The sequence below is a fragment of the Ahaetulla prasina genome, chromosome 2, assembly GCF_028640845.1.
Source record: "Ahaetulla prasina isolate Xishuangbanna chromosome 2, ASM2864084v1, whole genome shotgun sequence".
NCBI lineage: Eukaryota > Metazoa > Chordata > Lepidosauria > Squamata > Colubridae > Ahaetulla > Ahaetulla prasina.
In genome coordinates, this window is record NC_080540.1 from 245,187,855 (window position 1) to 245,332,033 (window position 144,179).

At 37.7% G+C, this 144,179-nt stretch overlaps 4 protein-coding genes across 6 annotated transcripts; 1 reads left to right on the forward strand and 3 right to left on the reverse strand.

The window, feature by feature from the left end:
• Positions 1 to 1,510: 1,510 nt before the first annotated feature.
• Positions 1,511 to 10,282, reverse strand: SPMIP10 (sperm microtubule inner protein 10). The gene is made up of 2 exons (XM_058173523.1): positions 10,094 to 10,282; positions 1,511 to 7,679 (listed from the first exon to the last, which is right to left on the reverse strand). Exons 1-2 carry the CDS (start codon positions 10,274 to 10,276, stop codon positions 7,473 to 7,475), a joined length of 390 nt encoding a protein of 129 aa, XP_058029506.1. The 5' UTR covers positions 10,277 to 10,282; the 3' UTR covers positions 1,511 to 7,472.
• A 5,594-nt stretch (positions 10,283 to 15,876) lies between these two features.
• On the reverse strand, positions 15,877 to 28,959 carry PHAX (phosphorylated adaptor for RNA export). The gene is made up of 5 exons (XM_058172592.1): positions 28,805 to 28,959; positions 21,174 to 21,787; positions 20,666 to 20,786; positions 19,264 to 19,347; positions 15,877 to 17,567 (listed from the first exon to the last, which is right to left on the reverse strand). The coding sequence occupies exons 1-5, from the start codon at positions 28,907 to 28,909 to the stop codon at positions 17,301 to 17,303; spliced, it is 1,191 nt and encodes a 396-aa protein (XP_058028575.1). The 5' UTR covers positions 28,910 to 28,959; the 3' UTR covers positions 15,877 to 17,300.
• Positions 28,960 to 36,859: 7,900 nt separating this feature from the next.
• Positions 36,860 to 63,394, forward strand: ALDH7A1 (aldehyde dehydrogenase 7 family member A1). Its single transcript, XM_058168855.1, has 18 exons — positions 36,860 to 37,183; positions 38,902 to 38,955; positions 39,327 to 39,392; positions 41,215 to 41,295; positions 42,307 to 42,430; positions 43,974 to 44,106; positions 46,059 to 46,103; positions 46,768 to 46,845; positions 49,864 to 49,961; positions 51,229 to 51,270; positions 53,769 to 53,863; positions 54,409 to 54,493; positions 54,774 to 54,880; positions 56,221 to 56,337; positions 56,790 to 56,887; positions 58,552 to 58,625; positions 61,230 to 61,305; positions 62,943 to 63,394. Exons 1-18 carry the CDS (start codon positions 36,980 to 36,982, stop codon positions 62,995 to 62,997), a joined length of 1,632 nt encoding a protein of 543 aa, XP_058024838.1. The 5' UTR covers positions 36,860 to 36,979; the 3' UTR covers positions 62,998 to 63,394.
• A 16,140-nt stretch (positions 63,395 to 79,534) lies between these two features.
• On the reverse strand, positions 79,535 to 122,055 carry GRAMD2B (GRAM domain containing 2B). 3 transcript variants are annotated; one of them, XM_058170580.1, is made up of 15 exons: positions 121,960 to 122,055; positions 121,667 to 121,817; positions 106,004 to 106,123; positions 103,057 to 103,144; positions 100,090 to 100,156; positions 98,653 to 98,756; positions 96,802 to 96,897; positions 96,216 to 96,287; positions 95,767 to 95,847; positions 94,592 to 94,703; positions 94,141 to 94,263; positions 92,825 to 92,912; positions 91,975 to 92,079; positions 88,199 to 88,292; positions 79,535 to 86,968 (listed from the first exon to the last, which is right to left on the reverse strand). In XM_058170580.1, exons 2-15 carry the CDS (start codon positions 121,753 to 121,755, stop codon positions 86,927 to 86,929), a joined length of 1,281 nt encoding a protein of 426 aa, XP_058026563.1. In that variant the 5' UTR covers positions 121,756 to 121,817; positions 121,960 to 122,055; the 3' UTR covers positions 79,535 to 86,926. The 3 variants fall into 3 exon arrangements, with proteins under 3 accessions (XP_058026563.1, XP_058026564.1, XP_058026565.1); XM_058170581.1 differs by lacking the exon at positions 121,960 to 122,055 and having other exon boundaries at positions 94,147 to 94,263; positions 121,667 to 121,953; XM_058170582.1 differs by lacking the exons at positions 121,667 to 121,817; positions 121,960 to 122,055 and adding an exon at positions 109,028 to 109,180.
• Between the last annotated feature and the right edge of the window lie 22,124 nt (positions 122,056 to 144,179).

Sequence of the window (144,179 nt, forward strand, 5' to 3'; positions counted from 1 at the left end):
ATGGCTTTGAAAGATTATGACATATAAATGTTATAAATTGTGGTTTCAGTATCATTTACAAGATTACCAATTTGTAATCAATTTATATAAAACAACAATCCTCATCCTTCAAAGGAATACGGTATCACCAGGGAAAAGGATTATCTAAATCTAAATTCTTTACAACAATACTTTCCCAAGTATTAGAGTGACACTTAGTGGAAGGAGAAGGAACATGCCAACTCATGTCTATCCTTTTTTCTGCAATAAATTAAAGTCACAGAACTAATGCCAATTGCTCACATATACAATTTTGCTTTTATTCCTTTTTCCTTCCATGCTTTTTTAATGTAACAATCATTCCACTTTTTAAAAATACTTTTAAAATGGTAGTCAATGGGTAGATTATTACTTTTTGAATAGACAACATCTTCATGAGTATCTTCATCTGCAAGTGTTAGGAACTGTATATTTTAAAAATTAGAATAGAATAGAATTTTTATTGGCCAAGTGTGATAGGACACACAAGGAATTTGTCTTGGTGCATATGCTCTCAGTGTACATAAAAGAAAAGATACGTTCATCAAGGTACAACATTTACAACACAATTGATGGTCAATATATCAATATAAATCATAAGGATTGCCAGCAACAAAGTTACAGTCATATAGTCATAAGTGGAAAGAGATTGGTGATATTGGTGAAATTATATTCCTACCATCTTTTTAGGTGGGTCAAAGAACATTTAAAAATCTAATTGGCATCTTAAGTCTCATGAGCTAGCCATTTCTTAATTGTATTCTTTTTAATTTTATTATTGTAATTACAAACAGACAAAACAAAATTAAAAGTATAAAGTATAAAACTAGCAACAAAATAAAAAAATTAAGCCTTGCCTAGAATAGAATAGAATAGAATTTTTTTTTTTTTATTGGCCAAGTGTGATTGGACACACAAGGAATTTGTCTTGGTGCATATGCTCTCAGTGTACATAAAAGAAAAGATACGTTCATCAAGGTACTATACAAAATCATAACAACCAATTTTTCCCCTGAACTTAATAAAGATCCTGTTCAAAGGCTAGAGCTAAGCACATATCTTCAGATCGGTTTTTTAAAAAGTTGTGAGTATTGTACAGGTAGTCCTTGATTTACGACCACAATTGAGCCCAAAATATATGTTGTTAAGTGAGACATTTTTAAAGTGAGCTTTTCCCCATCTTACGACCTTTCTTACTACAGTTAAGTGAATCACTTCAGTTGTTAAGTTAGTCACACGGTTCTTAAGTGAATCTGGCTTCCCCAATGACTTTGCTTGTCAGAAGGTTGAAAAAGCTGATCACACAACCCCAGGACATTGCAACTGTCATAAATATGAATCAGTTATCAAGCATCCAGACCTTGATCATTGATCATGGGGATGCTGCAACAGTCATAAGTGTGAACAATAGTAATGTCTCTTTTTTCAGTGCCAGTGTAACTTTGACTAGTCACTAAACAGACTGTTGTAAGTCAAGGACCATCCAACAAAGCAAGATTGGATTTTTGGCTTGCTCTAAACATCTCTAGGATGTATTGAGTTGTTTAAAATCTCCAGGAGGAAAATGCGTAGCAGATGGATTGGTTGTGCCTAGAAAAGCTGTTGTGACCCAGTAGATAGCAACAAACTCAGTCCGTGGAAAAATAAACTTTATTCGAACAGCTGGGAATTACTTCATTCTCAGTGTCATTCAACTCAAAGTAAAACAAATGCCTCTCAAACACAAATTCTTCAGTTATGTTACAAACCTTAGTCCAATTAGGCAAACTGCCAAAGGCCCTTCCTGGCAAACATCCAGAAGCCACAAAAACAAAGATGTAGACGAAGCAGAAGACAAAGCAGAAGATGCAGCTACAACGTTGTTTTCTGGCAAAGAGCCCAAACGCCGTTGCTGGTCTGTTTTAAGCCTTATGGGAGGGGCCAATAATCTCTTGGCCCTACTCCCAAGTTGTCCTCTCTGCTTGAGTTTTTCTTGCCTTTTGGCAGCACTTCTCATGCATGCATTAGGAACAGGCTCCTCCAGTTCCTCTTCCTCACTATTATCAGTCTCTGGAGGCTCTGAAGTCCGCACCTCACTTCCCGATGGCCCTGGCCTCAACTCAGCCTCATCACTGTCCGACTCCGTTGCCAGCTCCATAGGCTGCTGACGGACCACAATAAAAGCCAACCATTTAAGTATCCACAAGTCATGCGATGTAGAATTTCAAAGATTAAAAAAAACACTTTTAACTATATTCTGAATCTTATTGAAAACTGATGCAATGCAATAGATCTGACTTGCCAGCATGCAGGTAGTAGCATGCAGCACCAATTGCAGTTTCCAAGTCTTCTTCAAAGATCGTACATAGCACATTACAGTAGTCTGTTCTTGTGATCTGGAGAGTATAAATACAAGAGTTACCTGAGCTATCATTATTCCACCCATTTATTACTTAATTAGTATTAACAATATTCCTGGGATCTGATCCTAAACTCTAAGAGGATTCAGTATGAAAAAGCCTTGCCTAGCATAATAATTTAATTTTGTCTTTATCAGAAAATGAATTAGGCAGTTGGAAAAGTAAATATTTGATTGCTAGCACACGTGGAGGAAATAGGTATTTTTTTTTAAATTTCAGTATTAAATCCTTTTTAATGCAGAGAAGAGCAACAAAGATGATTAGGGGACTGGAGCCTAATACATATGAAGAACAGTTGCAGAACTGGGTATGTCTAGCTTAATGAAAAGAAGGACTAGGGGAGACATGATAGCAATGTTCCAATATATCAGGGGTTGGCACAAGAAGAGGGAGTCAAACTATTCTCCAAAGCACCTGAGAGTAGAACAAGAAACAATGGGTGGAAACTAATCAAGGAGAGAATCAGCTTAGAACTAAGGAGAAATTTCTTGACAGTTAGAACAAATCAGTGGAACAACTTGCCTCCAGAAGTTGTGAATGCTCCAACACTGGAAATTTTTAAGAAGATGTTGGATAACCATTTGTCTGAAGTGGTGTAGGGTTTCCTGCCTAAGCAGGGGGTTGGACTAGATCTCCAAGGTTCCTTCCAACTCTGTTATTCTATATTCTATACTATACTATCTCTGTATATATGTGTTTGCAGCTGAGCAAAGAACTAGAGTTTTGACAAAATATTTTAAAGGAGCATTTTTCAAAACAAGCCTAAGTGAAATAGCCCTCTTTGAAGCACAAAAGCAGCCATTTCTCTCCCAGTCTTCACAATTTCTTTGAAAGCTGTCTCTGGTTGTTAGCATGTGATTGCGAAGACACAAACAACATTCCACAGGGACCACCAGTGAAACGAAGTGAACTGAAGTAAGCATGTATGCACTTATTTCGACAGCGAGGGACAGTCTTCTAAACCACCAAATATTACTATCTCAGTGAAACTTAAGGTCTTACATGTTATTTTATAGCAGTGATAAACCTTAATGAGTTTTTGATCCAAACCAAGTAGTACTTTTCAAGATACCTATGTGGCCAGGCATGGCACGCTCCAAAAGTTTAATTGCTAAAAAGATTTATGTTTCCCAAACAGGCAGGGAACATTGCTATACTTTTCCCCATTGTGTTGCTCATGTATTTTTCATTTGGAATCCATTGAGAAATACTGTTTTGCAATTTATTAAGTTGGCCTTTAAAATCGTTTAGATTGCATGCCTTATAAATATGCATAGAATTCAAATGAAGCAAATGATATATGCAAGGATATGACAATCACATTTCATAAAATTAATATTGTATTTTAATTAAGAAAGGATGCATCTTAATGAGCCACAGAATAAGTGCCAATGTTTTAAATCCTTCTCAGAAATGTATAGCCTTTAAAGTGTGCTGATTAATAGTGAATTTAATTACAGCTTGTTTACATAGATAAGAAGTCAAAGTTTAAAATGTGATTGCTTGTCTACCTTTATTTCTTATAGAAACCATGTTGAACATGTAGGTTGAAAAACAAAAATATTCATGTTTGTTAATAACACTTTCAGATTTTTATATTTTATTTTGAAAATATTTTCTCTTTGATAATTATTGACAGAATGTAAAGATTAATGGTCAATACCTTCATGCCTTAGAAGTGGGCATCTAGCCGTGTAAAGCACAGTCTGCAATTATGGCTATAGATCAAAATCTGAAAGACAGCAGGTATGGCATTGTGATCCCAGCCTGGCCTCTTTTGTATGTGCCTGTGATGCCAACACATGTACAAAAGAGGTGGAGCTTGGGCCACACTAGTTGTGTCCACTATTTTGTAGATTTTGATGTAACCTTATATACTGGCTGTATGAAGTATTAATGTAAAATATGTAGTAAAATATAGATGCTTGAATGTCAGTGAATATACAAGCACAGTATAGATGTGTGTGCTCAAGATGGCAATAGGAGTAGGGCAATTGTAGAACAAAGTTTTGTCAGTGTAGCTTTACAATAAAGTAGATTTAGTTTATCCGGTGGTGATTCCTATCTAGTTTATGTAGCAAAGCCAATATCAATTTTGCAAGTCTCAAAGTACAATTCTTGCCCCCCCCCCACTTCCAGGGGTGAAATGCTCTCGTGCGATACAGTAGTGATGGGGGCGGGTAGTTTGGAGAACCAGTAGCAAAAATCGCTGCCCTCCCCCCTGCCCATGTCCACCCAATTGCTCGGTCCCCACTTGCCTACTTGGCAGCTTCCTGCTTTTTTTGGTCTCGCTCGCTATTCTGGCCTTGCTTCAGCTGCTGCAATCAATTGCATCAGCTAGCAACTGAATCTGCCTGCCTGCAATCCATCTCGTCAGTGAGCAACTCAATCTGCCTGCCTGTTTCCTTGAATTGTATAAGTAATGAGGGGGGAGCTTTAAAAAAATAGTTAATTGGGGTTTTTTTAAGGAGTTTTTTTTTTTTTAGACATAGCAATTTAAAGTTAAGGAAGTTTTAAAGTTACGGAAGTTTTAAATTTAGCTGCTTTTATCTAAAAATATAAATAAAATATAATAATAATAAAATAAAATATTTGTGCAGCTTTTTGAGATTTGGTGTGTTTCTGTAGTGTTTCACTCTAACTACACAAACATACAAAATCTCACAAAGCTATATATGGCATTTTGTGTGTGTGTGTGTGTGAGTCAGTTCTGTTCTGTTGCGTTGTGTGTGTGTAAAGTGTGAAAGTTGGTTTTTGGGCTTTTTGTGGCTGTGTGACGTTCCTGCTTGTTGCAGGGGCCATTTTGGGTGAGGTGCAGCTGCTTTTGCATTGTATGTGAGTCAGTTGTGTTGTGTTGTATTGTGTTGTGTGTGTGTAAAGTGTGAAAGTTGGTTTTTAGTACCTCTTATTGTTTTGTGTATTTTGTGTATTATTTTTATTATTTGTTATTGGCCATGCCCACCCGGTAATCTGACCACCAAGCCATGCCCACCAATTAAGCCACGTCCACAGAACCGGTAGGGAAAATTTTTAGATTTCACCCCTGCCCCCCTCCAATCTCCTTTGCAGCTTGAGAAGGTAGGGAGGGTCTCTTCCAGCCTCTTGTGTCTCCCACTATTTAATTGCAGACTGTGCTGTCTCTCATCTGTTCCATTGGCAGCATATCTTTGCCCATTATCTCAGGGTCTTTCCTACATGAAGTTACATCTTTGCTGAAAAAAAAGACTTTGATTGTATCATCCATTTAAATGTGGCATGGGCTGCAGCTAGTTTGTAAGGAAAAAAAAAAAGAGGACTGAAATTTACTCCAGACCTAATTTACTGTAAAACAACAAATCTATCAAAATAATGCATAAAACATATTCCAGTCAACTAAATTTGCACTGGAAAGTTTGTGCTGAGATGTGTTTTTTTTTCAACAAACATCTCAGCACAAACTTTCCAGTGCAAATTTAACAATATAAAATATAGCACTTGATTAGACTTCTTTATCTAGGATAAAACATTTAACCTGAAAATCCCTCCTGTAGAAGGATAATTTGCTTATTAAGTGACTCTGTAAAGGAAGCTCCTTCTATTTTTGAAGCAAATGTGAGGTTACTAGAGATGCTTGAGAGATGTAAGGGACTATCATGTAAAGATGCAGCCGCGAGTTTCTCTATTTATCAGTGAAAAGTCTTGCCTCCTCCTCTCCAGGTCAGAGGAAGAATTTTTTTAAAGTTTTTTTTAAAAAATCCATCCCCTCAGTGGTGAAATCCTCTGAGGTTTGCCACCGGTTTGCTGTGTGCACATGCACGGTGGACGCTAAACGCACTCTGCATGTGCACACATGCAATGCATGCCAAATGTGCGCTTCACGTGCATGCGCACTGCAGGTACTACCACGCAGCGCAAAAAAAGGAGGCTTAAGAGAGAACAGCGAGGGGGGGAGAACAGCTGTGCCACGCAATTTAGATTTGCTAGAAAGCAGGATTTCCTGCTTTCTAATGAATATAAATTGCACGGCATAGCTGATTGTCGGAAATACTGGTTTGGCCAAACCAGTAGCATTTTTTTTACTACTGGTTCTCCCGAACTGGTGACTTTTATTATTACCGGTTCGCCTGAACCAGTGCGAACTGGTAGCATTTCACCCCTGCATCCCCTTAATGTACATGGGAGTGTATTAGTTCTAAATGGCAATTAGCCCAGTCAGAATTTTTATAAATCCACCCTTTTCTTCTAAAAGAGACTCTGAGAACGTTGCTTGAAAGGAATCATGTTCAGTTTTAGTTAGAGAATGTGAGCCATTTGCAATGGAAAAAACCCTCCTGAATATTTCATTGAGAAAAATAGAAGGGTCAGTGGGACCTACTAATGAAACCACAATCCTACTTCTGGTGTAAAATGAACTAAATTAAATTAAATCATATTGTGACTGGGGACTTGCATATGAGACACATCATGATATTCTTCATAACAACAATTACATTTCATGCCTACTCTAATTTTCTCCCCTTACATAAATCCTTCCTTTGAAATCAAAATTCACTTTCGAATGAAGCCCTTCTCTAGCACCAAAAAAAGGATTCCCCAGGCAATTGTTAACTTTAAACAGGCAGTAAAGGTTACATTTCCTATGTACTTTTCAATGCTATACCTCTGATATAATTCAGGAACATTTTTCCTATAACAAAAAGAATCTTACATTATAACCAACACTTCTATTTTCCCCATAATTGATTAATAGATAATAGCTTAAAGAATTTAAAGCATTAAAATCGGAAAGACAAAAATAAGTCAAAGAAGAAAATACATTGATAAATAATATAAGAATTATAGAGTCCAGTCTAATGCAGATCCTTAACGTTAAAAGAAGAACAAAAATATGCAAATACTGTATCTGAAAGGACATGTAAATTATTCCTAGCTGATCAAATCTGACTTTCCTAGTTTAAAAAAATATATTTCACGGAATTATCTTAATTAGGAAAAAGACCAAGCAAACACATGCTTTTTTTTTCTTGTAACATTGTTTATGTACAGCTGATGAAATCCCAATGGAAGATAAGAATCTCAGAGTTTGACCCTGAAGCCATAAGCCACCATGGATTTGTGGTATCTGGAGAGGTGAGAATAAATGGGAATATCCACAATAATGTCTTCATGTGGAACTTTCTCCATAACTTTCTTTCGGTCCTCCCCATGGCAATGTCTCTCACTTTTTTCCAGAAATAGGGTGTCTTCACGGGGTCCACTATATAGTTCAACTTGGTCAGCGTGCTAATGAAGGGAAATCAATTGTTTTATGTCCATGCAGAAAAAGCCTTCCAATAGTGACATAATTAACATTAGTATTAATTTATTTGAAATACAGGTAGTCACTGTATTACAAACACAGTTGAGCCCAATTGTTGCTAAAGTGAGACATTTGTTAAGTGACATGTGCCCCATTTTAGACCTTCCTTGTCACAGCTGTTAAATCAGAGGTCTCCAAACTTGGCAACTGTAAGACTTATGGACTTCAGTTCCCAGAATTCCTCAGCCAGCAAAGCTGAGGAATTCTGGGAGTTGAAGTCCACAAGTCTTAAAGTTCCCAAGTTTGGAGACCCCTATGTTACATGAATCACTGCAGACGTTAAGTTAGTAACATGGTTGTTAAGTGAATCTGACTTCCCCATTGATTTTGCTTATCTGAAGGTCAAAAAGGGGGAATCACATAACGCAGGATACTGCAATCATCATAAATATGGGTCAGTTACCAAAAGTCTGAATTTTGATCACATAACCACAGAGATGCTGTAATAGTTGCAAGTATGAAAAACGGTGATTAAGACACTTTTTAGTGCCATTGTAACTTTGAATAGTTACTAAATAAACAATGGTAAATCAAAGGCTACCTGTTATATATTTATGCATGTAAATTCTATTGTTTTTAATACCATTTCAGTCAAAAGAGTCTCTGGGTGATGAATAATAAACCAGAGACCAACTCATAAAATATACCACCATTACTGATCATAATTGAATATTAGTATTATAATTACATGAGCAGAGAAAAATTACAGTGGATTAATTTGAGTATGCAGTATGTACTCTTGAGATCTAATCTCAGAGGTGTTAATTTCAAAAGCTCCCTTGAAGCATATTATGCCCCTGATGAATATCCCTACTCTATATTGTCAAACTTCAAAGGACCATTCACTGTTAAAAAAAATCACTGATGTCCATGGCGCTATATTCTTTGAAGAGGAAACCTCTTATATAAATAAAATGAAATGGCACTAATTAATTTTGGAAGTGGAGATGCCTTCTCTCTCTGTTCTCTTTGGGTGGAATCATAGACCTGGAAAGATCTTTGAGTACAACTGCCTGCTTATATAGGAATGGTGTATTGATGTATCCCAATCAGATGGCCAACTAACTCAGGGGTGAAATGCACTTACCTTTGCTACTGGTTCGGAAATGTGAGCAGGTGCCTCTTCTGCGCATGTGCAGAGGGTCAAAAACGAGTCGCAATGACGTCCCAGCGGGTGGGTGGAGCGTCCCGTCACCGGCCCAGCCGATTTGCGGGAGCCAGATAGATCTGGCTGGATTTCACCACTGATATAACTGATGAATACATCCAGTGAAGGTAGACACACCACCTCTCTCTCTGGACTGTTGACTTAATCACCAAACTGATTTTTCTGAAAGTGTTTTCTCCCATTAACATTTAACTAGAATCTGTCTTCCTACATCTTCAGTCCTTTATTCTATATCCTTGGGAATGATGGGAAATGGTCTTGAATTTCTCCTATAGGACATCCTTTCGGATATTCAGAATACTGTATTGTCTTAACCTTCCTCAATTGCCTTTTCTCAGTCTAATTTAATTCCAGCTGTTTCATTCCCTTTGTTGTTGTTGTTGTTGTAACTTCAAGTCACTGTTGACTCCTACTGACTACCTGGACAGTCTCTAGTTTGCTTGACAAAATTTCAGAACTGGTTTGCACTGCCTCTTTCCTAAGGCTGAGAGAGAATGAACTGATCCAGGGCTACCCAGCTGGCTTTGCACCTAAGATGGGACTAATGGTTTCTCAGTTTTTAGCCTGATGCCTTAATCACTACACCAAATTCATTCTAGTCCCAAGTTAATCACTGTTGTCCTTCCCTCAACCACTTCAGAATTTTCTGAATTCTCCTTAAAATGTGATGCCTGTAAAGTACTCAAAGTAGTATCTCACTAAATCAGAGTATATGTACATACATGTATTTTTCATTAAGGATGTCTGGAAAACATGGGTAAAGAGCCATGTTTGCCTTGGACACCAGGTTGAGCATGATTTTCTTCCTCTTTAATAGAAGAAAGAATGAGCTATTAAATTTGATAGGATTCAATAGTGACTTTATAAGTATTTATTGAGAGCCAGTTTAATGTAATGGTTAAGGCATTAGGCTAGAAACTCAGGCTGTGAATTCTAGTCCCACCATGGGCACGGTCAGCTGAATGATCTTGAGTCAGTCACTTTCTCTCAGCTCTAAGAAGGAGGCAATGACAAACCGCTTTTGAAAAACCTCACCAAGAAAACTGCAGCAGTTTGTCCAGGCAATTTCTGAGAATCAGACACGATTGAACAGAATAAAAAAAATTATTGCATTTTTAAAATGAGGCCTCTGCTTTGCATAAAAAAACAGACATTTCCCCTGATTCCTACCTGCAAATGTAATGCTCGGTACTTCATATCTTGCTTCCAGGGCATCACATACAGTCTTGGAAACATTCCATGTTTGCATGAAAATCTTGGTAAATGGCAGTGAATAAATCTGGGAATATAATAAGCAAGTAAGGAGTCGATAAATAAATAAATAAAACTGAAAAGCATAACGTTATGATACATCAAAAACATTTCACAAACTACCAACAGACTATTGCAACCACATGGCCTCACTGTAGCACACAATCCAAATAAAGGTGCCCAAAACATCCTAAGTAAACCAAAAGACCCAGCAGCCCCAGAAGAAAAAACAAGAGTCATCTTACTACATCATACAGTGTAAGAATTGTAACAGCCACTATGTAGGACAAACAGGCAGAAGATTAGCAGAATGCATCTATGAACAGCAACTAATAGTCAGAAGGCATGATGAAAACTCCTTAATTTCACAACGCACGGACACATATAACCATAGTTTCACCCGGGAAACTGTGAGCACCCTAGACCAAGCCAAATCCAAAAATACTACAGAATTTCTGGAAGCCTGGCATTCTAGACAAATCAGCCATGAACAGGCATATAGAAATAAACAACATCTACATACCATTCAAAAGAGACAATAAAAAAGCCCCAAAGGAAACAAAAAGACCCAAACACCACCTCATCAGCAATCAATATCTGGATAAGCAGAAATTAACATCAAGATTAATTCTAGATCAACAATCAAGTAAACACTAGCCCAGTCAAGGAACTACCAATTCAGACAAGCAAGCTAATAGTAAACAACAGCCTAATCAAGTAACAATCAAGAACACTTATACCAACACTGAAGGGGAAACCTCTAGTATATAAAATGAGAGCAAATCCTATTCCCCTACCAGCACTGATGATGTTATATAGTTTGGTTATGAATTGTCTGCAAGAAAACAACCAAGCTCAGAGAGCACCAAGGGCCTCATAGAATAAAATTTTATTTTAAAACCTTTTTTACAAGGAGCAACAAGGAGCTGCTGATACAGTTCTACAGAGGAATTTATTGAGTCTGTCATCTGCACTTCTATAATTTTCTGGCTTGGTTCTGCAACCCAACAAGACAGACAGATTTCAGAGGATAATTAGAATTGCAAAAAAACCCAATTGCTACCAACCTGCCTTCCATTGAGGACCTGTATATTGCACAAATCAAAAAGAGGGCTGTGAAAATATTTAAAGACCCCTTACATCCTGGATATAAACTGTTTCAACTCCTACCCTCAAAATGACGCTACAGAGCACTGCACACCAGAACAACTAGACACAAGAACAATTTCTTCCCGAACTCCATTACTCTGCTAAACAAATAATTCCCTCAATACTGTCAAACTATTTACTAAATCTGCACTACTATTAATCTTCTCATCGTTCCCATCACCCATCTCCTTCCACTTACGACTGTAACTTTGTTGCTTGTATCCTTACAATTTATATTGATATTGATATTGTTTCCTGATTGCTTATTTGTACCCTATGATTGTCATTAAGTGTTGTACCTTAGAATTCTTGATGAAGGTATCGTTTCTTTTATGTACACTAAGAGCCTATGCACCAAGACAAATTCCTTGTGTGTCCAATCACACTTGGCCAATAAAAAATTCTATTCTATTCTATTCTATTCTATTCTATTCTATTCTATTTTCTCAAATGCAGCAAAAGAACAATCCCCATTCTCTCTCTCACTAGTGCTAAGAATGCAAATTGTGCCTATTAATTAAGTTCTATTTATAATATAAAAGGATTGGTACTTGTTTTAGTTTTAAAACCAGGATGAGGTTAGTAAGTGTCATTCCAGTGATTGGAAGCAGTGGTGTCTACAAGGGAGATCCTAGAGACAAATCAACTGTTGTGGCATCATGATGAAAGTTTGTCCTGTTGTACATAGGTAGTGTCAACATAAAAGGCACAGAACTTGAATTGCAATGCCACATCTACCATCATGTTTCTTTTCAGGTCCCACCTCCCTCCAGGATGCCTTCACCTGAAGCTCACTTTAGGCTTATATTGCCTCTATTGTATCCAAGCTAAGCATTGGTCCCCAGCATTTTTCTTAGACAAATCCATCTTTTTCAAACCAAAACGTAAGCAAACATCAACGTGTTTGTAAATTACTTGCCTTAACAATTCATATCTGCATCTTTGAAATACTGATTTACAAGACAACCATCTGCCCTGTTACACTGTATGGCACTGAATGCTGGGCAGCCACAACAGGGACTGAAAGCTATCTCCATGCCATGGAAATGCAAATGCTCCGTTGGATATCGGGCATCTCCCTTCTTCACCACATCACATCTCACACTTCTACAACATTTTGGTGAGCCACCAATTATAGAGAAGATGAGAGAAGGTCAGTTCCAATGGTATGGACATGTTCTGAGAGCAGCAGCACCTTCCACTGTTGCCAAGACTGTCTACCAACTAGTTGTCAGTGGCTAGCGACCTTGTGAGTCTCCAAAACAGAGATGGCAAGATATCATCAACAAAGATATGCAAGCCGTGGGTCTGTGCCCTGGAGACGCAGCTGACCGTGCAAAGTGGCGTTCAGTGATCCAAAAAGTGGACCTTGCACTAGCGGGAATATGCTAGGAAGATCTTTGAAATTTTGATAAAATGTCAAATCAGTTTTCCTTTACCCACCATTTCTTAATGTTATAGAAAAAGAATGATTCTTTACATTAAGGAAACTTAAGAGGAAGACCTAATGCTTAATGAGCTTCTATAATAAAGACATACCTCAAGATAAAGACACCTTAAACTATTTCATAAAAAATGCAAAACGTTGCATTTTCTAAAGTGCTTTGGGAAATGGAATACAAGCAGTGGTGGGATTCAAGTAATTTAACAACCGGTTCTCTGCCCTAATGATTTCTTCCAACAACCAGTTTGCCAAACTGCTCAGAAAGTTAACAACCGGTTCTCCCGAAGTGATGTGAACTGGCTGAATCCCACCACTGAATACAAGTAGTGGAAACATATGCCTCTTTTTTCTTAATTTATTAGTTGCTTTTGATTCTAGAATGTTTTTTTTTGCAAAAATGGGATTGATAGGAAATAAAACAAAATGCAGTCAAATAAGAAAATAAAAGGGAAAAAAAACCAATTGGTACAAGATTGTTTTTCAGTGGAGAAGAACCAATCACAGCCTTCAAATTCCATGCTGCTGTAACTTCATGTTAATATAGTACAGTATACCCTAAAGGCCTATATACTGCATTCAACTGATGATAAGCATGCACAAACAAGCATAGCCGATTCATGAGTTCAGATAAAACATTATGATGCTCAGCTGAGAATCCATTGAAGAATGAACAAATAGGTTGCGTGCATGTATGAATATTTTGTTTTGCAAGTCAATGTAGCTTTGTCTCAATGTGTACCAAAGTCCCTGAAGAAATGTATATGTATAATGTATATGTATAATGTATACGTATAATGATGATTATTGGACAAGGATGCTGGTCACTGGACTGATTTAAATTGATATCTGTTTGTTTGCTAAATCATCTTATTAGAACATGAACATGAGCTTCTCACATTGTTAGAAAAAAAAACCCCTTTAAAATATTATAAAAAAATGATTCTTGTTTATAGTATTTCTGAAGCATTTTCCTATTTACATCTTTCAAGAGGATTACTGAACAAAGAATTGGGGATTTCTGGCAGGCTCAGTGCATTCGTAATCATTAACTTTAATTTCTTCCATTTCTAAAATACCTTCTGTTCTTGTTTGTTATTTGAACAATAAACTGCAATTGAAAAGCAAGCACAATAACCCACTTGAGAAAAATTGGATGTTACAATCCATCTGCTTCTGACTGATAGCTGCTGGAAAAGGTATGTTTTTTTCCCATCCTCCCAAATATCTGTCCGGATTGAAGTCCCTCTTACCCTCTGAGGTCTGTATTGACCCCTTTGGAAATTCCATTGGTTTTAGTCCCCTCAGGGGGTTCATTTTGGGGGCTGCTGCTCATGCTACAGAAAATGCTGCACTCTGTTGTTGGTAACTTTATCAAGCAAACTGACACCTGCATCAAGACAAGGATTGTGATGCATCAGCCATTGTCAAGTTGATGACATAATGAGAAATGGCCTTTCAAAGAACACATGGTTAAAATGTAACAAAATCCAAGGAGGCTTTGACTGTTTTCTTTAGGTGCTGATGAGGAAGCAGATGCTCATGTATTTTGATCAGTGTGAAATGCAAATTTTTTTGCTACCGATTCTGTGGGTGTGGCTTGGTGGGGGAGTGTCATGTGACTGGGTGGGCTTGGCCAACTTTTTTTTTTCTTTTTAAAGCATTTTTACTACCTATTTGCCCGAACCGGTAGTAAAAAAAATGCTTTAAAAAAGTAAAAAAGGGTTCCAACAATCGCATGGCACAGCTGTGATAGTTGGGGGCCTTTTTAAAAAAAAATTTTAAAGCATTTTTTTTACTACTGGTTCACGCGAACCAGTAGTTTTTATCACTACTGGTTCACCTGAACTGGAGCGAATCAGTAGCATTTCACCTGATTTTGATGGAGGTGGAAAATGCAAAGAACACTGTCTGAGAGAACATGGGAATGGGATTATGCTCATTGCATCTTTGAAAACCTAGATTCTCAGAACAAGTCAAGGCAATAGGTAGTTCTTAGACTTGAGAGATCTAATTCAACAGAATCTTTATATATGATTAAATTATCGTACATAATTGTCCTTCCAATTTAATTTTGGTCTATTGGTAACTTGTATGCAGTTAATAAGCTTCATTGTTGGAAAAGGACTTCACGGGTTTCTACCATGATGTCTTACTGCCCTCTTTCTGCCACTCCCATTCTTATGAGTGCAACCTAAACTTACTGCAATGTTTTAGGAAAGTTGGGATGTAACAGGTAATATTTTACTCATGATAGGAATTGACTATGTGATGTGAGTATTGATGACAGTGATTCTGCATCTAAGGCCATCAGAGGGTAGGCGTTTTGGGAGGGCAAATCTGCTTGTACAGGCAGCCCTCAACTTATGACAACAATTGAGCCTAAAATGTCCATTGTTAAGCAGGACAGTTAAGTGAGTTTTGTCCCATTTTACAATCTTTCTTGCCACAATTGTTAAGTGAATCACTCCACTGTTAAGTTGGTAGCACAGTTAAGTGAATCTGACTTCCCCATTGACTTTGCTTGTTAAGTCACAAAAGGTGATGTCATGACCCAGGACACTGGAACTATCATAAATACATTCCTGTTGCCAAGCGTCCAAATTCTGATCATGTGGGGATGCTGCAATGATCGTGTGAAAAATAGACATGTCAGTTTTTTCGTAAGTCAGTGCCATTGTAACTTTGAACAGTCACTAAACGAATGTAATGTTGTAAGTCAAGGACTATCTGTACTTTCTCTAGTGGTTGATAAAATATATACTAATTTATAACTTATTTCTTTCTCAAAGGATTCATAAATCAGGAACAAATATGTACATGAAAGGAAAAATGCATAAATGACAAATATCAATCCAACAGGAACAGCTCTACCTCTCACCTACTTTACCAATATTTTTTTTAAAAAAATTTAAACATCATAACAATAACTAAAAATTGATTAAATCATTCCAAGGCAGTATGGCTTCTTTGTGATAATAAAGGAAGACTTGAGGGGGAAAATATAACTTTGCTACAGGCAGTTCAGTGGGCAAGTCCTTTTAATATACAAAACTGTTTTTGCTCAGCAGCATCTCCTGTTTTCACAATAAAATCACCGAAATTCATTGGGTAAGTTTGAACTAAAAATTTAATACACACAAATGTACATAACTGAAAGAAGCTGTTGCTCTTCAAGGATTTAACTACCAGTGCTGAAGTTTGATATATTGACAGAATAACCTAAGCAACACAGAATTCATTTTACTATCCTACCTCTTTCATTTTTTTAAAGGCCAACTGGAAATCCTAAAAAAATCCATCCAAAAAATCCCCCCAAAAAGCAAATTGAATAAATAAAAGTGAATAATTTTATTTATTTTACATATTATAAATGAAAATTAAACCAGATTTGCAATTTCCACTCTAATCTTGTGAAACCTTAGACTTATGATACATAAGTCTACTGCTATGATTCATACAAATTACTGATTGATTTCTTCATTTTTTTGTTCTTTTAAGATCATTGTAATTAACCGGGATAACAATGGAGATTAAATCTTATAGCCAACTCCCATCTTCAGAATTATTAATTTCAAAACAAAATGTGAAACTGAGACAAGTTCTGTACCCATTTATGCTGGCTAAATTCAAACTGAGTTATTCTTCAGTTTTCTGATATCTATTAAGTCTAAGCCACAACTAACTTAAGATTTACTGATTTAAATGGTCTACTTTTAATACAGCTAATTTGATGGAGGATTGTTAGCTCAAAACTCAGGTATAAGAAACTGAAAACTGAACAAACTGTAAAAGAGAAAAGTTTAATTATTTTAAGTTTATATTATTTTCTCAGAAAATGGTTAATGTAAGCTGAAATTGAAATTCTCTATGCGTGCAATGTGTAGTATTTATCACTCTGTATTACAGAACAAAACCTCAGGTTCTATCATTAAAACAGGAGACAAACTGGACAATACCATGTCTTCTTTAGAAGTAACCTTTTCAACTGCAAAAGGCATTCAAATAAAAAACATTTGAAATGGCTGCATTATATTCCTTACTGTTCCATCTATAAAATCTTGCAAGCAAACTGAATACCAATCTGGCTCATAGGCAAAACCTGTTCCAAAATTCATCATGAAAATAACGATCAGATAAAAGGCTTCCGTACAGAGTATGTGTCAGAATGATATTTGTTTCTATTACTATTAGTGAAATGAAATAGTGTTTCCATGCAGTTATATTCAGTTCCATACACAGGTTTTATTTTTGGAATGAGAGCATTCATGTTTTTTTTCCCCTAATGTTAAAACTAACCGTGAGATGAAAGAATGTGCATTAGGTGTTAAGTGTCTGTTAACAAATTATGAACTAAATAAAGATGTAGAGCATTCATGATCTGAAGCAAACTGAAAACTTAAGCATCAATTGTAAGAAATAAAATGGTCCTTTCCAGCATGTGACTGATTCACATTAATAGGCACTATTGCAACTAATGAAAAGATATAATATAAAATTGACCATTAATGTATACATCACAAAGATTTTGATTCCTCAAGTGTTTAGTACCCAAAAGTTACTAACACCTTCATCTGCTTCATAAACATGTTCTATTTCCCCATGTCCTTCTTGCAAGTCATCCAGAGAAGCCAGGGCTTCATTTGTGTCACTGGCAAAAGTCTCTCGGGAGGCATCGTCGTATTCCTGAAGATTAAGTCCTTTAATAGCTTGCTTCATCTTTTTGCCCAGCACTTGAAATCTCCTCTTCTTCGCAGCACATTTGTTCTCATACTCCTTTTGATTTTCAATATAGAAGATTTCCTTTAAAGAGAATGTTAATACCCCATGAAGTGAGAAGGAATAATAGACAAAAGCAGCTTTCACAAAACACCAACTGCCCTAACCAACTTATAGAGCTAATCAGGGCTACTTAACGAAGAATCCTCAAGTTTTTAAAAAAAAAGCCATTTCCCACCCCCACCCCAAAATATTGCTTCAGAATTACGGTATTTGAAAATGTATTCTTCTCCGTAGAGTTAAAAGAAAGCCTTGTTATAAAATAATAATTTTATAATGAAATAAATGCCCTTCCGTTTATAATATTGAGAAAGAGTGTTTCTAAAAATTGAGAGACATACTTTGGATCTATTGAAAGGAAGGGGGAAAAATATCAGGAAAATGAGTCAGTTTATTGTAGATATGATATATGCTACAAGGAGAATTTGGCTTTGAAATATTGTCAGAGAAGTGACCCTTTGTCTTTTGGAGAATTAGCTTTGGGAAGGTAGAAAGATGTCCAGGTTGTTGGTAGGCCCATGTCATATTTCCCAAATACATCCCTGCAGAGATTCTACATGAGGGTCCTCCCCTTTGTCTTTAGCTCAGAAGAAAGAGAAGCTAAGCAATAAAGTGGACTGGCCCATCAATTCGGCATTCTCTTCCATCCACTTTTGGAACTTCATGTCTTGTAAAGATTACATATGTTTTTCTTCATTACACATTTAAAATGTACTCTACAAGGAAGCCCTACAGAGAGCAAAACTGCATACTGAGATTCCGTATGAAAAGAATAGTCATCCTACAGTTTGAAATAAAGAAAAGCACTAGGCAGTAACTACCATCAGCTCCATACATCTTTCAAATAGAGTTGGACAGGATCCAAATATAGAACACAACAGTGGGGTGTTATTTAGCTGACTTACTACAATGGAGGCCTCATGACTTCAATAAGAGAATTATCGTTACTATTTTGATGGCTTGGATTATTCCATCATTATATTATTGAGAAGAGTAACTTTATTTATAGGCAGTTGCCTGAAAAATGAAGAATTTAATTATTAGGGAATGCTGATTTTGAATGTATAACCTTCTTTTTTGTCTGTTCATTTTTGCATACTTGCAGATATACGAGAAAGAGTTGAACATGAAATTTCTTAGGACTAACCTCTACAACACTAAGAAAATTAAGAATGAAAGCTTAGGTTAGCAATATAGAAAACAGCTGTCAGGAAGTGCTCGATTTACAACCATTTGTTTACTGATCATCTGAAGTGACGATGGCCCTGAAAAAGCGACTTATGGCCATTTTTCACACTTATAACTGTTGCAGGATTCCCATGGTCACATGATCAGAATTTGGCCTCTGGGAAACTGGCATGTATAATGGCTGCCAGTTTTATGGGGTCATGTGATCCCCTTTTGTGACCTTCTGACAAGCAAAGTCAATGGGGAAGCCAGATTCACTTAACAACCTTTTTACTAACTTAACAACTGCAGTGATTCATTAACAACTGTGGCAAGAATGGTCACAAAATGGGGCAAAACTCACTTAACAACTGTCTTACTTTGCAACAGAAATTTTGGGCTCAATTGTGGCCATAAATTAAGGACTACCTGTATTTCATGAAATGCATAAAGGAATGTGAGAAAATAAAGCCCGAATATTGTATTAATAGAAGATTTTCTTAAGCTGTAAGAAAACTATGCTGCAAATTGGAATGTAGAAATTAATATTTACCTTGATTTGTTCACTGGTTATGCAAGGTGTGTTTTTCAACAGGTTTATATAAACTCCACCTGGAGTTCTTCTTCTAGAACCATCCTGGAATGATGAAAAAATAAACCTTTTAAAAGCAGCAAGTGTAAAACATATCAAATGTTTTGTTGCTTGGAATCTGAATATATATCTGAGGTACAATGAGAATAGAAAATGCAAATATTAGTTACTTGTAAAAAATATTAACAGGGGTTTATATAATTATTGAAACACTGACTGTATAAACTGAAAATATAGGGGTTAAAGAAATAAAGTAGCAAATTGAGATTATGGTTTCTCCCTATTTTGTTTCTCCAGAGGGTTTCTGGCAAGATAGCAATGTGTTACAATGCTATTTATTTCTCTGGTGTTCTAAAATTTATGGAAACAGCACTTGTATTTTTTTTAAAGAGCTGGTAAACAAAAAGACCCCAAAAAACCAAATTATATTATTATTTGTTATTCCTATTGTTTTAGAGAGATTAGAAGTTAAGTTTGGAAACCTTAAAGAGTCTTTCTGCTTTGGCTTCTTTTCCAACTATGCAGACTTCCTTCAGATAGCCTCTCAAGTCTGATTTCTATAGAATCCATATTTTCTGAATAAAAATTCATCTTTCCAATTCTTCTCCTCATGTAAATACAATTTTTTTTATTTTCCCCAAAATCAAAATTCATGTAGAAAATGTCAAAAACGACCTTTATTTTCCACATTTAATTTGTTGCTGGAGCTCCCAACGTATATAATAAATCAGAGTAGTAATATCCAGGAAACATGTGGATTCCTGAATTGGAATACAAATGTTTACTATGTGCAAGTATTTTAGCTTTAGAAATATTAGAGGTATTTTCTAAAATTTATTGAAATTATACAATTGTATTGGAAATATTCTGGGGATACAGTAACTGAAATGTTTAATGTTACATGATGGTAATAAAGCACTAAAGATGTAGGTAAAATTTAGTTTATTTTACATAATCCATCAAATACCAAGGAATTTTAATTCTGGAAAAAGGTTATACTGCTTTGTGTATATAAGTATTATTATCCAGATTAAAGAGACTGATGAGAATATGAAAAGTGAATTGATGTGAATTTATTGGGCTTTTAGGCAGGTAGAATTACCAAAAGAAAGTATCTGATAGGTGTACATCTAATCTGATAAGGATTATGGATATGAAAGGAGGAATTTAGTACGTAAAGTGGCTCCTCAAGTGGATCTATCTGGTTGGTAGCAACAAAGGTATTCATTGGGTGATAAATTGACATTATCAGTAGTAACAATGACAGCAAACTGGAAAAATATAGGAAAGGAAATACCATTTGGTCTCATTTAGTATTATTTAGTTGCAATTCTAACAAACCACATGACAAATTATTTCTTACCATTATTAAAAGACCTCCATTTTGTTCCACCTCAGCTGTTTTCATCAGTAGTTCAATAGATTTCTTTTTCCCAATGATTTTCACTACCCGTACAATTAGATCTTTCTTTGGTTCATGAAGCCTGAAAGAAAGGTGAAAATGTATTTGCCAAGTAATTTGAGTGACAATATTTTCAAAAACAAATCCATTATTACAAATTTTAAAAATGTTTTGGTATATCTGATGTCAAATAGTTTTCCTTTTGTTATCATAATTAGTGACATGGATAGTGTATAAATGTATGTTGTTTACAAGAAAGAAAGTTCTGGAAGGTTTACCTATTTAGCACTCTAAGTAACAAAATAATTGAAGGGATTTTAAAGTTATTTATCTAAACCACAGCCTTTCTTTAAGACCAAAAATACTTTAATAAAAAAATTATTCAAAACCAGAATATGTTTATCTTTTGCTATTATCTTAAAATATGGCTTTTGTTGAAAATCTTTCAAATAAAACATCAAAATCTTACCGATAGGCAATTTCATCTGCCACTTTTTCTTCAGGATCATCTTCTGTAATTTCATACCTCCCTTTATAAATCATTTCTTGTCTTTGACCCAGTCTCTCCTTTATGGGCCTTTTCCGTTTCCAGATACCTTGTCTATTCACCTCTTCCTCCTCTTCTTTTGATACAGTCTTTTTATCATCCTGCATATATTCATCCAACTCTTTGTCTAATGTCTTCACTACTTCTGATTCAGATTGTTTTATCAACTGTTTTGCTAACATGTAGTTGTAGGTCTCTGATCCTCGACTTTTGTCCAGGTTGCCATCCATCCATAGAATCCCAAGGTTTTTTGCCATATCATCTTGATTCTGTCTTTGCAAAACTTCACCCCATATATTGTTGACTTTTTTAGGGATCTGTTTGTGAGAGTTTGGAGAAAACTGGAAAAGCTCTGGTTTGGGGGGAGGAAGGTTTGAACATTTTTGTCGCTTTCGCTTCCAAAGGCCACTCTCTTCATCAGAATCCGAAAAACTTTCATCGGTTGAATCCATACTTTTCACTGTCCGATAAGGAACACTTGTTGCTGATAGTGAACTGCTGCTTGGAAAAGATATTGCTGGATTATCGTTTTCATTCTGAAATATAAATGGTACATATTTATATTAAAAAAAATCTATTTTTATCTTTTTCTCATGTACCCTAGATAGCATTTTAAGAGAAAAACTGCTGAAATGTTAATAGGGATTAATTATAAATCCATAGTTTGCAGACATTTATATTGGAGGAGAATATTTAGAGAGCCCCCAACACACAAAAACAATTAAGGGAATTTGGGGAGAGTGAACAGAACTTCAGGTACAACAGAAAATTTAACGGAGTACTTTGTACCTGTACTTGTATAAAAATAATCCATATTATTACAATATTTTTTTTAAAAAACCAATTTAATTAATTTAATAAAAAATTAAATGTTATTCATTATGTCAACCTTGCTGCTTAATGCAGATAGTAGTCCAATATATTTGAAGTGCACTTTTTGCTTGATGAAACGAAAGAATATATAACCCAGACAGCTGATGAAATCAACTGATTGAAAGTTGAGAGTAAAAGGATATCTAAGTACCTTTAGCTGGATTTAATATGAAATCTGTTAACAATGCACACAAATCAATCATCTACTGATAGTACACTCATATCACATATACTCACTCACTCACTCACTCACTCACTCACTCACTCACTCACTCACTCACTCTATCTATCTAATGTAATGCAACATAATCTAATCTGTTCCCCTCTTTCCTGAAGAACTTGCTGTTCTATAAAGCACAAACTCTAGTGTTTGCTAGATAGTTAAGAATTTGTTTTAAAAATTGTAGAAAAATTGAGCTACTTAATGAATTTTATTTCAGATTTCTTTACATATAATAATTAAGAGCCTTGGTGGCACAGTGGTTAGAACACAGTATTGCATGCTAATTCTGCCCACTGCCAGGTGTTTGATCCTGATGGGCTCAGCCTTCCATCCCTCCAAGGTCAGTAAAATGAGGACCCAGATTATTGGAGGCAATATGCTGACATTGTAAAGCACTCAGAGAGTGCTGTAAAATACAATGGGGCAGAATATAAGTCTAAGGCTATAGCTATTGCCAATTAAAAAACTATAGTGCAATTGTCTTAACAATTGTTTGCAATATTAAATATATCATTTTTTACTGTAAAGTTCGTTCATGTTTATTCACCACATTGAAAATATATAGACACTTATATGTCTAACTAACTATAAAGTGATAAAGAATGAATGGCAGAATGGTATTCAGTACTGTCATATGCAAGTTATCAAAACAGTCACACACATATGTAACCAGCAATATTTCAAATAAAGATATTTTCACCATATAATGCAATAAGAATTTAGGCCAAAGTCTTTTAACCATGGTTCTATTGTGCTTTTAATACCTTGCTGGCTGATGATTATAGATTTCTACATTATTGCCCAATACATTTGGAGAGCAGCAAATTGGGAAGAGAATACTAGTTTATACAGCTAATTTTATACTAGCCTTTTCCTTGTTACACTGCAGAAATAGAAGACTGTCTTCAGAACATCTTGGCCATATTCAACATTTTAGTGCTTTGCAATTAAAGGATATTTGATAGTGTAAGGTTTTCTAAGCACATTTTAACAATTCTTGAATCTGATTGCAACTGATGATGTCAACAGTTCACTCACATTTTGTAGAAGATGCTGATGCCTACTTTTTACCACACCAATTAATCTTTTTCTATAACTGCATTAAAAAGTAACTCCTAGCACAAACATAAACATTCATACCAATCCAATGAACATGTTACTACTTACTTATAAGAAAGCTCCATTAAACAAAATAGGAGATACCTTTAAACAGATATTACACTATAAAAATCAGATGTAAAAATCAGATGTAAAACAAAGCAATACAAACATGTATGAATCAGCCAATTATTTTGGCTGTGTTTGGGGCATGTTTTTCTCCTAACGGGACCAGGAAAAAAGATCACTAAATCTTCTTCAAAATCTTTTTGATCTGCTAATGGCAATTCATACTTGTCACAGCAGTCATCTATGTACTCTTCATATGGATATAAACTATACTGACATACAGGGCATACTGACCTGACTTTCTATTTACAAGTTATTATCGCTAATATTTACATTGCTATTAATAGTTCTTAGCTAGTTCTTTAATAGTTCTTAACTCAACCACATTCTACTTAGTTTTATCTTGAGGAGATTTCATGAGAGGAGAAAATAAAGATTACTGAAATTCACAGAAGATTTCAGTATTTTTCTGATGTATTGGATACAAGTTTCTTTGCCTTCATACAAAGATTTAAATTATATCATCTGCTACTGAAAAATGAAATTCCTTGTATCTTCTGCTTGAAAAGTTTAATTGGACAGACAACCTGAATGGTCATACATAGTTTTCTGAGAATCATGGAAGTTGTAGATCCACCTTACAACTGAAACCATAATTTCCGTTGCTAAGCAAGGCAGTTAAGCGAGTCATAACCCATTTTTGTTCCTTTTGCCATGGCTGTTAAGTGAATCACTACAGTTGTTAAGTGAATCATGTGGTCATTAAGTGAATCTGGTTTCCCCCATTGATTTTGCTTGTCAGAAGCTTTAGGAAAAGGACACCAGGATGTTGCAACCATTGTAAATATATGCTGGTTCGCAAGCACCCAAAGTTTGATCATGTGATTGGTGATGCTGCAAAAGTCATGAGAACATGACTTTTGCAGCATCCATGATAAGTCACTGTTTTTCAATGCCATTGTAACTCTGAACGGTCATTAAACAGGTGGCTTTAAGTCAAGGATTATCTGTATTTGGATGCAGATATTCATGAAACCATGTAGTAATAAGCCCAATGAACCAGGGCCTATGCAGGAAAGCTTTAGATCTTTGTATGTCCCCTTCAATGGGGAAGTTGCTTAAGAACTTCACAGAACTCTGAAACTACATCTTGATACATGGCAATGACATCTGCAGAGAAAGTCAAAAAGGCAAGGTGACAAATGATATTAGCATCACAATGTAAGTCCCACCCCTTTTGTACATGCACCAACATAAAATATAGAAATGAAAGAAGTGGGCTTGCAATACTGCTTCTGCCATCCCTTTTCATCTTTCCTGTCTGCAGATGCTGCTGGTACCATAGAAACATTGTTACTCCTCTTCTGAAGGCAATTCACCTTTAGAAAATGGGACAGGTTTACATTCCAACCAGAGGAAACAGAGGTACTCTTCTGTTTCATTCTAGAGCAGGGGTGTCAAACTGGCGGCCTGAGAGCCAGATGCATCATGTGGAGGTCATGCCCATCCTTGCTCCGCGAATGGGAAAAACGCCACAAAATGTCACGTGACGGCGGCATGATGTGCCAAGTTTGACACCCATGCTCTAAAGTTATTCTTTCTTCTTTTTTTTAAAAAAAAAGAGTCTGAACATTTTAAAAGGGAAAAAAGCAGAAACAAAAACAAGCCCATAAACAAAAAAGGCGAGGGTTAAAATGAAAATAATACAGGACTCACGGGAAAGAGGTGGCCTAATTTTAAACTATATTATGAAGCAGTAGCCCTTTCAGTAATAAGTGACTGGTTTAATTTAACGGAAGAAAGAATTTTGAACATAGAAGGTTATGACTTGTTATATGGATGGCATGCGTATTTATTTTATGAAAAAAAGTGGATAGGGCTTTTAAGAATCATGTGTTGAGAAGTGCTCTTTTGCGGGTCTGGAAAAAATATTCTTATAAACTAGACTACAAGATTCCTATACGGGTAAGCCCCAGACATGCAATAGAGAATATAAATATAGAACAGAAACAGGAAAAGATTACTTATAAAGAACTTTTGTATGCTGAAGGAGGTAGATTGCAATTAAAATCATTACAGGTATTAAATGAAGAAGGGAGGAATTATACTTGGTTTCAATATGGGCAACTAAGTGCTAGATAGAATAGAATAGAATAGAATAGAATAGAATTTTATTGGCCAAGTGTGATTGGACACACAAGGAATTTGTCTTGGTGCATATGCTCTCAGTGTTACATAAAAGAAAAGATACGTTCATCAAGGTACAACATTTACAACAAAAGATGGAAAGAAGATCAAAAAATTGGTATAATGCAAAGGGAGGAAAATTTAATAAAGCAAATTAGAAATCAGACCCAGGAGCATATAAAGAGATTGTATAATGTGTTGCTTGAAATAGATTCGGAAAAGGATTTGGTAAAGGACTGTATGATAAAATGGGCACAGAATATTCAGGAACCAATAATGTTGGAAACATGGGAGAAAATCTGGGTTAGAAATGTTAAGTTTACACAAGCACAGAATTTAAGGGAAAATTTTTATAAGATGTTTTATAGATGGCACTTAGATCCCAAAAAATTATCATGTATGTATCCTGATATCCAAGCGAAATGTTGGAGGTGTGATTGTGATGACGCTACATATTTTCATATTTGGTGGACTTGCAAGAAAATTAAGGCCTTTTGGATAAGAATTTGGTGGATTATTCAAAATGTACTGAAGAAGAAGATAAAGTTCCTGCCGCAATTTTTCCTTTTGGGAATTATAGCGGATTGTACAGGGATTGAGATTAAATTGATTCTGAATTTAATAACAGCAGCAAGACTGTTGATTGGACAATACTGGAAGAAAGAAGAGGTACCTACAATAGAAAAATGGATATTGAAAGTCGCTAATTTGGCTGAAATGGCTAAAATCTCAGTTTTTTTGAAAGACAATACGCAGGAAAGATATTTAATTGAATGGAAAAAATGGATTGATTATTTACAAAACAGATATCAGATTAAGAAATATCAGATTGCCTTTGAATAATTAGGAAGTATTATTTTATATAATGGGGAGGGGGTTGGGAGATGAAAAGATTTGGATGAGGTTAATTGGATTAGAAGGGAAAATTTTACTCTATGTTTGGTTTATGTATAACAATACCTTGTGATTGACCCAGGAAGCCGGGGGGGGGGGGGAAAGGGAGGGGGGAAGGGGGTTTTCTGGGAGGGAGGGGGAAAAAGGTTTTTGTTTCTTAAAACTTTTTCAATTAAAAAAAACAAAAAACAAGCCCATAAACAGAACTACAGTCCAGAAATTTCTGTGTTAAAGTATATGTCAGCTTTAATTTTCAATTATGGGTTATTTTAGACATTTTAAGACAGGGGTGTCAAACTCAAGGCCTGGGCCCGGATCAGGTCCGCGGGGTGCTTAGATCTGCCTCGTGGGGCCACCCTGGAAACAGTGAAGGATTGGCCCACAGTCGGGGGGGGGCACATACAGGAGGGCTGTATGCGGCTCCCCTGAGCTCCGTCTTCACTGGCACAGGGTTGCAGGAGACTGTCACATCAAAAACAGAGCTTGGAAGCCTGTTTTCACTGGCAGAGCACTTGGGCCACCACAGGCATCCCCGACATGAGTGACATCGAGTTTACCACATCCACTCCGGCCCTCAAAGGTCAAACACAACACTGATGTGGCCCTCAATGGAATCGAGTTTGACATTCCTGTTTTAAGATATACTCCACAAATTAATTTTTCATTCACCTACTGAAGGAATTGTACACACTTTCCAATGCAAAGCAGAATATCCTAGCAGCTGCTGGCATGTACAAAGCTAGCTTAGTATACTTGGAACAATGAGGTTAGCAATATTTAATAGAAATATTGGAAAAGAAATTCAGCTTCTAGAATTTGCTTTATTCTGTTAGAAATCATTTAATCAAACTGCTGATGAAATGCTTACATTATTACCAACTATGGAAGAATGAGCCAACCTGACCAAGAGCTTTTAGAAGATGAATTAGCTAAGTAATCAATACTGAACTTATACATCATCAGTGAAACAACTTACAGTAGGACATTTCTTTTAGTTAGTTTATTATTTAACAATTGTTAGAGACTGCCATAATCTGAATAATTCTGGTGCTTTCCATAAGCAATTGAAATAAAATTGAATTAAACATCCTACTAAGGCTTCAGGGTGCTAGAATTGTTGCAAGCAACATGTCCTGTGTATACTTCTGAGCCAGTAGTATTTTAACTGATATATATAAAATCTTATGCTTGAGTGATATTTCACTTTGACTTTATATAATCTCACTAATAACCCATCTAAATAATGTCTTTTATTTTTAGAAAACTAACGATGAAGTCATAAAGGTTAGAAAATAAATTTTGCTGATTCTGTATAGCTTATATCTGACATAATGGCTCCAGACTAGACATATGTGGGGACACTTTTTAAGCAAATGAGTCTGAACTATCATGTACCACTATTTTTTTTCACATTTAATAAGTTAAAATTAGCATGTCTTTAAGCACGAAGATCAAATTTAAAGTTATTGTCTCTTCAGAAGTATATTTGGATATCTTAATGCAGACTGAGACATTGTGCTGTTTGAGGAATTTCTCCCCAAAAAACTAGGAAAACGAAAGTGAAAGAGCTCAAAACCCGCACAGCAAGAATAAATCCATTTTCCTAATAGGAATATTTAAATGAGACAAACCACCGCACCTATCCACAATTTGAAAATTAACAGTAATTAGGGGGAAACCGAGATGTGGCTAAGCACAAAACGCTTCTGGATAAAGAGAAAAAACCACGTCTTCCTCTTCAAAATAGATCCTGAAACAGGGTCTGCCGGTTGTAATCCCTAGAATAAAACACTCCGTCCTATTACTGGCTCATATATCCAGGGAATCATCCAAATAATAACAACTGCAATCTTATACCTCGGTATTAGGTTCTGCTAAAATGATAATTTCTTTCTGTCTAATACACTGAAAAGTCGCTTAAAGCTTGGGAGAAGCCGATGCACTAAGAAATAGCAACAACTTATTGCTTGGCGGGTAGGAGCCGGATCTCACCCCGGTTCAGGCGGGGGGAAAAAGCCTAGACATTCATTCCAATGGGATGGTGCCAAAATAAGAGCGGGAAGACTCGGATTGCAAGCTTCCTCCCAAAGATGCTAACCTCACCGTCCTACGCATTGCAAAGCTCGCCGGTTTTCCTCTGTGGAGGAAAACACCGGCTCTCCTCCTAAGCCTTCAGCCCACAGGAAGAACTGGTAAGAGTTTCCCAGACCTGTTGGGGACTCCTGGAAGGAGCCGAGACCGGCATTTCGCAGTCCGAGCTCGAAATCTCTCCATCTTCGACTTCCTGCTCCATTCTTGGAACTTCCGACGCCATCTTCCCTCTCTCAATTAGACCGGGAGTCGCGAAGAAATAAGTACTGGCCTAAAGACCAGAAAAACTACAGCGACCACAATCCTTTGCTCTGAGGAAAAAAAGGCGGAACAATGAGCATTTCCTCCCCTTCCTTCTCGAAACTTCGTGGGAATTGTAGTCTTTTAATTTCTTTCAGCCCATGAATGTACATTTGTTTTCTATATTGAGAGATTTCCCGCGTTGGTCTTTTCAGACCTGTATTTTATGCTGCAAAATCTAAAACCCGGATGCTTGGGATTGTTTTCTCAGGATACAAGAAAGAAGGGACGGTGATGGTGAAAAACATCCGTTGTATATTAAAGCTGTATTCACGACATGACATGTCAATTTTTTAGATGTCTACCTACACATTGTGATGGGTCTACTGGTAGACCAGGAGTCATTGATTTGGGGGTGGTAGCAGGCGTTTTCAGGTTTTGTCAAAAAGAAGAGTTTACAGTTAATGCTAAGAGCATAAAATATAGCAGTTGCTGAATATCATTTAAATAAATGTTCCTGATTTACTAAACCATTTTCCTTTTCTGTCATACTATAACATCACAAACAGTGGTGGGATTCAGCCAGTTCGCACCACTTCGGGAGAACCGGTTGTTAACTTTGTGAGCAGTTCGGCAAACTGGTTGTTGGAAGAAATCATTAGGGCAGAGAACCGGTTGTTAAATTACTTGAACCCCACCACTGATCACAAATAATGTATATCAGTGAAATCTGTTAGATTCGGGCAATAACGAGGCAGGAGACCAGGGTAGTGACAACAGCTCTTTACTATATGGTGAACCCAGCAACCAGGCTGGGGAAAAACCTCTCCTTATATACTGTTTAACCGGCGGCTTCAACCAATCAGCAACGTGCTTGTTTCCCGCCAAAATATTTAAAGATACATTACACTCCTTCCCTCCCAGAAAACACTTTACCTATATATTTACATTTATTTACATATTACTTTTCAACGTAATCACGTAAATAGACTGGGCGTCTCCTGACTCTTTCGGACCTGCGCAGTACAGTCTCTGGGAGCGGGTTGAGTTGGCCGGAGGGGCTGTTTGCTCCTCTCGGCTCCTCCTCTAGGCCATCCGGCCCTGGATTATTTTCCGAGTTGTCCCTGCTGTTTTCTACAGGAACCTGTGGGCGTCGCTGGACCTCCGGGAATTCAGTTAAGTCCTGCGATTTTCCCGGGTCTGAGTCAGCTGTTGGTTCAAACATAGAATAGTCAGGGCTGGTGTCGTCTGACTCGGGTTGCCCGCCAACTGCTTTCCTCAATTGATCTATATGTCGCCTCCATACTCGGCCATCCGTTAACTCTACCAAGTATGATTTGGACCTGTTATGTTTAGAATTTTTCCTGCTACCCAGGTCGGGCCCTCACCATAGTTGTGTGCCCATACCCGGTCGCCTATATCCATTCCTCTTGTCTTTTCAAGTCCCCCCTTGTATCCCTCCGGTGTATAGTTGGGATTTAAACGATCGAGTGGGCACCTAAGTTTGCGGCCCATTAGTAATTCGGCAGGGCTTCTGCCGGTGGTGGCACAGGGGGTTCGGTGTTGGACGGCTAGAAAAATGTCTATTTTGGATTGCCAGTCACCTGGCTTGAGTCTGGATAATGCCTCTTTCGCGCTTCGGATGAAACGCTCTGCAAGGCCATTCGTCGCAGGGTGGAAAGGCGCCGAGAGGGCATGGCGGATGCCCTCTTCTGCCAAGTATTCCTCAAACTGTGTTGCCGTGAATTGCGGGCCGTTATCAGAAACCAATGTGTCAGGCAACCCGTGTGTTGCAAATAGGTGCCGTAGGACTGAGATCACGGCTTCGGCTGTCATGGATCTCATGAGAATGATTTCCAGCCATTTGGAGTAGGCATCGACTACTACCAGGAAGGTTTGGCCGTGGAAGGGGCCGGCAAAGTCAATGTGGATTCTTGACCAGGGCCCTTGGGGTCTTTCCCATTCCCGAACCGGGGCCGTTGGGGGTAGAGGTCTGGACTCTTGGCAGGCCTGGCATTTCCCTACCCTTTCAGCAATTTCTGAGTCCATTAAGGGCCACCACACATAGCTTCTTGCTAGACCTTTCATCCTAACGATCCCCGGGTGACCCTTGTGCAGGAGATCCAACACCCTTTTTCTTAATTTCTCTGGAATCACCACTCTATCTCCCCATAGCAGGCACCCCCCTTGAGCCGACAGTTCCCCACGTTTTTTTACAAATTCCTTAAAACGCTCGCCCGGCGCAGCGGGCCACCCTCTTTGTCCCCAACCGAGTACAGTCCTCAAAATAATGTCCCGGTATGATGCCCGAGCCACCTCCTTAGATGTGACTGGGCCAGAGTCCAAAGAGTCAATTAGCAGGATGGGCGTCCCCGGAGTGGGGTCTTCGATCGCCCCTGGTAGTGGGCATCTGCTTAAGGCGTCCGCATGCCCCAATTCTTTTCCGGGTCGATGCTGCAGCTTGTAGGAATAAGCGGCTAAGAAGATAGTCCATCGGGTCAATCGTGGCGAAAGTGCCACAGGCGTTGGGCGGTCGCCAGCCAGTATCCCTAACAGCGGTCTATGGTCAGTAACAATTTCAAAGTCTCTACCAAATACGTATTCGTGAAACTTTTTTACCCCTGACACAATTGCTAGCGCTTCCTTATCCAACTGGCTATAGTTCCTCTCTGTCGAGGACATCGTTCTGGAATAGAAGGCTATTGGGGCTTCTGTGCCGTTTGGAAGTCTGTGGCTGAGCACAGCCCCCACCCCGTAAGGGGAGGCATCGCAAACCAGTAATAATGGCAATGAGCTATGATACTGGATCAGTAAGCTATCGCTCGAGAGTAGGTTTTTTACTGCTTCGAAAGCCCTAGCTTCCGACTTTCCCCAAGACCAAACAGTGTTCTTTCCCAGAAGCTTATGCAGCGGCTCAGCAACGGTCGCCTTGTTTTTTAAAAAGACCGCGTAAAAATTCACTAGCCCCAGGAATGCCTGTAGCTCTGTTTTGTTTTTGGGCGCTGGAGCCTTTCTTATTGCCTTGACCTTGCTCTCAGTGGGGTGAATTCCTTTCTTGTCTATTCTGTAGCCCAAGAACTCGACGGATTCTACCCCTATCTGGCATTTGTTCACTTTAACCTTTAGTCCGCTGACCGAAAATGCCCAGAACTTTCTCAAGCGCTCCCCAATTCTTCTAAATTTTCAGCTGATATCAATACATCATCGAAGTAGGGACTACCCTGGGAGCCCTTGCAGAAGTCGTTCCATTAAATTTTGGAACAGCCCCGGTGCCACACTCACCCCAAATTGTAATCGGGTACACTTGAAAGCACCTCTGTGAGTTACAATCGTTTGGGCTTCGGCTGTGTTGGCGTCTACTGGCAGTTGTTGATAGGCTTGAGCCAAGTCTAACTTTGCAAAGACTTGGCCTTGCCCCAACGAGTGCAGCAAGTGTTGCACCACGGGAACCGGGTAAGCGCTTTTCTGTAAGGCTTTGTTTAACGTCGCCTTGTAGTCAGCGCAGATTCTAACTGACCCATCTGGTTTTACTGGGGTGACGATTGGTGTCTCCCACTTTGCGTGATCGACTGGCACCAGAATCCCCTGATTTATGAGCTTATCTATCTCCTTGTCAATCTTAGGTTTAAGGGCAAAAGGGACTCTCCTTGCCTTTAACCTAATGGGGGCTACCTGGGGGTCTAAGTTGAAGGAAATAGGGGTCCCCTTGTACTTGCCCAGGCAGTCCTTGAAGACATCTTCGAACTCGTTCATGAGTGTGTCTTTTAGGTTACAGTCACTTCTGTAGATGCCAGTCACTCCCATGCCCAATGCACGGAACCAGTCTAGTCCCAACAGGCTTGGCAGGGTCCCTTCGACTATCGTGATGGGTAGGGTCTTCTTGTGTGGTCCGTACTCGACGCGGACGGAGGTGGTCCCTCGAACAGGGATGCGATTCCCTTGGTAGTCGTGCACTCGTAGCCGTTGTGTTTGCAGTTTGCGTTTGGCGGTTTTCGGCAAAGCTTTTGCAAAAGTGTCCCAGGACATGATTGTGATCGCTGACCCTGTGTCCACTTCTAGTCGGCACGGCACTCCTTCTATCTTCGGTCTTTCTTCTCGACGCGGGTTGCTGCACGGCCTATTACAACGGTCGTGCGATTTGAATTCGCGCCCTTTCTGTTCTGACCAATCGCGGGTCGCCTTGCCGATCCTGCGCTCTGATTGGTCGATTTGAATTTTCGGCGGGAAGGTTGGGGTGCTCGACAGACTTGAGCCAGGTGCCCCTTCTTCTCGCACCGCCGACATGTAGCGTCCTTGAACTTGCATCGTTGACGCTGGTGTTGCCCTCCGCAACTTCCGCATTCATCCCGGTCTTCTTTGCCCCTTCTCTCGGTGAGGCAAACTCCTTCCTCATCCTCGCCGTCTGATTCGGTCTGGATTTCTTCGTGATGCACCGGGTTTTCCTTTGCACTCGCCGTTGGCGTGAGTGGCTTTTGTAGGGTTTCCGCCGCTTGGGTGGACATCTCATGAGCTCTGGCTTCGTCCAGAGCGTTTGCCAGCGTTAGATTGCTCTTTGATAGCAGCCGCCTCCGCAAACGCATGTCTCTGACCCCACGGATGAGTTGCTCTAGTAGCTCCTCGTCCAAATCGCGGTACCCACAGTCTTTGGAGGCTTTTCTCAGGGCGGCCATGTACTCGCTGATGGATTCGCCCTCTTGCTGTCTGCGTTCTCCAAATTCAAAACGCCGTACGTACTTGGACGGTGTTGGCGCTAAATGGTTCTTTAAGAGATTTTGCAGAGTTTGCCACGATACCGATTGTACCGGCGTTGGCTCTGCCAGGGCTTCCGCGATGTCGATGACCTCGGGACCGCAGTGGCTCAAGAAATATGCCCTTTTGCGGTTGTCTGGGACTCCTTGCAGCTCATTTGCCTCCAGGAAACTCTCGAAACGGGTCATGTACGTCCCCCATTTCTCCCTGGATGGGTCAAACGGTGCGGGCGGAGTGTAACTGGCCATCGCTGCAATTCTGCCCTGAGCTTTGCTGGGTTCGGTTCTTTCGTGTGTTCAGCTCGTTCCTGGTGCTCTTAACCTCGATATCCCACCCTCGTCGCCAGTGTTAGATTCGGGCAATAATGAGGCAGGAGACCAGGGTAGTGACAACAGCTCTTTACTATATGGTGAACCCAGCAACCAGGCTGGGGAAAAACCTCTCCTTATATACTGTTTAACCGGCGGCTTCAACCAATCAGCAACGTGCTTGTTTCCCGCCAAAATATTTAAAGATACATTACAAAATCCATTTTTTTAACTGGGTTCTGTGGGCGTGGCTTGGTGGGTGTGGTGTTGTTTGGTGGGCGTGGCTTGGTGGGCATGGCAGGGGAAGGATAGTGCAAAATCTCCATTCCCACCCCACTCCAGGGTAAGGATCCTGCAAAATTCCCATTCCCTCCCCACTCTTGGGGGAAGGATATTGCAAAATCTCCATTCCCATACCACTCTGGGGCCAGCCAGAGGTGGCATTTGCCGGTTCTCCAAACTACTCAAAATTTCTGCTACCGGTTCTCCAGAACCTGTTGGATTTTACCCCTGCTGTATATGTCTTTCAAGATGCATCTAACCTTTATCAACTTTGTGAGATTCACACATTGAAAAAGGCCTTGTGATTTTTCTGTGAGATTATGTGAGCTTCTAATCCTGATACTTTGCTTTTTTTTGGTGGGGTTCTTTAATTCAAACAATACTGGGATGTTAAATAGCATCCTGAAACATGTCTAAATGTCCATCGAGAGCTTACACCAGCCCAGTGTCTGATTTTTTCAACATAGACCACCCGGTCCTTGAATGGCTTGGTGGACTGGACATTAACATTTGAACCACTTTAAGTCCATGTATTTGCCATACGCTAAATAAATAAATATTGTCAGAAAAATCTCTAAGTTAAAATCAAAGCCTGTTCAAGTTGATGCCATTACCTGATCCTCATATAGAGTTCAACTTGCATGTTTAATCTTGGAAGTAAACGATCCTTCAAGGAATAAAACTGGATCTAAAGAATTAGTGAAACTAAGCAAGAGAATGGCTCAGGAGACAGGTATACTATTTAATTGATAATGCAAATCAGACATCCCTTTCTAGTTAGTGTCTGCTGATAGTTACAACAAAGAAAGGCAAGACTAGTAACTAAATTGTGAAGGGGAATATTTGTACAGAGATTATTTAATAAAAGAGAATAAACTTATATTTAGAAATCGGGTCTGGTAGCTTCATTGTAAGTCTACTCCCAACCAATGAAATAGGTTTTAGTCCAGTACGTCCTTTGGTTCATGCTTCCATAATATACTATGCAATACAAAAAAGTATGGATTAATGACGAATATTGCCATTTTACTGTTACTGTGGGTTTATCCTGGCCAAGTGATCTACCACTGGGCTATCAGCAAACAGCAAATCTTTTGCTACCCTCTAGAGGTCATTTTGATTTTTGCATGCTAAGCTCCTTTCCAACGCATGCCAAGCTATTAAAAACATAACATAACATAACATAACATAACATCAGAGTTGGAAGGGACCTTGGAGGCCTTCTAGTCCAACCCCCTGCCCAGGCAGGAAACCCTACACCATCTCAGTCAGATGGTTATCCAACATTTTCTTAAAAATTTCCAGTGTTGGAGCATTCACAACTTCTGAAGGCAAGTCGTTCCACTTATTAATTGTTCTAACTGTCAGGAAATTTCTCCTTAGTTCTAAGTTGCTTCTTTCTTTGATCAGTTTCCACCCATTGCTTCTTGTTCTACCCTCAGGTGCTTTGGAGAACAGCCAGACTCCCTCTTCTTTGTGGCAGCCCCTGAGATATTGGAACACAGCTATCATGTCTCCCTAGTCCTTCTTTTGTTAAACTAGACATACCCAGTTCCTGCAACCGTTCTTCATATGTTTTATCCTCCAGTCCCTAATCATCTTTGTTGCTCTTCTCTGCACTCTTTCTAGAGTCTCAACATCTTTTTACATCGTGGCGACCAAAACTGGATGCAATATTCCAAGTGTGGCCTTACCAAGGCATTATAAAGTGGTACTAACACTTCACGTGATCTTGATTCTATCCTCTGTTTATGCAGCCCAGAACTGTGTTGGCTTTTTAACAGCTGCTGCACACTGCTGGCTCATATCTAGATGGTTATCCACTAGGACTCCAAGATCCCTCTCACAGGTACTACTATTGAGCAAGGTACCACATATACGGTACTGGTGCATTTTGTTTTTTTGGCCTAAATGTAGAACCTTACTTTTTTCACTGTTGAATTTCATTTTGTTAGATAGCGCCCAATGTTCAAGTCTGTCAAGATCTTTCTGTAACTTGAGCCTATCTTCTGGAGTGTTGGCTATTCCTGCCAGCTTGGTGTCATCTGCAAATTTGATGAGTTCCCCATCTATCCCCTCGTCCAAGTCATTGATGAAGATGTTGAAGAGTACTGGGCCTAAAACAGAGCCTTGGGGTACTCCACTGCATACTTCCCTCCATGTGGATGTAGTTCCGTTGAGGACTACATGTTGAGTGCGGTTGGTCAGCGATTCGATATTTCTGTTGCAAACCGAAAACGTGTTTTATTATTTCTCCTGATGTAACTGTGGCTAATTGCCTTGAACTCCTCCAAGGGTGAGATACTCAAACTTCATAAAAGAAATTCCGAAGTTTAAAACACGCTTAAGTGCTGCTGACCGTAAACTGCACCTACAAAGGTGGCTTTTTAGAAGCATTTTACAGGTGGCTCTTAACAGGTGTGAACGTATGAACGTGCGTTTGACTTCTGCAGCCATTGTCGATAAACTTTAGCTTCTTTGCGCCTTTCCCTTTAAGGCGCGCGAGAGAGGCAGAAAGCCGGAGCGCCCCGACGTGCAGAGAGGATGCGCCGAGTCGACGCTAGATGGAGGCGGGCCTTATTTGGTCCGCCAGGCAACGGTGGACTGAGTATTTTTGCCTTGGCCAGTCCGGGCTCTGCGTTTGGGGGTGGGCTCTTGACGGACGCCTCTTTGGCCTATGGGTGATTTAAAGGTGCCACGGTCCTTTTCTCGCTATGCTGCTGCAAGTTGGACTTTCGGTGCTCGCCAGGCGTCCTCTGCTAAGGAAGAGCGTCTCCTTCACCGCTTCTTGCAATAGACCCGCCGCTTTCATGTCGACCTTGCTGATCAACCAAGCCCAGTACGCGTGGCTGAAAGAATTGGGGCTTCGAGAAGAAAACGAGGGAGTTTACAATGGCTCCTGGGGAGGAAGAGGAGAGGTAGGCTTGCAAGGCGGGGTGGGAGCCAGTTTGACGGACAGCCCTAAAAACTATGAAGGAATGTCCTGCGGGCGCTTTTTGGAGTTGTTTCTCCAGTTCTTTGAGAACTTGTGCATCGCGTCTGCGGTTTTGAATTTCTCATGGTTTTCTTCTTTTGCATTTTAAGTAACGTATTTACGTCTCAGAATTTAGGTTGCAGCAGCCCATATTGGAATTGGCAGAAAGAGACGAGTCTCGGTTTTCATCATTCATTTATCTCGGCTCGGAAAGAGAGAGAATGCGTGTCTTTCAATCCTGCAGCTTCTTTTGGCTCCTTCCCTCTTTTGTGACTTTCATCAGATTGACCTAAAACATTGCAGACTGTATAATTTTCTGAACTTACCCTCGTTATAATATTTCTGCATAACTTGACTTTATGGTGATAGTCAGATGGAGTCACCAGTGCCAGCCACACTTAACGTGTCCAGAAATATTTTACAAAAAGAGTTCTCCACTCCTCTGAATACAACAAAATACCTTAGGCCATCAGACTTGAAATCCTGGGTTTAGAAAATTTAGAACTATGCCGCCTTCGACATGACCTGAGTTTAACTCATAGAATCATCTATTACAATGTCCTTCCTGTCGAAGACTACTTCAGCTTCAATTGCAACAATACACGAGCACACAATAGATTTAAGCTTAATGTTAACCGCTCCAATCTTGATTGCAGAAAATATGACTTCAGTAACAGAGTTGTTAATGCTTGGAATAAACTACCTGACTCTGTGGTCTCTTCCCAAAATCCCCAAAGCTTCAACCAAAAACTGTCTACTATTGACCCCATTTCTAAGAGGTCTGTAAGGGGCGTGCATAAAAGCACAAGCGTGCCTACCGTTCCTGTCCTATTGTTTCCTTTTGTTATATCCAATTAATATAGTTATTACATACTTGTACTTATATATATGCTTATATATTGTATAGTTATTACATGCTTATGCTTATATATACTGTGTGACAAAAATAAATAAATAAATAAATAAAAATATATTGGGGCTTCATATCCTGGAAACCCTAATTGATGTAGCCAAAGCTGTTGTGAAATTTAGCAATTGTATTTCCAGGGCATATGCACTGTCATTTTGCAGCCAAGCAACTGAGATGAAAATAATAGGTGGCATGTGGCTGATTAGTAAATTCCAAAGCTAAGATGACCGGGATGACTATCACAGAACTGATTGAAAACTTAGAAGCAATCACATTCTTCTTAGTTACCTGCTCAGTGCAGGATCTGCAGGGTGGGATGTATTACAGAATCTTTCTGTTTAAAAGCTTCTAGAGAAGGAAAGCCTGCTGCTTCCAGCTGTCATCTGAGCCTTGTCCTAAAACTGATGCTTTTTTCAATTAATATGTGGTTGAAACTTATCTTCCTTGCAATTTTTTTCTTTTGGATCTGAGCTTTCCCATGGAAGTACAGAGGCAATTCTGCATTTCAGGTCTTTGAAAATCACCAACATGTCTCGCTGTTATCTTTTTTCTTCCGTATTTAGCATTCAACTACTTCTTGCATGGATTGATTCCTGGACTTTTGCCTTTTGCCCGAACTCATTCTGATTTATCAGTTTCTACAATGTGACTCGGCATAAAACTACTTTATTGATTTGGATCCAGCCAATGCCACAAATTGTGCCAGCTTTTGACCATGAGGTTTAGGTTCATGGTGGTTTTTTTTCCTTTAGGTTGTGACAACATACTGTCCTGCAAATAATCAGCCCATAGCTAAAGTTCGCCAGGTAAGATTTTTTTAATATATATTTGACTCTTTAATAAAATGCATCATTAGGGGGAAAATAAGCAGATTTCAAGGCTGGAATGTTTCTTAAGTTCATGAGATGGGTAAGAAATGCAGACTAGCTAAAAGCAGTGCAAGTAGAAAATATTATAGGTTATCTTTTCTCCCCCACCCCCCCTTACTGGATGGAGATTTTCTGTAGAAATAGAGCTAATTGGTGTTTTAATAATAATAAAACCCTCAAACTGAACTTGATTACAGATAACTTTATGAACACATCTGTTTAGTTTCCAATTCTCCATTGACTTATGAGGAGCTGAGTCTTGTGTTATCACTGTGTCCATTGCAGCATTTTTTACTGCTTGATTTCAGGCAAATTTGGAAGACTATGAAGAAACAATAAAGAAAGCTAAAGAAGCTTGGCAAATATGGGCAGAGGTGAGTTAAATCCAATGGTGGGATTTAGCCAGTTCGCACCACTTTGGAAGAACCAGTTGTTAACTTTCTGAACAGTTTGGTAAACTGGTTGTTGGAAGAAATCATTAGGGCAGAGAACCAGTTGTTAAATTACTTGAATTCCACCACTGGTTAAATCTTTTTATATTTTCCTGAATTGTATATGGGGGGGAAATTATTTTTCAGTGGGTATGACCCTAAGGCCATCAGGAGAAATTTATCCTAGAAAGTGCCTTACACATTTTTGAAATAAATAAAATTAAAACCAACAATTTGAAGTTTTACTTGAAATGTATTTAGAAATGCTCCAATTTGGTGTTCAAACTTGGCAACTTTTAAGATTTGTGGACTTCAACTCCCAGAATTCCCCAGCCAGCAAAGGTGCCAAGTATAAAAAACACTAACCATATCCTTAATGGGATCATATTTGAATTAAATTAAGTGGCTGCATCTTGAATGCTAGGGATGGTTTTGATAGGGACTCTAGTCTGTATTTTTTCAGAACTTGTTCAAAAGTTCATATTTTTAAATTGTACACATGATATGAAATCTGTCAACCAACACAAATTTCTGTAGAAAGAGGAATAAGTTGAATTTCTTTTGCCAACTAGTATCAACTAGTGTTTTTTCCTATATGCTTTTAAAATCTGATCCTATTCATTCAGGTTCATTTGAGAGTAAGTTCAAGTATATTTCATAGAACTTCCTTCCACTGAAACAATGCATGATATATTAACTGAAATAAATGTTGGAATATGACCTAATTTCGTTAACTTCCATTCTGCTGGTTCAAGTAACTTGATGACTAAGTTTTTGAGGCATTTAAAAATAGTATACGGGTCGAAGTCGTGCCATGGTTAGAATGCAGTACTGCAGATTATTTCTGCTGACTGTTGGCTGTTTGCAGTTTGGCAGTTCGAATCTCACCAGGCTCAAGATTGATTCAGTTTTCCATCCTTCTGAGGTCGTTAAAATTGTTGGAGTCAATATGCAGACTTTGTAAACCGCTTAGAGAGGGCTGTAAATCACTGTGAAGTGGTATATAAGTCTAAGTGCTACTGTTATTGCTATATTTATTTCAAAATGTATACAGGTAGTCCTTGGCTTGTGACCACAATTGGAACCCGAATTTTAGTTACTAAAAATGCAGTCATTAAACTTGTAGACACGTGACATTTAATTTTATTACCATTTTTTCCATGGTTGTTAAGTGAATCATCTCATTATACAAATCACATGGTTAATAAGTGAATCATATGATTATTAAGTGAATCCAACTTCCCAGTTCACTTTGCTTAGCAGAAGCCAGCTGGGAAGGTTGCAAATTGAAGTTATATGACTTCAAGATGCTCAACCATTGTAAATGCAAGCTACTAGCCAAGCACCTGAATGCAATCATACAACTATGGGTGGGTGGGTGCAGTGGTTGTAACTTTAAAGACTGGTTGTGAGTCACTTTTTTGGAGGCATTGTAACTTTAAGCTGTTGTTAAACAAATGGCTGAAAATTGAGGACTACCTTTAATGGTAAAAATTGTAAAATGTGTCAATAGACCAGACAGGGTTTTTTCCCCTATTTTTCCTGATTTATGTCACTGAATATTTTAATTTTCACTGTAGCAACTTCTGTAGTTTTGCTGGTGTTATCAATCTGGTGTAGGCTTTGTTAACTATTCATAGTGGTTAAAAAAAAACACGCCACAATTTTATGTCCAGAAATATACGATTTATGAGTTAGGCAAAGTATGCAGGATTCTGAAAGACTGGACTTAAGCAAATAATTTTTCTTTGCTTTCTTTTTATAGGTTCCTGCACCTAAACGAGGAGAAATAGTGAGACAGATTGGAGATGCCTTAAGAGACAAAATCAAAGTTTTGGGAAATTTGGTAAGTTTTGGCATCGAATTGATATAATCCCTAAATTAATAAAAAGAAATGCAGACAATAATTCCTGCTTTGCTGCTTCTGGAGTGCGTTGTTATTTAATCAATTAGATTTCTAAACACTGACAGATGCCATTACACTGATATGACAACAAACTTGATTTCTGTTAGCAAGCATTAATTAAAGTTGAAGATAGTAACTGCTAGAAATATACCAAAAAAGGTGTTTTTACATTCCGAACAAAACAGCTTGAAATATTCCATTGAACTTCCTAAATTGATTGTTATGACAGAATAAAAATGTGAATATAGAAATTTAAAATAATTTAAGCATGTCATTTCTTGTGGGATAATTGGACTTCCCGCCCCCCCCAAAAAATTAATCATTCCAAATTTCTGTTGTTGGTTGAGTAGCAGCTAGCAGTCAGCATTCATTACCAATCCACCTATTAACCAATCCAAACAACAGAGTTTTTAAAAAAACTTTTCGGTCTTCTTGACTCATAGGGCAAGGTGTTAAAAAAGGCATTGTGTGCCTGTGTTTTGTTCAACAACAACAACAAAAAAATGCTGTTCTTGCATCAGTGTGTTTTAGTTTATCCTCGACTTCAGCGTTACAGAGCACAAGAACTGAGTGTTCATAGATTAGAATCCAGGGGTCTGCAAAGTTGGCTCCTTTAAGACTTGTGGACTTCAACTCCCAGAGTTCCTCAGCCACCAAAGCTGGCTGAGGAACTCTGGGAGTTGAAGTCCACAAGTCTTAAAGGAGCCAACTTTGCAGAGCCCTGGATTAGACTCATTAGATGAAGCCAGACAATTCCATTACATTAGTGTTTTCATTTACAGCTGTCAATCACAGCAGCATGAGCAATCAGTTGGTTGCATACATAATGTAATTATACAAATAGAAAAAGACAGATTTCTTCCTTTACGGTGTTCTATTCTGTAAGGAGGATCTAAGGAAATTGTAAGCATTCATGTTCCATGTGATTAACGTTTTCCGTAATGCCTTTAGGTATCATTAGAAATGGGGAAGATCTTGGTTGAAGGTGTTGGTGAAGTCCAGGAATATGTAGATATCTGTGATTATGCTGTTGGTTTATCTCGGATGTTTGGTGGACCCATGCTGCCTTCAGAAAGTAAGTCTGCAATTTTGCCTGCATAAGAATTTTTTTCTGGATTAAAGTAATTTGATATAGAAAATCTCAGTAATAGAATTTTGAATGATTTTGGACATAGGTAATATTTTAGGTTTATAGTCTTCAGGAAGAGGCAAAATATTTTCTTGTCCCAACCAGAGATTATATCAGCTTTGCATAAACTTGGTTAAAATATATAATGTATGGATTTTCTCCAGTCTGTAGGAAATACAAGTGACACAATAGTTTCTACCTCTATATAAATATTCATCCCTCTCCACCAATCTGTTCCAGAGACAGAGGGAAAACAAGGAAGAAAAAAATTCCTTCCTGTTGTACCAGTGAAAATCTTCAGTGAGGTTGTATATATCTAGGCTTGTAATCCTTGAGTTATGATTGCAATTGGGACTGGAACTGCATGAATAAAATGGGATGTCATTTGACTCCATCGCTTAGCAACTCCTGTAGTTGTCGTAATCCCAGATGTATGGGTTATTAAGCAGGAAGTGATAAGAGTTCCACTTAAAGAGTCGGGCTGTTGCAGGGAATGCCTGCAATGCCAGGTAAGATGAGGAAAGAGGCTGCAGGATGCATGTGAGTGAAGAAGGAATGGAGGCGCAGTGCATGCAAGTGGACAAAGGCTAAGTGGAAGAGACTTATCCAAGAGACTTGTGCCCTTCCTTGCCATTTTTCCTATTGATTTTGCTTGGGGGAAGCTGGCAGGGAGGGTCGCAGATGGCCATCACATGATTGTGGGATGCTAAAACCAGTAAGTGCGAGCTGGTTGCCAAGCACTCAAATTTTATTTATGTGTCTGCTGCGGTACTGCAACAGCTGGAAATTTGAGGACCAGTTCATGGTGGAATGCAATTTTTTTTATTACTGGTTCTTTGGGCGTGGCTTGGTGGGCATACTGTGGCTTGGTGGGTGTGGCTTGGTGGGCATGGCAGGGGAATGATACTGCAAAATCTCTATTCCCACTCCACTCCAGGGGAAGGATATTGCAAAATTTCCATTCCCACCCCTCTCTCGGGCCAGCCAGAGGTGGTATTTGCCGGTTCTCTGAACTATTCAAAATTTCCGCTACCGGTTCTCCAGAACCTGTCAGAACCTGCTGAATAGCACCCCTGGACCAGTCACAAGTCTCTTTGTTCAGTGCTGTCGTAATTTTGAAGAGTCGTGAACAATGGTCATAACTTGAGGATTACCTGTATGTTTATTTGGGAAGAAAGTTCAACCTTGAGAATGGATCTGCCATAAAAAGATGTCGTTCCATGTCTGGAAACCATATTTTAAATTCAAATGGGCTTGACCTGACTATTGAATTGAGCCTTTCTTTGAAATGTTTGATCTGTGATTGCTAACTTAGATAAAACGTGCTGCTTGACCTAGGACCAATTTTAGTAATTCCCCCTAACAATAGAAGAATAAGTTTGGATATTTTTTATATATGTTTCTGATCTCCTTGGACAATGGGATAGCTAAGTAAAAAAAGAAAGAAAAACCTGCGCTTGCCAAACGAAACTGCTGCTTTTGCTTTCAGGACCTGGACATGCCTTAATAGAACAATGGAACCCTTTGGGATTAGTCGGCATCATCACAGCCTTTAATTTTCCAGTTGCGGTTTATGGCTGGAACAATGCAATTGCTCTTATCTGTGGCAATGTCTGCCTATGGTAAGGTATTTTTTCCCAGTTTCCAGATGAGTGTTTTTCTTGGCAGCCTCCATACTTTACGTGTTATAAAAATGTTCGTGCACATAGACTACAATGAAAAGAACAAAAATTCAAAATGATATAAAGCCAATCTAGTAACCCTGCACGATGAAAAGTAAGACTTTCTTTTTTCTGGAATTTGGTTAGATTTTTAGCACTAAAGGCTGTTCTTATGGGGAAGGAAATTAAAATTCGATTCCTGCTCTTAAGACAAATAGGTGCTGTAGAAAGTCTCAATTTAAAAAGAACTGGGAAGATTTATTGGTAGCCGAGGAGATAATTTGGGCTCAAAATGGGATTAATACTCTCAATCAGGTTAATATTTAAGCATTAAAAAAAAAAAGTACAACTGCCCTACACAGCTGAATGGCAATGTATACAAATGCCGCATTCACATTCAAAGCCCAGTTTTACCTCAAGTAAAACTTGGTAGGCAGCAGCAGCAGCACCTTGCAACTTTCCCTGACAGCTTCCCTATTGACTTTCTGGGGAAGGCAGCAGAGAAGGTTGCAAAGTGGTGATCGTGTGATTGTGGGGCATTTGGCAATCAGCCATAATTGCAAACAGGCCAAACAGATCACAATCACATGACTCCCCCCTCCCATTTTATGATGCCCTATGATTGATTTAAGATGAACCATAAAGCACCGTTTACAATCCGTCGTAACTTCCAACGGTAGTTAAAACCGCTGATCATAAGTCAAGGACCACCTGTATATATAGCCAGTGGTTATGTGCCATTTGTAAATGGTACAGAAACATAGGATATTGCAACTGCTAATTGTACAAAACAACTGTATGTCTTCAGGAAATTAGTTGATATTTTTATCTCATTTACAGCATTCATATTCTAGTTAATATATTAGATATTAATATATATTAGATGACATTTCTTTAAAAGGGAGTATATAAGGTAGTGATCCTTTACTTAGTAAGTTAATACTGCAATAAACATGTCCTGTTGTTTCTTTGTTTCTCTATATGACATAGTAAGGAACCTGTCATCCCTTCACGCTGGCAAAGTGTAACTTCTGTGTCTATGCTGCCAAGATAACTGGATGCCACAAATCACCCATCTTGTCTCTTGATCATTAGGCAGTTCCCGAGATTTCTAGCAGCTCAGGCTTAAAATAGCTTTCCATGCCTGCCATACATGAGGTGCTGTGGTTTGGGTCTTTGTTAATAGAGCAAGCAAACCATCCTCACGCTTTGTGTCAGGTTGGTGAATGCACAAAGCCACCCCAATTTAGGCTACTACCAAGCTGTGAAATATGATAGTTTAAATGCAGTTTGTGAACAGCGTGTGTGCTCAAGTAATTGACTTGAAAAAGTAAATGCTGCAAGAATGGGAACAAACATACGGAGTAGCAACCACATGGTGAGGGTTTTTTCCTGACAATTCCTGCATGGGAGTAGCTAATCAATTTTAGAAACAAATGGCCAAATAAGTTGTTAAAATAACCTTATTCAGATGAAGATCATTCTAAAAATAACAATAACAGTTGGAGTCTGAAGGAACTCTTTAGTAGATTGTATGAGCTAAAGGGTAATCATGTGATTCATTTTTCTTTTGCTATGACTCAGAATATGATGGGTTAATTTTTCTGAAACTGCTTTTCTGTCAAACCCTTTAGCACAACTCTCAATTGCATTGCCTGTTGTGGGTTTCTGAGGTGCAGTCTTAGAATTGGAATTGTTTAAAACTTGGCTAAGGATATATAGAAATCTCTTGATGATTTTAGTAGGTTTGGTTTTTAGAAAAAAACTTTTTATACCGGTAATTATCCCATTCTTTTGTAGTTTTCTGTGCTTAATAAACAGAGCAATATGTCTTAAAATACCATATATTACTCATTTTAATTTAGATTATTCCTATGTCTAAGAATATTTATCTTCCCCCCTTCCTTCTAAAGGAAAGGTGCACCTACAACATCCCTCACCAGTGTGGCTGTTACAAAGTGAGTTTCTTTCCTTTATTGATATGACTTGCATGCAGTTTCAATTTTGTTTTGTCTTCTGCATTGCTTCAAGAAGCTTGTTGTTTGATATTTCACCTTTTTGTCCTTTTTCTGAGTTGGCTGCCTGGACACCCATGCATGAAGGCATTCCAGATGTAAAACATCTACAGTGAGGTGATGTGGAAAGTGGAGGTAGTCATCCACTTACGAATAGTCACTTAGCAACTATTCAAAAATTAGAAAGTTTAGCTATAGCATAAACACACCCACCAGCAGTCATTTGCCCTTACGACTGACACTCTGTCTATTCCCCACCCCATGCTTCCCTGCTGGGTCCCAGCAGACTCTGGGCCTGCTTTGCCAGCCCATCGGGTTCCACGCACTCCTCCCCACCTCAGTCACCATATCGCTGACTTACCTTTTGAAGATCTCCAGAGCTCAGGAGGTCAGGGTAGAGAAGGACGACAGGCCGCTACATTGGTGGGCCACTTCAATGAGCAACACTTCTCTCTTCCATGAAAAGGAATTGTATTCAACAACATCTAGATATGCTTGCAAAATGAAATTGTCAAAAGCGAAATCTTATTTGATATCTATCCAAACTTATTTTATTTTCCCCATTGAAAAGATTGTATCATTAATGAATGTCTTATTTGATTACCAGAATAATTGCACAAGTCCTAGAGAATAACAAGCTGCCTGGTGCTATTTGCTCTTTGGCTTGTGGTGGAGCAGATATTGGGTAGGTACAACATTTTGAATATTATGTAAATTTTGGACAATTTCCAGTACTACCAAAATCATATTATTTTTGTTTCTAAGGGTGTATAATCTTGTAATTCTTGATATAGTGATCCACAGTCCATTGGATTTCTAGCGTTTTCCACACCAAGGTTGGCAATATGATTCTGACCTGGAAGAAAAAAAGTTCATGTGAGATCTTCTCTCTTGCCTTCTTTTCAGCTTCTATAGATCCTTCAGAAGTTGCAAAATTGAAGAGGGATAGGCTTAGAGGTCTTCAATGCTATTCCCTACTTACCTTCCCTACCAGTTCGGAAGTGTGTGCTTGGACCCTCTGCGCATGCACAAAGCCTTCTGAGCATGCGCAGAGGGTCCAAAAAAGGATACTTCCTGGTTAAAACCAGGAAGTAGTGACATCCGGGTGGGTGGGCGGAGTCTCGTGCTGCCACAGCTATCGGTTCTCCGAACCAGTCCAAACAGATAGCATTTCAGCAGTGGTGTAAACAAGCTCTCATTGGGAAAGTTTTTTTTTTAAACGACAGAGATGAAAGCCTGAGTCCAGTGTCACTTCTCCATTGTGGGCCTCATCCATTTATCAGAGCTTTCTAGAGTATAGCTGTTGTATTTCTGAAATGTAGGGTGCCACTTTCAATATTTGTGGTGTCATAGCAGTGTTTTTAGAAAAATATCTTTCTTGTAGATGGGATGAAGAGAGATGAGAGAGGTAATATTCTAGCCAATGGCCAGAATATTAAAAGTCGCACAATGATTGACTGCGGTTGTCAAATACCTGGTGCAAATCCAATTCCCTTTTTTACAATTGGATTACATAAATTAATTCCGAATCCCCAGAATCTCAGGAGTAAATTCTCATTTTTAGCAATCAATCCTATGAGAAACACTCTCTGAATTCCCCCTCTCCAATTTACTAATTATCTGTACTCTGTTATTTGGTGGTTCTTATACTTTTTTCCCTATAGTTTTGGCTTACCTTTTGCCTACTGTTTCTGACTAAGTACATTTTATTTGTTTTATTGCCCCAGATAAAGTATTGATGCTTTTTCATGATTATGTGCTTATGTTGATGCATGTCTAAAGTTTCTGGCAATAAGTTCTACTTTTTTTTAGGAATGCTAGCATCATTCCTTAAAAACATCCATCTCCTTTTCTTTGCTCTCAGCTTCTGTATCTGAAATCTCACAAGTGTATTCACCACAGAAAAGGCAACGGCTACAGATTCCTTCTGTGGAATAGTTTGTCCCCAAATATCCAGATTGCCCCTTCCCTATTGAGCAACTGCTCCATTTTCCCTATTGAGCAATTGTTGAATTGTCTATAAACCTCCTAGAGTCACTGAAAGTTAGTGGGCGGCCATATAAATTCTCTAAATAAATAAGCTGCAGAGCTGTGAAGACAGTTTCTTCAGGAAAGTGCTGAGGACAATGAAGTTACAACCCTACTGAGTGGAACATTTAGCAGAGGGTCCTGTTGTATTGTATGACTGATATTTAACCTTGTTATTGATAGATTCTATCAATTATAGAAATTGCTCAGAGCCTTGAAAATTATTGGACAGTTTAGTAGCTATAGCAAATTAATTACCGTATATACTCGAATATAAGCCGATCCGAGTATAAGCCGAGGTCCCCAATTTTACCCCAAAAACTGGGGTAAACTGGGGACTCGAGTATAAGCCGAGGGTGGGAAATGAGGCACCTACCGGTTGGGGAAACCCTCCCTCCCTCAGCTGAGAAGGCTGGCGGCTCCCCCGCCCCGCCCTCTCACTGCACCGGCAGGGCTTCCGTCCGGTAAAATGTGAAAAAAAGAAGAAAAAAAAACCTCGAGTATAAGCCGTATATACTCGAGTATAAGCCGAGGGGCTTAAAAAAAAAACAAACTCAAGTATAAGCCGTATAGACCCGAGTATAAGCCGAGGGGACGTTTTTCAGCACAAAAAACCTGCTGAAAAACTCGGCTTATACTCGAGTATATACGGTAATCCAAATGAATTCTATCCTCAAACAATAATGTATTTCCTTACCTCCTTTGTTCCATCTTTCTTCCATACTGTTGGCTGAATTTAAGAAAAGGGAATTGTTATATAGGGTGCCACTTAAATCACTGCTATATAAGAAAATAACGATTTTCAGTGGACATAGATTGGTCCAATTCCAGGTGTAGAATTGCGGTTTAAATGTGCTGCCACTGGTAGAATGATTAGAAAAAGTAGTTGTATTGAAAAGAAAATGAATTTGAATTGACAAATTGTTTCTCCATCAGTACAATTTTATAATGGATAAAATGGATTGTTTGCTCTTCTGAAACTTTGGTGGACCATTAATTTATGCGACATTGTCTTGAAGCTGAAATATTTTTTAGAAATGTTGAGATAACAGGGAAGAAATTAAGACGCCTTTGTTGTTGAGAATTGTGCCATATAGATTGTCTTTCTATTTATAGGAATCAATATAGTACATAGAAGTATATAAGCCTTTCTATTGTGTTATTTTTAAAAATCAGTTTGAAAAATAAAATCTGGTTAGTACAGTGTGAGCAGTTTAATAACAAGTTGAATGGAATTAAAGGTGAGAACCTGGAAAATTTATGGTCCAGGACACTACAAAAAAACTTTATGAAACTGAACCCGTTGCACAGCCTTACTGGAAAGGCTTGCAGAATGGGGAGAATGAATAGAGTTCCAGTTTTTTCTTTCCGTAGTTATCTCCTCATTCTATTTACCAAATGTAAGTCTTTCTTCCTATGCATAACATCCATATAGATCCATATCGAGCAGAACACTAAAGCATTTGCCATTCTATTCATGCTGTATAAATATCAACGTTTTTCAAAGAATCTTCATTTACGATGAAGGAGGAAAATGATATGAAGAGTGTAATAGAGCAGATATTCCATTGTTGTTATCGCAATAGATCTTAATGGTAATTAACAAGAACTGCTTTCTAGCTCTACTTTTTCTACTACTGACTATCTGAAAATATTCCTGTATTGTCTTGTGTAGCACAGCAATGGCAAAAGATGAGCGAATTGATCTGCTCTCCTTCACTGGCAGCACCAATGTGGGCAAGCAGGTAGCTCTGACAGTCCAGGAGAGATTTGGTAAGTGTAATATTAGGAATTTTTTCTCAGTTTCTTTTCATGGCTATAGATGCATGAAAGAAAAACGACCAGCTTCAAGTTGGGTTGCAGATGTATTAATAAACTGTGGCATTGGTTTATTGTTCAAAGTCATTGTTTCTATTACTAATGAATTCAACATTCTTGGAGAGATATGAGTTTCCCGTACCAAGAAAAGATGGTAAGCCCACAAGCGCCTTATGGGAAGGGAAAGAAATATGACTTTTTTTCCTGTCTCCCCCAAACTCTCTCATTCCTATTTCCTCCCATATGTTGATCATTAATGAAATATGGCAGCCGTTTTCCACTGCCTCCTGTCTAGAAACTCCTGTTCCTTTTCTCAATGGAGGATAGAGGAGTTATTTTTAAAGTCACTCTCTCCAGTGGATTAGAAGAAGAGAAAGGTAAGGTAGCTTCCAGCAAGGAGTGCTTGCCAAGGTACACTTGGATACACTGTAGTGAGAAAGTGTGGATTTATTGAATCTTAAACAACTCTTTCTTTGTACGTGGGAGATTGTACCTGCCCAAAGACACACAGCGATAGCATATACTGCTCTTTGGCAATTCTTGTGTGTTACATGTTACCACTGAGGTGCAAATAATAAAATAGGTTGCAAATATAGTACCGTTACTACAAATGAAACAATAAAAAGAAAAGAGTTTTCACAAAACTGGGTTAATGTAATGTGTCTGAAAAAATATTGTAAGAGTGCAAGCTACAGTTCTTCCCTACACAGGCATTAATCTAATTATTCTGATTATTAGTAAGATCAGCAGCTTAGAGTTTATGCTACAAATAATCACAATTGCAAAAGAAAATTTATCATAGCAGTTTGTATGAAAAATGTATGGAAGATCTGTTTGTCTTTATTTATGAAAAATGAATCCTTTCAATACTTGCCATTTTTGTCAATATTCTCCCAGTTGACCCTGTCAAGAACCCTGTCAAGAACCATGTTCAAAATCATTTTTTAAACTGTTTAAACTCTAATTTTTGCCATGGTTGAGAATTAGAGCAAAATACAAAACATTAAACTAAATGAAATGCTAGTATGCACTATTTGTTTGTAAGTGGCTAGCAAAAATGAGTATATTTTGGTTATGTAAATAAAACAATTGTGGTACATTTTTTGTTAAACATTTTCATTTCTTGGATTCACATTTTTAAAATAAAATTATGATGGGAGGTGGGCTAGCATAAATGCTAGTTAATGGCTAGATTAATATGATTTACTGTTTATTTTAACAGGACGAAGCCTGTTGGAGCTTGGTGGAAACAACGCTATTATTGGTAATTAATATTTCAATTTAAATCTGATACTAGTGTTTACTAATTCTTGGGTTATTGAATATGTACAGAAACTAATACTGTACATTTTAATAGTCCATTTGAATAGTTGATTAAAATGCAAAAATGTTTTGGTAGTAGACTATTAATGCTTGACTTTGAATGCTGAGAATGCTTTTTAAACTAAATGCATATTGTTTTTTCCTCGCAACTCTTATTGTTTCTACTTTTTTTTCTGCTTCATTATTTGGTTATACTTTCTTCCAGTCCACAGTTCAATAATCTACTAATCTCACTGCATAAGGTGGGTAGATAATAATTCACAAAGTGCCTTTTAGTTCTAGTCATCAGCTCCCTTTTTCTCTTTTTCATCTTCACTTCAGTTTATACAGCAGAAGACAGTTAATGCATCTAATGACTGCCCCAAACTTGCTACTTTTCCTTAGCAATCATGGAATTGCTGGCCTGCAAATCTATTCTGATTCACCAAGTTGATTTATCTATTTTCTGGAGTTTTGAGTAAAGCCTCTTCCCAAAGCTCTTTGTTCTCATCTCTTCCCCCACCTCCCACCACCCTGGGATTGCCTGCTGCCCTAAGTGTGCTTTATATTTCTTGTCTCCCCCTCCCTTACAAGGATAGAGTGGGATGTAGCTAAAACATGCTTCTTCAGATGGTCTTGCTGACATTTTGAGTCCCGTATTTTTTCTGTGTCATAGGAAAGAGTCATAGGAGAAAGTCAGAGTACAAGTTGGCATGAATCAGTGGTGATAACAATATCCCTTTTCTGACTGCCAGAATTCATGAATTCCCCATTGAACCAGGCACTGTCTTCTGGAATAGAAGAGTGGATTAAATGGGGATGTGACTAAATGTGTTGGGGCTGGCCTGATTGTATTGGCCCTGTAGATAAGGCAAAACCCTGAATTTAGTCCCTGGATTGAATGAGTTATGGGAACCAAGGGCTAACAAACAGGAAGCAGCAGGTGAAGCTAAGCAAGATCACATCAAATTCCTGTACAATTAGCACAGGGGCCCCCCAAGGCTGTGTGCTCTCCCCACTTCTCTTCTCTCTGTATACCAATGACTGCATCTCCAATGATCCATCTGTTAAGCTACTGAAGTTCGCAGATGACACAACAGTGATTGGTCTCATTCGAGACAATGACAAATCCTCATATAAACGAGAGGTCGAATGACTAGCCTTGTGGTGCAACCAAAACAATCTGGAACTGAACACACTCAAAACCATAGAAATGGTGGTAGACTTTAGGAGAAACCCTTCCATACTTCCACCTCTCACAATACTAGACAACACAGTATCAACAGTAGAAACCTTCAAATTTTTAGGTTCTATCATATCGCAAGATCTAAAATGGACAGCTAACATCAAAAACATCATTAAAAAAGGACAACAAAGAATGTTCTTTCTGCGCCAACTCAGTAAGCTCAAACTGCCCAAGGAGCTGCTGATTCAGTTCTACAGAGGAATTATTGAGTCTGTCATTTGCACCTCTATAACTGTCTGGTTCGGTTCTGCAACCCAACAAGAAAAACACAGACTTCAGAGGATAATTAGAACTGCAGAAAAAATAATTGCTACCAACCTGCCTTCCATTGAGGACCTATATACTGCACGAATCAAGAAGAGGGCCGTGAAAATATTTACAGACCCCTCGCATCCTGGACATAAACTGTTTCAACTCCTACCCTCAAAACGACGCTATAGAGCACTGCACACCAGAACAACTAGACACAAGAACAGTTTTTTCCCGAAGGCCATCACTCTGCTAAACAAATAATTCCATCAACACTGTCAAACTATTTACTGAATCTGCACTACTATTAATCTTCTCATAGTTCCCATCACCAATCTCTTTCCATTTATGACTGTATGACTATAACTTGTTGCTGGCAATCCTTATGATTTATATTGATATATTGACCATCAATTGTGTTGTAAATGTTGTACCTTGATGAACGTATCTTTTCTTTTATGTACACTGAGAGCATATGCACCAAGACAAATTCCTTGTGTGTCCAATCACACTTGGCCAATTAAAAAAAAAAATTCTATTCTATTCTAAGATTTTCAGATACTGATATTACTATAAGTGGAAAGTACCATACTGAACTATACTGAAAACTTTAATATTCTGATGGCAATGGGAATTATGCATGGAAGTTAAAAAATTCTATTCTGCTGCTGCTGCTGCTAATTTTAAGAACTTTCTGCTTTGTAAGTTTTATTATATTTTTTCTCATCATCTTTCCAACTCTGAATGGATCTAGAAGACTTCCTTGAATCAAAACAAAGTTTGTTTGATAAAGTCTATCTCACCTTTACAGATGTTTTGTTTTGGCTATAAATGTCTCTGATATATTTAGAATAAAAATCGTTGACAGACTTTCACCAGTAGTAGTTGTTTCATTCCTTGTAGTTGGTATTTATTTGGCTTATATTTTGCATTGGACCATCATGTTCTGCTTCTGTTCCTTTCAGTATTTGAAGATGCAGATCTCAACCTGGTCATCCCATCTGCCCTCTTTGCAGCTGTGGGTACAGCAGGCCAGAGGTGTACAACTGCTAGGAGGCTGGTAAATAATATCTTCGTGTATTTTGATATCTGGGTTGATGGACTGATAGGCAGACAGACAGACAGATAATATATATATAAGTTCTCTTACTCATTCTCTTCATATCTTCTGCATAATCTTGATAGTAATTATGAATTTGTGCATACTACTGCTTCTGACCCCAGCAAATATACTGTAATATTTTCCAGTGTAGATATTTGTTTTTTTACTTCCTGTCCTATTTTCTGTTCAGTTTAAAACAAAATAAGACGAAATTTGTATAAATTTAACCTCCAGTTTGAAAAGGTATAAAGAGTAATGTGGTATCTTTTACTGCTTCTTTTCAAATGTCCTTCCAATTCTATCCTGAGTTGCCAAATATCAAAATGAAAATAAAATGCTTAAGTACGCTCAGGCACATAAACGTGGAGAAAGGTTACTTGTCATAGCTTTACAAAAGTTAGACTCTAGAAAAATCTGGAAGATCTTCAGAAGATACCATAATTTTCCATAGGATGTTGAAGTTGTGCTGTTATTGCTAATAGTATTCATGACTCTCTGCTTAGTTTTTGCATGAAAGCATCCATGATGAAGTGGTGGAAAAACTCATGAAGGCATATGCTCAAATCCGTATTGGAGATCCATGGGATGGTAAGAGCTTTGTTTTATTCATAGAAATAGACTGTGATAGTTCTTGGCTAAAATCTAACTACTTTTAGTGTTGTGTTCAGGCCACCTCAGAGAATTCTTTCCTTTGTTTATAACTATGCCCTGATATATCATGTACTAATGAATAACCATGTATACAACAAAGTTGTTTCAAGTAATTCCAGATGTAGCCATGAACCTTTTAAATAAATCTAATGGATTTCTCATTATATTCTTATACGTGTTATTTGGATTTCACTTCGACATTTTTTTTTAATTGCAGCAAACACCTTATATGGTCCTCTTCATACAAAGCAAGCAGTTAAGATGTTCCTTGATGCAGTGGAAGTAGCCAAACAGCAAGGTGGCTCTGTTGTCTATGGTGGGAAGGTGATTATTCTCATTTACACTTTTTTTTTTTTTTTTTTTTTTTTACATTTATACCCCGCCCTTCTCCGAAGACTCAGGGCGGCTTACAATGTATAGGGCAATAGTCTCATTCTATTTGTATATATTTACAAAGTCAACTTATTGCCCCCCCAACAATCTGGGTCCTCATTTTACCTACCTTATAAAGGATGGAAGGCTGAGTCAACCTTGGGCCGGGCTCGAACCTGCAGTAATTGCAGGCTTTGTGTTCTTAATAACAGGCCTTAACCAGGCAGAGCTAAACCGGCCACTTATAAAATAAAACTTTAAAACAGTGATGTCGAAGACCAATACTATCTACCCCCTCAAACTATTGCTGCCTTTATCCTTCACCTGATAAATAATCTTCACCTTCAAATTTTGTTTCGTGAGGTTTAACCACATATTTGTATAATGTTTGTATAGCCTGTAGTAATGTACATTTTATCATGTTTGAAGAATACCAATCCAAGAAGTGCCACTTAATTGAATGTAGTCAATTTGAGCACAGTCTTCCTCTTTAATACTTGAATAAGTGAACACCTGGAATTTCCGGAAGAGTAGAAAGTTAAAAAATACATTGCTGTGGAGCAGTGCCTTTTGCCACTACAAAATGAAGTAATGGATGTGTCCATGAAGTTTTCAGGAGTTTAACTTGACTTGAAAGAGAATTCATATTTGTAAATATAGATCTTTACAAAATTGAAGCAGAGCAGTGGCTTGCTTTGATTGTATGAAGCCCAATACAGAAGGCTGAGAAGGACCAAAAGATAGACTTTTCTTGGGTATATTTCCAATCTGATATCATAGGGTTTCCTATTGATAATTAGTAATGCAGTACTGCAGGCTACTTCTGCTGACTGCTGGAGCTTGCAGTTTGGCAGTTCGAGTCTCACCGGCTCAAGGTTGACTCAGCCTTCCATCATTCCGAGGTTGGTAAAATGAGTTCCAAAATTGTTGGGGGCAGTATGCTGACTCTGTAAACCACTTGGAGAGGGCTGTAAAGCACTGTGAAGCAGTATGCAAGTCTAAGTGCTATTGCTATTGCCAGTTGTCTCCTTAAGAAGCTACTTGCAAAGAAAGGGAAATCGCCTCTCTTGATATGAGCAGTTAAATGAAGATGACTTTTCTTAAGACTCAAGTTACACTTACATATTTCTGACAAACCAATATTTAGATTTGAAGTTGTATTGTTGCTTTTAGGTATGGTTTGTGTGTTGCAAACACAGCTGTTGAAGGAATTTTATGCAGTAGATATTGTTATATGTAGAGATTGATTTGGCTGAAACTTGTGGTTTTTTTCATTCTCTTTTAAATTTAAGGTTATAGAGCGTCCTGGAAACTATGTTGAACCAACCATTGTGATTGGTCTTCCTCACAATTCTTCAATTGTGCATACAGAGACATTTGCTCCTATTCTCTATGTGCTCAAATTTAAGGTAAGTAAATCAGCTCTTCAGTTAGGTGCTAGCAAGGTTATATCGAAATCCAAACGGCTACCATCATAGTCTTGGAAGTGACAGTATTGCAGCTGCATGAGTTTTTCTCCTGTGTTGCATGTACAGTAAATATCTCAAGTGCTTGGGAATTGTTGGTGGCAGCCCTCTGGGATTATCCAAGGAGATTGTATAGGGTAATTAAAAGGTCATTGGTATGATAAGGCCTCCCTGATCTGGGACCAATATGAGGAGTACAATGAACCCTGGAAAAATGAGTATTTCATCAAAACATCCTGCTTCCTTAATAGTTTGGGGCGCACTTCAGTCTTTTTGTGACTTTACTAGGCCTTGCACGTAGTTAAAAGTTTTAGAAGTTCTGGTTTATCATCCTAGTTTTGTGGTTATATTTAGTGCTAAATTCATGTAGGTTTTTTATTTATTTTGCTTTCCAGACAGAGGAAGAAGTTTTTAGTTGGAACAATGATGTGAAACAAGGCTTGTCCAGCAGCATCTTCACTAAGGATTTGGGCAGAATATTCCGATGGCTAGGGTATGAATTTTCTTTAAGAGGGAAAATATGAATCTGCTTAAAATATGACATAACTTACTTGTTTACTTTTTATTTATCCTCTTTTTAGACTGTTCATATACATGGTGTATCCAAAGTCAGGTTTTATAGACAGACTCCACAGAACAGAGACATAACTTAATTGTATAAATAAACGTAATGTTTGAATTGATTTTATTTTCTTCCAAACTTTCTAAACAAATAATTAAGTAGTGCTTCCTTTATTCTCTTGTGGTGTTTTTCAACCTTGCTAACTTTAAGATATGAGCACTTCACAGAATTCTGGGAGTTGAAGTCCATGTATCTTAAAGTTCCCAAAGTTAAGGAACACTTCTTTAACTCGCGATCTTTGTACATTCCTAAGCACAATAATATTGAGGCTTAGAACCGGGTTACTTACGGCTTAGGACCGGGTTACTTACGGGACTGCCTACTGCCACCAGTAGCCTCCCACCCACCAGTGCGCTCCCACAGAGAGGACCTCCTCCGGATACCGTCAGCCAAACAATGTCGGCTGGCGACCTCCAGGGGGAGGGCCTTCTCTATGGGGGCCCCTGCCCTCTGGAACGAGCTACCTCCGGGGCTTCGTCAACTCCCTGACCTCTGGACCTTTCGCCGCGAGCTGAAGACGCTTTTGTTTCAGCGTGCAGGGCTAGCTTAAACGTAGTTTTAATTGGGGTTTTTAATTGGGGTTTTTAAATGGAGTTTTTAATTGTATCCAAATTTTTAGGCCATATATTGAATTAGTTTTTTATACTGTTTTTAACCTGTGTTATATGTATTCTCGTATTTTATTGGCTGTGAACCGCCCTGAGTCCTTCGGGAGAAGGACGGTATACAAATTTAATAAATAATAATAATAATAATAAAAAGGTGAAAATAAATATTAATCAATAAAGAAACTGTTCTATGGGGCCTGATTTTTGGAACACATTGTATATTTCTAATTTTTTTTTTGAATTTTTAAAAGCCAAAAGACAAACTCGGAAGCATAGAAATGAATACACACATTTAAAAAGTGATAAACAGACCTGAAAGAAAACAGAACTTTGAAGGCTAAATAAGAATGTATCTATGTGGTATCTCTTTATTCACATATACACACACATATATACATATGCACATGTGTGACTTTAAAAGAAATACAGAGATTTTAAACTTTGTATAGATAGAAATGATCTGTCGTGAAAAGATTTTAATATAATCCAGAAATCGCATTCTGATTTGATGAAATTTATTTTTCACTATAGGGTTTCGCAGTTAGATTGTATCTAGATTGTAAACCAATATAAGGATTTATTATGAAAGACTGTTCAGTAATTCTCTGACTTTTTCCACTAGAAAGACCATTTGGCTATTATTATCAAAGATAATAATGTGCCAACTTGTTTTCCATCTCGCTGACACAGTTCAGAAATATCAGAATGAATATGATGCAATTTTAGCAAAATATAATGCTACCTATGGTTTATTATATTTGTAATTTCTAATATTTTGCTGAAATAGATTTAGGTGGCCTCCTGTGCCTCAAAAGTGCAGATGAAATATTCTAAATTCATATTCCTGATAAGTCTCTTGAAGTTTAAGAATTTCAAGGGAATTCATACTAATTGCCATTTAGTAAGCATCTTTTTCTTTCTCCCTAGGCCCAAAGGGTCAGATTGCGGAATCGTTAATGTCAATATCCCTACCAGTGGAGCTGAAATTGGAGGTGCATTTGGTAAGTTGTATAGATATAGCTAAATCTCCATAACTTTGTTGCCCTATACACAGAACAAGTGCTTGTAAATGTTTCAGGATAATTCTGTTCTCCAACTGCATTGAAGTCAGAAATACATTGTAGAATAGAATAGAATAGAATAGAATTTTTATTGGCCAAGTGTGATTGGACGCACAAGGAATTTGTCTTGGTGCATATGCTCTCAGTGTACATAAAAGAAAAGATACATTCATCAAGGTACAACATTTACAACACAATTGATGGTCAATATATCAATATAAATCATAAGGATTGCCAGCAACAAAGTTACAGTCATACAATCATAAGTGGAAAGAGATTGGTGATGGGAACTATGAGAAGATTAATAGTAGTGCAGATTTAGTAACTAGTTTGACAGTGTTGAGGGAATTATTTGTTTAGCAGAGTGATGGCCTTCGGGAAAAAACTGTTCTTGTGTCTAGTTGTTCTGTTGTGCAGCGCTCTATAGCGTCGTTTTGAGGGTAGAGTTGAAACAGTTTATGTCCTGGATGCGAGGGATCTGTAAATATTTTCACGGCCCTCTTCTTGATTCGTGCAGTATACAGGTCCTCAATGGAAGGCAGGTTGGTAGCAATTATTTTTTCTGCAGTTCTAATTATCCTCTGAAATCTGTGTCTTTCTTGTTGGGTTGCAGAACCGAACCAGACAGTTATAGAGGTGCAAATGACAAACTCAATAATTCCTCTGTAGAACTGAATCAGCAGCTCCTTGGGCAGTTTGAGCTTACTGAGTTGGCGCAGAAAGAACATTCTTTGTTGTCCTTTTTTGATGATGTTTTTGATGTTAGCTGTCCATTTTAGATCTTGCGATATGATAGAACCTAAAAATTTGAAGGTTTCTACTGTTGATACTGTGTTGTCTAGTATTGTGAGAGGTGGAAGTATGGAAGGGTTTCTTCTAAAGTCTACCACCATTTCTATGGTTTTGAGCATGTTCAGTTCCAGATTGTTTTGGTTGCACCACAAGGCTAGTCGTTCGACCTCTCGTCTATATGCGGATTGGCTTCATATGCAAAATTATCTCTGCAGAGAGTGTGTTAAGTGATGACTGAACAGACTAATATTTGTTGGTGTGTTAATAGAGATCTGCACTTGGATTTCTTTGTAGGTAATTCACACTTCTGCACTCAACTCATCTCCCTTGATAGGATGGGAAACAATTACTTTTTCAAGAATTGGATACTACTTCATGGCCTCATGCGATGATACAAGTGTCTCCCAGTTCCCTGTCTCTTAAGATCTCATATACGAATGCTGACATCTCATGAGATTTAATGAACTAGTTTGGAATTTGGGCTAAATATATGTTAAATCTGTTGTTTAACTTGGATAGATGTCAGGTATATTGGAGGACACACTCTGGAATGTTTGGAAAAATGTATTGTTTTATCTGATAAAATTATTCTGAAAGTGATCTGTGCTGAAGAATTTGCAGTTTACAGATAGTTCTTGTTTAACAACCATTTGTTTAGTGACCATCCAAAAATACAAAAGGACTTGAGACACATGCCTGAAGTTGCAGAGGCTATTGCAAAGTCTCCACAGTCACATGATTGTGATTGGGCTTGGCAACCCATTCACAATTAATGATAGGTTGTCAAGCACCCTGCAATTATGGGACCACCATTAGAAGTCTTCCCTTGTGGCTTCCTCGGAAAGTCAGAGGGAAAGCCAGTAGGGAAGGTTGCAAACTGCCTGTCGTGTCCCACTCCTCCGTTGACGGCCGGGTCGGGGAAGTCCGTATCAAGCATGCCTCTGCAGCTCTGCCAAAGTCCTATCAGAGTTCTCAAGGCAGGCAGGAGACCAGGAAGTGACTTCAGCAATCCAGTTAGACTTTGCCTGACTCAGAGAATGCCAGAAAGCAGGTCCTTTATATAGGCCATTGGGTGTGGCTCCATGACTCAGCACTTATCCAGGCCTGCCCCTCCCTTCCTTTTGCTGACGTCACCTCTCAACTCTCCAGAAGCGAGGATCTCTCCAGCCTCCAGCTGTTGGCAATCCTAGCTCATGACTGGCCTCACATTCTTCAGGCTCACATGCTGTGGGGGAGGGGTTTAGTTGCTCCGTTTGCCTGGGCATGGTGCCAGGACTGGGGGCTGAAAGCACGTCAGGCCCTTCGTCTTGCTCGGCCTGTCCGGGCATGGTGCCAGGGCTGGGGGCTGGAGGCATGCCAGGACATTCTTCCGAACTATCAGCGTCCGGCAGGAGATAAGAGGGGCCCGGCTGCGGCAGGGGGAGCGAGCAAGACACAACACTGCCTCCCTCTGGTTCTGAAAAAAGTCTGGTCTGAAATCCAAACAGGGTTTTGGCACAAAACATTTGCAGCATGGAGTGTTTGAAACCAGACCACAGAAATTAGAGCACCAAGGTTCCCCCCCTCCGCCAATAATCCAAGCTTTTTTTCTCCAAGATAGTACCGGAAACTGCCCCCCCCCCCCGCCACCCCCAGTGCACAGAAGGAAACTCCAACATGCTATGAAAATGTTTCATTTTTATGAGACTTAGAAATGCAAAGTAGCACTGCCTGGTTTTAGAAATACAATTTCTATTCTCTTTCCTGTTCTAGGAGGTAATAAACACACAGGTGGTGGAAGGGAATCTGGTAGTGATTCATGGAAGCAGTATATGAGGCGATCTACCTGGTAAGATCTGAAGAGGTTATGTATACATAAACTATTTTTCCATAATTTCCTCCAGATACTTTTGTAATTTCCCAGGCCTACCTCCAGGGTATCAGGTTGATGATGCTTGGTGTAAATGTTCTCCTAATCACTCTAAAATTTGGAAGAGAAACTCATGGAATGTAGAATCCCCTTAGAAAATTTTTAAAAAAATGTGAAAGAAGGGACAAAATATTAAGTGCACAAGAAATTATGTTAATACATGCATTTAATTAATTTAGATGACATTTCATTTAATTGTAAAACTGAATTAAATCAAATTTAGTTCTCATTTGGACTCTGGCTATTTTTGGCTACTAAGCATGTCCCTCAAAATTTAAAGTTGACCTCTATTTGTGTCTCTCCTCTAGAGGCACATTTAAGGCAATGCAGGATGCATTGTAGGATTTGCAGCAAACTATGCTTATTCAGCTAATTTTCTTGCAGAGTGGACTAGCATACTCTACTAAGAATTTTAATAATTTGACCTTAAACATAATGGTATATATGAACTCAGAATAAATATAAACATGTATATACTAAAAACTGCATTTTAGAGGATTTTACGTTTTATATCTGATGACATGAGATTTTGTGAGGAAACTCAAAGAGGTTTTAAGGGGAGTCAAGCATAATACTATTCGTGAGGTGATTGAAATGTTTCTAGGTCATCTTTAAAAGACCATGGCAAACATTTATTGAGGTAAAAGTAAGGTTGCTGCTGTGGTGACAAAATTTTGCTTGTTTATGGAGAAAGCAGCTTTAACTGGTATTTAGAATATGGAAGATGGCAGTAACTGATTTTTGGGCATACAGGAGATAGCAACATACATGTGTGCTTTCCGGTAGGGTGTGCAGAATTTTCTATCCTGAAATATTCCTGTTTGGAACAGCTATGCATATTTCCTCTAATCTGATACAGAATTCCATTCATTCTTTTTCTTTAATTAAACAAATCTGAAGCCTTAGGATACAGAATGGTTCACTAATTGAAATCGGATGGTTCTACAGTAACTTGTTCTATGGTAGGATACAGAATTGTTAGAATTATTCCTATATGTTTCTTCTAATTCTTTTCATCCTGCCATTTTGGTATTTACTTCCATTGTTAAGTCTATTAGATACTACGTAGCAGTTCTGAATTAAAAAGAAACATTAAAATTAAAAAGAGTGAGTTTGGTGTAATGGTTAAGGTGCTGGGCTTAGAATCAGTAGAATGTGAATTCTAGTACCGCTTTAAGCATGAAAGCCGACTGGGTGACTTTGGGTCAGCCACTTTTTCTGAACCCAACACACTTTAAAGGGTCACTGTGAGGGAAATAGGAGGAGAAAGGGGTATTAGATATGTTTGTCACCTTGAGTTATTATGTTAAATTAATAAAATCTAAAAATGAATCAATCTGAAAAAATAAAATGATACATGGTCATGAATATAGAAACTTCCTTAGCAAACCTGCATACTGCCTTGATGTATTTCCATTTGAATCCATGTTCTCAATTCTTAAAATGTCTTTTGACCTGATTGATTATTCTAGAAACTATGTTGAGCTATTTAGTTTTGTCTAGATGTGATTTTTTCTAACATCTGCATATTTTAAGGTTTCTGTTTTATCTTTCAGCACAATTAATTACAGCAAAGATTTGCCTCTTGCTCAAGGAATCAAATTTAATTAAGAGGCAGGTGGAAACACTACCTTTGGTGAACCTTGCAGTAAGAAACCAAACATCTATTGATTTCAAATCCGCAGACAACGGCTACCTGAAATATCAAGCATCAAGGGTGTTTGTAACTTCTGCACTAGTTTCAACCAGAAAATTCAAATTACGTTATGTATGCCAATCATGTTAATAATGTGCCCAGACTCTGAGTCTGTGCAGTGGAGGGCAGATGAAGAGTTTGGCAGTGAAATAGAATTTGGATTATGAGCTACAAAATTTGGATTATGAGCTTGCACAAATCCTAAAATCCTATCTTTGCCACATTGGCAGTGCAATGGCAGCCAATGTGTTTGGAAATAATTTATATGATACTGGCTTCATTGGAGAAATAAACTTTATAAAGCTCTTGTTATTATGGAGTATCTATTTATTTATGAAAAAATGTTCTGTTTTGGAAAACCACAGTATCTTTCTTCAAATAAAATCTTCCCCTGTATTAAAAGGTAAAGGTTTCCCTTGCACATATGTGCTAGTCATTCACGACTCTAGGGGGCGGTGTTCATCTCCGTTTCAAAGCCCAAGAGCCAGCGCTGTCTGAAAACATCTCCGTGGTCATGTGGCCAGCATGACTCAACGCCAAAGGCGCACGGAACTCTGTTACCTTCCCACCAAAGGTGGTCCCTATTTTTCTACTTGCATTTTTTACGTGCTTTTGAACTGCTAGGTTGGCAGAAACTGGGACAAGTAACGGGAGCTCACCCTGTTATGCAGCACTAGGGATTCAAACCACTGAACTGCCGACCTTTCAATTGACACGCTCAGCATCTTAGCCACTGAGCCACCGTGTATTAGAGAGGATTATTCTTAGAGTAGAATTCTCAACCTAGTGTTGCAATTCATGCCATCTGCAACTGGCTTGGCTGGTATGATAGAAATTGTGGTCCTGTATATCTGGAGGGCACCAGGTTAGGAAGGGATAGTATGATTTGTGGAATGAAGTCGCCTTCCTTCACCTTGAAACAGAACTGGCAGGTGGAATAGAGCTGCGTAAACAAACAGTGACAAATTCTCCTTTAGGGCTAAGTTGAAACAATCAGTGCGATAGCTTTGTTCTCGTTATACAAAAATTCCTTCAGCTTTTTTGAAGCTTTTGACGACCCCTCAAAATGTTTCTATTATTCATTCAGATACTAGAATCAAAGTATTGCTTTCAGAGAGCTATATTGCATTATAGAAAGCTTAGAAAGGTGGTTTTTGAGGCTCGTGGGAGGAACAGAGCGAGGCTCTGAGACATATAGCCACCGCTTTCAACCAACCCAACTCTATTTTTAAAATTATATTTAAAAAATCTAAATTGTCACTTTTTTTAAAAAGGAAGTAGGGCTATTTACAATCATATCTCCGATTTTTCTTCCTATATGAGTGAGAAGATTGCTAAAGCACATAATCTAGCAATCTCTAATGATAAAAAGATCCATTTTTGACCTTGATTGGAAGTTTATAAGATACATGTATTATGTTTTGTATGCTGTCCTGCAAATTAATATACCGTATTTTTCGGAGTATAAGACACACCTTTTTCTCCCAAAAAAAGAGGGTGAAAATCTGGGTGCGTCTTATACTCCGAATGTAGCCCCGCCCAACTTCACAAACTTGAGATTTCAAAGGCTGAAAGAAGCCTCAGAAATGACGCTTCAGGAAAAAAAAGCCTCTGAAAGGCTTTTATCTAAAATAATATGGCAAGCAACAAAAGAATCAGTAAAGGTTCTAATCAAACTGCTAACAAATCTGGAGAATGACATTATAACCAACAGATGGGTAGAGGTTAATCTATATACCAATACCAAAGAAAGGAGACTGAACGGAGTACAGACAGTCGTTCAGAATAAAAGCCTCTGAAAGAAGCTTCAGAAAAAAAGCCTCCAAACAGCTTCAGAAAAAAAGCTTTTTTTTCTGAAGCTCTGTTTCGGAGGCTTTCAGAGGCAGGAAAAAAAAGTTTTTTCTGAAACAGAGTTTCAGAAGTTTCAGAGGCTGAAAAAAAAGCAAGGCACAGGGCTCACAACTAACAAACCTGTTGCTAAAATTCACCTCTGGGAACGGGGTATTCTGGGAGGCCATCCACCCACCAATCAGCTTTTTTATTTTCCTCCCCAAAAACTTAAGGTGCGTCTTATACTCTGAAAATTATGGTACCCATCCACCTCACCAAACTCAGGGCAACATACAAAGCATAATAATAAAAACCAAAAAACACTCAAATGTGAATGAAAGAAAAGACATTAAAAAAAATTAAATATAAAAAAATTACAAGAGAACAGCTGTCACTTGATATATTGCCTGTTTACCATGGAATCCTCAAGGCTGATGGAAGAATTATATTTTCAGGGTTTTCTGTAAGGCAAGGATCGGGCCAACTTCACCTTGGGGTGGGTGAGAGGGAGGAATGATGTTCCAGAGATGGGGACCACAACAGAAAAGGCACTGGATGCTGCATTGTTGCAAAATGGAACTCCTTAGTAGACAGGACCTATAGCATACCTTTTGCTTAACCGGATGGAACAGGTAGGAAGAGGGACATGGGCAGTTTTCAAATATGAGAAAGAAAGAAAAAGAAAGAAAGAAAGAAAGAAAAAAAAAAAAGAGAGAGGTAGGCCCTTAGATAATCTGGTCCTATGCCATGTAGAACTGTAAAGGTCAAACCCAGCACCTTCAATTCCACCTAAAAGCAAATTGGCAGGAATGCAGCTCATGGAACAAAGGTCTAATGTGTGCCATCCAAGGGGTGCCCATATTGGCATAGCTGCATTTTGCACTAGTTGAAACTGGATACTTTCCAAGGGCAGCTGCTTATGGGGCATGTTTAGAATAATTCATTCTGGAGATGACCAGGACATGAAGTATCTGACTAATTAAAAGTAATTGGTATTTGGAGGGGATATAGGTTTGTTTTGATTAGAAAACTTGGAATTTTAATCATATTTCCTTATAAATTTTAGTGAACAATGTGGAAAATAGATGAATATAAAAAATGAAGGAGGGATGAAAATGAAATAAATTCTACAGCACCTCCTCTGGTATTATGTTGAATTGTGTGATTAGAGGAAACGGCTTTGCTTTCTTTGGGAAACATCAATCTCAGGTTGTGGATGAAATCAAATTTCATTTTAAAACAAAAAGATAAAAATGCTTTTATACTTTAAATACTCTTATGCAAGACATTCAGTGTGAAGGAAATGCAATCATGGCATTGCAAATTAACCCCCAGTAGAAAAATACACAGGAAACGATAATATTCTGATAGAACACAGAATAATGCTAGTTTACAGGCAATTTTGCAAAAAAGCTAAAGTGGTTTTAAATTGTGTACAAAACCACATAGTTGAATTTTTATAAAGGCAATATATACCAAAACCAAAAAAAACCCCCACCACACTATTTATTAGCAGACACAGAAATTTAACTTGGTACAGTTCTTAGTTAACTTTTTCCTGTCCTTCCATAGGGTAAATGACTCTTGCAACGAATATCACTTCTTTATTAGTTTATTCTCTGAAAAATACTTCTTCCTGAAAATTCCATCTTAAATCCGAGGCTGGAAGACTATCTTAGCTTTTCCTCTTCTCCCTTCTCAACCGGGTACGTATTACATTTCTTCTTTTCACCTTACTGAGTTTTCTATCCAGGATCTATGCTCAAAGGCCTCCTAGGCTAGGGAAACTTTTAAACAAGAGTCCTATAGATATCTGTGCTCAAACTGACATGCAATTGTTGGCTAAAACCAGATCCCTGGATTGGTTGGCTAAGAATAAAACTAGTTTTCAACATGAAAAATACTTGTCATTGACTCTGACATAGTTTTTAAGAAGCATCTGTTTTAGAACAAGATTTGAGTGTTGGTTAAATATGGGCGCTTCCACCACTTGCCATATTTTGAGAAAACCTGCATATAGTTTGTGATACTCCACCCATTTGGCCAACCTAGCAGTTCAAAAGCACGTAAAAAATGCAAGTAGAAAAATAGGGACCATCTTTGGTGGGAAGGTAACAGCATTCCGTGCGCCTTTGGCATTTAGTCATGCTGGCCACATGACTACTCTTCGGCTTTGAAACGGAGATGAGCACCGCCATATAGAGTCAGGAACAACTAGCACATATGTGCAAGAGGAACCTTTACCTTTTATACAGTCATATTTCCTCCTGGGCTCAAATGTACATATTGTATGCAAAACTGTTAAGTTTATAACTAAGGCAGTGGTCCTAAGACCCCAATACATTGAACAAATTGGGATACTCTCTAAGGGAGAGTCATTTATCTGATTGCTGACATTTTGAATTACCACATAAGTATTTTATCCTATCTTTCCTCCTATCTTATTTTATTCTGAAACTAAATTGTGTACTGTATTTTATTTTATCGATAAAGATGCAAGACTACTCAGTAAAGTCCCCCTCCACCTCCTCCTTAGTTTTGAGTGCAGTTTTCCAAACAACGAAAGCTCTTCTGCCTGGCAAGGAAGGACTTAAGAGAACATCTCTTTATGCTACATTTTAAAATAAGCATCTCTCTGTCAAGAGGATGTTGATTTGAATGTCTGAGCTGGCAATTTACTGTCTGACGTGGAAGCCTGGCAGGCAGACTGCCATAGCGGGTTGTTAAAGTTGCAAGTGTACAACATTGCTATTCTCCAGATGTGTCAGATTATAGTCCCATTGCCCTTAATGATAGGAACTACCATGTTTAATGCCTCAATGCGTAGCAGTTGAGGAAGCCTGATTTTATAGAATTGTCAGGTCCAGGTACTGATTCACTGCTACTGACTCAGCAATTTTTTTTCAGCTGCTCCAGTGGGAACAGCACATGTGACCTTTCGCAAACGTATTTGGCAGGGATTCCCCATTACAGATAAGCTTTTAAGAACAGCAGTATTTATGGGAAGCTAATAAAACAAAGACAAGTTTAAAGATACCGTAAACAAGTTGATGTTCCTTAATTTCTAGCTTAATTATCAAAGGCTATTTGAGTAGATTATAAACTGCGGTAGCAGCTAGTTGATTATTGTTCCCTGAGGAACCCTGTTTGAGTAGTTGTAAAATATGTCCTAGACCTGCCACCGCATTATGTGTGGCAAAAAGCTGCTTAGAGTTTAATACAGCTGCTGCTTGCAGCTTCTGCCTTTGCATATACTTAATTACCATTGAATTTGTAACATCAGTGACTCCTGAGTGCTAAATTACACGGGCGATCAATAATTCATTTGCTCTCCTTGTATTGTTTTACTACAGAACGACCTTGGGAGAAAAGAGCAGCTGAAAATTAATGTTCTCTTCTTATAGTTGTAGCATCTTTAGGGATTGGCTTGTGGAAAAAGGCATTCTAAAATATTGTCACGCTGGAAGGTGTGAATTTGCTTGCCAAAACAGGGGGAAAAAACAACACTTCTTGAAAGCTGATGGTCAGGTTTATTTGCTCTGTTGTTTGATAAATCCATGTAGATTCTAATGCCATCATCATTGAACCAAATTAAATATGAGCCAAGGGCATGTGTGTGTGTGTGTGTGTTTGTGTGTGTGTATTTCAAAAATGTCAAGAGGATAGCTGTCACCATACAGTTATAGTCTGACCTCTTTTACATGCATTGTCCATGAAATTTATATTTTTTTAAAAGGGGAGTATGATCGTTGCAAGTCTAAAATAAAACCAACTACTTCATTTAAGGAATGTTTTTTCCCCATTTTCAATCTCTATTTTGGCACGTTAAACCCATCAACATTATTATTGGAGGATACTGCTGCTCATAGGAAACATCTGTTGTGAAATTTGCAATCTGTGACTGGGTTTGGATCCCTAAATTCCTCCATGTGTTGCCACCAAATCATAGTTTTTAACCTGAACAGATTAGGGAAATTCTATGTATTTAATTGGTTAAAACTGCTCTACTCAGTGCACAATTCAGCACAATTGTTACATGGTTTGGAAGTAATTATATTAACAGTGTTGACATTAATTTCAATTATGTTAAATTAAATCAAGTATTGAAGTTCTTCTGCCCAGTTTATGCTGACCATGTCCACTTTTCAGAGTTTAATTCATGGTATAATTCCTCCAAGGTCAAGGATAACCCTCATAAAGGAACCGTGTATTTTTGCTATATACAGGTGATCATGTAATCATATGCTTACATGGACTAAAAAAATATTTTCTGCAGTGTTAGCTTTCACTTCCATAAAAAACTTTATAGGTTTATCCTTCACATTGACATATTTCAGGGGTATGTGTGACTGTCTGAGCTTGCCAGCAATTCTTCTCACACTTCAGAATGCCTGCAAAGCGGAGGTGGATTTCAGCAAGTTCTGACCAGTTCTGGAGAACCGGTAGCAAAAATTATGAGTAGTTCGGAGAACCGGAAGTAAAGATTCTGACTGGCCCCATCCCCATCTATTCTTTGCCTCCCAAGTCCCAGCTGGTAGGTAGGAAATGGAGATTTTGCAGTAACCGTCCCCTGGAGTGGGGTGGGAATGGAGATTTTACAGTATCCTTCCCCTGCCACGCCCACCAAGCCATGCCACGCCCACCAAGCCACTCCCACAGAACCAGTAATAAAATTTTTTGAAAACCACCACTGCTATAAAGGGAAAGTTTTTGTGTGTGTATCTATCTATCTTGTGGACTTAGTGTGGAGCCACAACATTACATGGTAGGAACCAAAGACTCTTACTTATTGTTGCAATCACTGTTGTATAGAGGGAAATTTTTTAGAGGATTACACTTATATTAAAATAGTTGGTGTTTTTTAAAAAAATACTTTGCTCAGAGTTTCCAGAGTTTGAAGACCTAAAATAATTTTATAGGATTGCAGTCATAGCTTGATTAGCAAATTTGACCTTATGATTTTGTGCTGCCTCCCATAATATCAACCATATGTTTATTGTCTGAAATGTATCACTGCTGCCAACACAACCCTTTAAGTATATTCAGGTATGTTTTGAAATCAGCCAAGATTTGTTTTAGTATGCTAACTACGCTATTACCATAACATTGGTATTTTTATTCCATGTGTCTTAATTTAGTACTTTTTTGCTATTTCTACTATATTACTAAGTTTATACAGAGATAATTGTTATAATATTGTTAGACAGACTTTATTATTACAGTCAGAAACCAAAATAATACCATAGTTGTATTAAACATTTTTTTAAAATTTCCTAGCCTTTTTCTTTGAGTGCAGGGTCCATTTTTTTAAATCAACCAAGTGTTGATCCATTGGTTGCAAATAAATTGACCAACTGGCATGTAGCCCAAGCCTGATGTCATTGTCTGAGAGTTAGTGGCCCAAGGTCACCCAGTTGGCTTTCATGCCTAAGACAGGACTAGAATCCACAGTCCCCTGGTTTCTAGTCTGGTGTCTTAACCATTAGACAAAGCTGGCTGTCAATAGTTGCATTCAAATAGAATGAAAATAAGGTACACATCATTTAATGCTACTTGAACAAGAGGAAAACAATGGCTAAATAAAATTGAGGGCAAGAACAGATAGCAAAGAAATTGAGTAAAATCTTACATCAATCAGTTCAGAAGCTACCTAGGAGTATAAGGAAATTAAAATGTCTGATAACTGCTTGAACAGGCAGTTGTAGGGAATTTGGCTACATTTGTGCTTATTCTTGAATTTTGATCAGATAAAAGATATTGAATTGGTTAAGCTCACCTGGAAGACCTTGAATCTGAGTCTCTTTTAAATGCTCTGAAATATCTTTACTAAAAAAAACCACACATCTTTGACCAAAGCATTCACTACTTCAGCTGCCATTCCATTTATCAGCTTTTGCGGACAGCTGTAACTAATATTGTCTGACATCTATAAATCTCCTGCTGTCTTATACATTTCATGGTCTTTTGGAAACTCTTACCTATTTCTTCCATCAGAGAACTTTGAATTTGATCAAAACTTATCCCGTATGTACTTACCTATACTGTAAGGTTCCCAAAGAAACTTGCCTAATATTTTAAGTTTTTCATTGTTAAGTTGTGGTATTCAGTTCCGTGCTTTTGATTTACTCACTCCCTTCTCCCATTTAGGGCTGCTCCTATCTGTTTTGCCTGTACCATCTCTTGTCCATTTGAGTGGAAAAGGTGAATGATAAAACCAATCTTTCTGGAACATCCATCTTCAGGTTTGAAGTAAGGAAAAACACCTATTAACTGGGCAGTTCTTGGAACTACCTTATAGATCAGGGGTCTCCAACCTTGGCAACTTTAAGACTTGTGGACTTCAACAAGCTGGCTGAGGAATTCTGGGAGTTGAAATCCACAAGTCTTAAAGTTGCCAAGGTTGGAGACCCCTGTTATAGATTTTCCAAACGGGAGAAATGTTCCCAATGGAGAATTAATGCATTGGATAAACTTTCCTTTCTCGCTTCTCTATTCAGTACAGCACTTATTTCCAACTATATGAGAACTGATGGTGTCTCAGTTTCTATTGTACAGAGAAACCAATGGTGTCAATTGACTAGGCAATCTCATTACTGATCATCATCCAACACACTGAAGGAGCTAAACACAATTCTGAACTGGTTTAATTCTTGTTGTATCAGTAGTTTATACTATAGTAGTAGAAATAAAGTGGCCTTCATCTTTGTGAGAAGGGTTTTATTTTTTTTGTGGATGATCTTCTATTTTACTTATTTTATTTGCAGTATGACTGCACAATGTTTGCAGAGTTTTATTTCAGGAGATATTAAGCAAGTACAGTTCCCCACACCCTCACCCTGCCCTATGTATACAAGACTGAAGAGGATAAAAGGGGTACACTATAAATATGCTACCTATTGCAATAATAATTTATTAAATTTGTATGCTACATGATTCTTATCAAGTCTGGGAAGCATAAGACCTTTCTTCTCCCAGTTGTCTCTATCCATCCAATCCAGTCAGAGAGGTTGGGCATGGTATGAGTCCCATCAACCAAGGAATGTCAGTGGGAAGGGACTAAGAGACATGCCTTCTCTGCCGTAGTCCCTGCCTTCTGGAACATTTAGAGATGAGGATGACCTCAATCGTGTTGGCCTTTTGTAAGGACTTGAAAACTGTGCCTGGGTCTGGGGCCCTGAGTCCTGTTGCCTGATAACTATGATAACAATTTTTCTTGACTGCCAATATATTGATCTTTGTATTATGTTGTAATTATTTTTAAATTGTTTTTTATTGTTTACTGTCTGAAATCATTTGTTTGAGATGGGAGGCTATAGAACTAAATAAATTCCTCCCACTATATAATTCTATTGGACTTTGAAATGCCATCAGAATTTTTGACATTCTTTGCAACAGGCTAATATGGTTTTAATTTTTGAAGTAATAGGCAGGAACTATTAAGATTTCATTGTATAAATCAGACTCATTCAAACTGTTTCCTTTTAGTTATGAACAACGCCCTGAGGGATCATTCTGTCATTTTACTGAAAATAGGGAAAGGAAACAAAGGGAAACAAATGTACCAAGCTAAGCTTCTTTTTTCCCTGTGTGTGTTTTGTTGCCTTTAGGTGTCACTGTTGGTCAGGCAGAGAATGATGAAAACATTCTAACAAAGAGTGAGCTGTTCCCAGTTCTCTCTTCGTCTCATGAGGTCAGAGTAGATCAGCCTTTTGCATTCATTGAGGCAGATGTGTGAAATGCAAACTTCCACTCTTATCAGCTTTTTTATGTTGTCACACAGCTGGGGTCTCTGCTTTTTATATCTCTCTCTGTCTCTTTCTCATCTATCTCTGTAAATATACAAGTATATATGTGTGTGTATATCTATATATATTCAGATAGATAGATAGATAGATAGATAGATAGATAGATAGATAGATAGATAGATAGATAGATAGATAGATATACATATACCTCAGGGTTGATTAATATTAATATTAATTCCACACATATAGCCTGTTGCAAGTATATTGGAAATAGCATTTCAATTTAACAGCAATTGATCACCTATATTCTCCTGTGATCTCTGTGTCATATTATTCATTGGCTCTATATATTGACTTCTTCTTTACTCACCTTATGTAAATTATATACATGATAACACTATTGCTATTTGATTGCCACATGCCACTGCTGATTAAGATTGTGATTAAAAGCATTTCCTTTTTCCCTCTAAAATTAGTCAGACCTGTAACGGAATTAATGTGCTTTTTAAAAAAATAGCTTGAGTAAGATCAAATATATATTTGAGAACTTACATGTTCATAGAAAATATTAATGGTAGACAAGGATAAGGACTTAGATTGTAAAATAGATAAAGGGAAGAAAACTCCAATCCTAAATTTGATTGAAATTGAAATTATTTTTATGTGTGTTTTACAATTCAGAAGGGAACCTCCCCAAAGGTCCTTTTTATTATTTTTAAATGAGTTTTTAATGATTTCCCTAATTAGACATTTCTCTTAATGTTTGTCCTCTTTGCCTCCTAAATATACATTTGTGCATTTTTTTCTGATACATGTAATTGTCTAGAAATACATATTCTTTATCTCTGGATCAACGACAGTATTCAGAAAAGTGTGGATTCCCATGTTAAAGTGTGTCCTTACACACATGACCTTTCAGACCTGCTGAGTTCATATATGATTTCTTCTTTCTCCATAGAAAGAAAGCCTAAGGAGTAGATCAGGAAGCTGTTCTGTTTCAGGAAGGACTACTATTGAAATCAGCATGCCTGTTTAAAAATATGATTGTATACAATCTCTCTCTCTCTCTTTCTGTCTCTCTCTCTCTTTTCCAAAGACTTTTCCAAATTCTGCTAAGTGAATTTTGCCCCATTTTATGTCTTTTCTTGCCAGAGTTATTAAGTGAATCACTATAATTGTTAAGCTAGTAATACCGTTCTTAAGTGAATCTGGCTTCTCCTATTGCCTTTGCTTGTTGGAAGCCAGCTGGGAAGGTTACAAATGGTCATAACATGATACAACTATCCTAAATACATGCCAGTTGCCAACACCCAAATTTTGATCACATGACTATGGGGATGCTGCAATAGTCATAAGATGAAAACCTGTGATAAGCTACTTTTTTCAGTACCATTCCAACTTCAGTCACTAAATGAATGATTTAGGTAAGTCGAGGACTACTTCTACTTAAAAAAACACATTGAGCATTTTAAAATATTTAGGAACAATTTTGAACTCTCTTACAAAATGGTGTAAGGGGAGTATGTAGGGGAGTTTCCCATTCAGAAAATAGCTGCCCTGAAGAACTAATTACAAAGTACAAATTTATTAAATGTAACCACTCTTTTCTACAGCCTCTCTCCCACGAATATACTTCCTATCATCCATATTTCTCTTTTGTTCTTCCAAACATTTCTAATTTCTAAACATTTTTCATTTCTAAAGATCTAAGTGCCAGAGCCCACTGTAACAACATTGCCAAAAAGGCACTAAGAGTTGTTAACCTAATCTTGTGTGGCTTCTTCTCTGGTAATATTGTACTACTAACTAGAGCTGGGGTTTCCAACCATGGTCCCTTTAAGACTTGTGGACTTCAACTCCCAGAGGACTCTGGGAGTTGAAGTCCACAAGTCTTAAATGGACCAAGGTTGGAGACCCCTGAACTAGAGCATACAAAACATTTGCTAGTCCAATTCTTGAATACAGCTTATCTGTCTGGAACCCGCACTGCATATTGGACATAAATACAATTGAGAGAGTCCAGAGATATTTCACGAGAAGAGTCCTCCATTCCTCTACCTGCAATAAAATACTTTATGCTACCAGACTCCAAATTTTGGGCTTAGACAACTTAGAACTATGCTGACATCAGTCTGACCTAAGCATAGTACATAAAATTATCTACCACAATGTCCTACTAGTCAATGACTACCTCAGCTTCAACTACAACAATACACAAGCAAAAAGTAGATACACATTAAAGGTAAACGGCTCCAAACTCGATTGCAGAAAATATGACTTCAGTAATAGAGTGGTCAATGCCTGGAATGCACTACCTGACTGTAGTTTCTTCCCCAAATCCCCAAAACTTTAACCTTAGACTGTCTACTGTTGACCTCACCCCATTCCTAAGAGGTCCGTAAGGGGCATGCATAAGTGCACCAACGTGCCTACCATCCTTGTCTTAATGTCCCATTTTGCTCGTATCCTTTTCATGCATTCGAAATCATGTTTATACTTTTACTTGTTCTCTTATATATGATTGACAAATAAATAAATAAAATAAAATAAAAATAAAAACAATGTTGTATGTGGCGCATGTCACCATTTAAATTCTTTAAAGCAGACAAAAGGAAATCCGGGTATGATAATGCTAGCAGCTGGAACCTGGTTTTCTACCGTCTCTGTTTTTGAATTAAAATACTTTTTATTAAATGTAAAATGTCAGCTGAGAATCTTGGCTGACACTGGGGATCCTCATGATAAAGGTTATATTTGTCATTTTCAGCTTCATAGCTACAGTAAGTATTCCCAGCTATTCAAGCGTAAAATTGCAGGCGAGGATGTAATTGATCACAAGTCTAGCCACTAAACTATGGTCAAGGTATGTGCCTAACCAAGAGGCGTGGTAATGCAATTGTTAGAATGCAGGCTAATTCTTCTGACTGCCAGCAGTTCGATCCTGACCGGCTCAAGGTTGACTCAGCCTTTCATTCTTTCAAGGCCAGTAAAATGAGGATCTACAGTATTGGGAGCAATATACTGACTTTATAAACTGCTTAGAGCAATATGAAGTGGTATATAAGTCTAAAACCTATTGCTATTGCTAACATGATGACCTAATAGTGATTTGATTGAAAGCTATGCAGAAACCAAGACACAATGGTTAATACCTCACTACTGCTAATATTGCACCTTAAGGCAGGCTTTTTGAACCTTGCCTTATTTACTTTCCTTTATTTCTGATTAACTGTAAAGTTTCCTTCATTTTTGAATAACTATAAAGCTTCATCACTTCAACCTTTTGTCACCTGCTCTCCTGCCCCACCATTTTTCTCTTTTGAATTTTGCTGGATTTGGACTGTGACAATAAGTCTTTGGATTGATCAAGGATATATAATGGAACGTATAATATTGGAACAAAGTATTAATAACCATCAAATATAAATGCACATGAGTAATTTTTCCTTTTGTTCATATGGAAAAAATAATACTCATTGCTATCAAAAATCTCAATATTCTTTTACGCATGCGTGCATCAACATTACACGTGTACAAAAGAGTTGGGCTTTATCTTGCTACAATTGCCATTCTTAATCCTTTTAAAAAAACTTATTTGGGGATGCTACTTTTCATTTCTTTTGCCTGGACAAAAGAAGGATTATACAAAAAAGTAGCATGTGAAATGATTTATATTAAATGTGGTTAAGCTTTTAATAATGTCCGTTTGGCAGTCATTTCCCAGAATTCAAGATGCAACAGGCATGTCATGTCAAGGCTGGTTGGGAATTGTAGCCCCATCAAACTTAGTTAAAGTCTTAGTTTTATGATCTGCCTCAATGCTAGTGTAATATCAAAGTCATACAATATATAATGTTTTTGATTCAGTATCTTGATTTAAAGTCACAATAATGTTTCACACCCTTTTCCAATCTTTTCATTTCTATAAAAATTGTTTTCTATATGAGGCTTGCCCAACTAAAGTTTGCTTTATTTGTTCCTTTGGCAGCAGCTGTTCAAAAATTATTGCCTTCCCGTTTCCTGCAATGCATTGGCAAAATGCCTTCTTGATAGAAAGTTAGCCTATTACATTTTATTGTTTAAGAGAATGAAAACTGGTAGTTGCCTTCATATTTTGATCTTGACCTCTGTTTGAGCTACCTGGGTAGTCAGAGTTCAAGTGGGGCCTCTGGCGGCTCAGACTGCTAAGACAGTCTGTTATTAACAGCAGCTGCTTGCAATTACTGCAGATTCAAGTCCCACCAGGCCCAAGGTTGACTCAGCCTTCCATCCTTTATAAGGTAGGTAAAATGAGGACCCAGATTGCTGGGGGCAATAAGTTGACTTTGTATATAACATAACATAACATCAGAGTTGGAAGGGACCTTGGAGGCCTTCTAGTCCAACCCCCTGCCCAGGCAGGAAACCCTACACCATCTCAGTCAGATGGTTATCCAACATTTTCTTAAAAATTTCCAGTGTTGGAGCATTCACAACTTCTGAAGGCAAGTGTTCCACTTATTAATTGTTCTAACTGTCAGGAAATTTATCCTTAGTTCTAAGTTGCTTCTTTCTTTGACCAGTTTCCACCCATTGCTTCTTGTTCTACCCTCAGGTGCTTTGGTGAACAGCCCGACTCCCTCTTCTTTGTGGCAGCCCCTAAGATATTGGAACACAGCTATCATGTCTCCCCTAGTCCTTCTTTTTGTTAAACTAGACATACCCAGTTCCTGCAACCGTTCTTCATATGTTTTATCCTCCAGTCCCCTAATCATCTTTGTTGCTCTTCTCTGCACTCTTTCTAGAGTCTCAACATCTTTTTTACATCGTGGTGACCAAAACTGGATGCAATATTCCAAGTGTGGCCTTACCAAGGCATTATAAAGTGGTACTAACACTTCATGTGATCTTGATTCTATCCCTCTGTTTATGCAGCCCAGAACTGTGTTGGCTTTTTTAACAGCTGCTGCACACTGCTGGCTCATATCTAAATGGTTATCCACTAGGACTCCAAGATCCCTCTCACAGGTACTACTATTGAGCAAGGTACCACATATACGGTACTGGTGCATTTTGTTTTTTTGGCCTAGATGTAGAACCTTACTTTTTTCACTGTTGAATTTCATTTTGTTAGATAGCGCCCAATGTTCAAGTCTGTCAAGATCTTTCTGTAACTTGAGCCTATCTTCTGGAGTGTTGGCTATTCCTGCCAGCTTGGTGCCATCTGCAAATTTGATGAGTTCCCCATCTATCCCCTTGTCCAAGTCATTGATGAAGATGTTGAAGAGTATTGTATATATAATATACAAATGGATGAAGACTATTGCTTAACACAGTGTAAGCCGCCCTGAGTCTTCAGAGAAGGGCGGGATATAAATGCAAAAAAATAAAAGAAAAGAGAGAGACCTGCTATGGAGAGCTGACTGTGTTCAGTGCTAAAACAAATATTTTTGAAAGAGTGCTTTGTTGTTGTTGTTTTTTCCAGTTTCCTGTGTTATTTTAAAAAGGTAACTAACACTGTAAGTAAAGAAGAGCAATTCAGCAAGCCAAATAAACAACAGCAACAAATGTTTTTAAAGGATTGTTCAAAATTTTAAAAGAGGAACAGCCTTTTAGTACAATTTTAAAAATGCCTATGGATAAAATAAGGATCTAGTGTAACTAGAAACAATGTAAGCTGATGGGGAGTGCAATTAACTAGTAACGAAAGTATTGTAACATACTAAATGACAAACCAGGCCATGAGATTTTTTAAAAATATAGTTTATTGGAATTTTTACAGAAATAAAAGATAAACATGAAAAAATATAGAGAGAGTAAGAAGAAAGATGAAAAAGTTCAGAGAACTATACAGAAAAAAAATTAAGACTTCTGACCGTTTTTTACCACAGTTACAAATAAACTACAATAACTGCTCTCCTCTTCCTTTAAGATTACCTATATAGTTCCCTTCTTCCTATATTCAACCTTTTTTATTCAGCAAATCCAGAAATCACTGAGTTATTTTTATCCAATTTCAACAAAAAGTCTATAAAGGGTTTCCAGTTTTTTTAAATTAAACCTTGTTTTCTCCTTCGTCACCCCATAGAATGGTATACTTTTTTGTTTAAATAATCTGATTAGATTTTTAAGAAAATGTTAACAAACATATATGAGAATATTTTTATTCATATTTACACCTCATGGGGAGGGGAAGTTTAATCTACTTAAGATTCTCTCCATTGCTTTTACTTGTAATGTGAAAAATCAAACATTTGTGAATTGGAACTTCCTGTCTGGCCTAACAAATGGCAAATGGATGAAGGCTATTTTCAACAAGATTGAAAGAGAAAGGAACAGCTAAATTTTATCCTGGGGAAAATATTACCTGGGGAAGGCTATTTTCAACAAGATAGAAGAGAAAGGAACAATTAAAGTTTATCCAGGGGAAAATTGGGAATACCTATAATTCAAAGAAACCTATCTGTTTGATACCAGGTACAGTATGTAGATTTAATACAAAAATGGGGTATCTATAGCCAAATTGTCTTTTCCAGCAAAGGGATGCTGGAAATTTTATTTCAATAACAGTGGTTCCCCACCCTAGCTTCATATTTCTATAAAGAGCAAAATATGTGTGATACCACCTTGTGTATGTTCAAGTTGGTTAAGATATAGGCTATGCTGTATTGACATTTGTGGTAGTCTTTAGGTTAGAGCAGGGCTCTCCAAACTTGGCAACTTTAAGACTCATGGACTTCAACTCCCAGAATTCCCCCAGCCAGCGTACGTGAAATCACCCATTTTAAAGTTGCTGCATGGAACAAAGTATGAATAAAATTGATGGCCTTCTCTCTAGAACACAGGTGTCAAACTCGCGGCATCACATTGCCATCATGTGACGTATCATGATTTCCCCCCCCTTTGTGGAGCTGGGGTGGGCGTGGCCTGCATGTGATGCATCTGGCCTGTGGGCCACCAATTTGACACCCCTACTCTAGAACTAATGTTAACTGACATATATAGGGATAAAATACCTATAATTAGTATTATATGAACAAAAGAACAAAATATAATATAGGGGTTGGGCTGTAAGGGCTGTAGTAGAGATGTTTTGCAAAGACATAAAATTATGGGAAGATAAAGCAACTGGTACTGGTGTAAATGAGATATAGATATGTTTTCTTTTACACCTCAGGCTAATAAATTTTGTTATCTTATTTCTTATTCCCTTTATGCACATTTTATACAATGTTGCTAGCCCCAAAAGAGATGTTTTCTTTAAGTAGTGAAGAATTGCTCCCTGGCTACCTTGCTCCATTATCAAAACTTTCTATAACGTGAATGAATAATTTTGGATTGTCTTCTGTGAAAAGATTAGAGGGGGGTTGCCTTCCTGAAAGTTACACTGAGCCTTCATTGTCTGGTTACAATCTTCTGGGTGAATACATTGTACAATAATTAGGGGGACCGAATATTGCAAAATGTAGTGTTCTGGACTAAGACTCAATACAGATAGTCCTCAACTTACAAGTTTGTTCAGTGATGGTTCAAAGTTACAACAGCAGTGAAAAAAGTGACATGAGTGTTTTTCACACTTATGACCATTGCAGCATTCCGATGGTCACGTAATTTACATTTAGATGATTGACAACTGGTCGCAGTGTCCCCGGGGTCATGTGATCCCCTTTTGTGATATTCTGACAAGCAAAGTCAATGGGGAAGCCAGATTCACTTAACAAACAGGTTACTAATTTAACGACTGAAGTGATTCATTTAACAGATGTGGCAAAAAAAAGTCATAAAATGGGGCAAAACTCACTTAACAAATTTCTTACTTAGCAACATAAATTTTGGACTCCATTGTGGTTGTAGGTTGGGGATTATACTTGAGTATACTTGAAATCCATAAAGTAAGTCCAAAAAGTAAGTGGTATTTTTCTTTCTCTGGAGGGCAGAGCAGCTCATGTATAATAATCTTGATCAACCCTCATATTGGCCACTGTCAATGCTTCTATAGTTATTTTAAAAAATAGTCACAAGCCCTTTGGTCCTCAGTAATCCTGAAAATCTTTGCTATCACAAACTAACAAGGCCGTTTGGAGATTATATTTCTTGTCTCCGGGCAAAGGCCAAAGTAAACATATCTGTATCTAATTTTCCTGATAAGACTCTGAAATAGCAAAGAGATAACAATTTGCCATGCAGAGGGTGAGGGAGTCCAGACATCATAAAGTAACCAAAGGATCAGTAGTCCTTTGATGCTTTGACTGCATCTTTGCAGTGAATTTGAATACTGCAATCAAATACTCATTTGAATACTGCATCTTTGCAGCATTCTTTTATATTTGCATTTATATGAATTCCGTCTAAATGCTCCTCAGAACAATTTCATATTATGAGGTCTTATGATTATTATTATTTTTTTGCATTAACAATCTGCTATTCGCATTTGGATGCAGTATGTTGTAACCCAAAACCAATAATAACCAGTCAATTTGGCTGCTTCCTTGAATGTACAATAGACAGAAAATAGGTTATAATTTAATAAATATCAAAATGAAACTGAGCAACTCTAAGTGCTTGAACTGAAAGTATATTTGAGGTTAAATATTGACATAGTTTACATGGGTGTAACAAAAATTCTGGTATATTAACCTCAACAGACAAACAAAGTATTGGAATCTGGGTTTCAGCATCATATGAAATTGTGATAATTTCGATTGATCTAACAGGTCGTGAAGAGTGAGAACTCTGAATAGGAGATGAGGCAGTGGTTGGTAGGTAATCAAGAAGCAATACTGTCGTGATAAGCATGGATGGTAAAGTGGTATTTTCACCAAAGATATTTTCAAGAAGAATAATCAATAGCTAATGTTGACTGGAATCTCAAGACTTATTATAGTATAAATCACCTGGTAAATCTTAGGATAGAGAAGGCTTATAGGAGGGTGTGTCTGCTTCGGCTAAAGCTCTGAAATTCTTTAATATGTAACACCTATATGTTAAGTATATAATGATAGTGACCGTGTACACATTCTGCAAATACAGATTTGCTTTATTGGAATCCTGCCATGTAGGACAAAGGGTATGATTTATTCTCAAAGCCTTGACTTCTTTATGAATATGTAATAGGCAGACTAGAAATCTACAAAGAATTCAAGGGCTGGTCACTCAACTTGTATTACCTTAATAAAGCCTGATCAAGTGAAAGGCATATTGTATTGCTAAGATGGGAAAAACTGTTCATCACTCTTTACTCTACTCATACTATGTTTCTATGATTCAACTTTTTTAAAAAAATCTTAATATGCTTGCAAAGAAAAGTTAAATTCTAACACAAGTACTCAAATTAAGTAAGCTCAGCTCTGTTCTGTCCAGCTTAATTCCACTTTGGCTGGTAAGAGAAACAAAATGAACAACAACTGAAGCTACTAGAAATTGTTTAGCAGTTATGCTTTCTAAGATTTTACCAAGCATGACAAGATAAAATCAAAGCTACTCTGACAGTTAGACATTTTGCCTAAGTAATGCAAAAATCTTAATACTCTAATCATATTTTTTACAGTGATAATGACACCCATGGCAATTGTCCATGGTTCCTCCCATGGAAAAGACTTTATTCAAAGTTTGATGTATTTTATATTGCTATTAAACGGAGTGATATTTTTCACTCTAGGTGGTGCATAGATGGCTAGCCACTGGGCCATTGAGTTTGAAGACGATGACATAGACATATAGCAGGGGTGAAATGCTCCTGGTTTGGACCAGATTGTGCGATCAGATAGCGATGGGGGCAGGTAGTTTGGAGAACCGGTAGCAAAAATCCCTGCCCCCCCCTACCCATGCCCACCCAATCGCCCAGTCCCCACTTGCCTACTTGGCAGCTTCCTGCTTCTTTCGGTCTCGCTCTCTATTCTGGCCTTGCTTTGGCTGCTGCAATCAATTGCATCAGCTAGCAACTGAATCTGCCTTCCTGCAATCCATCTCATCAGTGAGCAACTCAATCTGCCTGCCTTTTCCCTTGAATTGGGTAAGTAAGGGGAGGAGCTTTAAAAAAATAGTTAATTGGGGTTTTTTTTAGTTTTATTTTTTTTAGACATAGCAATCTAAAGTTAAGGTAGGTTTAAAGTTAAGGAAGTTTTAAATTTAGCTGCTTTTATCTAAAAATATAAAATAAAATAAAATAATAAAATAAAATATTTGTGCAGCTTTCTGAGATTTGGTATATTCTGTAGTGTTTCACTCTAACTATACAAACACACAAAATCTCACAAAGCTGTATGTGGCATTTTAAGTGTGTGTATGTGTGTGAGTCAGTTGTGTTGTGTTGTGTTGTGTATGCATAAAGTGTGAACGTTGGTTTTTAGGCTTTTTGTGTGAGGTTCCTGCTTGTTGCAGGAGCCATTTTGGGTGAAGTGCAGCTGCTTTTACATTGTGTGTGAGTCAGTTGTGTTGTGTGTGTTTAAAGTGTGAAAGTTGGTTTTTGGTACCTCTTATTGTTTTGTGTACTTTGTTTATTATTTTTATTATTTATTGCTATTGGCCACGCCCACCCAGTCATCTGACCACCAAGCCACGCCCACCAATATATTTTATGTTTACAATAGCAAAAAGTATGAATGTTTGTATTTAATGTCAAAAGCTCCACTATATTATTATTTATAAATATTTAAACTAATAATAAAACATCCCTAAAAATAATAAAGGTATTTAATTTCTGACTTCCCCCTTCCTTTGCAAAGTTAATCCTCAAAATCATAAACAAGTATCTTAATAAATTATGGTATGACTTTTTGATATGTTCTGGAATTATACCTAATAAAAAAAATAGTGGTTCCACTTTAAATTTCATCCCCAAAATTTTCTGGGTAGCTATATATATATTTCCGGTACTTTTTTGAGGGGGGCATGTCCACTAGATATGTTTCTTTTCTGTAGCATTTCCCACATTTATTACCTTATGATTTATGTACTTTGGCAATTATTGATGTATACTATCTGTAAAATATTTACAGCAGTTGTCTTTCAAATCATAGCTTGGCATGCATTTTATAAACTTGTTTCATAGTTCTTCCCACTGCTGTATTGAAACTATCCCTTTGAATCCTACTATACAGAACTGACCTCTGATCGAGATGCATTTAAACAAAAATGAATTCACTGTACATTCAGAAATAGTTTATTTTAAATATATAAATTACATTTCATAGAAATGACACAATTAACATCTCTGCTATATAAACAGAATGTTCATTATTTACAGATGTAGAATATTTTAAATAGCATTAATGTGATCTAACTCATTTGAGTCAAACCAACGGTAAGATACGTCTCTTATACAGTCATCGACTTGCAATAGTTCATTTAGCGACCATTCAAAGTTACAATGGTACTGAAAAAAGTGACTTATGACTGTTTTTCGCACAACTGTTGCAAGATCTCCATGGTTACGTAATCAAAATTTGGATTCTTGGCAACTGATTCACATTTATGACAATTGTATTGTCCTGTGGATATGTAATCACCTTTTGTGACCTTCTGATAAGCAAGGTCAATAGGGAAGCCAGATTCACTTAACAACGGTGTTACTAACTTAACAGCTGCAATGGTTTGCTTAACTGGCAAGAAAGGTTGTTAAATGGAGCCAAACTCACTTAACAAATGTCTTGCTTAGCAACATAAATCTTGGGCTCAATTGTGGTCATAAATAGAGGACCAAGTATATAGCAGAATTAGAATACCATATATTCTAATGGATAAATCACGGCTTTATATTAAAATGCTACGGACTAATATTGTAATTATCACTTGTTTTGAGATGCTGAACTCATGAATTAGCCATCTTTCTATAAAAATGAATGAAAGTTCTAATACAAATAAAATAATTACAATACCCAAATACAGTAAGATATACAGCATATCAAAAATAAAAGGAAAAATAAAGTAAAAAGCTCCAAACCTTGGCTTTTAACCTAAAGTATGTCAAATCTACAAGCTTATCAATTGGTTGGGTTGGAATAATATAGATTCCTATAATGAAGTCTATATTAGTATCTGAACTTCCACTTTAGTTTTATAGAGGACTATGCTGTTTTATCTAAAAACATTGTATCAATTGCATAATTGTATAGGAATGCACAATTTCAGGCCACCTAAATTGGCCAATTTATTAGATTAAATATTGCTGACATATTTAAACTCCAGTAGAAATTAGGGCTAAAATTTATACAAATGACTGTATTAGTTGACCCACTAAGACCAATGTAATTCTAAAATAAGGTCTAAATAAGGTCTAAAGATAGGCAGTTAGGTATAGTTGTTAAGGCACTGGGCTAGAAGCCAGGAGACCATGAGTTTTAGTCCCACCTTAGGCACAAAGCCAGCTGGAAGATCATGGGACAATCTCTCCTAGGAAGGGGGCAAAGCCAAACCACTTCAGAAACTTTGCCAAGAAAACTGCACGGACAGTCCAGGCAGTTGACCTGAATCAATAATCATTGAAAAACACACAGACACACACACACTAATTTCACCTAACTCAACATGTTACTAACTTGATCTGAGCCAACTCGATGAAATTAGGATTGTCAAACTTTGATTATAAAAGTCCTCTGAGCTCCTTTATTTGTACCTGGACATGATAGAAAACTTTGCCAATGAGGGCTTTGGTGGGTATAGGTGTACATGTGTGCATTCCTGATTCTGTGTAAAACAGGGACATATACTTAATTGCAGCTGAGCATGCAGCAGAGATTCTATTTGGCAACTCTGTAGGAACATTCTAGAAAGAACTTGATCAAATCAGATTGCTAACTTATTCACAAAATTAAGTTTATAAAGTCCAGCTAATACCATTCTGAATATGTTCAGAATTTCCTTCTTGTCTGGGTAGGGGGAAAAAAAAGAAGGAAACTAGAATGTTCCCAATCTAAGCATATACAAGCTATAAAATTTTCCAGACATAGTTGCACAGCAAATTGTATATGATCATATTAGTTGCCTAAAATACAGTAGAACAGAATGGATTTATGGTACGTTTAAGCAATATAATAGCAATAGCAGTAGCACTTATAAAATAGAATAGAATAGAATAGAATAGAATAGAATAGAATAACAGAGTTGGAAGGGACCTTGGAGGTCTTCTAGTCCAAGCCACTGCTTAGGCAGGAAACCCTACACCACTTCAGACAAATGGTTATCCAATATCTTCTTAAAAACTTCCAGTGTTGGAGCATTCGCAACTCAGCATACACTGAGAGCATATGCACCAAGACAAATTCCTTGTGTGTCCAATCACACTTGGCCAATAAAATTCTATTCTATTCTATTCTATTCTGCAGGCAAGTTGTTCCACTGATTAATTGTTCTGTCAGAAAATTTCTCCTTACTTCTAAGTTGCTTCTCTCCTTGATTCGTTTCCACCCATTACTTCTTGTCCTGCCCTCAGGTGCTTTGGAGAATAGCTTGACTCCCTGTTCTTTGTGGCAGCCCCTGAGATATTGGAGCACTGCTATCATGTCTCCCCTAGTCCTTCTTTCCACTAAACTAGACATATCCAGTTCCTGCAACCATTCTTCATGTTTTAGCCTCCAGTCCCCTAATCATCTTTGTTGCTCTTCTCTGCACTCTTTCTAGAGTCTCCACATCTTTTTTACATTGTGGCGACCAAAACTGGATGTGGTATTCCAAGTGTGGCCTTACCAAGGCATTATAAAGTGGTATTAACACTTCATGTGATCTTGATTCTATTCCTCTGTTTATGCAGCCTAGAACTGTGTTGGCTTTTTTGGCAGCTGCAGTACACTGCTGGATCATATTTAAGTGATTGTCCACTAGGACTCCAAGATCCCGCTCACAGTTACTACTATTGAGCGAGGTACCACATATACTGTACCTTTGCATTTTGTTTTTCTTCTACATTTCTGCCTAAATGTAGAACTTAGATTTATATACCGCTTCATAGTGATTTACAGCCCTCTCTAAGCGGTTTACAGTCAGCATATTGCCCCCAACAATCTGGGTCCTCATTTTACGGACCTCACAAAGATAGAAGGTTGAGTCAAACTTGAGCTAGTCAGGATCATAATAATAAGGCCTGAGATGGATCCTCTCAGTTATTCATCATATACTGTGTAGACAAAGAAATGGATTGTCCTCTGAGAAAACAGGTGCTATTGCACAAGAGTTTTGAATATAAACTGAGCTCAAGTACACATACTTGATTGGCTAAGCCTGATATCATCTTCGGAGTTGCTTATCTAGAGAAAAAATGAGGTGCGAATGAAGTAATCGAAAGGCAACAGGCAGCTCACTTATTGTCTTCAAGTAGCTTCTGTAAATTGCTTTGTATCTTGGAGAGAAAAAAAATACAGAACACATTATATAGATAAAACTAGCTGCTACATGGACAAGAGATTAATTGTTCAATAGGCATCATACCTAAAGTGGAATACTTTCTTTCATTGTGACTCAATCCGGGTAAATTCATAACATCAAGGATTACATTTTTAAAACTATTATGTCTAGCCTATTAATTCTACAGCAGTGATTTAGACCAACGGCCCTTACTCCTCCCTGGCTTGTCTTGGTACAATGTGTGTCTAGAGCAGGGGTCCCTAACTGCTGGTCCATGGCATGCCAGAAACTGGGCCATGCAAACAAGTAAAGCTCCATTCATGGGATGCAGGCAGCACATGAAACAATGTCCCCTCTGTTCCGCGGAAAAAGGTCTACCCATGGAACCAGTTCCTGGTGCCCAAAAGGTTAGGGGATAGAGGTTAGGGTCTAGAGAACAAGGTGACTAATTGCAACATTTGGAGAAAAGTGACTTCATCATTACAAAAAATCCTATGAATTGAATGATTGGCTTCTCAGGTTGCCCAGTAGATGCTCATATAAGTCTATAGCATAGGAAGGGATATTATAAAAGTAAGACTGTATATGAGCTGACCTCAAAAGCAGATTAACTGAAGAGGCCCAAATGCTTTAACTGGATATTTTCAAGTCTGTGAAGAAAAATTATTGGTGTTCAGCAGTGATGGCACAAGCTTTGGGATTGGCATGCCAAAAAGTCAGAAAATATCTAATTTGATTCTGTTGTAATGTCATCCCCCCCAAAACAAAAGATAAAAAACAAGGAGGGCATATTCCATTCTTATATGGCCTCCATAGCCTTGGAAAATTGAATGAGAACAGGGCTGCTTCAAGAACAGTTGTTGTTGGGTGTTGGGGAATGCTGGAATGGAGTGTCACCTTTGACACACGCTGGTGTACAATATGGGGACAGACAAAATTTCAAATAATTATTTTTTGTGGGTAGATTTTTGCCTAATTTCATAGAATTTATCTTAGAAAGTTTTATTAGCATTCTTCATTAAGTGGCTTTTTAGGCAAGCTATTCCTATCAAAATATCTTTGACACAGCTATGAAAGATTTCAACCCTCTGACCTCTTTTGTTCTTATCCAGTTAAGAGACATTTAACCGGCTTTTCACCCCAATAAATCTCAATTTCATATTTATGTTCATGAAGTCTCCCCACTGTTTTTACTTTTTATAGTTTAGCAATTCTTTCCAGTTACCTTTTCCAGTTTAATAAGATTAGCTGTTAGCTCTGCATACAGATCGTCAACATTAAATTTTTGGTGATATCCCAAACCACCTTGTACTGGATGTCTGAAATAGAGAATATGGTTTGAGAAAGTGAGACAGCATATTATTACAGATGGAATAAATTAAAAATCTAACTAAATAACATAACCAGAACACAGCAGAAAAGACAAGTTTATTCCTTTACACTGATATACACTGAGTATAGCAATTTCATGATACAAGACTCATATCAGCAATGTATGTTCATGTCATTTGGCAAAACAAAGATTATTATTTTCTCTAAAAAAATAAAATAAAATACAGCTCATGTACCCATTAATAAACAGGATTTGTAGAACAAGTGCTTTAAACAACTAGGTATGATTTTTCATTCAATAAATTAGCATAAAAATAAGCATATTGCTTACGCTATTTGAAATGGCCAAAAAATGCATTGCAGGTATCATGCCATTTTTCGAAGCCAAAAGGGTCAGTTACATCCTTATTGAATTAATATGTTTATTATTAAACCCATAACTCAGGTGTTATGTGATGCAGGTGTTATTGACTATCTATGAGACTATCTGGTCCAAATTTGTTGTATCTTCAACTGTATTTTCGGTGTGGTCTTTCATACAGAAGTTGCTTTACTGAAATTGATATAGGCCATAGATTAATGTCTTAGTTTTATGTCTGAAGTTGACTTTCTTTTCACAGGATCTCACTGTCTTGATACTCACTGACACTTTTATATCACCTTGGAAATGTAAAAAATGTTCAAAGAACTGGCTATAAGTAAGCAAAAATTGTACCACCAAAGAACAGTAGGTGTTAAAAATTGGACAAAGTTTGGTATCAGCCTTAAAAAAATTGTGGACGGCAATCTTGACTCTAGTTCTAAGCCAACAAAATACTCTGAGCAGCAAACTCTCTCTAAATATCACAGAATGTTTACATTCACCAACTTAATACCCTTTCTTTACAAGCAGCGGAAGGCAGACTCACAAACATCTTCTATGACAACAGAACCTGGCCTTCTGGCTGAGATGCTGCTGAAATTCTAGCATATGCCCTATTTTATTGTAATTTTTAGAAACGTAATTGTAAGAACCTATTATTTTTGGATACCCTGTAAATTCTATGCTTGTTATTTTTCTGGATAAGCAAGACCTAAACATCCAAGTCCACAGCCAAGTTTTTCTATTCCATTTATTATTCTAGGTACCAATTTAAAGAATAGAGTATTAGGGTGGATATTAAAGTTCTTATTAATAGTAGTTTTGTAGTAAATTATGAGTCCTATACAGCTGTTCCATTGTATCTTGGTCTGTCATTAAAGGGACTGTGAATAAAGAGTTAAGGTTATATTTTTAAGAATACACCAGGGCTGTTAAGAGTGTAGCTTGAAAATTATTGCTTGAAGGTGTCTTTTATAAGAATGTCAATATTCATTTATAAGCACATTGAAGCTGTTGCATGGAAATGGCAGCCTTAAAAAAAATGGAAATTTAACATACATTTACTTTGGTTATTATGAGCTGTGGGTCTTTTTCTTTTTTTTTGCATAGGGTTTGTTAGCATTACACTAAAGCACTAAAACACTGTGTAAAACATCATATAGTATAAGGTTTTGTATAGCTGGGGTACAATTAGATTCTTTACACATATAAAATCTAACTCTGGTCCTATAACTTCAGTAGCAGATACTTTTGGAGGTAATTCACTAAAGATTGTCTGTCTTCATGCTAGAAAAGTAGCCACCTGCTATTTTTTTTACAATACAGTAATCCAATCGCAATGTGGTCAGGCATGAGTCTGAAGGGCCTCCAAATTTAGAGAAGGGAGCAACTGACACATTAGATGTACATGTGCAAATACCTTCTGACCCTCAGCTATGACCTGCTGTTTACACAAGAAGACACCAGGATGCCTCAAAGTCTTGAATGTGGAAGCACAACCCCATTGACAGCCAATAATGGCACGACTATTAAAACCACCATTGGATAAGTTAAAATAGTTAATGTAAAGGCAAAAAAGTCCATCTACAGTGCTGTGCTATATTATAATAGGCAAGATATAATCTGCCAGGTTAGGACAATCATTTACCAAGGGTCCCCCATTCTGTAAGGTCTGTGGGATGAGGCCTAGGGCTTTTCAGTGGTGCACCCTACTCCTTGAAAAATGTTACCCCAGAAATGAGGATAGTCTCATCCTATTTCACATTCAGAATGCATATTAAAACTGTATCATTTCAGTTGGCATGAAGCCTCTAGTTCAGGGGTGTCAAACTCATGTGACATGTTGTGACTTTTCCCCCCTTCACTGGCCGGGCATGGGTGTGGCCAGTGTGTGACGCATCTGGCCCATGGGCCGCAAGTTTGACAGCCCTGTTCTAGTTAGTTCTAATGCCCCTTTTGCATTTAATTTTAATTATGGCTCTAACTGTTGTCTATCGATTGTGAAGCGAACATGACGATCATTAAGTGAACATCAGAAAGTGAACCCATGGTTTATAATGGATGGCTTTTTTGTCCAAAAATTGGAAGTAAACACTTCCAAAAAATGTCATAAATTGGGACCAATTTGTCATAAATTGGGATGTTGCAAACGGTCATAAATGTAGGCTGATTGAGAGCACTCAAAATATGATTATGTGATCAAGGGCGGTTGGAACTTCAAATCTAGGTCATAAGTATCTTTTTGGGGGGGGGATCTCTTATAACTTGGAAAGGTCACTAAGCAACTGGTCACAAGTAGCAAACTACTTGTATACCAGGGGTGGTATTCACTTATCTTTGATACCGGTTCGCAACTGTGAGCACACGCTACCTCCACGCATGCACAGGGCTTCCCCGTGTGCGCAGAGTGTCAAAAACAGGATGTGATGACATCTGGGCGGATAGGTGGAGCCTCCCGCAGCCACCGCTACCAGTTTGCCCGAAATGGATAGAACTGGTTGAATAACCACCACTGTTGTATATGGAAAATGACTTATTTAAAAAATGCTGGATAAATAAAAAGTCAATTTCATACAAAAGAAATGTAAAAATATAGTGTCTGGTATAAAAGCAGACTGGGTAGCATACTTTAGTAGTTTTGCAATTAGCAACAAAAATAATAAATGTGCAGAAATAGCATAAGCGGGAAACTAGCTAGGCAGGATATGGGCCCCATGTGATATAGCTCGAGCCTTGAATTTGTTAATAATTACGTTTTTATCCGTGGCAGCTGTCTGTTTTTATATTATGTATTTTTAACATCTATTTTAGGGTTAGGGTTATAAATTTATAGAGTTTTAAAATATAAACCAACAAACAAACGTTTAAAAAGGGCAAGGCTGGTTAAAGAAGAATAAATCAGAAAAACACCAGAAGAAGTCAGAATGACAGCAACAATGTCGATATGGTTGATCAGTTAGATGTTACATGCTTGGACTTTCAGACTTTTGATAAAGTCTCTCCCCAAGGCTTTCTCGGAAAATGTATTACTCAGATGACTTCTCTCTAGAATCATAAGCAGTCTATTTCTCAAGTTTTCATGTCCTGCTTGTATTTGGCCATTGTGAGAAGTGGATATTGGACTAGTCAGATTCTCACCTAGGCCCTGTCATCTCTCTTGTTTTTAAGCTTATTTAGGGGTTGGGAAGCGTGGGTAGAGTTTCTACAATATGATCACCGGCTCCCTGCACCTGGGAAGAAAGATGGTGAAGAATAATCAATAGAAAAGAATACAAATGACACTGCATTTCAACAAAGAGTATCCTTACTCATTCATATGTGGATCCACAGTAGAAGCCATGGATACAAGTTGCTCTTCCAAACGATGAACTTTATATCGCATATAGAATGTGGAACAAATGAGGATAAAAACACTGCAAGAGAAATGTAGAAGAAGAAAAAAGGACATAAACAGGTGACTGCCCATGTAAGATAAACTCATTTGTAATATAGAAAACCTATTACAATATATCAAAGCTCCTGTTACACTAAATTAGGTAACATTAACCATGCTTTGTCAAATCCTGTGCCGATGTGCTTTAATTTTAGCTTAACTCATCTGTGTAAACAGATATTCTGAACGAGGTTGGAGATACTGCTCCTTAAGAGAGCCTGAATAGGGAAAGAGAAAGGTCCTTGTGAAACCAACGAGGAAAGCAAATGTTACTGGGTTGGGCTGTTGTCTGCTCCAGCAGTGAATAGCCTTGCTCTATTCAACAGGTTTCTTCAGAAATTTGCTTTCCTTTATCAATCTCCTTATCTGCTACTTGGCTTGCAGTGTTGCTGCCTACTCTGCTTTGCCCATAAACCTTGAAAATATCCATCAATCTTCTTTTCTGTTACCTCCAGGAGTCTAGCAAAATGCTTTTGGAAATGACATAAGCTTGTTATCCATATAACACAACTCAGAGTAATTTAGACAGATCACATTTTTCTCCCTCCATTTTTCCCAGTGGAAATGCTTACAGTGGAACATATTCAGATCTTTATTTGCGAAAAGAAATTCAGAAACCATTTATTTAGCTGGTGCATGTCCAACTTTCAGAATATATCCCAGGGAAGATGCTCTCAGCCTTATGCTTAGCTTTGTAATGTGAGGAAATGGTAATACACACTTACAGAATTGCATAAACAATGAGTACGTGAGTCACCGACAAAAATAATTGAAAATTCATTCTCTCGAAAGATCCGAGGATTCCTGAAGAAACTATGAAATAAAAACAAAAATTAATCTAGCCTTTGAAAAGACTACAGCTAAACACATACAATACTGGGAGACTAGAAATGCAAAATAATAAATTGACTGTTCTTTTTCTTCTCACCTGTGAAATATATTAAATAAGTATGTTAATGTAAGTTGTAGTTTAATGTTGCTTAAGGGGACTGCTTAAGGGGCATGCATAAGTGCACCAGCATGCCTACCATCCCTGTCCTAATGTTTTCTTTTATTCATATCCTTTTCATGTATTTATAATTATGTTTACACTTGTATCTGTCATAAAATACATGCTTGATGAAAATAAAATAAAAGAATAATAATAAATTAAGGTGAATTAGCTTTGTCTAGTTAACATGAACATGGTAAATCAGGACACTTTTATATCTCAAAAAGCCTTGATTAAAATTTATAGCTTAAATATATGATTACTGTATCAACCAGATTAGGTTCTCTCACCATATGGGAGTTGCAATTCGAAGATGTAAACTGATCTGAATGGAAATATGCTCAGAAAAACAAGGCAAAGAAAGGAATTCCAAAAATACTCAAGGCTACAATCTGTGGTTAAGAAATTGATCTGCAAGCATATGCAGACTCCCTGCTATAAATTAAAGGAAATTGGGAGACTACATGGGAAGTCACAGTCCCTTTATGTTGTTCTCACAGCTATAAATTAGGTCTCCTTCAACCAATGTTTCTCATTCTTGCCTTTCTCCACATTTTCCATATAAATCCACATACCTTATCATTTCATTTCAATCTAGAGAACTGTACTTTAAAACTGATTTAAATAACAACCTGACATAAAACTCCCACCAATAATAGATAAATATTAGGTTGGAAAATAAGATCAGCGTGGCTAAGATCAGATGCAAGCAGGCTAGAACAGATGAAAAAAGAAAAGAAAAGAAAATGAAGAATAAGTTTGCCAAAGTATACCTAATCAAGAAACGTCACCTAGAAACAAGGAAGATCAAGGAAGGACTGGAAATCATAAAGCAGTAAATAACAACTATTGCCAAGAAGATCAGCGGATAAGAAATTTGAATTGCACCCTGTAGGCAGAATCTCCAATTTCAGTCAAATCAGAAAGGTTTTTATTTATCCATCAATGAAGAGACTGTAGTGAACCAATCAACATCTGACAAAGAAGAAACTATATAATTCTGGGCACAGTTATGGGTCAACCCAAAGAAATACAACAAGATTTACTTACTGTTACCTGAAACATTCCTGATTTGATCATCATGCCTACATTTAGACTGTACATCTTTATAGACATCTTTCGTGTCTGTCTTGGAACTCTTGAAATGAGACTGCTTATCAGTCTCAAGGTAATCTGTTGGAGAAGAAGAAACATATACTAAAAGCAAGTGTAGGCCATTTGAATAGTTTTGAGACCAATAAATGCCAACGAAGTACTTTGCTAGATCTAAACAATGTTTGCACTCCCCATTCTTTGTTGAAGTGTTCCAAATGTCTAGACCACAGATGTCAAACTCGCAGCATCACATTGCCATTTGTGAAGTATTTTCCCTTCACGGAGCTGAGGTGGGTGTGGCCTGTCAGTGATGCATCCAGCCCACGGGCCGCCAGTTTGACACCCCTGGCCTAGACTAAAAGGTTGTGTTTTAAGATAGTCAAGGAACAATTTTTTAAAAGCAAACCTTGAAAGTGTTCCAATTCTGGGCTTTGAGAACCAGTGCTGCTGGATTCTTCCATCTCCTGTCTACGTCTCTGTATGATGCCATCCAGTTCAGAGAAATCATGATTGAAATCCTGGAAAGGGTCAATGTATCAGAAATGCCAATTAAATATCAATTTGTTATTTTCCTTTGTACCCACAAAGTTGAAAACAATGACAATAAAAATGTTCTCAGTATAGACCTACTTCCGCATATTCCATAAAACACAGTAAGGCTTGCTGGTAGTTACATACAGTATATATAATAGGGATACAACAACTTTAGGCTTCAGGACACCATCCGTCCAAACCCCGCTAAAAATACCAACTTGTTATAAATAAAATGGGCATTCTTTTAATTAATACACATTAAATGTAATACATTTAATTTTAATTATATTTGCTTAGTTTTTTCTCCTCCCAATCACATCTACTGTTGTGTGTCCTCCAGCATATCATTCAAAGTTGAAGGTGGTTTTCAGCCTGAAAAATATTGTGCAGCCCTGCTATTTCTACAATTGCAGCCAAAGTGTATCTTAGCCTAATGAGTAAAACAGTAAGATTGTAGATGGGAGACTAAGCTTCCAGATGCATAAACATCACCAATTGATTTTCATCAAGCTGTCCCATTTCAAATAATTTAGTTTGCAGATAATATCATTTCTTTTACATCTTTGAAATGGATGGGAAGGAATATTAGAGCTTGAAGAGGTGTGCAGATGTTACTTAATCTTATTGTTTCTGGGATGAAATGTAAAAGGCTGGATTCCCAGATGGCAGGGGGTGCATTCCAGAAGAATAAGAGGCAACTCAGTCCAGATATTTTGTTTGAGAGAAAGCAGGTGAAAGTGGTCTCTCTCAAATAGTTCTCTGAATGTCTGGTAGATGCTGATAGTAGAGTGCTTAGTCTGACAAGATTCTGTCTGTAATTAACTGAAAATTAACCTACGAATAAGACATCTACTAGGTGTCCGTTGACATTTTTTGATAGCAATTAAATTGCTGTTGCTGGTCATAAGCCACTCAGAGTCATCAGAAACTATAGAAATTCCAGTACATAAATAAAATTAATAAAATATTTTATTTCATTTTATAAAAAAGCTATTTATAATGTAGCTGTCCACTACCATTTTTTTTCCTCTTCAAAAATAAACTTACCAGAGGTAATGTTGTAGGACGATCAGCTCTGAAACTACTTTCTAGGGGAGAAGGATTAGGACTGTTGCCAACACTCGCATCCTGAAATGTGAAATTTTAAAAATTACACAGTTGGAGTAGGATTAACTAAGTAATGTCAGGGCTATGACATGGTGTTGAAAAAGTAACCATCTTTCCTATTACCTACTCCTATTGGTATCTTACGACTATGTAACTTTGTTGTACACTACGAGTTTATGCAAATTCCTTGTGTATCCAATCACACTTGGCCAATAAAGAATATTCTATTCTATTCTATTCTATTCTATTCTATTCTATTCTATTCTATTCTATTCTATTCTATTCTATTCCACTTCACCCCATCCCACCCTACCCTACCCCACCCCACCCCACCCCACCAACTTGTCCTTACATGTATGATTTACAGATCTGAAGACAGTTTTACTTACCTCTAGATGACTGCAAACAGATTTTAACAGTTTGTAAACAGTGTCTCTGGACAGAAAAGAGACGAACATGTACTGTAAAGAAAACCACCAACAAATATCATTTAAAACCAGGGAAGACTGATAGAGATTGCCTTTCCTATTATTCTCCTAAAGTATATCCCATTAATTATTACTTAAGGATCTGAGGCATCTACATATCACATGCAATCCCATGTACTCAGCTGACTTTTAATCATCTGCCTTTCATAACTGAAGTTGATGAGAGGCTCTCTGAACAGTTACTTTGTGCCAAGACTTTCATCAAATTAGAACATTTCTGCCTGAGCAAGATCAGCTTCAACATGATATATTAAGAATGCTTTATCTTTATTTGTTATGTAATCAGATTCAGTGCCACTTCCCATATTTGGAAATGATATTCTGAAAGAGTGCAGAACATAAGAGAATAACTGTAAAAGAGGAATATATGATTTCTAGTTCATATAGTCCTCAATTTTTATTTCCAATTATACTCCGAGAAACAGGGGTACAGAAATACAAACAACCACCATAACAAAATTATGTGGTAAATAAAATGGGAACTTACCCTATCCGAGACTGTAGTTATAATGAGAGCATTTGGCACTAAAAGGGCAGTTTTAGTCTTCTTTATTAGTGTTACAGATAACACAGGTATAGTAATCTAAAATGAAAGCATCATAATTGTTACAAGATGAAGATGTCAACTTAAGCAACAAAATTGATGATTATGCAGCAGAACCCATGCAAAGAAGTGAATACTGGTTTTTATAATGTAATTTTTGCTCTGCGGATACTTAGATACTTTCAGATAAAGCCAGGCAGCTATCTTTTTAGATTTAAGCTAATTTGAGTGTCAATTTGATGCCTACGTGACATTATGACAAAAATAATAAAACATGTAAAATAGATGGAAATTATCGTAAAATTATTATGTTATTATGTTTCCATCTGTGATAAATATAAGAGGCCTGCAAACTACTTTTGATATGCATTGTGTTTTGGTATTTATCATTTAAAAATATACAAAAAGATATTTTTAACACACACAGTTCCACTATATTATGTTCTGACCTCTATTTCACCCAAAAATTCAGTTACAACAATGCCAATTATTAGGAAATGGAGGCAGATTGATTAAAAATGTCATAAAAAGGAATGGTTGGCAAAATTCTTTATAATTAAGCGGTTTTCTAATACTACAAAATATTCAGCTAAATCTCATTTCGATTATATCCAGCTGGGAAGCACTCCATGTATTTGTTTTCTTCCTGACAATGTTATAACCAAATAAATAGTTCAAAAACTTGCCGTGAAGGAAAGGATTTTTAAAAATGCAATTAGCTGAGCACTTCTCTGAGAATAAAATCACACTGGAGAAACTGTGGTTTGCTTACAAGTAAAGATACAACGTGCATCTTCACTTAATGCTAAGGCAGAATCTTACTATAGTTTGTTACAAAGCAAGAAACCCGCATCCCGTTCCAGGGCTAGTGAAATTTGATTTATGAATGACGTTTTAAAGCCTGCTGCTTTCATATGGTTCTGCCCCTACAAAGTGGGAATTTACCACTGAAATTATTGGTCAAATAGCCAATAGAAACAATTTCACTGTAATCCTTTGAATAGCTCACGTGCTATAAAGGTGTCTTATTTTCTATGTATATAGTGCATGTGACAGATAGCAGTGGTCCCCAACCTTTTCAGCTCAGCAGACCAGCGAAGGTGGCGGCTGGGGAAAGGAGGGGATGGTTTTGCACATGTGCGCACACTGCTTTCATTAATGCAGCTTTGTGCTGTGCATGAGCGCATGCTTGTCCACCACTTCCACAGGCCTGGTTCCCAATGGGCTGTGGCCTGGCACTGGGCCGCAGCCTGGGGTTGGGGACCCCTAACACATAGCATTAGCATTTTCAACTACCATTTGTGTGCATATTAAATAAAAATTAGGCATGCATAATGGACTTTAGCACACGATTAACCTATATTTATTTACGAATGAAGGCACATATATATGTCCCAGGATAATGATGCAAGATCGAATATGGGTTGGTCACCGGAACTAGAGATTTACTCTTCTGACTTTTCGGACTCACGCTGGAACCCATCTTCAGAGAATTTCTCTCTACTGGAATGCATGCTTTGGGCTGTTCTGTGAGTCATGCTCATGTGAAGCCTTCCTATTGGCTGAATGGTGTGTTGACCGCTGGCGATTGGCTATTTTCTTATGCTGCTAAACACTCGGCTCCTAAGTATTTGATAAACTGGTGGTAATTCAGCACTCCTATTAACTGACAAGGGACCAGTTTCCCAGGCTTCAATCAATTCCCTGGCTATCTTTGTACCTGCATGGCCAATATATTATATTTTTATTTATTTAAATATATTATATTCATTATAGTTATTTAATTTTGTTTACCTTGATATCTTTGCCAAAGACTTTGGAATGGAAGCAAATCCAGTTCTTTGTTACATATAGCTTCCCTTGGTACATAATTTCTTTCTGTAAGGCACAGGTGAAATCTACAAAAATCACATGAGTAAAGTTATCTAATTGGGAATATGTGCAACCTGGTCAGGCAATGTATCTAACCCATACTATATATCTAAGATAATTTTCTTAAAACAAATATTGCAAATTCAAAGGTATTTTTGAGAGGGGAAAACCCTCTGCAAAGATTAAAAAGTTTGGAAAAATATTCTAGTTGTGTCAGAATCTATATTTTGTATATGTATATTGAGTAGAAAGCAGGAGTAAAATTCGGCAGTTTCTAACAGGTTCTGGAGAACTGGTAGCAGAAATTTTGAGCAGTTTGGAAAAATGGCAAATACCACCTCTGGCTGGCCCCAGAGTGGGATGGGAATGGAGATTTTGCAATATCCTTCCCTCAGGAGTGGGGAGGGAATGGGGATTTTGCAGTATCCTTCCCCTGAAGTTGGATGGGAATGGAGATTTTGTAGGATCCTTCCCCTGCCACGCCCACCAAGCCACGCCCACAGAACCAGTAGTAAAAAAAAATGGATTTCACCACTGGTAGAAAGAGCTATTCAATACTAAATACCAGTAGTCTCATTTAGCAACTACAATTGGGACCAGCAATTTGGATATTAAGTAAAGCTGTCACCGTGAAACCATAATTGTTTATGCTCTTACTATAATTTTCTTTTGCTTTACAGACCTATAAAAGTCATAGATGTGAGGATTTGTCACATTTTTTTCATCACTGTTTTAATAGTGTTGCTAAATGAGTCAATCACTAAATGAGGAGTACCTGTACTGGGATTTTACATGGGAAAGCAAACTCACAATTAGAATGTACTATGAACCAGAACTGTATTGTGTGTATATGTGTGCCAACAAAAGGAAGCAAAACTCTCCATAACCCTAATATCAAAATGCTGCAAATATTACTGGTTGCTGTCTTCTTATTTAGATAACGTTCTCTTATACTATGTCCTGCGCATGATCCATCTTTGTCTTCCCTTTTTGCTATCTGGCAGAGTTTGTTTAAACAAGCTATTCTTTATTGAGTTGCTTTTCTCTGTAGAAGAGCATGTTCCTAAAAATGCTAAGGTAAGTTAATAAACTCAGATCTGTGACCTTAATTAGTGGATTAGAAACCTTATGCAGATTGGCAGCTTCTGCCTGAAACTGACCAGACCTTAATCAGTTTTACAGTGAAGGCTTTTTGTTGTCCTAAATGCTGCCTTGATTGGAAAATGAATTTTATTACTGTTTATTACTGTTGTATTTGTGAATGGTTGCTATCCAAAGCAATTACTAAACAAGGATTACCTGCAGAAAACATGACTGACAAAAATGCAACATAACAAATAAAAATGGTATTCCGCTTACTTTGTCTCAAGGGTTCATCAATTGGGACATCCAGAAACAGCTTGTGAAAATGAGCATTTGCCTTAAACTAAAGCAAAACAAACAAACAAACAAACAAACAAACCAGAATTTGGTTACTGCTATTTTATTTTAACAGTCCTCACCCTTATTTGCCTAGTTTATTATTAAATCCTGGGAACAGTTTTTTCATCAGCAGATGGAAAGGACCGAAACTGTACTATATTGAGTGCACATACTTCTCAAAAACAGAATGAAGAAATCTGTAGGAACCTGAGACATGTAAAAAAAGTGAAGGGCTTAGTGTATTTGCAGTTGCCACCTTGACTTTTTTTAACTTCCTGCCTCTACCAATCAGGATCAGAATCTGATGTTCTGGAAAGGTCAGTTTGTTCCTGTTCCAGGCTGGAAACAGAGTTTATACACTCAAAAGAAATTCACCTCTGTATGTACTAGGTAGAATTATTTTGATCACAATTATTTTCCAGGGTTGGCACAGTGTTCATACATAAAACTTAAACACACAACAAACTGTGCCTAAGGGCATAAGAAGGATCTTAATCTTTCTTATCAATAAGGCACACTGCTGTAGTTCCTGAAGTGGTTCATTATTCCAAGAGGATCAGAATCAATAAAATTATTAAGTACTTTAATTATTTGATGATTCTGGGCTTAGTTATATGTGGATACAGTTAACATCAGATGAATTTATTTTGCTTTTGGCTAGCGTATCGGTAAAGCAGTCATTGCTTTTTATTAGTCATGGTTAACCGCTTGCCATATTGAGTAAACCTAGTCAATTGAAGCTTATTCAATGAAGCTCAATCCAGATATATCAAAATTAGGCATAATTTTGTTTTGATAAATCATGAACAGAGCCGTTACTGTATGCATACTGACATTTCAAGAGTAGTGTAGGCTTGTTTGATATATTTTTGCATTCATTCCTTCAAGAGCTACGTATAGGTTGCCCCAAATCTCATGCCCCATCTTTCATGCCATAAGCAGCTCTTTAAATTGCAGCTAATATTTGGGGAAAGGTAAATGCTGAATACATTTGTGCCCAACTGTCTCCCTTTCTTGAATTCCTATCACCACCCTCTGACTATTGCAAGACATAGTTTGCCTAACAAACCACCCTTGATTAGGATCACATATTTAAACAAAAAAATAAATAAATGATGGACTATGAACTGTAATGGCTGGTTGGCTTCACACAATTATTGTAATGCTCTCTACATGGGGCTGCCCTTGAAGTGCACCCAGAGGCTTCAGCTAGTTCAGAATGCAGCTGCGCGGGTAATAGAGGGAGCCTCACGTTGCTCCCATGTAACACCACTCCTGCGCAGCTTGCACTGGCTTCCTGTGGTCTTTCGGGTGCGCTTTAAGATTTTGGTTACCACCTTTAAAGCGCTCCATGGCTTAGGACCCGGGTACTTACGGGACCGCCTGCTGTTACCTTATGCCTCCCACCGACCCGTATGCTCACACAGAGAGGGTCTTCTCAGGGTGCTGTCCGCCAAACAATGTCGGCTGGCGGCCCCCAGGGGTAGGGCCTTCTCTGTGGGAGCTCCTACTCTTTGGAACGAACTTCCCCCTGGTTTACGCCAATTGCCTGATCTTCGGACCTTTCGCCGTGAGCTGAAAACGCATCTATTCATTCAAGCGGGACTGGCTTAAAAGTTTTATTTCATTTTAATTGGGGTTATTTATCAATTTTAGGGTTTTAAATTGATTGTTTTAAATTTTGGCCATTAATGTATATGCTTGTATTAAGTTTTTGTTTTAATGTGTATATTGTGTGGTTTTATCATTTGGCTGTACACCGCCCTGAGTCCTTCGGGAGAAGGGCAGTATAAAAATCTAATAAAACTAAAACTAAACTAAACTAAACAATATACTAATTCAAAAACATATTTTACTTTAATGATGGGACAGCAGCAGATCTCTTGGCCTGTTCTTGGTTGTAAGCACATACAACCTGCCTATAGTTGTCTCTTAAACAATTCAGCAGTGTTGATCCAGCCTATCCAGCCTGCAGTATAAGCCACTGTTTGTATTGTGCTCAATGTCCATGTCACAGGTAATCTAGACAGCACTTTAATTCTGCAAAGCCATGTAGCACTAACGGCTACCAAAGCTCAAATGTTGATACTAATGCAGCTGTTAATGAGAAAGAGAACCCTGTTTCATCCTAACTTTAATAAAGAGTAAGAGTACGAAAACAGCTTGCATCCTTCATCACCATTCTTCCAATAGCATCAATACATAGAGCCAAATATCTTGGGATATATTATAATTGCTATTATCGGGTGGCATGGAAAAGCTGAACAAGATCCATGTTGACCTCTATTAAACCAGTGCAAATCCTTGAAATAGCTCTTGTGGAATGCATAGGGGCAGGATGAAGAGCCCAGTTGTTCATCTCCTCCCTTATATAGCACAACCTTTTCCCACATCCAGCCTGTCTGCTCAATACCACTCCATCAAAAGCCAAGTTAGCAGCAGCAGCTGTTGCTGTCTTTCTTTCACCATGGGGACAGCTGTCATGATTTAGCATCGCACTGTGTACTATTGCCTGGAATCAAGACAAGTTGGAGAATGTGGGACACAAAGGGAGAATGAGAGAAGAGGAAGGGTGGGTGGCTAGATTTGCATTTAAAAACTGGTCCATGTGAATCAGAGCAAGCAGGTTAGACTTAGCATTCCTGCATAAAACTATTGTTTTAATTGTTAAACAAAACACACTTTAGTTTAATATGTGAACTAATTCAGAGGATAAAGTACATTACAGATTCCAAATGTGATCCCTTATTTATAAATCAGAATTATGGGGTAGATGGGAAAAAGTGGTATTTCAACACCGCCGTGCTATTCCAGCCTGATGTTGCTTGCAGTACTTTTGTTGTTCTGCCACAACCAGGGGTCTTCAACATTTCAGATATTAAACAGATGAGTATTTCTCAGTACCTGGTTTGAGGTATGCTTCTTCCTTTCAGCCTTTGAGTCACTCTTGCCATCTAACATCAAGAAACTATTATCCACAATTGTCTTCGACCTAAAGGAAATCCCATTATAGTGCTGTTACATTATTCTCATTTTATAAAGATAGGTTTTTCACATTAACAAGTTTAGCCAAGTAAGATGAATTTCTGAGTAAATCATGCCCTTAAAGATACTTATCAAACAATGTGAATTTCTTGCTTCTGATTGTGAAAAGAATGACTTTCATGGCTTTGCTACTTCAACATTCTACAGCCTTCTATGGCTATATTAGTATCAGAAGCCTCTTTCAGCTCTTGCAAATACTAGAGAAAAGAAGGAAAACAAGAAGTAGGCTGCAAGGTGATGTAGTGTGCTTCATTGAGGAAAAATGTGTTGCCTTTTACCGCTAATGAAGAAAACTGCAATAGCTCTGCTGGTTAAGCCTTTCATCAAAACTTCTATTCTTAATTTATGACCGTTCATTTAACAGTAATCCAATGTTATGATGGCCTTGAAAAAAGTGACTTATGACCTGCACTTGCATGTCCAACAGATGTACCACCTTCTCAGTTAAATGACTGCAATTCGGGGGCTTGGCCATTGGCTCATATTTATGACAGTTTGCGGTATCACATGATCACAATTTGGAACAATTTTTTTGGGCCAATTTCTGGAAAATAAAAATAAAAATGGGGAAGCTGGATTCACATAACTGCCAGATGATTCTCTTAATGGCTGTGAAGATTTGCTTAACAGCCACTGTAAAAATTGTTATAAAATTGGGCCCAACTCAACTTACAATCGTAACAACTTATGATGGAAATTCTGGTCCCAAATGTGGTTGTAATTGAGGACTATCTGAACCTTAAACTGGATGCTTAGTATTAACATATCTGTCTACTTAGTCATGCATCTCGCACAGTGTAAAGAATCTATATGGTGGTATAATGATGTCTATATTAGCATTTCCCTACCTGAATGTCAGTTCTTGCATTCTCCTCCAGTTTGGCCATTAGTGACAATTCTGGGAGCTAAATATCACATTTCTGGAGGTTAAGAAAATTTGAGAGTTCAAATTTGTCACAATAAAGCACTGTGCATTACAAACCAATGCAATTCACCTTGTAAATAGGAGTTATGACACAATTTCCTTTTTGAAGAGTTCTGCATCATCTTACAGCCTTCAGTATACTGTGCATTCACAAAGGTTTTCCGGCTAGTGGAAGAGCCACAAAAAGGTTGTCAAAGAGACTTCGGAACAGCAGAAGTGAAACAACTCCATCTCTTTGCTTTCACAAGTGAGGAGATCCCACTGCTTTGAAGGGCTGTGCTTTGAATGAATCTTCAACACAGCAAAGCACCTCTTTGAAACTTTGCACAAGCCTAATACTGTGAAGTATCTTGACTAGACTGAACATTTTGACACAGCCAAGAATGTGACTGAAAAGTCCACCCTTCTCACAGGCAACATTCTTCTCATTTCATTTGACTAAATCCTTTCCTGACCTCTAATTAGTGGAAATAGTCCCTTTTCAAGTTTTTACAATGGCAAAAAGTTCAATTCTGCCCCAAAGCACAGTTGGGTACTTCTGTCAAACAGAGAAAAAGAAAAAATACATACCACTCTCAAAGGGATAACTATAAGGATATACAGAAACATAGGAAAAAGGAAGGAAATATAAACCGTATTGTGCTATACAGGCAAACAAAATACAAGACAAATACTTAGTGGAATGAAACAAACAAAGTGTTAAAAACTTATGATATTTATATAGTTACTTACCAAGCACATCTAAATTATATTAAAGTAACCAAAATATCTGTTTACAGTCCCCAGGGCATGTCACATCTTTTGAGCACCCCTAATGATTGGAAATTGAAAGCTGAAAAATTTGACACGCCCTAAATTGCATAATATGTTCAGGTATCCAATAAGGAAAAATGTGGTATGGGTAAATGCTTGTTATTGGATTGGACCAGCATGGAATCTTGGATCAGTTTATGAGAGAACAAAGTGAAGAAATCACACATATCTACTGAAATCTAAATTATGAGTGTAAGGGCGGCTATAGATGCCCCTCTTGGCTTTCAACAAGCACCATGACTCATCTGAATTAAATATTATGATTGTTTTAAGTTTGAAAAATGCTGCATCATCTTGATGTCCAAAAATGGTCTTGAAATCCATTGTGTACCCAACGGCATTCTTAGAAAATAAAAAAAGACAGGGGGCTATTGGAGCTCCATGCAGCCATTTTGTGAGCAAGCCTATGTCAAATTCTCAAAAGTGCTAGTTAGCCTCCAAAACTTGAGAATGGCTCTCTTCATGCAATTTTTCTGAAGAATTATTATTTGGGAAACTGGCAAAATCCCAACATTTGTTTCTAGTTTCAAATGGCATTATTTCATTTTCCAACAGTCATGTTCGTTTTGCTGCTCTAAGAAAGAGAAGAGGAATCGGTGCACTTATATACAGGACTATTCACAATTCCAACTATATGCCATCCAAAGAATTAAAACCAGATGTTCTAGAAATAAGAAGAACAAGAACCTGTAAACAATTAGGTGAAATGTGTAAATGCATCCAGATTAATTTACTTCCAGCCCTTCTATACTTTCAAATGCAGTACTTGGCATCTGCAAATTAGTCAGGCACACACAGAGATGTGATGATTAGATTTGCACAGATGTTCTTGCTCCCTTCCCTATTGGGCTGGGAACCCAACCACTGGGAGAGACTAATATAAAAGGGAAAGCCAGATCTTACAGAAGAGATTCAAAGTTTATCCTGATCAGAGATACAGTAGAAACTTATCTCGATGAATTCAAAGCTCTCCAACATTCACAAAATATGTTGCCATTTTTCTTTAATAGAGATTTAACCATTTATTAAAGTTTATCTAGTTGGTTCTAGATGACTCTAGTTCATTACCGTGCGATTGCAACTTTTTTCTGGTCTTCAAAACAATCAGCTTCATTAAATATTTGTGGCACCCCAAAGCCTGGTTTTCCTGATTTCTTCTTTTCTTCTGTTCCATTTTCATTTTCTGAACTGTAAGAAAGTAATATCTTTTGTTAGGGCTAAAAAAATATAAAGCAATAGTTCAAAGCTTCAATTACAATTGCCAATTACAATCGCATAGCTTATGTTTTGAATGTTGGCATTTGAAGAACTAAATATTTTTTAGATACTTCAATTAATTATGTTATGAGTGAAGAATCAGAAGATCTGACTTTCTTTACATGTATCTAAAAGATCCAAAATGGAGCTAGTGTCTCTCCCCACCCCCCCAAGCTCTTGAGATAGGACCAAATTAACCATCATAAAGTGAGGTGGAAGCTAAGAGCAAATGCAGAAAATATCACTATAAAGCAACATGGAGTCAGTTGTACTTGCATGCCTACTATATTTCTTATTATCAAGCCAATTTTTTTCTAGTTTCATTGGTGCCATTCGTATTTTTTTTCTTTCATTATTCAAGGAGAGGGGGAATCAAATTATATTCCTAGCTGCTTAGTTCTCATGGTTAAGCCATAGCTTCAACATCCTAGACTATTAATGAAATGGTCTTAACATACTTCCTATGCATGCTAAAGGCCCTGACCCTTTGACCTTTTGGAGTCATTATTTGAGCTATATTAATAACATACCTAAGAAAATCAAAGAAAATAATCTCAGTAAATACACTGCTCATTCAACTAGCTGCCTAATGATCCTATATACAGAGTATATACGGTATACGGTATATCTTATATACTCTGACAATTTGCGGGGAAAGAGAATAGAGATCAAAGATAATAGGGAATCAAATGTTTTTAAACAAACATTTAAGTGTGAAATACATTGTGCCCACACTTGAATCCATTAACATGGAAGTTAACCTTCGCTGAGTTGAAATAAGGACTGTGAGATTGGCTCCCAATTTTAGAAAGCACATGGTGATGGTAGGTGTTCTAAGATGCGTACAAGGGTTGGTGATCTCCCAACTGCAAAAATTATGATACAAAGAAATCCATTTCTACCAGGTGGTGCATAGGAGAACAAAGGTGTGCATAATGAAGTAGAAAGGAAATATTTTTTTTCAATAAATGCTGAAATGTGGCAAAATGGACTTTTTTCACTTCTAAATTAAAACTACCTCAAATCAAGATTGTCATCTGGGAGCTTCCTATAGTGTAGATATGTATAACAGGGCAGGAGGAAACAAAAAACAATTCATGGAAAGTTTTTTTAAGAAGTATGCACATAGTCTATCGGGTCCAATAGAAAGCGATGGTTTTAAGTTGTGAAGAGCTTTTCCAACATTGTCTTCTGTGAAATCTATATGAGTTAAATCATCATAGTCATTGCTGGTTCGTTTGTGGAATGTCGGATATGTGTTATCGGAGTTAACAAAAACTGAGCCAAAGAAAATGTTGAAGAGGTTTGCTTTGACTGTTTCGTCATTGCATTCTTTGTTGTTAGAATCTTTTAGTGGTGGGATGGATCTTGAGTCTTTAAGTTTATTGTTGACAAAATTATAAAAGGTACGATTGGAATTTGTGCGCAGAAGGTTCTCTTCTTGCTTGGTGTGGTAATTTGTGCATTCAGTTTTTATTTGGTTGCATATGTTTCTGTAGCGGTTTTTGAAATTTGTAACATAGCCTTTTTTGTTTCTTTTCCAGAGGGATTTTTTTTTTGATTGAAGCTTTTTTATTGATATGGGTAGTTTGTTTTTCTTGGTCATGGTAGTCATTTGTGGTACATATAGTTTAATGACTCTATTGATTTCAAGTAGGAAGACTCTATAGTGGTCTTCAGCGGTTATGCAGGTTGCAAACAGATTTTGCCAGTCCAGAAATGAAAGATCGTTGTTTATTAGGTCGTAATTGGCTTTTTTGAAGTTGTAGTTGGGAGTACTGTTGTTATGACAATTTAAGTATGGATGTATATTGAGACGAAAATCTATCATGCAGTGGTCACTGTTGGAAAAAGGTTCTTTAATTTGTAGTCCGTAAATTGAGTTTGAATTGTTGCAGAAGATGAGGTCAAGGCAGTTGTTGAGTCTTGTATTGTTAGTTACAAGTTGTTCAAGACCTAGGTTTGTAACAGTGTTGTATAGTGTAGTATGGATTGGGTCAGTTGAACATTCATTAGTTGTCCTGTTGTTCCCAGGGCTTTCACCAGTTAATTGGAATTAATTTCCCTTTAACAGAAATTGCTGAAAGTGGAGAATTCTTTCTTCTTATATTCCACATCATAAAAATGTCAGAATAACACAACATGCCACTTAGATTTTTGACAGTCTTGTTTTCCTGTTGTTTCTTATATCGCCTAGAAACAAAGCTCAACAGTTTGGAATAAGATGTCTCAAAGCTGCTCCTTCATGATTTTTCTTTTGGATCCCCTGAGATAGTAAGTCTTTAATACTGACATAGATAAACTGTCTTTTAGCCAAGCGATTCATAATCTAAGTTATGCATGGCAGGGGAAAGGGAGGAATATAGCCAATTATGAAATCTGCCTATTACTACTGCTATTTTAGAATATTATCATCATTATTTCTGTTAAAATATTTTCTAGGTAGAAAGATTAGTCAATTTTGAATGATTTGACTTGTTTGGAAGAACTGGCCATATAAATGATAACAAAACCTACAAGCATGGATATCTGCAGAGAGAAAATGACCTGATGGCTCCTGATGCTACAGAAATAAATCACACAATCTTTATCACTTGCATGATGATATCAGAATATGTATGATACAATTGTGGATCCATACCTCTCACAGCTGGTGCAGAGCTGCTGCCCTAGCAATATTTTGATTTTTTTCAGTTTGCAATAGCATAGGCAGAGTTCAAAATCCCAAAACAGGCATATGGTATATGCAAAATATATTTAAATTGGAATATAAAGATAGGTTGCCTTTGGAAACATATTGAGCTGATTAGTTGATTTCAGAAATGATTAACTTACATAAAATCTGGCTGCAGGGGTACTCCAAACTTTCTGTATTTTAGCAGTTTAAATTTCATAATTGGCACTTGTAGATCATTGGGAAATAATTCCTTCCACGCCTATTGAAAAATATTTCTATGTGACTTCTTTCAAAATGCAGAATCTGGTAGTAAAATATAAATTGCAGTTTCTGTAGATAGTGCTAGCTAGGGTAAAAACAGAATTATTATATGTATGTATTGTGGGAGAATAAAATATTTTGGGGAATATTAAAAAAAGGTAGAATATTATATTTCCCCAAAGGAGAAATTGAGAAATTGAGAAACATGTTCTTAGAGGCAGAAAGCTGCCCTCAGTCTTTCTAAATAGCCATAGAAGCTGCACATTAAAAAATTCTGGGCCAGCCTGTTCACAAACAAAATACCTTCACCTCCAGTAATGGGATTAAAATTTACAACCTTCTCCACCCAAATTCTAAGAACAGGACATGACCTTTAGGACATAATAGGATTAACCCAGCACCTCTAGAATAGCAAAAGACACAGAGCACAACCCCCAACAGCAGTTCAGACATTACACAACCCCCAGGAACATTTCAGAAACTGTATAAAAATCCTTGCACTCAACAAGCTAATTTGTCAGCTGTCCCAGAACTGCACACTGTGGTTCTGTTCATCAATAAATGGATCTTCTTTTCTAAGCAACTACCCTCCATTTTATTTCCTGCACCTTTCTCCTAGGTTGGAGCTGAATCAGATGAATTTTTCTTCTACAATACATATATACCATGTTTCCTCGAAAATATGACCTACACCAAAAATAAGCCCTAGTGAAGGAGGTGGGCAAGGCCAGCACAGGAGGCAGTCCTTCCCTTCCCTGGTCACTTCATGGGTACTGGGCCCTTAACCACAGCCTGTGGATCAGCTGATCTAGCGAAGGCTGGGAGTTCGGTCTCTCTGAGTGTCTGGAGATGTTTTGAGCTCATTCTTGCCAGCCCTGCCCAGGCGCCAGGCAACCTTGCAGCCGAAAGCCCCTCCGTTCCACAGCTCACCTTGTGGCTATGGAGCAGGTGGCGACCATAGTTTGCGCTCTGCCAGGCGTGGAGCTCAGGTGTTGCTTAGGCTGCTGCTACGATGAAGCAGAAAGCCATGTGGACCGTCAGAATTGGCTCCCTCCCACCTCTACGCGGCTGCTGCTGCTTGAGAAAAGGACAGGCAATTGTGGAAGATTGTGGGAAGCACGTGCTTACGATAGAAGCAAAGCCCAGCCTGTCCCTTTCAAGTGATCAAATGTCTGTGTGTCAAATGCCTGCAGGATCCCTGGCTTCTGAGGCAGGCAAGGCCCAGAGAAGAGGCACTGCGAGGGAGCCCATTTCTTACGTTGGCCATGCAGGGGTCACCCATGCAGAGGCCGTGCCTCAGGGCGCCACCCTGAACAAGTGCTGAGCTGGAGGCGGGAGAGAGTCAGTCTCCTTACCTGTGTGCTCTCCACTGTTTCTCATCAAGTCTGTGTGTGTGTGTGTGTGTGTGTGTGAGAGAGAGAGAGAGAGAGAGAAAGAGAGAGAGAATGAGAGAGAGAGAGTGTGTGTATGTGTGAGAGAGAAACGGCAGAGAGGAAACCCTTTCAAACAGTGTTGCCTGTAATTCTTGTTACTCCCCTCCGTTATTTCTCTTTCTCTCTCTCTCATTCTCTCTCACACGGAGATCAGTGATGATAAATTTGATGTCTCAGTGATGATAAATTTGATGTTTTCATTGAAATATGTAATCCTGGGAAGATCTAACACATGCAGAAGCACTAGGCTGGACAAGGTTAAACCACAATTTTACTCAAGCATCCTCAAAACAAGGTGACATGAACAGAAAGATGCAATGTTGAGTGAAGCAACATTCAAGGAAATGCGTTCAGCAGAAAAGTTGCCATTTGTTTGGTTGAGTAAAGTGTGCTCAACTTATTGCTTAACAGGTGAAAAACATTCTGCTCAATTTGACACATATCTATTCAGAATTAAGCGCCCTTAAGTATGTACAGACTGGATGCAATCATACTGATACTTACCTTGGAAAAAAATCCTATCAGTGAGATTTACTGTTGAATAAATATATTTAGGTTTGTATCACCTGTTGTACTTCGTATTAATCCTAAGGCATGACATTTACTTTGCCTTTGGATTCAGACTTCCCCTACTAAAGACCCCTGAAAATACACATTCAAATGTTTAATAATTATGCCTCCACTCCCAATTTGTACACTTTACTATCAGGAAGACTGCCTATTATTTTCCCCTGCACTCAAATACTCAAATACAAATACATTATGTTTATTTTGGCCAGCAGAAATAATAGCTTAAGACTTAAGTAATCCTCTCCTTTGCTTCTTCTTTGTTCTAAACTACAGTATACAAAAGACTGTTTTAAAGATGAAAAATGCATAAATAACTGGGCTTCAAAATATATATTCGTAAGAATTTCTGTTTTCTGAATCATCCTATTGCAGGAGAAAAACTGACAGAAATGCAGGCTAGACCATTACATGTAAATATGAAGATATAGTGTAAAATAAGCTGAAACCTGAACAATGTTCTTATGAATACATGAACATAGAGGCCAGTTAAATACAACACTTTTCTATTTCATAGCTTCTATTATGGACAGAAATACCATAGATTTTTTTTGTTAGGCTATCCTTATTAGTTTTATAGACTGAAATCATACCTGATACAAACTATGGATGACTTTATTATAGGCCTGTCAAACTGTCATGTGCAGGCCACACCTACCCTGGCTCCGCAAAGGCAAAAAACATAATGATACATCATGATCCTGCCTATGATGCGATCGACCTGTGCCTTAGTATCTAGGTATCTATTAATCTACTTAATCTTGACTTAGTTGAAATATAATGAAGATTGTGGTTGTGGCTGCGTCTTGTCACAATCTTGTTTTAGTAATCTGGGAAAAGTCAACTAAGTTTACTATTTCACCTTGAACTATTAAATTACAGATACCAGGCTCAGAACAAACTAGGACTTTTAACTTTTAAAACCCACTTATTTTACACTATCAAGGACAACTGAAGTAAGAAGATTGAGTACAAATTTGACAATTGTGAACAGATTTCTGTTTTGTATATTTGCCCTGAAAGTCTTTACTAGGCCCTATATTCCTACATAGCACCTTTAGTGAACTTTAGAACAGTTATTAAATGATAATGATTAATTTTTATCATTTCATCTGTTGAAGGACAAATGTTGTATGCCTTGGCTGTCCACTGATAATATTTACACTACTTATATTTATTAAGAGTGCAATTTGGACCAGAGGTACTTCCAGTTCCAGAAGCACTTAATTTTTTAGGTTATCAAATTTCATGAGGCTAAAAATCCAACAGTATTTATAAACGCTTGTAGTCCATAAATCAACTCAATATGCAAACTTTAAAAACTGTCTGGAATAAGGAATTCATTTTATCTAAAAATGGGGGATTGTTTTAATGCCTCTAGATCTTTTACCAGACTAAAATATTCCATTTATTTGTTAGAAAAAGAATGAGTGCAACACCATGTTCTGGAGATGCAATGAAAATAATGTCTCCTGCAAACATTAAGTTTTTGTGATGACCTAAAATAATTTTTGGGAATAACTCATTACATTAATTTGACTTTGACAGACACTTTAATATTCTCAGATGTCATGTTCTTTTGAATTATATATGTGCTGGGTAAAACATATGGATTTGCCATATATTCCTCATTGCTAAAAGATTTGTTCTTCAACATTAGAAAGATAATATGTGGCCTTAATCACTCAATAGACTGAACACTAATGTTACTTGTGACCTATGAATGAGCTGCTTTCAGAAGCAGACTCTATATGGTTAATTATAATGAAATATGGTCATCTTTCTGTGTAAGGACAAGAAGCAATGGATGGAAACTAATCAAGGAGAGAAGCAATTTAGAACTAAGGAGAAATTTCCTGACAGTTAGAACAATTAATCAGTGGAATGACTTGCCTCCAGAAATTGTGAATGTTCCAACACTGGAAGTTTTAAAGAAGAGACCAGACAAACATTTGTGTGAAATGGTATAGGGCAGGGCTGTCAAATTCGCATCATCACGGCAATGCCATGTGACATATCAGGACTTTTTCCCCCTTTGCTAAACCAGGTGTGGGCATGGCCAGTGCTTGATGCATCCGGCCTTTGGGCCGCGAATTTGACAGCCCTGGTATCGGATTTCCCACCTGAACAGGGGGTTGCATTAGAAGACCTCCAAGGTTATTCTGCCTATATGTATCTAAATATAAGAGATGCCTGTATATATGACATGATTAAAGATGAATGCTTAAACATTTAATTATTAAATTAATTATTAAATTAAATTAGAGAAAATAAGGATTAGGAGTGACATGATAGCTGTATTCAAGTATTTGAGAGGCTGCCACAATGAAAACAGGGTCAGCTTATTTTCCAAAGCACCAGAAGGCAGGACAAAAAACAATGGATGGAAACTAATCAAGGAAAGAAGCAATCCGGAATTAAGGAGAAACTTCCTAACAGTGAGAACAATTCACCAGTGGAACTGCTTGTCTTCAGAAGATGCAGGTGCTTCATTACTGGAAGTTTTTAAGTAAAAACTGGACAGCCACCAGTCTGAAATGGTCTCCTGTTTGAGCAGTAGGTTGGACTAGGAGACTTCCAAGGCCCCTTCCAATTCTATTCTGATTTACATTGTTAGACATATTCCATTTGTTTATTTTTTCTACCAGTATTTGGTTAAATAAAAACTACTGTAACAACAACAATTGTCCAGATCAGGGGTGCAAAAATCTCAATGATCCCTAAATGGCAATACAGGAGATACATTTTCTGTGTCTCTTTGCTTCATCCCAATTTTTGTATCTGGTAGACCTAATTAATGTAAGAAACCAAATTTATAAATATGAAGCTTAGTTTGACTTTGAAATCATTAGCCGTCACATTGTATCCAGGTTAAATTAAATAATAATTTAATTTATTATTAAATTAATGCAATCATGCTAAATCATTCTATATGCAGAATAGTAGAAAATCTATCTATAACCTTAGAGAGACAAGATAAAATATAAATATATTTATAACTGTTGTAAAGATTGGAAGCCCTTTCTTTATATGTTTATTATTTTATGATTATTTTTTTCCTCGTCTTTTTCTTTATCATTTTTGGGTTTTTTTTACTTTTGTTTTTAAAAAAGTATTGTTTTGTTTTGGCTTTGTAAACCTTAATAAAAATTAATTTAATAAAAGGAGATGTTAGGAATAACTCAATGGCACATAATCAACCAGTCAATAAGGCTCATGTATGCTGAAGTGAAATCCCAGTTATGCTAAAACAGAAGTTCTCAACCTGTGGTCCATGCGCTTCTGAGGGGGCCAGAAATGTTATGATTTAAATCTTGAGTTAAGTCTTGGCCACAAAATTTAAACAGGGTCCGTAGTAAAGAAAAGATTGAGAACCACTGTCCTACAATATTCTCACTTTCCTTTCGTTATCCCTGAATACATCTATGGAAATATTGACTAAGTGAAAGCATTGTATATTATTTATTAACCTGTCTGTAACTGCTCTTCAAAGAAAGAACTTTGGCCTTCCCTTATTCAGCAATGAAACACTTCACAGATTCTGAGATAATGTTAACATTTCTGAGATGAGAATCTACTGTATTTTTTTTGATGAAGCAAATAAAAACGTTTGCTGTAGCAAAAAGAAAGTGCAAGATTTTGTAGCAGGATTGCTGTTGACCTCAGAAAATGTGTGTATGATACATTTTCCAATTTTGAAATCCAACTATATTGGCTTTAGATTAAATAAAAGTAAGCCTTTTTATATTTGTATGCTTGTACTACAAGGGTCTTCACTTAAACCAAATATATTTTTCATCTATCTAGATAAACATTAATAATGTTCTCAGATTTGATTTATGGGACCTTGGGGACCGAAAGCCCTGACTGTACCCATTAGGATATAGGTAGAAACAACAATGTATGGAATCCCCACTTTTAAAGTTGATGTCAAAGACTAACATTCTTCTAGTGAGTTACAACAATTAAATTAAGAACTTTAGGATATTTACTCTTAATTAAATTAAGAGCTTTAGAGTATTTACTTTAGAGTATTTACTTGTATACCTTATCTCTGAGGCCTGACCATTGATCTATTGTTATAAATTGTTATTCCAGCAAGATAGCAGACAGAAATGAAAGGATGCAAGGTTTTTACATAAGAAAAGGCTCAAGTTTTCCTTCAGCTAAGTTTCTTTCCTGGTAATTATGTAAATTTCTTGGCAATAGTATAACATTGCCTTATTTTGTGCACCCCTCTCTTAATTAAGTCCAAAAACTTATTGAAAAAGTTTTACTATTCCAATTTATCTGGATCTTTAGTTCAGATAACTTTCTAAGATCCAAATCTTATTTTGTGTTTTGCTATTTATTTCCGATTTATATCAGAAGAGCCTCAGTGGCGCAGTGGTTAGAGTGCAGTACTACATCTGCTGACTGCTGGTTGACTGCAATTTGGAAGTTCAAATCTACCAGGCTCAAGACTGACTCAGCCTTTCATCCTTCCGAGGTGGGTAAATTGAGGAATCAGATTGTCAGGGGCAAAAGGTTGACTCTGTAAAACTCATAGAGAGGGCTATAAAGCACTGTAAAGAGGTGCAATTGCTATATTCTTAAGGTTTCTTTTATTCAGCATTTTCAAACTTGTCATTCCAAAGGACTTTAATAACTTAGAAGTAGAGGTTTATAAATTTAAAAAAGAGCCGTGGTGGCGCAGTGGTTAGAGTGCAGTACTGCAGGCAACTTCAGCTGACTGTTAGCTGCAGTTTGGCAGTTCAAATCTCACTGGCTCAAGGTTGACTCAGCCTTCCATCCTTCCGATGTGGATAAAATGAGGGCCCAGACTGTTGGAGGCAATATGCTGACTCTGTAAACCGCTTAGAGAAAGCACCATGAAAGCACTAGTAAAAGCACTATGAAGTGGTATTAAGTCTAAGTGCTATTGCTCTTGCTAACTTAATGCTTTTGAAAGTCTCTGTTGTGGTTGTGAGCAAGATGGCTAATACTATCATTTCCCAGTGGTCAAAGTGACAGAAAACTGCTGCTCTGCATTCTTGTCATGAGGAACATTTGCCCAGAATATATGTGGGTGATCAACTGTCTTCTCATTATCTAAAGAAGTTCCAAGAAATTAGTCTACTTCTTGGTTCCTTGATCTTTGTTGCGGTCATTGGCTCTGCTTTTGTAGAGCTGTCTTCAAATCACTATACCTTCCCCAGAAGATCATCATTTTAAGACATCTCCGCTGTGAAAAATGGTCATAGAGTTGACTTGCTATGTTGACTTTTCAAATGGACTTTCTCCATTGTAGTTTGACACATTGATTCATTTATTTAGAACACTTATATGACCACTTGAGCCAGTTTGGTGTAGGGGTTAAGGCATCTGACTAGAAACTGGGAATCTGAGTCCTAGTCCCACCAAAGGCACAAAGCCAGCTGGGTTATCTTGGGTCAGTCATTTTCTCTCAGCTTTAGAAAGCAGGCAATGGCAAACCACTTTTGAAAAACCTTGCCAAGAAAACTGCAGGGCCTTGTCCAGGCTGTCTCTGAGGATCAGATATGATTAAATGAAAGGGAAAAAAACCTCATGCCATTTAAATGTTTAGTGTAAATAGGTTAAAAAACTATTACGAAGTGTATAAGGGAAGTAACAAAATGGCCTTAGATTTTCTGGAATAACTTTGACTCATTTACCAGTAGTGAACTGGAGAGACTACTCTTTCCCCATATGTTTTGGTCCTACACAAAGTTTTCCATAATATCAACTTAGTTCTGCTTTTTTAAAGCCAAATGGACATATTTGAAAATATAATGCTGACTGCACTAAACCCGCCACTTCTAATTTGAACTTAATTTTAATTTAGTTTGTGAAAATACCTATGAAGGAAGCCATCATTTACACATTTAACCAAAATAATACTTAAAAATGGGACATCAGCCTCACATAGGACAAAGATACCATGTTACTAATCTTTTGCTGCAACTGAGAATTGGCTTTATACTGCAGAAACGTTTTTGGGATTGCAATATTGAATCTGGCAGTTACAGGTTCCTACAAGAAAACAAATCAGTCCTACTAATATTTATATAGTTTATGCTTATGTTAGTATAACATGCAGCCTCAGTATAGAGGATTATATTGTTCATTTATTTATTCATTTTACCCATGTCCCACCACAATTTAGTGACTCTTAACTGTTACGATCATGATAAAAATGGCCTGGTAACGTTTTCTTTAAACAATGTAGATTCATCCTGAGTTATGTATCAAATGTGTTTCAAACAACAGGTCTGAACTGAAATTCAGTAGAAACCTGTTGATCAAAATAAATACTACTCTAAAAGAGAGTTTCAAAGTGTGCAGGTGTATGAATTTTTCCAAGGCGATATGAAAGCTTAAATGTCTGTTTAGTTCTTCATGCAACCTGTCAGGAAAAATATAAGAGGTAAAATGAAAGTGAGAAAGCACCTGCCACTTCAGATGACATCTGAAATTAAACTGGCAATCTTCGGAACAAAAAGGTATGATTTGCTCTAGAGTACAAAATGTTGCTTTGCTTACTTGAGATAGTAATTTCAACTGGACTAGGTGCAAAACTAGCAATCGGACATGATTGATTAAAATTTTCACAGCAGTGGGGCAAATAATTTAATTTCAAACAGCAGGGCAACTAAGTGCACAAAAACTGGTGCAGTCTTTTGATGGCCTCATAGATATTTTGACCTTCCTGTTATAGGATTTTACCCAACAAATTAATGCAAACTGACTTCATTAGGCATTTGTTCTCTTTCTCAAACAAGTGGTGACTTTCTGCATAATGAATTTTATCTTAACAAGGCTAAGACAAAATCGGAGAAGTACGCTATGAAAATCCTGACTTGCTGTTGCTGAACACAGCAACATCACTACTACCCCCCGGACTTCGTCAGCTTCCGGACCTTCGGACCTTCCGCCGCGAGCTTAAAACATACTTATTTAATTGCGCAGGATTGAGTTAGATTTTAAATTTATGGGTTTTAAATTGGGTTTTATTCTTATATTTTTAATTATTGGGCTTTTAGAATAAGTTTTTTAATTGTTTTTATATTGTATTTATGTGTTTTTTAAGTGCCTGTAAACCGCCCTGAGTCCTTCGGGAGATAGGGCGGTATATAAATATGATCAAATAAATAAATAAATAAATACTGTTATCTGGGTGGGTTATTAAAAAGAGTAAATTAAGAGAGAAAACTGGTAAAATGTAGGCTAGAAACTGGCATTTGTGACCCTTTCCCCTTTTAAATTTCTTAAGTCAAAATACAGAAGCCACTGACATCAAAAAGGATATTCAAATGGATAGATCAGCTTTCTTACCACAGGCATACATACTTAAACACATGGATACAAAAATGATGAAATATGTTTCCTCCTTTTGTACTTGCGTGCAACATTGCAAGTATCTAAGAGAAATTTGTTGCAACATCATATTAAGTATATCATTTCCTGCCTCTTTAGCAGATGCTTATACTACCTAAGTTTTCTGATAGCCCTTCTTCATTTTTAGACTTGCCCCTACCTCACTTTGGCCAATGTGTTTGTCTGGAAAGCCATTTACTAGATAGAAACAAATAGTATTTTTAAAAAATTACAAACAATTGATAAAGCCACACAACCTCCATCACTGGAGGTTTTTAAGAAGAGACTGGACAGCCATTTGTCCAGAATGCTATAGGGTCATCTGCTTGAGCAGGGGGTTGGACTAGAAGACCTCCAAGACCCCTCTCAACTCTGATATTGTGTTTATCTCCATTCAAAGGAAAATGGGAGAAATGAATGAAAAATGGATTCTGAATATAACTTCATTCAATTCTTAATAAAGTAGCATATTAAATATATTAATTTACAATATTGAGAGTTGTACTTGTTTCACCCCTTTCATTTAAAAAATCACTGATTTGAAAGTAACTACTACTGATGTGAATTATGTAATTAAAAAAGAAATTCTATCGGCTAGCATGACAGTGAGAACAATTAAGCAATGGAATGGCTGTAAATAGAGATAGGTCATGCCAATTGTAAAGATCTTTATTTCTTGACAATGAGAAGAATTAATCAGTGGAATGGCTTGCCTTCAGAAATTGTGGGTGCTCCTGCAGATTTAAAAAAAAAGATTGGACAGCCATTTGTCCAGAATGGTATAGAGTCTCCTGCTTGAGCACTTCCAACTCTGTTATTTATTCTACGCAAGACCAATGCAAAGAAATAACAGTGGAACACAATGCTGTATACCAATTCCAAAATGAAAAATGCAGGTTCCATCAAAAAACAAAAAACCCCCACTAAACACCCTTCTTCTAGCGTCCTTCTCAAGGACAACAAAATCCAAACACTTTTCTCAAAGCAGACCTTTAACTCTTGCCTTCCACAGGTTTCTTTTATGTCTTTCTAAAGCTGTGTGTCAACTACAAGTCTGAGCTATGGAACTGTCTTTTGTAATTCCTAGAATGGAACTATAGGCCCACTACGTTTCTCTTCTCAAGAAAAACAGTAGGTACTGGTTTCTGTGAGCAGGCACAAAGCTAGCCTACTTAAAACCAGAGCCAAAACCAGATAATATTTTCATCATTGGCACCATGCCAAGAAAGGTGAAGTTATCAGATGCTCCCATGCTTTGAATGCCTTTTCTTTCATTGCTGAAAAGAGCTCAAAGGAGCTGATAGAAGAGGAAGCTAACAAATTGAAGACAGATTTTCCAGATGCATTCCTAAATCTTGTCATCCTTCAAACTAAGCCACCCTCCTGTCCTGCATAATTAGATAGAAATACAATCTCATATGAATCCTACAGATAAAACAGTTGGCACATTAATTCTTGTGAATTAGGAAACTGTAATAATATCTGGCAGATTCATATCGGACTCTCTGTTCCTACCAGATGATATGAAATCTCAAGAGTGTGTGGAAAAAGTATTGCGAGCTAACCAGGTTTATCAATCCAATTGATAATATTGGGAGTGAATCTATCAGAATGAATCAATTTGGTATAGTGGTTAAAGCACCTGGTTAGAATCCTGGAGACTATGCATTCAGTCCTACCTTAAGGACAAGGCAGGCTGGGTGACCTTGAGCCAACCACTCTCTCTCACCCCTAAAAAGGTGGCAATGGCAAACCACTTCTGAAATCCTGTAAAACAACAACAACCCTGTAGGCAGTGGCCAAAAGTAATCACTTACTAAACAAAACCCTCCATCATAAGACCTGGAAAGTCTTGCCAACTATAGCTTTATTATGCACTGTCATGGGGTCTGGAAAAAAATCTCTATAATATATAATATAATATAATATAATCGCTATTAGACTCTAGAGCTGAATCCAAGCTTCCTCTCTACAAAGTGGCCAACAAGGCTGACCGTATAATTGGCTCATCATCATCACCTGTTAAGACCTGTCTAGCTCATCATCACCACAGTTAAGATCTGCCCATAGAAAAGAGACATCCAAAATCAAGTGTACTTCTCTCATCACCTGAGACTCAATATTTGGGGGGGGGGGAGGAATTCATTCAATGTAATCAAGAAACATCAAGGGAGAAGTTTCTGATTTACCCCAACACAAAAGGCCAAATCACACTGAACCCCAATCAAAGCTTAATTCATCTTCCCAACAACCAAAGTGGGGAAATCTGTAGCATTTTATTACGTTTAATGTAAACCAGGGATGTCCAAACTTGGCCCCTTGAAGAGTGATGGACTTCAATTCCCAGAATTCCCCAGCCTATCCAACATTTTCTTAAAAACTTCCAGTGTTGGAGCATTCACAACTTCTGCAGGCAAGTTGTTCCACTGGTTAATTGTTCTAACTGTCAGGAAATTTCTCTTTAGTTCTAAGTTGCTTATCTCCTTGATTAGTTTCCACCCATTGCTTCTTGTTTTACCCTCAGGTGGTTTGGAGAATAGTTTGACTCTCTCCTATAGCTCAAGCTGGCTGGGGAATTCTGGGAGTTGAAGTCCACCACTCTTCAAGGGGCCAAGTTTGGACACCCCTGACGTAAACCATCAAAGAATTCTGACCACCCCCAGCCAACACAGACAGGCAAGACACCAGAATATAAACTGACAGCAAACAGCACTCCTTTACAAAACACTGATGATGTTACCTAATTAGGGTAATGAAACGTCTTTAAGATAACAAGCAAGCTCAGAGAGCACCAAAGACCTCTTATTGTGACTTTCTCCGATATTGTAACCTGTTATACGTTGTACTGACAGAGAGTAAAGACGCTGACTCTCGCTTGTAGCCATTTGAACCCCCACTCCCGAACCCGAGCAATGCTTGATGCGCCAAGAACTGATCCCTTACCCAAGACTCTTAAATTACTCCAGATCCAGCAAACTCCTCAATCGCTCTTGAGAGGCGGGACTTTCTTTTTAAACTTTAGGCAAAGGAGGAACCTAAGGCAAGCAACCGGCCGGAAAACTTCCTACCGTCTTTTGATATAAAGCAGCGACTTTGCTGCTGGATCACAGGAGCCCCTAAAACTACTCCTTGCAATACACGTCTAGGCAGCGTACTTACTGGATTAAAATCGCCTTTTCCTTTTTACTGGCCGCTCTGACTGGCTTTAGTTCGTCCCCGTCAGCCTGAAGATCAGTCATGAGCACCATCGAGAAGCAGAAGTTCGCCTGTGATCTGTCGTCTCCTCTGGCTCTTCTCCCCCTCCTTCTCCCTGCTGATAATATTCAAATAGGAGTCCCTCCGAGCATTGCTAGCGTTTCCTCCTTCCTATCACATTACACTACTTCGCAAGCTCAAAGCACAAAACTAGACCGAGCGCGGTTTTTTTTCCCCCCCTTAGTCCCTTAACTAACCTGAGCGAGTTTGAACTGGTATGGTTGCCCGCCCAGTCTTATAGGCTGATGCACAGAGGGAGGAGAGAAGGAAAGTCCGGGAGGGAGCCAGCCTTCTTCTTCTCCTCGACCCACAAACTCTGGAAGGAAAAAGAAAAACCAGTCCCACCAGCTCGTCCGAGATTCAGCCGATTACTCAAGCGCGGAAACTACAGCTCCTTTTACAGCTCAGCAGCTTTGAAAAAGTCAGATGGTGGGTTTTTTAAAAATAAAAAATAAAAAATTGAGAGAAGATGGAGATCAGGGTGGGACTGAGAGGACTGAAGCAATGAAATCTGTATTAAAAGTCTGCCCAAAGTGAAACGTGTGAATGGAGTGGGGGGGAAAAAGTTGGAAGGTCATTTTGGCCTGATCCTAAGCTCTTGATAGGACTCTCATCAAGGCAGGTTAGGTCAGGGCTCTCCAACCTTGGCAACTTTAAGCCTGGCGGACTTCAACTCCCAGAATTCAAAGCTGGCTGGGGGGTTCTGGGAGTTGAAGTCCGCCAGGCTTAAAGTTGCCAAGGTTGGAGAGCCCTGCCTTAGGTGACTCTAAGGCTTATTACAGAGCTTAAATGATTCACAGCTGGATGTTTCCTGCTCAGCTATTGTCACTCCATGGCTTATGAATACAAAAGGACCTCCTGAATGTTTCATGTGGGAATGGCAATGAGAAGAGAAAAGGCCCTTTGGTCCCTGGAGCCTGATCTCACCTGAGGACTCACCTGGCTGCTTGGCTTGAAACAATGGCAGTGAGCTGTATGGAGATTGGCAATGGGGACAGGAAATTGCAGATTGGGCAAATTTTCTGCTGATTTGACGAATAGGTGGGGAGTGATTCAGTTTCCCAGTGTGGAAGGCCTTGAGGCAGGTAACCTACAGGTTCCAAGCATGGAGAACCCACTCACTGCTCCCATACTGGTAGTCTAGGAATCTGGCCTTGTTTGGCAGATAGGATGGTATTGTTTTAGGTGGCTTTCTCTGATTGAAAACCTAGCAGTTGGGTTTTTGGGCTCTTTGAACTTATGGTATTCAGAAGACCAGGCTCAGAGAATATAAAGAACCCAGAAGTTCAACTCTAAGCTATGTAACTCTACGGGTCCAACTGTAGGAAGTTAGCACTCTCCCCTCTCTTAGAAGAATGAAATATGTTAGAAAATATGAAAAAAGGTGGAATATTATATTTCCCTGAATGAGAAATGGAGAAACATGTTTTAAGGACAAAGCAGATCCCTGCAGCTTCCTGCCTCCCATCACCTTTGTCAATGGGCTAGAGGCAGAAACTCATTTCCCCCACCTTTATCAATGGGCCATCATCTGCAACACAATAGGACACATTTAGCAACAGAAACTCACTATATGGCACCTGGGAAAATTACATCAGCCAGCAAGCTAGCTAAGACCCCCACCCCTGGGAGTCTGACAACCAATCAGGGTGCTCTTCCTGTGCCCTGGGAAGTTCAAAGCTCAGAAAGGGCATAAAACCAACCCTTAGTATCTCATTCCTTTTCTGTTCAGGAACTCAAACCACGTGATCCTGACCACCATTAAACCATCTTTCCAAGCAGTCTCCATGTTTCCAGTGTCTTTTTCCCCATTTGGAACTGAATCCAGATGACATTTCTTCCAACACAACTAAGCCCAAAATTTCTGTTATTAAGCAAGTGAGTTAAGTGACCTTCAACGGATTTTATGATTTTTTTTGCTACTTTTTGCTACAGTTAAGCAAATCACTGCAGTTGTTGTGAATTACATGGTTGGTAAATGATTTCAGCTTCCCCCATTGACTTTGCTTGACAGAAGCTGGCTGGGAAAGTTATGAATGGATTCCCATGACCCTGGAACAGTGCAATAAATACATGCCGGTTGCTAAGTGCCTGAATTTTGATTTGTGTGTCCATGGGGTGCAACTGTTGTGAAAATGGTCAAAAGTCACATTTTTTCAATGCCATTGTAACTTCAAATGGTCACTTAGGGAATGATTATAAGTCAAGCATTACCTGTTGTAATATAAGGTTGGCCTAATGTTCCAGAATGGTTGGCCAAGTAAATTGGGCATTCTGAGAGTTTTAGTCCAAACATTTTGAGAGTGGAGGAACGTGAACCCCGCCACCCGGTTTTGAGCTACTATTGTCTTAAGAGTAGTAAACTAATAGCTTGTTATTAGTTGATGTCAGTGTTTCTCAGTTTTAACAACTTTTAAGATGTACGGTGAATTGATGCGGGTGAAGGAGGAGAGTGCAAAAGTTGGCTTGAAACTCAACATTAAGAAAACTAAAATCATGGCATCTGTCCCTTTCAATTCCTGGCAGATAGATGGTGAAGAAATGGAGGTAGTGACAGATTTTATTTTCCTGGGCTCCAAGATCACCACAGATGGGGACTGCAGCCAAGAAATTAAAAGATGCTTGCTCCTGGGGAGGAAAGCTATGGCAAATCTAGACAGTGTACTAAAAAGCAGAGACATCACCCTGCCAACAAAAGTGCGTATAGTCAAAGTGGTTTTCCCAGTTGCAATGTATGGCTGTGAAGGTTGGACCATAAGAAAGGCTGAGCGCCAAAGAATTGAGGCCTTTGAACTCTGGTGCTGAAGAAGAGTCCTGCGAGTCCCTTGGACTGCAAGGCAAACAAACAAGTCAGTTATAGAGGAGATCAACCCTGACTGCTCTTTAGAAGGCCAGATGCTGAAGATGAAACTGAAATACTTTGGCCACCTAATGAGAAAGAAGGACTCACTGGAGAAGAGCCTAATGCTGGGAAAGATTGAGGGCAAAAGAAGAACGGGATGACAGAGAACGAGGTGGCTGGATGGAGTCACTGAAGCAGTAGGCATGAGTTTAAATGGACTCCAGAGGATGGTAGAGGACAGGAAGGCCTGGAGGAATGTTGTCCATGGGGTTGCAATGGGTCAGACACGACTTCGCAACTAACAACAACAAAAAGATGTACGGACTTCCTGTACATCTTAAAACTCCCAGAATCCCCTAGCCAACTGGATGGGAAATTATGGGAACTGAAGTCCATATATCTTAAAGTCGCCAAAGTTGAGGTTCTATTATGTCATCTTTTTTTAGCTGCTTGGACAGCATTAAAAAAAATGAGGACAGGATTTTATTTGCATTTTTAACCAGAGAGCCCATCGTTTGTCCTGCTTTATTGTCTTGAATCTCTTAAAAATGACAAGGCCTAACAATGAAAACTTGGAGGAATCAACACAATTACTCTTTGTGTTTCCCTCTTTAGTAGACTTACATTCTCTTTCCCCAGGGGTCACTTAACCTGCAATGACTTTCAAAACATTCAGCCAGATTTCCTAACACAATTACCACATAGATGTTATTGCTCTGGAACACACTTTTTTCTTGTGTAACTGTTAACTGATTTCAAATCTTTTGTATGTTTCCCGTAAGGATTATGTCATTTAGAGTAGCTATCCTCCTTTTTTTTAACCTCTAGGACACTTTATGAAAGTATAGCTGTGAAATGACGCTGAGCTTGTCGATCGAAAGGTCGGCAGTTCAGCGGTTTGAATCCCTAGTGCTGCATAATGGGGTGAGCTCCCGTTACTTGTCCCAGCTTCTGCCAACCTAGCAGTTTGAAAGCATGTAAAAAATGCAAGTAGAAAAATAGGGACCACCTTTGGAGGGAAGGTAACAGCGTTCTGTGCGCCTTTGGCATTTAGTCATGCCGGCCACATGACCACAGAGATGTCTTCGGACAGCGCTGGCTCTTCGGCTTTGAAACAGAGATGAGCACCACCTCCTAGAGTCGGGAACGATTAGCACATATGTGCGAGGGGAACCTTTACCTTTTACTGGAATTCAGGTTAGCATTCTGATATGATCTGAATCTCCTGGAGTTGAGTAGTTAGCCACAACATTTTGCAGTTGATTGTGCTCATGGTTTTCACTCATCATACTCAGAAATATGTGGAATTTCGAGATTCTGAGGACAGTAGAGACCTCTGTGGGCATCCTCTATTGCTAGTGGGTTTTCATTTGAAACAGATGAGGAATAAAATCACACTAAATTCATACTGTATATCAGGGCTGTCAAACTTGTGGCCTGCGGGCTGGATGTGTCAATTGCTGGCCACACCCTGCCCGGTTTAGTGAAGGGGAAAAAGTTCTGATACGTCACATGACGTCGCCATACTGACACAAGTTTGACACCCCTGCTGCATATGGGCTGATCTGATCTGTGTTTCCCAGACTAACATATAACTTGGAAATCTTGCAGCTCTGTCAGTTCTGATTGGCCTGACATTTCCTGGCTTAAAACATATTAAAATAAATTTAAAAATGGGTGAAAGTACACTTGACATATATTTTACACATTCAAGTGTAAATTTTCATGCAAATTAAAAAGATGTAGTTTAATGCAGAAAGAGGGTGGAAGGAATTATTATACCCACTTGTGAAACTGTATTTTCTAAATATAGTGATTCCCCAGTTTCTAGGATGAATCATCATTCCCTATGGAAGTATGTAAGATAGAGCACAATATTAAAATTGTGATACAACTTGGATGTAACTATTTAAATCATCTTGTTCTAGAAAATACTATTACCAATTCTTGCAACTGAACCAGAATCACTGGCACTTATTTGCATTATATTGTTATCAAATTAATTTATTAAAAAACATTCATAGTCACATGGCATTAACTAAACTGAATTAAATACAATTTAAAAATTGTATTTTTAAAACAAATTCATTTCATTCAAAAGTAAGAGTATGCAATATTTATTTAAAATAAAGATATAATTTCAAAAAATATTTCAATACGTAGGCAAAGAAAATTACTGAGGTTATAAAACTGGTGCTTGGTATAAGGATAATAAAGATTGACCATATCAGGCAAAGAGCATTAAGTTATTTTTATAATGTGAAAAAGAATATAAATCTTTGAGATCAGGACCAAAATCTCCATTATTTGTAAATACAAAAAAAAATTAAGTAAAAAAAATCTACTAAAAATAGTATGTGTAAGCATTTGGTTGCTGTCTTTCCCCTTCTTTGCATTCTGATTTACAGTGTTTATAAACATACACTTTAAATACCACACTTTAAAAGTTTATATTTGTTTTGCTCTGTTATCTATCTGTCTATCTATCTATCCTATCTATCCTATCTATCCTATCTGTCTGTCTGTCTGTCTGTCTGTCTGTCTGTCTGTCTATCTATCTATCTATCTATCTATCTATCTATCTATCTATCTATCTATCTATCTATCTATCTATCTATCTATCTATCATACAGTATGTGTGTACACTATTCATTTTGCCATTGCTATTCTCCAAATTTAAGTTCCCAAGGCAATGTTTGCTTTCCAGCCAACGAATACATGGCCAATTTTGTGAAGAATCAGTGTGTGGTGCAGTGATTTTTTCCCTCACAGTTGCCACTCTATGAGTTAGGTTGGACTGAAAGACAATGATTGGTTTAAAGTCACAATAGACTTTTTTGAGGGGGGGGGATGAAAGAAAATTCAATGCACTCTGCTTTGGCTAGCATATAAATCAGTTAACAAAAGGAAGAAATAAAACTATTTTAGTAGTTGAAAAATAGCTGCCGCAGTGAGATTGGTTGGGCCTATTCATGAAGGGCTCCCTAGTTTTTGTAAATAGTCAGAACATCAATTTATTAAAGGAGAAACTATTGAGGATTCTAAGAACCACTTCATCTTAAATTTATCTTTTTTCCTCAGTAGTAAGGCACCTATTCAGATCAAGCATCAGGCTCCAGCCATTCACCATGTTTATTTTTCTAGGATACTAACATGATCTGTGTCAGGCCCGGAGGTATTCTTGGAAATAAAGCTGAAAAACTGATACGTTTTGTGTAACATGTCAGTTTCACATTTAATTTCTTTTAATTAATTTTTTTAAGGCAAAGGGAGCAGGGAGCCTTGCAGAAGCAGATTGCCAGTTTGTCACATTAGTTATTTATGGCGAAAATGTGCTATCCTGCTGACTAATATAAATAATTTTCAAGCTAGTTTCATCAAATTAATAGAAAAATTATAATCAACAAATGTAAACAATAGATACTTTATAAAATCATTAAAGGAACTAATTTTTTTTAAAAAATATATGATTGCCAGATAAAATACAGGGTTGTGAAAGACAACTTGAGCTATTTAAATCAATAACATAATTTTACTAAAGGAAAAACAGTACAAGTTATAAATCTTAACTTGTGTTTTTTGTAGATTGTTCTTCTGTTCTAATTTTCCATCCTCAAAGCTATTTTTGGCATAAACACTTCTTTAGGAAATTTATTTTCCTCTACATTGGCCAGTCTTGAAGATTGATTGTATTGAAGTATTGAAGATTGATCATTCCACATATATGAAGATTGATCATTCCACATTTTAATCATCCTTTGGTTGGACTTGGAACGATCACGCTATCATTTCATCCTTTGTGTGTTTGCTTTAGTAAAGAACTGGGAAGCTGGAAAAAAGTACTCAGTTCCCTACTGTCAGTTCAATAAAACAGTCTGAGTGGAGTTATGATTTACTGTGTTCACATGAATTCCATCTAAATATGTATCTTTCCTTAGGAAGTTGAACATTATGAACAGCAGATTTATAACAATCCGTAAGGTCCTCTCCATGAAGTAAAGAGTGCAGACAGCCAATGTTTCCTATAGTATAATCAGGAGCTGGCAGAAGTATATAATGTGTGAAAAACAGTAATTTATTTAGCTTATAGTTATCTAGAATCTGCAAATATGAAATTCCTTAAAAAGACAAAAATGAATTTAGGCTTTGGAGGTGGAGAAGTGTGCATTCTTATTCTGCTTGAAATAATGTTCATTATATTAATTACACCTCAGTATAATAGAGATAGATGTTATCCAATGTATCACTATCTTTCTGGGAACACTGGCCATCGGATCAGGCTGCTTGCCTTTTGCCAGCATGCCATATCTATTTTTTGAGTGAATTGACTGTCCTGCTGTGTGGTATTTCACTGACATAATCACGAGTTTAAATGAGCTAAGTGAGTTTTCATTTAACTAAGATTTTTAAAAAGATTTCAGAATAGGTGCATGCAATTCCCATAGCCTGTTCTACATCATGTAACCACATGTAGGTAAGGACTGCATTTGCATATTTATTGGTGTTCTGTGATAACTAAAGAATTTACTCCATATTAAAATTGCCAGGCCCAATGAAGAAAAACATCTTCCCAGAACAGATCTACTGATTTTCTGCAGGATTGACAGGAAAATCACACTTGGTGCCAGTCTGATATTTATATATCAGTACATATATGGTGTATATATGGTATATATACAGGATACGATAGACACGGTATATATATATATATGTACCATCTATCTATCTATCTATCTATCTATCTATCTATCTATCTATCTATCTATCTATCTATCTATCTATCTATCAATCTATCTATCTATCTTTCAGAACTACAGTACTCAGCTCCTAGAACTCATTTATATTAAAGTCTTCTAGAAAATCTACTGTGTGTTATGTTATACAGATAAAGAAGGAAGTGCTGTGGAAGGGAGCAACAACTGGTTAACCATTTGTCCAGACTGAGGTGAATGAGTTTTTGGGATTGAGCATCATTCTTTGCTGTGAGCATGTTGATCACTGCATTTTAAAAAGTAGTTTTGGGCAAGCTATATTATTTAGGAAAATCAAACTAAATATGATTATATTAACGGTTACTTTAAATTGACTGTGCATAATGTATGATTGATAGACATCCCTGGGTGATGGAATGTGTGGATGATCTTGGAGAATAAATGTTGCCTAGGAGACAAGCAGACAAGAGAGATAGTAGCTCCCAGTGACTTAATTGTCTAAAAAGGAAACTTAGGAAGGACCTGTCCTGATGGATCAAGGAGTTAATAGTGGTGATGGGAAATTTGTAATTTTAGCTTGCAAGAGGCTGTTTACTTAGCCTCATAAAAAGTGAAATTCACTCATCTAGTCATGTTTTCTGTGTGTTTACCAGGGGGGTAGAGACACTGTCACCTGTTGGGTCATCCTTTGAGACATTCTGATGTGGCCAGAATGAATATTAAATTTTAGGCCAACTATATATATTTTCCCCCTCCAGTGCTAGATGGTCCTGTGATTCATTCAAGAAGACTATATAAACAGAAAACTAATTGTAGTGGCTTCATTAATAAGTCAATATTTACTTACCTAAACAGATAAACAGAATGACCACAGCTGCGGAACAAAGCAATGGAGATGGCAGTGACTACCAACTTCCTGCCAACTTCCTCATTGATTTTGCTTGTGAGAAGCTGGCAGCAAGAATTGGAAATTGTGATCATATGGCCCCAAGGATACTGCAATGGCCACAACTTTGTAAATAAAACTGGTCTAAACGCCATGGAAATTTAAATTCCACAGAACTAATCGAAACTAGATTTCTTATCCATACATAGCGAATTAGTATATAGTATACTATATACTATATATACTATAGTATATAGTATATAGATGTCTCATGCCTATAACAATTTTTTCCTTCTCTCAAATTAAAATGTTTGGTATAGGAGTAGCTTTCTGCTGCCAAACTAATTTTTCCAGTTCAAGCTGGTGCATAAATTGTAATTCTCTCTTAAATATATAAAACCAGCATTAATTTTTCTTATGCAAATCCTAAAGGAAAAAAAAAAAAGGGGGGGGGGACAAGTAATGACACAGAAGAATTAATGGAGCTATGAAACATTTTTAAAGAAAAAAATTATCTAGATTTGGAGTGGTGAAGTGCACCATTCCCATTTAATTTCTATTAAAACATTAATGGTTTGATGTGACCTTATGTTTCAAGCTTACAGAATCTTATAAAAGATAAATAGGAAATTGAGCAGTGAATGTGAATGGGCAATCTCAAACTGTGAGCTTTTATTCTGTAAAAAGATCCTGTTACGCAAGTATGAGAATCAATAGTAGCTGTATTATTATGTAGTCTTAATAGCCTATGTATTATGGATGCAGTAAAACATATCCCTGAAAAGCAAATGTAACACAGCTATTCATTCCAGCTATCTATACCCCAAAGGCCCATCTAGACGATTAACAAAATTGCACTTTGCCGTTAGTGTGACATTCTAATCCTGATCTACTACCAGAAGTGTTGTCTATAGAGATGAATAAAAGTCACTACTGTAGTTCCAATCCATCGTTGCTCAAGAAACATGACATCAAAGAATTTTTTAAAAGATACACTAATGAAGAAATTGAATGGAAGAAACTTATGAATGAATATGCACAACATTGAAATGTACTAAGAACAAGTTTCCATTCCATTTTTCCATCCTTAATATTTTAGAATTGTTAGTAGGACTAATCATTAATGTTTGTCCTGTTACTTACCTTTTAAAAAAACTGGTAATCTGTGATCATCCTCTAGATTTCTAAGAATATGTCTTTTTATTCGATCCAGTTTTTCCCCCCTTTTGGGTGTAGTGATAAGGACATTGGACTGGAAATAACAATAGCACTTAGACCTATATACTGCTTCATAGTGTTTTGCAGCCCACTCTAAGTGGTTTACAAAGTCAGCACATTGCCCCCAACAATCTGTGTCCTCATTTTACTGACCTTGGAAAGATGGAAGGCTGAGTCAACCTTAAACTGGTCAGGATTGAACTCTTGGCAGTGGGAATGCAGAATTAACCTGCAATATTGCATTCTAACCATTGTGCCACCATGGAAATTGGAAAACCAAGATTTAAATCTAGAATCATGGAACACTTAGGATGAGACATTGGATCACAACTTTCTCTCACTTCAACCAATCTCATGGGTGTGATCTTGTGAAGATAAAGAAGGAGATTTTAAAAGCATTTTACAAGAAAAATAGATGATAAATATAAGGAAAGACTCACTCATGTGTCTGCTTTGCGTCAATGTTACAGTGCAGTTTCACTTATTCTATATTTGCATGAATTTTTTTTAGAAGACTCTTTGCCTGGATACAGATATGTAGTGTTTGTTCACTTATTAGTTAAATGCTTCTTCAGAGGTCTTAGCAATGTGAGGCCCACTCCAACACCTGGTTGCAGTTTGTCATCAATGCTTAGCCAGTTGCTTATAGAAACATTTACAGCTTCTTGTAACCTTTCTTTCCTTTCTTTCAAGATAGAATTCCTTCAGTTATCAATTATGCAAGCCATTGAGATGTCTTCTTGGCTCACCATATCCCTTCATCTACTTGCATCAATACAAAGTGTTTTTGTAGCTAGATGAGTTTTTTCCCTATGATTTTCATATTTAAAATGTTTATCCAAATATCTTTATTTATTGTTTGATTAATATTTAATTAATATTAAATATTAAATAAATATTAATATTAAAAACACCCTTCAAGCTTTTGGCCATCTGATTAGACAAAATATTTTATGCAAATAAACAATTTTTGCAAATAGTACACATCATAGTGCACTCCATTTATTCAAAGAATAATTATGTTTCTTTTTACTGACTTCTCACTATTTCTGGACTATGCACTTAAAAATAGCCAAAAATAGTCAAATCAATTTTTATCCATCTTAGATTTGGCCATGAGTAATGCCATCCTTAATAATTTGTTCCTCTTGCAGATATAACAACTATATAGTTTTACCAGAGAAAGTCCATGAAAAAACAATGAATAAACTCAGGTTGCTCACCTGAAATTAGCATTCTTTGTATCTACAGTCTTACCCACCCTACCCTATCCTACTTTTCCATGCCATATTCTTGTTTTTCCTTTTTCTTTGCTTATGTTATGTATTCTATGATTATTTTGAAGGAATTGGGTGGGCACCATACTGTCACTTAACAAATTAAAAATAAGGACGTGAAACTTTGGAGCTAGAAAATGCTTCAATACTGTTCCATATTAATACATGCACCTAAAATGTATTGACAGAAATTCTTAAGAGTTCCTAAATGCACTGTTCTTCCATTTCAAGCATTTATATATATTTGCAGAAGGGGCAGATTCATAACACTGTTCCCCATCACTGCTACAACTGTATCCTCTGAGTGTTCCTAGTTCTCAGTTTTTCTGTCTCTGTCTGTCTGTTTGTCTCTCTCTCTGTGCATGTGAGAGAGAAAGAGAGAAAGAGATGAACAGTTTCTCTATATGAAAATAGGATGATAGCATTTTGATCCATTATCTTTAGCAGTGCTTTAGATCAAGAATGAGAAATAAAATATTTGCATACTTTTTAAATAACAGAAGTAATTGCCTGCCAATAATTTTAAAAATAATATGAAAAATAATAGGATGTGAATAACTGAATCTACACTTACATATACAACCATTTGGTACATTTTTATGTACCTGGAAATATATGATATATGATTATTTCTTTGGATATTAAAGAGCAAAAATCTAAAAATAGTATCAGTTTTACTGCCCGCATAATAAGTATCAATTTTTAATTGATACTTTCAAGAATTTAAAAAAAAAGTCATAATTGCTTACATTTTTTAATGTATGCAGGATTTATATGCATCTTTCCTTAAACTGTCAGGATTTTTTAAAAAATCAGATCAGCAGATCATGGTTCTTTGTCAGGTAAATTTCCTTTGTACGGTATTTTAAATGCAAAAAGACCCTTAATTAATTTTTTTTAAAAAAAAATATTGTTTGTACACCATTTTCATCATCTATCTTTTTTTTCTGAAGCAGTTTTTGATCACAGAATGACATGAACCATCTGATGCTAGAGTTGGTATCACATGAAGTATCGGGAAAACAGATCATTTCCAAAGAACCTGTGCCAGAAATATTTTACATCTTTGTTGGAGATGCACTGCTAATTTAGAATATGTCTGTTCATAGTCTTAACAAATATAGATAATGGGCCCAGGCATGCTAACACAGGTTAAATAGATGCAGTAAGTGAATTAGCTTGTTCTAAAAGAAGGAATGTGGAATTCATCTTCATGATTTCTCCATCTTCCTTAAGCCCCGTCTTTCTCCCTCTGCTCTGGGAGGCTCAGTTAATCTTTTTTTAAATTTCTTTTGTCACAACAGAATACACAAACAATTGTTATAGATAAAACAACATATTTTGAAGAAAATATACATATATGTATAAAAATATGCATCAACTATATCAATTTGATATGATGAAGGGAACAATAGGACAGGAACGGTAGGCACTTTTGTGCTCTTATGCACGCCCCTTATAGCCCTCTTAGAAATGGGGTGAGGTCAATAGTAGACAGTTTTTGGTTGAAGATTTTGGGATTTTGAGCAGAGACTATGGAGTCAGGTAATGAGTTCCAAGCATTAACAACTCTGTTACAGAAGTCATATTTTCTGCAATCAAGTTTGAAGCGGTTGACATTTAGCTTGAATCTATTTTTTGCTCTTGTAATATTGCGATTGAAGCTGAAGTAGTCTTTTATAGGAAGGATATTGCAATAGATGATTTTGTGTGTTAAACACAGGTCATGTCGAAGTCGACGGAGTTTTAAGTTTTCTAATCCCAGGATTTCAAGTCTGTTGGTATAAGGTATTTTGTTATTTTCGGAGGAGTGAAGAACTCTTCTAGTAAAATATTTCTGGACTCTTTCTATTGTATTTAAATATTGTATTTTCTATTGTATTTAAATATTGTATTTATCTTGTGGCACGACATGAACCTCTAAGTTGAGGGGCTGGAGGATGGAAACGGGAGCTAGAGGAGAAAGTTTGCTTTTATAGTAAATTTTGCCTTTAAGAAATAGAAGGAATCATTTTGTTTATTGACTGATCAATCTGTATCCCCCCAATCAACATAAGACAATTATAAATCTGGATCCAAATCAATTTAATACAAATACGAATTGGAAGCCAAATAAATGTCATAATACATAACATAATAGGAAGAGGATAATGTCCTATGTGAAAGGAAATGTGTCATTTCACATGCATGTATAGAGAACTCCTTATGTAAAGGAATTTGGGGGCAAATAAAATTTTCCTTGAATATCTTAGGGAGGAGGAACAGGAAGAGCAGAATGAAGTAATATGTAAACCTGGGTCTAAGGAACTGAGTTCTAATAAGAAATATGAAGCCTCCTTCTCTGCAAGCTTCATTCTATGTGTTGAATTTTCTACTGCATCTCATAACTTCAACACTTTTGTCTTGTTAAAAGGAATAAAGTGGAGAAAACGACAGTGGCACCTTGGGAACAATAGTCTTCTCAAAACTGGACTATTATCCTTCTACTTCTTTACTCAGAAATGTCATTGGCCACGCTCTGGTTGTTACTGAAAGCTACCAGAGTAAAATATACTACCTGAGAGTAGTTCAACGTTGGACTTTTCTGTGACAGTCTGGATTTCTGTATGAGCTGCCCAAAATCCACATAACAACTACCTGACAGCAGGAAAAAAAAAATCTCCCTGCTGCCATCTAGTGGCAAATGATTGGAGGTAGGTGATATTTGCACATTTTGGTGAGAAAAAGACATGTTAAGATATGTACCGTCGTACCACCTTTCCAAAACTGCCCCATAACATCTTTTTATCTAAATATGCTTTTAAGTGAATGTAAGGAGAATATATCATTCTCATCAAATATTTACTGAGATAAGAAGCTTCTAAAAAGGATCAATGACATTTTGCAGTGTGACACTCCCTGTATCTTTTCTCTTCTACTATGTGGGAGTTTCAGCTATATTTTGGTAAGAATAGAATAGAATAGAATAGAATAGAATTTTATTGGCCAAGTGTGATTGGACACACAAGGAATTTGTCTTGGTGCATATGCTCTCAGTGTACATAAAAGAAAAGATACGTTCATCAAGGTACAACATTTACAACACAATTGATGATCACTATATCAATATAAATCATAAGGATTGCCAGCAACAAGTTATAGTCATACAGTCATAAGTGGAAAGAGATTGGTGATGGGAACTATGAAACGATTAATAGTAGTGCAGATTCAGTAAATAGTCTGACAGTGTTGAGGGAATTATTTGTTTAGCAGAGTGATGGCCTTCGGGGGAAAAACTGTTCTTGTGTCTAGTTGTTCTGGTGTGCAGTGCTCTATAGCGTCGTTTTGAGGGTAGGAGTTGAAACAGTTTATGTCCAGGATGCGAGGGATCTGCAAATATTTTCACGGCCCTCTTCTTGATTCGTGCAGTATACAGGTCCTCAATGGAAGGCAAGTTGGTAGCAATTATTTTTTCTGCAGTTCTAATTATCCTCTGAAGTCTGTGTTTTTCTTGTTGGGTTGCAGAACCGAACCAGACAGTTATAGAGGTGCAAATGACAGACTCAATAATTCCTCTGTAGAATTGGATCAGCAGCTCCTTGGGCAGTTTGAGCTTACTGAGTTGGCGCAGAAAGAACATTCTTTGTTGTCCTTTTTTAATGATGTTTTTGATGTTAGCTGTCCATTTGAGATCTTGCGATATGATAGAACCCAGAAATTTGAAGGTTTCTACTGTTGATACTGTGTTGTCAAGTATTGTGAGAGGTGGAAGTATGGAAGGGTTTTTCCTAAAGTCTACCACCATTTCTACGGTTTTGTGTGTGTTCAGTTCCAGATTGTTTTGGTTGCACCACAAGGCTAGTCGTTCGTAAATGTAAGAAACATTTAGTTGCATGTGAAGAAATTCAACAAATGAAACTTTTTCTTGTTATAGGGACAAATGTCAAACAAATTTTGATAAATAATATCTCTTTGAATTGAACTATAAATTTTGAGGAAATTTATATATTTTAAAACCAGTGTAATAAGAGAGTTTTCTTGGTGGAAAACATTTTTTAAAAAGTCTTTCTAACAGGATATGTCCAATGACATTGTAGCATATTCATTAAACTATACCACGGCAATAGCCATTTTGATACCACATGTCGGTCAGTTGGACATGATCCAGACCAATATTGCTTGTTACATCACTATAATTTTAGATATTCAGTTTAGTTCCCCAAGTTACAAGTACTTCATCATTACAGAGACGTGTCAAGGTGTGTACTTGTATAAATGATTGTACCATTGCTAGAAACTTCCTTTGGTGAGGTCAAAGCAGCAGTGTAAAATCTACTGCATTTTGAAGTAAAATATAGTTTGTGAACAAAAGCTGACAGCCTGACAGCCATTTTCTGATGTCAGATACAATATGATCCCCAAAGGTATATTTCAGATGGCAGTGTAAAGACAGGTTTCTAACACTGTCTGGAAAGTTAAGCATGAATAAAACATTTTCTGAAATTTGATCTCTGTTTCTGTTCAGGTTTCAGGAACTGATTCTAGAAAATTGTTTGCTCACGCAACTTCTGTCATCCTTAGGTTGGCAAAAGGTCATCATTCCCATTGCACTGCTATTCTCACTTTACATATGAAACCAAAGAACATAGGCAGGATAGTAGAAATTCCTGACTCTAATTTTCCTTGTTTCCGTTAAAAGTGGAATAGATGCAGGAAAAGTTAAGTTTAATTTCTGACATCTGTCGACAGGGGTTCAGAAATTTCTGCCCTGAAAAGTTTCCGTCTAACAGTGTTAACACACTGGGTTAGAGCAGGAGCCATTGAAGGGAAGAATGAATGCTATTAATTTTTTTTTAAAAAAAATAGGGTATAAGAGGGAATGAGAGGGAAGTAAGGTAGGTAGGTAGGTGGGTACGTAGGTCATCCCTTTATTTTACATTAATTTTGGTGGTGGAGCAATTCTGGAAAGTTTTTTTGTGCCTTCAGGTCAATCCTGGTGTCTGCCAGGACAAGTCCCTGCAATTGTCTTGGCAAGATTTCAGAAGCATTTTGCCCTTGCTTTCTTCCTCAGGCCAAGAGTGTGAGACTGCCTCTAGGTCACCCAGTTGGTTTCGTGCTTAAGGCCGAGCTAGAACACAATCTCCAGGTTTCTAGCCTGGTGCCTTAATCTCCTTACCAAACTGGCTCTCGGAATCACGATAATAGGTATGTGGGCTGAAAGAGATTTGAAGGTTGTAATTTGCTCTTTCCTGTCTGAGGTGCTATTTATTATATTTCCATTCCTGACTTGGGTAGGCTTCAACCTCTTCCCCTGCTTAACAGACAAATACTAAAGGTGACACTGTTTAATTCACCTTATATTGACATTGTGATGAGGTTTAAATATACTTTGTTTACAGCCAGTGTGGATCCAATTCACTATGATGTCTGAAGCTGTGTTTCAGACTAAGAATTTATATAATGTTACTGGGCTATACTATAAAGACTAGACAATCCCAAGCCTAAAAAAGAATGGAAGAACTCAAAACAGACTAAATTAATTAAACTCATGCAATGTGGTTAATAATTATTAGTATATAGGGAATAACAACAATCTTACCAATTTGCCCCATTAAAAGTGGTGTCTCTCAAAATGGGGCTCTGAGAGTGTTACGGTAAGCCTAGGGCCATGATGGTGAACCTATGGCACGCATGCCACAGGTGGCACACATGGTGGGCATGCAAGCGTTCCCCTAGCTCAGCTCCAGCACAGATGCACACACGGGCCAGCTGATTTTTGGGCCTTCCAAGCCCACCCGAAGTTGGGAAATGGGCCTCTGGGTGTGTGTGAGGGGCCGCTTTCACCCTTCCCATGGTCCAAGAAAGCCTCTGGAGCCTGGGGAGGGCAAAAAATGAGTCTGCTGGACCCACCAGGAAATGGTTTGTTTCTAGGCTCTGGAGGGCCTCACGGGTGGGGGAGTTTGGGAGGCTGTTTCTGCCCTTCCCATGGTCTAAGAAAGCCTCTGGAGCCTGCAAAGAGTGAAAAATGGGCTTACTGGGCCCACCGGTAACCTTTTTGCTGTCATGTGGCAAAAGCGGGGGAGCATCTCTGTGTGTGTGTCATGCACATGCGCACACATGCGCAGGGTGTCAGGACATGGGGGGACATTTAATTATGGATGTGGGCACGTGTGCATGTGACACCCCCCCCTCTCGGCTCCACCTACTTTTGGCACACAACGGCAAAAAGTTTAGCCATCACTGGTCTAGGGGTTTCTATCTCCCCCTAAAAGTTGATTATATGTACATACAGAAACAGATACAGGTGTTATAGCACTTAATTTGAATATAGAATGTAAAACATGTTGGCGTCAACTCCTTATGATTTTACTGACCCATTTATATATTTTAATGGTGCAATATTCAATATGGAAATGCTTTCCCATTGCCTTCTTCAGTGTGATTCTAAAATGTGGTTCTCCTCCTATCTCTCCGACCGGTCGCAGACGGTGTTGACAGGGGGGCAGAGGTCGGCCGCTAGGTGCCTCACTTGTGGGGTGCCACAGGGGTCGATCCTCTCGCCCCTTCTGTTCAACATCTATATGAAGCCATTGGGTGAGATCATCAGTGGCTTTGGGGTGAGATACCAGCTGTACGCTGATGACACTCAGCTGTACTTTTCCACCCCAGGCCACCCCAACGAAGCTGTTGAAGTGCTGTCCTGGTGTTTGGAAGCCGTACAGGTCTGGATGGGGAGAAACAGGCTCAAGCTTAATCCCTCCAAGACGGAGTGGCTGTGGATGCCGGCACCCCGATTCAGTCAGCTGCAGCCGCGGCTGACTGTTGGAGGCGAGTTATTGGCCCCAAAGGATAGGGTGCGCAACTTAGGTGTGCTCCTGGATGAACGGCTGTCGTTTGAAGATCATTTGACGGCCGTCTCCAGGAGGGCCTTCCACCAGGTTCGCCTGGTTCGGCAGTTGCGCCCCTTCCTTGATCGGGATGCCTTGTGCACAGTCACTCATGCGCTTGTTACCTCCCGCTTGGATTATTGTAATGCTCTCTACATGGGGATCCCCTTGAGGTGCACCTGGAGGCTTCAGTTAGTCCAGAATGCAGCTGCGCGGGTGATAGAGGGAGCTTCGCGTTGCTCCCGTGTAACACCGCTCCTGCGCAGACTGCACTGGCTACCTGTGGCCTTTCGGGTGCACTTTAAGGTTTTGGTCACTACCTTTAAAGCGCTCCATGGCTTAGGGCCTGGGTACTTACGGGACTGCCTGCTGTTACCTCATACCTCCCACCGACCCGTACGCTCTCACAGAGAGGGACTTCTCAGGGTGCCATCCGCCAAGCAATGTCAGCTGGCGGCCCCCAGGGGAAGAGCCTTCTCTGTGGGGGCTCCCACCCTCTGGAACGAACTTGGGTTTACGCCAAATACCTGACCTTTGGACCTTCCGCCGCGAATTGAAAACGCATCTATTTATTCACGCGGGGCTGGCTTAAATTTTATTGGTTTTAAATTTTCTATTATTAATTTTAAGGGTTTTTTTAGTTTTATATATTTTAAAGTTTTTAGGCCAACTATATAATAAATTTTTTAATCTGTACTTTAATTGTATATTGTACCATTTGTTTTATCTTGGCTGTACACCGCCCTGAGTCCTTCGGGAGAAGGGCGGTATAAAAATCGAATAAATAATAATAAATTAATAAAAAAAATAAGCAATAATTTAGAAAAATAACTTTCTTACGCAACTTTATTGATATGCTTATTATAGGATACGGAATAACTCATGTAGAAAATTGTACTAAATTTTGCAAATTTAGACCAAAAACAGGAGTCTGACAGCAACTTCTCAAACTATCACATTTTATTAAAGGGCATATGTTTTTGTGAACTATAGCTCACTTAACTGGTGCATGGAGTAGCCAAACTGATCTTAGTCTGAAAATTTAATTTGGCTACCCTAGAGACAAGCTACCAACTTGCCTTCCATTGAGGACCTGTATACTGCACGAATCAAGAAGAGGGGCGTGAAAATATTTGCAGATCCCTCGCATCCTGGACATAAACTGTTTCAACTCCTACCCTCAAAACGACGCTATAGAGCACTGCACACCAGAACAACTAGACACAAGAACAGTTTTTTCCCGAAGGCCATCACTCTGCTAAACAAATAATTCCCTCAACACTGTCAGACTATTTACTGAATCTGCACTACTATTAATCGTTTCATAGTTCCCATCACCAATCTCTTTCCACTTATGACTGTATGACTATAACTTGTTGCTGGCAATCCTTATGATTTATATTGCTATATTGATCATCAATTGTGTTGTAAATGTTGTACCTTGATGAACGTATCTTTTCTTTTATGTACACTGAGAGCATATGCACCAAGACAAATTCCTTGTGTGTCCAATCACACTTGGCCAATAAAAAATTCTATTCTATTCTATTCTACTTGTTATACCTGTTTAATATATTATGGCAACTGTTAGCCCTTGTGTTAACTTAGAATCAGGAGAGATGCAAGATTAAACAAAATGATTTCGTGCAGTCTAGCTTTAATTTCTTATTTAAAAATGAAATATGCTAAACTATTATTCTGAAATTATAGAAAAGTAGGGTTTTTTCTGCCTTTTCTCTTGATTCATTTTCATTATTTTTTTAAGTATACTTACATGGTTTCATTTTTAAATGAAACTAAGAGTTTTGAATGCAGCTATTAATTGGCATCAGTTTAAAATTAGTAAACAAATACAATTAAAACTTGTTAGTCTGCTTCCTAATGCAGAATCTTCACTTCACAATATCTTCTGTAAAGTGGGCAAGCTATGAGCACTGCTTCCAAGCTACAATGTGATAAGTCCATCATAATAAACTATTTGGTCAAAATATTCAGAAAAAAGAATAAAAGCAATTTTTCTAAACGTACCTCATGAACACTGATCCAGTGTTGTCAAGAGGGCTAAGGCAACGTACTTCATCACCTGATTTGCAGAAACTGGGTTGAATCTTGTAATGAAAATCCGAGTCACCAGAAGAATGCTTTCTCCTCACCATTTTAACAAAGTGAGATTGGTGTTGAAAAGAAATGAATTGGTATTGCTTGCCTTTCCTTTAACAAGCAGCTTCTATAGAACAAGCGGCTGTTGCTATCTGGGTTGGTTTTCTTATTCTCAATCTAGTTCAAGCCAGAGTTTTTAAGTTAATAAGTTACTTATATAAATGATGTCACCTGCATGTGACTTTATCATTGGTAAATGCTTTATTCACCTGTCTTAATAGGCACAGAGTAAATAGGCACAGAGTAAATAGTTTCATTACCTTTAATACTAAGATTGATTTTGACATTACTGACTTTAGAACAAAATTTTGCATCTACTTTGTAGTCATCAGCTCTTCAAAAGATGTAAAATGTAGCCCTTATTCAGGGGTGAAATCCAGCAGGTTCTCACATGTTCTGGAGAACCGCTAGCGGAAATTTTGAGCAGTTTGGAGAACTGGAAAATACCACCTCTGGCTGGCCCCAGAGTGGGGCGGGAATGGGGATTTTGCAGTATCCTTCCCCTGCCACGCCCACCAAGCCACGCCCTCAGAACCAGTAGTAAAAAAAATTGGATTTCACCACTGCCTTAGCTACTAAATGATGTCTCAGGGTTTTTTTTAAGCAATGGTAAGTTTTGTTTCACCGTGGACACTGCAAAACTGATTGATTTCAGTGGGATCAAAGCTATATAGCAAGGCAGCTATTTCTTACTTATCCTGTTAGCCCAGGATTGGAGAAAAAAATGGTTTTGGCTTCAGAAAATTTCTAGAACTAAGGTACAGAAGTGATCAGATAAAGAGATTGGTCGGAGGATTTCCTATTGTTTCAGTATTTTTCTTAATTATAATGATGAAGCCCATAATTGTGCCTGGTTAAGAGAGGGGCAAGACAAGAGGCTACTATACTTGGGGAAAATTACACCTCTGTTCCAGGTTATATCCTAAGACCTCCAACAGCATACAGTGGTAGCACAACACAAGTTTTTTATTTATTTATTTATTAATCATATTTATATACCGCCCTATCTCCCGAAGGACTCAGGGCGGTTTACAGGCACTTAAAAAACACATAAACACATAGATACAATATAAAAACAATTAAAAAACTTATTCTATAAGCCCGTTATAAATATAAAATAAAACCCAATTAAAACCCATAAATTTAAAATCTAGCTCAGTCCTGCACAATTAAATAGGTATGTTTTAAGCCCGCGGCGGAAGGTCCGAAGGTCCGAAAGCTGACGAAGTCCGGGGGGTAGTTCGTTCCAGAGGGTGGGAGCCCCCACAGAGAAGGCCCTTCCCCTGGGCGTCGCCAGACGACATTGCCTCGCTGACGGCACCCTGAGGAGACCCTCTCTATGAGAGCGGACGGGTCGGTGAGAGGTATTTGGTAGCAGTAGGCGGTCCCGTAAATAACCCGGCCCAATGCCATGGAGCGCTTTAAAGGTGGTCACCAAAACCTTGAAGCGCACCCGGAAGGCCACAGGTAGCCAGGTAGCCAGTGCAGGTAGCCAGTGCAGTCTGCGCAGGATGGGTGTCATACGGGAGCCACGAGGGGCTCCATCTATCACCCGCGCAGCCGCATTCTGGACTAACTGTAGCCTCCGGTTGCTCCAAAAGCACCAGGAAAGAGATTCCTTCCCATCCTCCACACCACTAATGAAAAATGAAGGTGCCCTCTAGTATTCAACTAGGGAGACTGACCGCTTCCCAACCAATGCATCATAATTGGCAGCAGGAGAGGGTGGTCAGATTTTCCAAACATTGGTAGGATGATTATATCTGGGCTACAAGTATATGGAAAGGCACTATGTGATATCTAACAGTTTGAGTTTGATGAAGAACCACCATCTGTATTATCACACCCCAGACATAGTAAGTACTCCCTCCAAAGTTGTAATTTGCAGATACATACTTGTTTTCTCCAGTGAGGAATTTACTCACCAGCTTTAGAATAATATAAACTGAGGAAGGAGCGGTGGGCTAATTACCTCAATACAATTTGAGTAACGTTGTTAAGAGCAAATCAGGGATGAAATGCTCCCGGTTCGGAACAGATCGCCTGATCTGGTAGCGATGGTAGCGGGTGGTTCGGAGAACCAGTAGCATAAATCCCTGCCCCTCTCCGCCCCAGCTAAGCCTCACGATCATCAGAGGTTGTTTTTTTTTAAACTTTTAAAAGCATTTTTTCTTCCACTGAAAAAATGCTTTTAAAAGTTAAAAAAAAGCCTCTGATGATCACGCAGCTCAGCTGGGATCGTCAGAACTCTTTACAAGCATTTTTTCCTCTGGCGATCCCAGCTGAGTTGCCTGATCATCAGAACCCTTTAAAAGCATGTTTTCTACAAGCTGTTTGGCCGAAGAGGTTGTAGAAAAAATGTTTTTAAAAGTAAAAAAAAAAAGTTGGCCACGCCCACCCAGTCACATTATCCCACCACCACCAAGCCACGCCCACAGAACCGGTAGTAACACATT

Excerpts from the sequence above, each read along its gene's own strand:
- SPMIP10 (XM_058173523.1), bottom strand. The coding sequence starts at position 10,276 with ATGTATCATAACGTTATGCTTTTCAGTTTTATTTATTTATTTATCGAC. Across the intron at positions 7,680-10,093 it reads ACCGAGCATTACATTTGCAG|CACGCTGACCAAGTTGAACT; the intron begins GTAGGAATCAGG and ends TCCCTTCATTAG.
- PHAX (XM_058172592.1), bottom strand. The coding sequence starts at position 28,909 with ATGGCGTCGGAAGTTCCAAGAATGGAGCAGGAAGTCGAAGATGGAGAG. Across the intron at positions 21,788-28,804 it reads CTTCCAGGAGTCCCCAACAG|AATGAAAACGATAATCCAGC; the intron begins GTCTGGGAAACT and ends TTTATATTTCAG. Across the intron at positions 17,568-19,263 it reads TAACCAGTGAACAAATCAAG|GAAATCTTCTATATTGAAAA; the intron begins GTAAATATTAAT and ends TTCTCTTTAAAG.
- ALDH7A1 (XM_058168855.1), top strand. The coding sequence starts at position 36,980 with ATGCTGCTGCAAGTTGGACTTTCGGTGCTCGCCAGGCGTCCTCTGCTA. Across the intron at positions 38,956-39,326 it reads CCATAGCTAAAGTTCGCCAG|GCAAATTTGGAAGACTATGA; the intron begins GTAAGATTTTTT and ends GCTTGATTTCAG. Across the intron at positions 46,846-49,863 it reads TGTGGTGGAGCAGATATTGG|CACAGCAATGGCAAAAGATG; the intron begins GTAGGTACAACA and ends TGTCTTGTGTAG.
- GRAMD2B (XM_058170580.1), bottom strand. The coding sequence starts at position 121,755 with ATGGTGCTCATGACTGATCTTCAGGCTGACGGGGACGAACTAAAGCCA. Across the intron at positions 100,157-103,056 it reads AGAAGCATACCTCAAACCAG|TTTAAGGCAAATGCTCATTT; the intron begins GTACTGAGAAAT and ends GTTTTGCTTTAG. Across the intron at positions 98,757-100,089 it reads TGATGAACCCTTGAGACAAA|ATTTCACCTGTGCCTTACAG; the intron begins GTAAGCGGAATA and ends TGATTTTTGTAG.